The sequence below is a fragment of the Ciconia boyciana genome, chromosome 2, assembly GCF_034638445.1.
Source record: "Ciconia boyciana chromosome 2, ASM3463844v1, whole genome shotgun sequence".
NCBI classification, from domain to species: Eukaryota; Metazoa; Chordata; class Aves; order Ciconiiformes; family Ciconiidae; genus Ciconia; species Ciconia boyciana.
Genome location: NC_132935.1, coordinates 124,959,148 through 125,103,326, shown reverse-complemented (window position 1 = coordinate 125,103,326; position 144,179 = coordinate 124,959,148). Strand labels below are relative to the sequence as shown.

The 144,179-nt window shown below is 37.1% G+C and overlaps 1 protein-coding gene across 1 annotated transcript; it reads right to left on the bottom strand.

Annotated features, from left to right (window-relative positions):
* Positions 1-35,608: 35,608 nt before the first annotated feature.
* Positions 35,609-139,994, bottom strand: NEK10 (NIMA related kinase 10). The gene is made up of 34 exons (XM_072851443.1): positions 139,921-139,994; positions 139,536-139,596; positions 138,389-138,519; positions 137,765-137,863; positions 134,884-134,968; positions 134,064-134,105; positions 131,856-131,934; positions 131,437-131,504; positions 130,285-130,364; positions 129,007-129,093; positions 127,353-127,577; positions 126,719-126,858; positions 124,915-124,976; positions 122,616-122,693; positions 119,642-119,706; positions 118,145-118,247; positions 117,905-118,033; positions 117,212-117,349; positions 116,484-116,529; positions 115,736-115,857; positions 115,435-115,537; positions 100,788-100,863; positions 76,072-76,201; positions 75,394-75,464; positions 69,720-69,933; positions 59,407-59,590; positions 59,232-59,318; positions 51,767-51,815; positions 48,515-48,552; positions 42,958-43,091; positions 39,755-39,865; positions 37,193-37,301; positions 35,753-35,805; positions 35,609-35,668 (listed from the first exon to the last, which is right to left on the bottom strand). The coding sequence occupies exons 1-34, from the start codon at positions 139,992-139,994 to the stop codon at positions 35,609-35,611; spliced, it is 3,333 nt and encodes a 1,110-aa protein (XP_072707544.1).
* Positions 139,995-144,179: the final 4,185 nt, after the last annotated feature.

Genomic DNA, 144,179 nt, shown 5'->3' with positions numbered 1-144,179 from the left:
TAAATAAAATTCTGATTTCTTTGAAGGAAAATTTTAGGGAAGAATAAATAAAAGCAGAATTTGGTATGTGCCCTTCTGATCCATGTCCGGTAGTCTTCTACAACTGGAGTTTGTAGCAGGAGAATTGGAGATAGCTGGGTATGGATTCCTGTTACACTGGGCACTCTTTCTGTTTTGCTGTATGAAATACAGCATACAGAAGACTACAGACAGATACAGAAGACTGGTAGGTCTTCTAGGGAACTGCAGGATTTCAGAGATTCTCCCCACCACAAGACAAGCAGTTGACACATTCCCCCTGTCCAGCTTGGCCATTTTCCAATCCTTGCAGATTTTTTTTCCTAGTTTTTCCTCTGTTGTGCACAGACACGCACACACACACCTACTGAAAACCCACAGAATGAGTAATTCTTTGTTTTTCCATTCATATCCTAAACAGACGTCCATGAAGGAAGATACATACCTATGTACATAACATACTTCCACTTTGGGAAGAAAATATTAAATTATCCTTAACAAAAAAATCATTTGATAAGAACAATTAGCTTTAAGAAGTGTCAAAGCATGGTTACTGGCTAGTGTTTTCCTCTCTTGGAAGCTGTGCTAAAGGAGTAACAAGCTACACTGCCATACTTAGAGAGCACCCCTTTTTCACTGGCTTGGGTACAAGATTAATGCAAAGCTGTAATCCTTCCATACTCTACAAAAGTCTTGAATCATTCACATCTCAGTATCATAGCATAATTTTTCTGTTTTCCTTCAACAAATGTGCAGCCTGCAGCCTCAGTTGGGATACTGGTCATGCAGATAACTAGACATTTTCTCTTGAGCTGTCTTTGTTTCATATATTAAATTTTCCATTGCATTGGACCACTATCTTAAATGGCATCTCCTTCTCAAAGTCTAAGGAATCTCTTCATCATTGCCTCCAAAAAGGCGAGATATAAATATAAATATATAAAAAATATATATTAGCTATTATATATAATACATTATATATTACATAGAGAGATATATATAGTATTTTATATCTATACATATAAGCATATATAATGATATAAAAGCAAAATTTAAAAAAATTAGGTGCACTTTTTACACAAACTGCATTTCCATTTTTTCCTTACAGAAATATATACTCAGTTCTCGGGATGAAAAGAGTATGAAGGAAGGAAAAAGCCACTCCTGACTGAGACTATTCATACATGTTAACATATTGCTGGAATCTATTTAGGTACTGTTGTGACAGCTGAAGTAACAATACCTGTAGAATTCAAAATAGTAAAAAGAATATATTCGCTGACAAGAACCTTATTTTTTCACTCCTTTGTTATCTTTGTACATACTATTCCTAATTATTTCTCAAAATGATGGAATGTCTACAGGAGTGGTTAAGCTGATACCCCAGGGAACCTCCTTTCACCTGCGGAAGAACTGCAAAAATTTCTGAGAAGTTCCCATCTCCCCAGGGCTCTACAAACTCTGATCAGAAGTCAAGATGACATGTCTTTGCAACCACTCTAGTCCTCTTGAGCCTACCCTCTGGGCAGCTAATTTGGAGGTGGCATGTCTACAATCACCGACTAACCTATGAATCCTGCAAGTGCTTCCAAGCTCTGAGGTTCGGCATTCCAGTTGTTCCACTAAACAGCTGGATGCACCATCCCAATTTATGTCTAGATTTCCATGCAAGGTTTTCATGCCAGTCTCTGAATATGAATAATGAAGACTTTGTGGAGTGAACTGCAAAATTTATCCACTCCAGATATTGCCAGAGACACTGCAATGATACTGCCAGATTCAATTCAGAGAAACCACCTCACTAATCTGTAAGCAACGCTGACTTTCAGATGCGGGCTTAAAGATTCTGTATCCTGTTAACAATGCCTCAATCCATCCTCTTGCTTATTAAATCTATTTAATATTGAATTATATAAAATTTTAAAGGCTATGCCATGATTAATTTCACTAGTAGTTCTTCAGATTGCTAAAATGAAAAACAGTTAGCAGTCGCTATAAAAGCTTACTTGTGGGTCTTCGCAAGTTGATGCCGTGTGCACACATGAAATGTTAACCATATTAATGATATTGCTTCATGTTAATAATAATAACAAATGAGCAGAAAAGAAATGAAACGCAAGTGTCTTGAGTCCCAAGGCAGTACAAAGAGCGCTTCTCACTTTCAGGGTTGTGCTTGTGCAGGAGGAAAGATCCCTTACATACTGCAGAGCTCTTCAACCCTGCCAGCCAGAGCAGAAAGCCTCAGCCATTACACTACGTGGTTGTCACAGCTCATTTAAGCACTCTGATCACTCATGTCCTGCTAGGCTTAACGTTTCCCCAGTGCACAGGTGACAGACATCTGTCTATGTCACCAGTTTCACAAGAACAGATCTCTTAGCAGCGGCAGGAGAAGTTCAATAACCAGTTCACAACAAAACATTCAAAAGCAAAGCGTCAGAGGCATTGACAAATGGCAGCAACGTTCTGACAGTGGTTGATAAGGTCACACATGCACATGAAGCTTTGTTGTGAGCAAACTGCAAAAGCCTGCTACGGTCAAGGGCTCTCAAAAGAAAAGCCAGGCAAATGAACCATCGACCCTTATTTGTCCTGAAGAAACATAAATCTTTTCAGCTATGGGGGTCAGTGGGTGTCTGTGGATGTAAAATAGAGACAGATTCAAGCTTCCAGATTGAGATGCACATCTGGATTACAACTTAGAATCATCCTTTTTTCCTTCTGAAAAAATGGCTTTTCAGGCTTGTTCAGGAGTGTGGGGCTGGGCTTATCTTTATTGCACAGGCCTCACAATGCATGAAAATGCTTGTCTGAAGCACACTGGAAAAACCGCAAACTATGTCTCAGAGAGATTTCAACTGACCATGCATTGATTGCCTCTTGGCAAACAAAACTTGCAGGTTCAAAGGTTATGTTTTCAGGGAAGCAATCCTAAACCGATTATGAGAGGTTTTACTGTACAGAGGCCTTCTGAGGCAGCACTGCAAATAAAATTCAATAAGAGCAACAAGACACTGACATCCTGAATGTTTTTACTGGGTGTGCAAAAGATAAGGGACTTTTCCCTTCTCTCTTATACACGCAAGTGAAAAACCTGTACTCCTCGTTCAAGCACTGACTCAGTTGTTGCATAAGGATTATTTGTACCAACTGCAGCTAAATCTCTTCAACACAGACTTACTTTGGGCTGTTGCCAAGGCTTTAATGGAAGCTTCACTAAAGCAGCCATAAAAAATAATTTCATTTGTGCTAAGTTGCACCCTGAACCTGAGCATGCCTGCCTGGCTTGACCCTCTGTACTGCCAGCTGACTCTTGGGTGTCAGACCTCAGTTGTTAAAATCTTCTAGTGCTTTCCCACACTCACCCAAGGATCTTCTGATCTTTCTATCTATTCACTTTCTATATGTTTCCATCTTCCTGGTGAACTACACTCACTTAGTTGGCAACTGACCTAGAAGAGAACAAACATGTAATCAAGGAATTATTATGGGAGCAATGAATACAACCAAGCTGAGGGATGATATCGCCATTGTTGGCTCCCATCCCAGGCTGGGTAGCCAGCAAAACATCCCTGCTACATGAAACTCATAAGTGGAAAACACCCCACTACAAGCTTTTCATCCCATGTGTATTATGCTAAGAGTATAAAGGCACAGGCTAAAAGCAAGCAAGCCAGTATGGGAAACTTGGATGCAACAGGAACTCCGGTCAGGGGAGATGATAATACAATTCTAACTCCTTGGGCTGTGGGAAGGAACCATAGTGCAGTGAGAAGGAAGAGGATGAGAAAGAGTTGCTCAAGACAAAGACAGAGCTACTAAGAGGCAGCTCAAGGCTTAGATCTCTGTGATAGCTTTTTTTGAAGTGCTTCTTGTACCGTGACTAGGACCAGACAAAGAGGAGAGGTCCTGTTGAGTTAGCTCAAGGCATAGCTCAGAAAACAGTAATGGACAAGGTGGGTTTAATTTATTATGACTTGGGAAAGCTTGGGATAGATGGAGCCTATAAGGAAAGAAATGTCTCTCTACAAAACAAAAGAAAACATCTGTTCACATTTGAAATTAAAAACAATACAGAAGAGTTTTTAAAGTTAAGACTTAAAAAAAGCCAACAGGCATGAAGAACAACATGATGTAACAGACATTTGAGGGATTAAGTCATTAAACTAGAGATTATATTTTCAAATAAAGTTTAACATAAAATTTGATAAAATTCTAACAGGAATTAGTGAATTACAGTGTCAGCAAATAAAACTTCTGTTATGGTAGGTCTATAAATACAGGTGACCAGCTCAAGATCACCCTTTCAAATACTTTGCAAGAACCTAAAAATAAGGTGGTGGACTGAAATACTTGTCTGTATGTGATAATAACAATATCTCAAAAATTCTGTTAAAAGTATAATCTGTGGTGCACGATAATACTGAAGGTGAACTAATTATATAGGAATTACATAGCAGTGACATCTGTGAAGGAGTATTTACATGTTAAAGAAAGCTGAGAGTCAAATAGGACACAAATATTAACAATGGCAATAAGAAGCACTGAATCCATACAGACTGAATTTTCCATGCCCAAATTGAAAAGGAATATTATTATTACATTCTTAACCATCCAGAGGAGTGGCTGAGAAAAAGAATGCAAGTGCAGAAGACTAATAATGGAGGAGTTTTATCTCCATATATACTGGGTAAATGTCACAATGGAGCACAAGAAACAATATTACACCATTCAAACTACATTTTCTTGGAATAACTAATGTCCAGAAGAGGAGAAGCAATGCTGGTTTCCTGAGCTATTGGATTTGGATCAAAACGATACTGACATAGTGACCATGATTATTTAAATTCAACATATTTTTAGGAAACAAGTCAAAAACAGTTGCTGAAAGAATACATAACCCAAAAAATGGACAACTATATAATAATAAGGAAACTTATTAGAAGATTCAAAGATGAAGACATTTTCAGAGAGTACAAACAGAGCAGAAGTACAAGTTCAGACTAAATATAAACTACTGTCAAAAAAAATTTTAGAATAACAAATTAATACTGACACCATTAAACAGTAAATTACAAAGGTTAGAAGTAAAAAAAAGACAGTCTCAAAAAGGGCAAGTCACACCCATGCCAAAACCCAGCATTTGGTCTTGGCATGTTAGAAGTATATAACATGATAGGACAGCAGCAACCTGCTAATGGCTAATAACATCTTTTTCAAATGCATGAGAAGCAGGAGGCTTCTGGGTCATGGGCTGTGTGGGGCTGATGGATGATGGGGGTGTAACAGAGCACACTTGTAGGGGTACAGATGAATGAACTCTTTGCACTGGTGTTCACTATGGAGGAGCTTAGGTTTCTGCACCCACACAGTGCTTTGCAGGGACAATTAGGAGTTGTCTCAAACTGAAGAGCCAGTAGTAAAGGTTTTATAAAAAAATCAGTAATAGTAAAAAAAAGCTCAAAAACCAGATATCTCTGAAGAGTTCTAAAGGAATTCAAATACAGAGTTGCTGAGCTATTAACTGGGAAATGTAAACCCTCACTTAAATCAGACGTATTATCTGTAGAATGGAGGATAGGAAATCTGATGACAATTTCTTGAAAGATTTGCAGGAATAAGACCAATAAATCTAACTTCCTTCCAGGGAATCAGCAAAAACTATAATAGAAACAGAACTCCCTTCAAACCACTAATCTAGTCCTCTGAGGCTTGGCTTGTCACACCTTTGAGGATCTACAGGAACAGGACCCACACTATTTCATATTCTAGAGTATAAATAGCATATTCTAACATAAGTGAACAATTTTCTGATCCAAAATAAAATTTCAAAATTTAATTGCTTAGTCAGTGTGGTCTAGATCACCAGAAACAAACAAAGCCCACCATAAACCCAACTTTCTTGATGAAGTATGGTAAATAGTAAAAACAACTTATAATCTATGTACTTAAATTGATTGTGTAGTGCCAAGGAACATACATTGATCATATATGATCAGCTTCCAGAGTTCACAATCCCATGCCATGTTTCATGTTGTCACTTTTTGCTACATTCCCATTTACTCTGCCTTAGCTTGTTCTCCTTCCTCCGACTGATTTTTCCATTTCTCACCTATCATTTATGTCAAGCTACCATGCTGACAACCTGTTCTCTGGCCTATGCCATTCCCTGTAATATCTAATGATTTTCCCATTCTTGCTGCTCAGCTAGTTTTCAGTATGTTTTCTCAACTAAATACAAAGCTCTTCATATATTTTTTGTATGCTTTTGTTCAACTTCTTGCCTCATCAGTGTTTAAACCTGTAGAGCACTCCCCATATTAACCATAGCTCTAGTTTAACCTTGTGACAGCAAGATATTTTCCCATGACTACTCAAAACTGATTTTGTCTGACAAATTCTAGCTCTGATCTTACTATTTAATCAATAATCATTTGGCATAAGAGTTCTCAAATATTTAACATGGCACATTGCATTTCAGCTTGCTTTTCATATGCCTTTAGTTTCTTGAGCTTTGATCTTCATTCGAATTCCTGGGTTGTGGAGAGCACTGATCATATGTTAAAGCTCTTTTTCTCTGAGATGACCATGACTTAATCAATTGAAAGATGATTTGTACCCAACAGTCCATCACTTAAATAGGTTCTATAGCTGCATGAGCTGCCTGAGAACTATGTGCCAATTTACTACAAAACAAAAAGAAAACAGCACTGAACACATTTTTTGATGTTAAACACCATCCTGTGTTAGAATTCGTATACAAAATTGTTAAATAATTTTTACCTTAATGAAAGATTGAACCTTGTTTATAAGTTTCTAGAATCATTCTTATAGTTTGTGAGCAATCCAACCAGGCCAGAACAAGAAGTGCAAGGCCAACTAACATATTGCTGTAGCTACTGCAATTAGAACACAGCAGCATTACCTAAAGTCATGGACCCATACTTATCTGCAAATGTGTTGAAATGATGCTTGTGAAACTAAACAATAACTATGTGTCAGACTATGTAGAAAGAGACAATCTGCAAAGGACAAGAGACAAGTGTGCCAATTGGGTACAAAATAGTATGCACAGTTGACTCATCTTGTCATTGCAGCAGATGACAAATCTGAAAGCAAGATTTAGCCTGTAAGGTAAGTGAAACAGACAGGCTAGGATTATTTCAGAAGTTGAAGATTATGGCCACTAAGTTTGTCTTGATTTTTAATTACATATCAGATACTTAGGTCTCTACCTCATACATGACAATATATGGACATGTAAGAAGAGAGGGCTTTTTTTTTAAACAACTGATTAATGTTAAAATCAATTTCAAGGGCTTATTAATATCCAAAATATATCAATGTGGCAGTGAGGTTCAGTACTTTTTTCCAGAGAAACCAATGGCAAAACTCCCATTGAAAGTAAGACTTTAAATGCATTAATATTCTCAGACAGTGAGTTCTAATAAAAAATTGAGTTAAAATTCTCTGCCTGAAGATGACTGAGAAGAACACAGAAATAGATTTCAAGAATATAAAAAGTTTTTGCAAAGAGAAAAATAACAATATTCATCAAGAAAAGGATAATAAATAAGGAATTTAAACTGGACTTTAAAGTGAGAAAGCTCATCTTAGACAGCAAGAAAAACTTCCTGATGTTAACAAATTGTGAAGTAGTGGGCTAGGGCACCCGGAGAGATTTTCAAGTCTTAAAATATGAGTGTTTCTCAGCCACATAACCTCCTCGGAGGTTTTGACAGAGTCCAGAATAATTGCAAATATTATACAGTAATGGTCAGCAGCAGCTCAATAACCCCAGACGGCAGCAGCCTGAGTCTTCCTAACTTCTGAGTGAGAAAAGAGCACAACTGCTGGCTGTCAAGCTTCTGCACTAGTGGGTGAGTTACCAACATCAGTTCAGCTACAGCGAGAGAGTGAATACAAATTATTACAGGTAGCAGGTCTATCTGGTTACCATTTCTCTGTCCCAGAAAAACTGAGATTTTGCTCATTCAGAGAGTGATAAAAGGCTCGTCTTTGAAACTTGCAAAAAATCAAAAAAACAATTGGTTATACACAATCATTTGTGAGAAGTTAAACAGATCTAACTGATCCTACTTTGAGGTAAAAGAATTAATCCTGAAATCCTTTCCAGACTTATTTTCTATTATTCTAATGATCCTATTAGCCTACAGAAAGAAAGAAGGGAAAATATATCTTGCACCAGTTGCACTAGCAAACATGCTACAGGATATAATTATATTTCATTGCTTTTATGTACATGGATATTGTTAAAGCTATTCCTTTCCAGATACTTCAAACTAAAAGAGATAATGGACTCCTATTGCGCATTGAGGAGTGTCCACACTTGCAAGTAATCCACCAGTGTTCTTCCAAAATAACTATATGCACATAGAAGCCCTTACTTAAAAAGAGCAGTATGAATGTCCAAAAATAACTTAAACACTGATTAAATGTTACATGAAATGGCTTGAAAAATGGCTTAATGGGTTAAAGAACAGAAAACAGACTACAGATGCTTCTATTTTACCATTCCTGTTGAAGCTTTTCTCTCCCCTCCATCTTACTCTGCTTTTTTTAAGTGACAAGCATTCACTAATCAAATGTGAAGACATCAAGCTACAATTCAGACATCCAATAACTAAAGGAAAACAATTAGAGACATGTTAGAGAGATAGCTCCATCTCAATCCAACACTTTTGTTATGAAGAGGATGTCTAACACTTCCTATAGGAATAAACAGGAAGGAAAAGAGAAAGATCCAGAGCAGATCTGCACTGAGAGACAGGAAAAACTGCTGTGGAACCTGTTGGATGGCAGTGAGAACAAAAAGTTGGCATAGTAAGTTAAAAATAAAAATTGTCATTATCAATAGTCTTCTTGAGGTTTCTTCTGTTCTTTGCACATACAAACAAGATTACCAAAACTAGGATATGAACCTTTCATACCATTTTATATTAACCAAGAACATCACTTTTCTAAAATTTTGGGAGAACACCAACCACTGAGATCAAGAATGGATCCTTCAGAACTTTATGTTTAAAATCCTTTGTTTTGTTGCAGGTTTTCAAGAGTTTGCTTTTTTTGCTACCACATTCAAAAACTTACCTGGATAATATTCGTGGCCATTTGCCATCAATGCTCTCAGAAAATTCTCTTAATTTTAGGCACGTCTTTACTGAACTCCAACACTGCATTCCCTGACCTGACGCCTTCTTAATGTGAGACAAATATTACTAACATCTTCTCCTGCACTTTATGACCTATGTGCTTAGATAAAGATTATCATGCAGTTCGTCCATTAGGAGTTCCTCTTGAGTTTGCTGTCACCCTGTAACCCTCCTTAGCATTTTTACAATTTATATAGAGTTTAAAGGTATGTGGTCATGCAAATGTCTATTCCAGTAATTGCCTATCAGCCTTAAGGCTGGATTGAATTTCATTCATAAAGCAAGGTCTAAGTCCCTTAAATCATTAACGTTAGAGCATGGCTGCCAAATCTGTGTCATTTCTGAGAACAGAAACAAATGAAACTCCAAATTAGTTTTCCAGCTATGCTCAGCAGCAGTTTGAAGGTTTTGAGCCATTTAAAACACTTCCTTTAAGAATGTTTCCTTAGCGTCTAATTTCTTTTTCTCTCAGATCACTCTAATTTAATCAACAGTCGCTAATTTACCGCATGAGTTAGCTCCACATACAAATATTAACATGGAGGAATCTGAAAGGGCTACAAAGCCTTAAAGTGATTCCAGACACATTTTTTTTCTGCAGGGATACTGGTCCTTCCAACTTACAAGGAAGGACTAGTGGGTGATAACTGAAGCCCAGGAGTGGAGTCTGACTGTGATTGGAGGCAGAAGAGGCCTCAGCAAAAGACCTCATTCAAGTCTGCTGTTCTGGCCTCTGATTCTCCTGGGTAGCTCCTACTGTGGTAGGTAAAAGCAAATACAGTGCTCTTTGTCCACCACCCCCTAGGATAGGAATTCTTCCTTTTTTCTTGGTGTCTGAACAACAGAAAATCCTTCTTTTGTCATTTCCAAATCAAACGTTCAGCTTCAAGGCACCAATGGCATTTCTGCTCTGGTCACGGCATGCGTACAGCAAAATGATGCTTTCTCTGTAAATCAGACAGAGCTGTAGTGTAGCTGGAGTGACAGGTTCACACTCTGATAAGTTGCCATGATTTCTATATAAGCTTTAAAAATAGGGTTGATGAATAGGGTGAATAGCATGAAACTAGGGTGGGAGCCTGAAATAAAGCCCAAAGGTAAAACATAGCAGAGCATCTAGAGAAAACACCCTGACACTGAAGTAACACTATGACACTTCCTCTCCTGTCCCCTCCTATCAGTGTTCAAGACTACTGTCAGTCAAGTGGTAATATAATGGGCAATTGGTGATCAAAGTACCTTGTATTGTCAATAAGGTAAAACGTGGAGGCATGCACACTTTGGGCCAAAAGGCCCTGGCTGGTTTTTTAGTGTAATGTAAATGTATAAAACTGGTTTTAAAAGTGTCATTGTCAAACAAGGGGAAAGTTCCTTGGAAATGCTGAAGTCCACCAACATCACACAACTTGGAAACAGCCCTGCCCTTTATTCCTCACAGTGAGAAAGAGCTGGCTTGTGAGAAGGCTCTAGAGAGCACGTGGCTTTCACTCTGTTGTGGAGCCCTTCTAAGATACCCGAGCAGCCAGCCCACTTTTGGTGAAAATTATTACAAGCTCACTACAACAGATAGTGTTAGAGAGCAACAGAAACAAAATATAAAATAGACAGGGGAAACAGAGTAGGATGTGCCCAAGAGCCATTGCAGAAAGGAAGAAAAGATGTTACATGATCACAGGTAGGATTCTAACATATAAACAGTAAATTATTAGTGTTTGAATCACCTAGAGAGTCAACTCAAGAATTTTAGCTGTATGCCAAGAAAACCAAAGCCTAAAATCACTTGTGACTTGCAGAGCTAGACATGAAACAGCTGTTGAGCTTGTGATGATCATCTAGCTAGATGACTAGTCCATAGCTTTTTAATCGGCCTTTCTAAGTCACTGCTTTGAGAATAGATCTTATAAGTAGTGGCTGTCATCTACTATCTATGACCTGTTAATGACCTGATATGTCCAGCTTCCATGGAGCAATTTCTTTTGAGTTCAAAGAAATTGTTCACCACTGATAGATACCATATATCAAAATCTACCACCAGAACTGATGCAAAGCAGCCCCTTCTTGGTAGTTGCATCAGACAAACTAAGGACTGACCAAATATAAAATTCTGCTTGTGCAAAAGATTAAATGTTCACTGCATCTGTCTGTTCTTGATCACTTTTTAGGCATATTGTCCAATGCAGACAGACAACCTTGCATTTCAAGTTTCACCCCTTCTTATCAGAATCATTTTTCAAAATTCTTTATCAACATGGAATTAGGTGCTGGGTTCGGGATTTTTCCTAAGTGTTTGGGTATGTTACGAGGGTTGGGAACATGACAGCTTTTCATACGGGGTTGGAGAAAGACTTGGGAAGATTAGATTCCTTCGCTTAACAGAAATCTCAGAACAGACAAACTATCAGAAACCCTGGGAAATTATAAACTACAAATAATTCTCCCTTCTGATTTTCAGCCACACTCAAGCTCCAGGTAGGAAGATCACTTTCTTCTTGAAGCAACACTGTATTCAAAGATGTTCTTATATATGTGATAGACTCAAAGCCAATGTAGTTTCAGGCCAGAGATTGAAAACAGAGTAGCAAAGCAACTAGCTAATTCTCTTGATTCTCTGGGAGGCCCCGCACAGGACAGGAATCCCTCCATCCGCTCACGTAGACAGAGAGTTCTATATCCAAGGCTGTCGGCAGACTACATTTTACAAACATTACCTCCACTTAAATTGTATTTGTGTCTGGTATTCCTGTAGTAATTATCCTTCTGGCTGTACTTTAAAATACTTAATTCAATTAGACAGATGAAGACATCAGGGGTTGTATAAATGCATGCTGCAAAAGAAGTGTGGTAGCGGACCTCTACATCTTTGGATATGGTTTTGGCAGATGTCCTGATTGCAAACACAATCTCCTTAATGTTCAAATTATGTTCTCTTAATGGTGTTTGCCCTCAGTACATTGGCTGTAATTTACAAGCTGTAAAGCTACAAATCCAGTTTGTGCCTGCTCCTGTAGGTATTATTGCTCTATTAATACCTATTAAGTCTCTGAAATATATTAAAATTCACGTTCACCACATTTGTCACGGCATGTTTCAGGCTAATGCAGATTAAATAAAAAGTCTAACAGTCAGGAAGCAAATGACACTGTCTAGAATCAAAAAGGAAAAACAAAAATCTGAATGTGTTTAAAAGACATTATTACATTTGCACCTGAAGGACAGGCTAACAAGCTAACAGGAATTTGTAGAAAGCCAACATTTAAAAAGACATTGCTGTCAGTATTAGCAAGTAAAATAAAATCCAAAACAATTGGAGGGTTAGCATTTGTACACCTAACTTACATTTCTAGAAGGCATAAATAAAATTTCATGTCTCCTTTAGTGCTAAGAAAACTTAGTTATGTCGCTAAATTCTGTGAATAAAACCCCTGACATTTTAGTGAGTATGACTGTCAGCAGGGTTTTGAGTCCATCTGATGGCACTTTGGAATACCTGCAGCTTTCCAACTAACAGAGAACAAAATAAGCATCTTTTGAATCAGCAACATATCTACTATAAGTAAGAAGTGAACAAATAAACAACATCCCAAACATTTAGAAAGAATTACACCGAAAGATTTTTACTACACAGATTTTACTTGCTTGTTTCATGCATCATGTAAAATACATGGTTTCACTGAATAACAAGAATGGAAGAATGCCTAACATGAATTTTCCAGCTTCTGATCCCAACTATACATACAGACTGATCAAATAACATACAATCATCAAGAAAAAGAGTCAGGGAGTGCTGTTTACCAATGTGTACCAAGCCACTTTCTAAGCAGTGGCTGGAAGACAGGAAGCCTGCACTCTGTGTACATTCCAACACTCACTGCAGAGAGCACATTTCTACAGGATCACTAGAGCTGAATGTTTCCAAATGCCTCTAATGCCATCTCTGAAATTCAAAGAAATACACACAAAAAAAGAAGAAAAACAATGAAGTCATGAAAGCAATACAAAATGAAGCAGTATAAACACAAAAACTGTTATTAATATATTGAAAATATTGTCTTCAATACAGAGATACAGCTTACTTTGGATAATTCCCCTATCTAATAAATAAAGTTGACTAGGAGAAAAGCATTCATATTGTGGTCACTGCTTTAGCAGGTTATGGGCAATCTTTCTCTCTCAGTCCTCTGAAATGCTACCAAATCCTCTGAAATGCTACCAATTCCACGCCCCTTTATTTGTGGGTTATTTTCAGTGTCATAAAAACACATTATCAGTAATAAAAGATCAAATTGTGCCAGAATTCTTGATTTTACCTTTTGTAGATTTTTTTTCTCACAGTCCTAATATCCTTTGCAGAAAGTTTTTTAGGATATAACAAGCTAAGGAAAAAACATGGATTTAATGACTACTGCAAGGAAGTCCTATTTAAATAGCACATTTCATGATTCATATAAATTTTATCTATTTGTTTCAATGGAGCATTGTACCGTTTTCCCTTTACCACTGAATAACTAAAAAAGAAGAAGTCATTCCATGCCTAGTCAGTACCATCTAGAAGGACTATCACACAGAAGCAGTTATGCAGTTGGAATTTTCACAACCAAAAAGATTGTCATAATGTCAGCCTGCAGGGTTGGCTCATATTCCTTCATGACTATTGTATATAGAACACTTTGTGATTGTAACTGGAAATGCTGACATTCACAGCAGTGTTAAAAACTGAGTTTTGTAGATCAGTTCTAAACTTCTGGGTTTTGCATATCAGCTATAAGCTCATAAAGGAAATTCACAGAACCACAGAATGGTTGAGGTTGGAAGGGACCTCTGGAGGTCATCTGGTCCAACTGCCCTGCTCAAGCAGGACCACCTGCCCAGGTTGCCCAGGACCAGGTCCAGACAGTTTCTGAATAGCTCCAAGGATGGAGAGTCCACAACCTCTAAGGGCAACCTGTGCCAGTGTTCCATCACCCTCACAGTAAAAAAGTGTTTCCTGATGTTCAGAGGGAACCTTCTGTGTTTCAGTTGGTGCCCCTTACCTCTTGTCCTGTCACTGGGCACCACTGAAAAGAACCTGGCTCCATCTTCTTTGCACCCTCCCTTCAGGTATTTATGAACATTGATGAGATCCTCCTCTCAGCCTTCTCTACTCTAGGCTGAATAGTCCCAGCTCTCTCAGCCTTTCCTCATAGTAGAGAAGCTCCTGTCCTTTCATCATCTTTGTGGCCCTTTGTTGGACTCCGTCCAGTATGTCCATGTCTCTCTTGAACTGAGGAGCCCGGAACTGAACACAGTACTCCGGGTGTGGCTTCACCAGTGCTGAGCAGAGGGGAAGGATCACCTTCCTTGACCTGCTGGCAAAGCTCATCATAATGCAGGCCAGAATGTCATTCGCCTTCTTTGTGGCAAGGGCACATTGCTGGCTCATGTTCAACTTGGTGTCCACCAGGAGTCCCAGGTCCTTTTCTGCAAAGCTGCATCTGCACACCCCCAGTTTTTGTCCTTTCTTTTTTAGTTTGCTAGTGGCAGTACTAGGACATCCGTGCAATCAGCTGCATCAACAACAGCTAGGAATGATGGCAAAACGCAGCTTTATATCACTACATTTCTGCTTCTGGATTTTATTTTTTAAATAAATGACTAACTGTGGTGTGAGTAACAGGACTGGAAAGTGAGTCAAGCTCGTAGAAACTAAATTTTATCTCCTCTTCATGAACACATAGAAAAGCTTCTTTTTTCAAAGAAGTAAATAGTTATAAGAATATTCTTAGATCTAAGATCTCCATTTTGAGAGAAGAAAGATGATATAATTGCTAACATACAAGTCAAAGAATCAAGAGACTTTGATCCTACAGCTTGGAGTGAAATAGGTCCACAACAAATTCTCAAGAACTTGCTGTTCTCACCCATGATATGAGATGTTTCACTCAACAAAAACTGCCACCATAGTTCTGGTGCATGGGTAAAAGAGCTAAGCTATTGCTAGCTTCTCTGTCTCTTTGTATAGCTTTTGCATCTGTAAGATGAGGATCTTCATCTTTACCTTGTTTGGGTGCTAAGCGATTTAGTTCATTAATGTTTATAAGGCACTTCAGACCCTTAGATGGAATGCTGTACAGGAATGCAAATTACTATTAAGTTCTCCCATATGTTACAAAAAGACAGTTGTCTTGTCTCATCTAAACAGAACTCTCAAATGTAATAATGAAATTTCAAAACATTTACCATCCAAGATTCCTAATCTTCTTCCCTCCTTCTCCATCTACTCCATCCCAGTGACACACAGTTATAATCTTCACCTCCCTCTAAAACCAAATGAAAAAAAAATTGCAAAAAACTTCCTCAAATATGAAAGAATAATATTAAAACACCAAACAAATCTGAAGGCTTTTTACAAACATACAAATGAGTCAAAGCTACAGGATGTTAGTCCCTACCAGTAAGGATATTTAAGCCTTAATATTTTACTTGGTAATGAAACAAACATGTAGAATAATTACTGTCAAGCAATTAACACATTTTAGTGAAGAGGAAATATATCATTTGCTTTAGGAAAAAAAAAAAGCAGTATGTGCTACAGTGATGATTACAGAAATTCAGTCCAAAATTCACTGTGTTTTCTTTTACAGATTATGGTGAAACATGTTTTAGGATACCCTTCAATATTTTTTTTAAGTTTATTTGAATGCAATGCATTGGGTCTGTCTCTTTGAAACAGTAAACAGTGAACATTTGCAATGTGCAGTCTTGATAAAAAGGAATGAGACCAGATAGGGGAAACAAGCACACATTCAAAAGAGATGGGTAACCCCTTTTCATTAAACAAAAGATGCAGCTTGTTGCCAAGGATGTTTGGCTGAAGATCTGAGAATATCCTCTAGGTCTTTCTGAGTTGTACAAAAGAACAGTGCAGCTACAGAGAAATACACAAAATCAAAGAACAAATCTTGGAAAATAGCCTGAGGAAATTCACCTCTCCCCTACATGTAAGTATGCTATCTTCTCTTCATAGGCTGACAAAAAAAAGGCAGGAATACATGAAGCAATTGAAACAGAAAGTGATAAAAGGTTAGGTTAAGTATTATTTAAAACTAGAATTAAAGCTTGGATACCAAAGGTTTATATGGAAATTGTCTTTTTCCACTACTAATAACTCTAAGAAAACTCCTTTTGATTGGAAGCTATACATACTCTCCAGGCATCCTGCAAAAGGGCACAGTCAACTTCCAAAATGCCTTTACAGTGGCAGCTTCAACAAAGGTAAGTCTCCCCTGAATACTCACCAGGATAGTCTCAGTGTGCTGGGTGTTTGCTCACTGCTCTAGCTCTATATTGCAGCCATACTACATGTTTTTCTATGTTACATTGGTAAGAAAAAGCTTCAAGAATTCCTCCCCTTCAGGAATTCCTTGATCCCCACATTCTAGAGCAATGTATTCTGATCTTCTGTGTGTGACCGCAGTGCTAGATACACCAATGCAAAGGCCACATGTTCAGAAAATGCATGAAGGAGACTAATGGAGTCTCATTCTTGGAAAGAATAAGGTTGCCATCCTTATAATAAGTACTTAGTGAGTATAGGAAGTCTCGTGTCTCAACAAATTAAATTGTAGAGAGGTAGCCTGATCAGATATTCAAAATGCTCCACAATGTATAGTGATTTCAGCAGAACAGTGCTGAATTATTACTGTTGTGCTTTGCACTTAGTGGACCTTTTCAATAGTAGTCCAACAATTCTGCTCTGTCAAGTAGACTCGGTTTCACCTAGTGAAATCCAATAACAAAGTGAGTTTCCTATTGGAAAAAAAGGTTTGTACCCACTGATTTCCACCAGCATGTCTCTCAGCAGTCACTTCTTACTGAGAACAGGGCTATGAGAAATAAGTTCGTTATTGATTAACCTGTTCAGGAACACAGTAGTTTTCATTGTCTGTTACTCCTTCATGTCAGGAACAGCTATTTCCTTCCATTCTATAATTATTTTTCAATATAAAAAAACAAATTACTATTACTGCATCATCAGTTAAAAATGAACTCTCAGGAAAAACTCTTTCTGAAAGACAGTGGACAGGTCACTCAAGGCAAAGCTCTAATCGACTGCCAGGCTTCCTTATTCAGAGAGGGTGTTCAAACTGTATGTAAAGGAGCATAGGAAATGTCTGTCTCAGAGAAGGGAAGATGACAAATAGGTCAACATTAATTTAAGCCTCACTGAAGATATCTTTAAAAATAGCTGTCTGCATCTACAGAGTGCTATACCTCCCTCATTTATTTAATGTCTACTCTCTGCAATATAAACCTAATTGCAGAAATGATCCATTCAGTACAACATAATTTAAGACTAACAGATTGCATTGTAGAGCTTTACAAAAGTCTCTGGGGTTTACTGTGCTGCTGCTGGCTCCTACAGGTCTTCCAAAGAGGACTTTTCATACCAACACTGCTAACAGGTGAAAAATTGGTCAGTCCTGCTTCTGCTTGGCATGCTGCTGTCTCCAGTTTATTTTCATTGGCTGCATTTGGATTACAAATGAATCAGAACAGATACTAGATACATAACCTTTCAGGCATACACTGTGTCATCAGCTGTGGGCCAGAGCATCAGACCCACTACATCAAACTGACATGTTCTGTCAACATTCATCATCTTGTATAATTCCATTGTATCATGACCTGTCTGAGAAAAGGTAAAGAATTAATCATCATGGTCAAGCTGAAGAAATGTAAACCTTTGATTCCAGATACTGTTAATTAAAACAAATTTTTAAAAACCCTCGTAAATGAAGTCAATAAACATTGTTTCAATTACTGTATTTATTGTTTCAATTATTGTATTTATGTATTTGTAGAACATATACATATTACACTGTGGAAGGAACTCAGGAAGGTAGTCCATGGGACAACTCCATCCCTATGTTGCCTGAGGACCAGCTAGAAAAGATGAGCAAATTATCTGACCTACCAACCTCCAATAATATGTCCTCATAGTCAACGTGATCTTTTCAGTAGCTAGAAGCAGAAATAGTCAAACTGTTCCTCATGGAGCCCTGCTATCAAGGATCCAAGATACCCACAGGCTGCTGGAACACCACAGTTTATGGGCCTGTTCTGCTCAGTTCACAAAGCCAGTGTTCTCTTCCCACCCATCAGCACCACAGCGTAGGCTGCACCAGATGCACAGGCAGTGAGTCCTAAGTATTCAGACCACATCTTTGGTGAAGAGACTCATTTTCTGTCTTGTATGGTGGATCTGCTGTTTTTACCTTTTCCTTTTTATCCTACTGTGCCACTGTTTGCTGCTCTGAAAGACATCTATCTGACCACTTGTTCAGCCATGTGGTCACACACTCAGCAAATACAATTCACCATTTTGGCAAGTTCTGAAACATTATCTCTTTTAAATAAATATTGCTGATCACACATCAGCTAGACTGTGCTGACCACACTTTAGCAACAAGGCCTTCTTTTCAGACACATGGGAATATTGCCACTGTGTTAATGTCTTATAGCTTTTGAGTGCATTAAGAGCAGCACACAGGCTACAGGAGCAAGAGTCAGTATATTTTGAAAAGTTCTGAAAACTGTAATCATGTAGCTCTGTGACAGAGCAGTACCATTGTTAACAGCAAGCCATAAACTTCGTACTGAATTTGCAAGGCTTCAAGCCTGAGGCTTGTCAGCGTTGCTCTGTCTCAATATGTCTTGACCTGCCTGCAGCTTTGTTTTACTTGCTGTAGCTGTGTTTGCAATTCCTCTAACTGACCTGTTGTGTACCTCTGTTTTACTTTTGTTTACCTTTGTGTAGCACAACCATAGTTTTATACAGATAGCAGTAAAAAGCAGTTACTCTATGCAGAATGAGATACTTATGACTCTAACATAATGATGTCGTATGAAGATATATAGGCCTGATCCGATAGCAGAGGCCTTGAGAAGTCGAGACACAGGATGTAGTATAGAGGAGTACAGGTATGGGATGATAAGAGATGAGGCACAGGCTTGGCGCTGGTGACTATAAACGACTCAACCATGATCAGTAACAAAATGCAGACCTGGACAAAACTGGGTTTAGGAGTAGCTAAGAGAACACAGAAGCAGTATCTAGTATATGTAAAATACACCATACATTATAAATCCAGATGTATCATGGACCTGCAGACCAGTGAAGAAATGGCAAAGGTGTAAAAGTGTGTTAGCAAATGTATAAAAATGATCCTAAGTGGTGGATCCTACAGTGAGGAAGAAGGAACCATTGATATGAACATCCTATTCCTCCTGGCACAGAACTCTAGATGCTGACAACTCATGGTAACACCCCCACCAGAACAAAACCACTGACCTTGGGACACAGAGGAGCAGTGAAAGGGTGAGCATAGTCCCCCCAAATGGGGAGAACTAAGAAGGGTTTGTAAAGCAATTTTAACTGCATTTAGTCTTTCTTTTTCTGCAACAGATCTAGACTAATAATGATTCTTGAATTAGACTGCTAAGATTTCAACTATACTAATTAAAAAAATCATGGATATATATTTTATATATATATATAAACACACACATATACATATATAAAAATGTGTGCTTCCTCTTTGTCTGTAAACAAGATTTTGAGTGTAGCAGACTACTGATTCCATTGCTGAGGCTAACTCCCAACACTATCTGTACTTGCTTACATTGCACCAATGGAGATGGAGGCAGACGAAAGATAGTACTGAAGCTACACTAAGTCTAAATTTTGAGCAAAACTGAGTAAGTCCAGTTATAGTTTAAGTCAGGGAATATGTCCTGATTGGTGAAATTACAAACACAGTGGTGCTGGGAAAGAAAGAGGTTAGGTCAAAATATGACAATTAGTTCAATTATGGAAGCAAAATCTTAATTAGATGTAAGTTTTCAGTTTAGTAGGAAATTTGAGGACTCAAATGTCAAATATATTAAAATAATTAGCTTTCTCATTATGATTCTCACCATCTCCTGGTGAGAACAGTTGAACAGAGAGGATTCGTATGATTTACCTTCCTGCAAGTCAAGAAACAAAATCAATTAGAAGACCTTTCCAATTGGTATTGTCTATCTAGACAAATTGAATAATGAAACTTTCAGCTGATAAGTTTTTAAATTCAAATGCATGGCAAATTCATACAGTCAAAACCAAACATTCTCAAGTGGTTTCCTCTTTTCACTTCTCCTGAAGTGCAGTCATTCAGAATTGCCAGTTCTTCCTAAAAGCAGGACAGAATTCATACATGCTAAAATTGTGTATATTATTCAGTTTGGGGAAGTCAATGCTAGAAGCTTTCTTGCTTTTAGCAAGGAATGTTGTTAGCCTTTCTTTAATATAATTCCATAAGTTCATTAAGTAGTTGTCAAATTTCTTGATATGAAATACCAATAATCAGGACGTAATTCTACAAGTTACAATGACTGTAGGAAATAGTCTTTAAATACATTATTCTGTGACTGTAAACAGGAATTTCCTTATGGAATAAAACTAATTATTTGATCCAATGTCAACATTTGATTATTCAGGGATATGACAGGGGACTGGGAAATGATTCATATAGAGCAAAACATAGGTAAATCAGGCTACAGAATACACACACAGTGCATTCTCCCGAGAAAGTACTTGTAATCAGATGACTGTAGAAAGCAGGTGCAAGTATGAATAACAGAAGGCAGAATACTACATAATCTCAGGTACTTCACTGCAGCCAAGCAAACTGAAGGAAAGGTCTACATAAGTCACCGTTTAGATTAACTCACAAATAATCAAAAGTTAGTTGTAGTTTAGTACAGTGTTTCGACATTGTTAGTACCAAACTTTGCAGAATCTTTTCCAGTTAGCTAAATAGTAAGTACAGCTATGCCTGTTTCTTTGATTTTTGCACAGGTTACATTAAAGATTACAAGCATACAAGAAAAAAAGGTACACACCTTGAAGGATACCAGTTATGCACTGGACTGGAACTCAGGAAATGTAGGTCCCATTCTCAAGTTTGCTGATGATTTGCTGAACGATATTGGGCAACTTATTTTGGGTTTCCGTGTTTCCCTAGATATGCTTTATCTATATAGTCTATACAGAATTTTTCCATACAGAAATTATACATGGCAGAACTGGCTCTTGTTACTTTTCATACAATGGGAAACACAATGGGCCCTGATCTCAGTGGAGAACATCTATGTACTAATGCCATAAATAATGGATAATTAGATAATATCCATTGGATATTATCCATATCCAATATCCATTGGATATAATGGATAATTAAATAATTAGATAATGAATCTTCTGTGGCAGTTATGTGCCCTACATGTAAATGCATCAGCTCTTCCCTACAACAGCCAGCACATCAGTTCAAGTTGCAGCCAGGGAGGAAAAAAAAATTCCCAGTAAGCACTAGGAAAGAAACAGAAAAGACCACTGATTCCCTGCTTTGATTTGCCTTGATGGTTGCAGCTGTACATGCCACCCCCCCAGTCCACCTCTCTTGTAGTTACTGGAGAGAAGTCTGCTCTCCTCTGCTGGCCACCAGCTAGTATTCCACTTTTCACAGTCACAAAAACGAGCACAAAATTTGCTGCTAAGTTAACAGCACTCTATTATACTCTATTTCTCAACAAAAATAATGTCATCAAGTATGAATGAACACTACACCATCACACAAATCCAGACAAAATATAAACAATGATACTTCAAAACACACTTGAAATAAGGCCCAAATTATTTCTAAGGCATTCAATGCACTCTGACAATTTAAAATTATACAACATTTCTGCAAAAATATATTAAAATAGCTTACTTTAAGTGTAGATTGGTTTTACACTATTTTAATGGAAAATTATTATGAGAATTCATATGCAATTTGAATAGGACCACCATATCAAGGTTTATTTGAATTAAGTCTTTTTGGATAAAATATCCATGTAATCAGTACCATTGGCAGCCATATATAGTGTGGATTTACTTTAGAATCCATCAGATTTAACCATACTGCGTTCCCTTTCTCCATTCTAGCAAAGCAAAACTAACACTCTGAACTAGAATAGGAATTGATTTTTAGTGCTAACATTGCAGGAAATGCATCATCTATGGTGATTCATGGTGGAAACTGTAACTACCTGCGGGTGGTACCTTAAGAATCATATGTCTCGACCCTTAACAGACCTTTGCTATCACTAGTGTACCATTGTATAGATGCAAAGATAGCATCTGATTACTTTTTTTTTTTTTTACACTGCCCATTGGGTCCTTTTTCACTGCTTCATAATTCAGGATGTTTAAGTCACACATTATAGGTGAAATAATACACTTGAATTGTTAGGAAATGAATGCCAGTTAGCTATTTATAGTTACAAACAAACCACTGGGAAAAAAAAACCAACCAAACAAACCTTTGCCAGCCTATGAAGAGTACACAACATATATCTGTATCAAATTACTTATGAGTAATCATGTGATGACCATAATGTTAATAATTTTCAACAGAGTTAGTAAAGCTATATCACCAAGTGCATTCTGGTTATTTTCAACAGTTATGATTGCCACAGTATCAACCGTAGAGAAAAGCCTTTGTACTTAATAAGTATTTCTTACCAAACTGTAGACAAAAAATAGCCTCTCTGCTACTGCAGTGAGACATTTTTATCTCCATTTAATACAGAGTGAATAAATATCAAAATTCTGAAAGTGCTTTTAAGTATTACAGTTTTGATTAGCAGCAAAGCATGTATTCAATTTACTTAGTCTGTTACACAGTAAATGAATGTGTATATAAAATGTATATAAATGTACATGACATTTTATATAGACAGATCTATACAATGTGTGCCTAAGGATAGACATATAATATACAGATATTTTGAAATAGCAGTAAAAACAGCCATTTTTAAAATAACAATCCTTTCAGAAGCTATGCCAGTTGCAAATAATGACTATTAACATGTCATACCAGCATTAGAATTTGCTACCATCCAAATGTAAGTAGAGAAATTCCTTCTAAATATTAAAATCATACTGATGGTGTTTAATCTGTTTCTAATTCTGGTACAGTGAACCTACATATATTTTCTGTCTGGTCATATTACAAAGCTCTTTTTCTTCCCATAGAAGACACACATGGATACAAATAAGGTTACAGGCTTTGAACTATTGTTCCAGAAAACCTGACTATGCAGCAATTCTTTTAAAAAAATTATAAAAATAGAAGATATGTACTGTTGGGAATTGTGTTTTCCTCCTAATGTATAAACATGGAAGCATCTTTCCCAAGGTTCCTTGTAAAGTGCTTATGCTGTAAACAAAGCTAAAGTTAACAGTATCAGCCTGAAATATCACGTGAGGTCCCTTGAAGCTGTCCTACATTGGAATTCCATCTGGATGCTATTTAATGAGCAAAGCTTGCTACCCTGTGGTAATCAGACAGCCTCCACTGAAGTACAGGCAGGTTGTCTTCATTAGGAACAATTCTGAACCCTTTGTTCAGAGTTACAAGTTCTCTTCTTTTGCTGGACAGTTCTTTGTTCCTCTCGGATAGTAGAGATACCTGGGGGGAAAAAAAAACGGTAGTTAGTATGTGTGGGAAGTAAGAATTCCCCACTATTCACAGTGACCGGGTATGGGATCAATCTTTGCGCTATCAAGCAGAAAGCTGATGTACAAGCATGATGTCAAAGACAAAGAACCTCAGAAGTCTATCAAAAGAAATGTTTTAGTTCACAGTTTACAGAAGAGTTTGATGCAGAAATCTCTGGGTGAAATTCTATCATTTATGCTACACACAGGGAATTAGTTCATCTAATGATCCTCTGACTCAAAATTTATGGACTAGTCTGCACTGCACACAAATAGAATTAGAGCAGTGTGGTGCAAAGGTCTCCCACAGCTAATCAATGAGGCCTGAATGCAACATAATGTATTTGTGGGCCAGCTTTAACTTACGTTGCTGATGTAACATTTCCAGAGGCTTCAGCACTGTGGAGAACTAGTTGAAAGAAAGTCTTTAACATCATTTTTTTCTCCTTTTCTAATTCCTCTTTAGCCTGCTACATAGAAAATTAGCACAGAAAGTGATGGAGCTGCTTCTGTTGACTTTATGTAGGTAAAAATTGCCTCATAATCAAGTTGTATTATATTGTTATAATTATTCTGTGAAAATATGATATAAAGACTTCTTCTCATAATCAGTGCTGTGAGAAAATAAAACAGGTGTTTCTTTTTTGTCTCAAAACTTCACCACTCTCCATTCCAAGAGTAAGACCTCTTCTGAAATTTTCCCTGACTACTTGTATACAATATGTATAACCCAGATATCCAAAGCCCTTTCAAACATTCCTTTATACACATGGTCCCTCAGGAAGCAGAGTGTTATGTTGATTACCGAAGTACTGAAAGATACAGAAGTATTCCAGGAATAAGGAAAGGAAAAAGATGAAAAATAATTAATAGTTTTGCACACACACCTCAACACATGTAGACAGAAATCCCTAAGCTGAAAGATTGCTATTAAAGTTGTAAAGCCAAGTACACAAAAAAACCCCCACATAGACTGAAGGCTGACAGCAAACTTTCATTCAGCCCCCTATGTGGCCAACATAATTCTTAATGGGGCACTGTACCTGTGCAAAAAATAGAATCATAGAATGTTTCGGGTTGGAAGGGACCTTTAAAGATCACCTAGTTCCAACCCTCTTGCCATGGGCAGGGATATCTTTCACTAGATCAGGTTGCTCAAAACTCCATCCAATCTGACCTTGACAACTTCCAATGATGGGGCATCCACAACTCCACTGGGCAACCTGTTCCAGTGTCTCACTGCCCTCATTGTAAAAAACTTGTTCCTTATGTCCAATCCAAATCTACCCTCTTTAAGTTTAAAACCATTGCCTCTTATGCTGTCACTACAGGCCCTGGTAAAAAGTCTCTCTCCATCTCTCTTATAAGCCCCCTTTAAGTATTGAAAGGCTGCAATAAGGTCTCCCCGGAACCTTCTCTTCTCCAGGCTGAACAACCCCAACTCTCTCAGCCTTTCTTCATAACAGAGATATTCCAGTCCTCTGATTATTTTTTGTTGCCCTCCTCTGGACCCACTTCAACAGGTCCATGTCTTTCTTGTACTTTCTGAGACCCCAGAGCTGGATGCAGTACTCCAGGTGAGGTCTCATGAGAGCAGAATAGAGGGGAAGAATCCCCTCCCTTGACTTACTGGCCACACTTCTTTTTATGCAGCCCAGGATACAGTTGGCTTTCTGGGTTGCAGGCACTGGCTTGGACATTGGACATTGCCAGCTCATGTCCAGTTTTTATCCACCACTATCACCAAGTCCTCTTCCGCAGGGCTGCTCTCAATCCATCCATCCCCCAATCTGTATTGATACTGGGGATTGCCCTGACCCACGTGCAGGACCTTGCACTTGGCATTGTTGAACTTCATGATGTTCACATGGGCCCAGTCCTCAAGCCTGTCAAGGTCCCTCTGGATGGCATCCCATCCCTCAAGCAAATCAAGTACACCACTCAGCTTGGTGTCATCTGTAGACTTTCAGAGGGTGCGCTCAATCCCACTGGCTGTCATTGATGAAGATATTAAATAGTGTTGGCCCAGTACAGACCCGTGAGGGACACCCCTCTTTACTGGTTTCCACTTGGACACTGAGCCACTAACTATAACTCTTTGGATGTGGCCACCCACCCAATTTCTTACCCATCTAACTGTCTCTCCATCAAACCCATATCTCTCCAATTTAGAGGTAAGAATGTTGTCGGGACTGTGTCAAAGGCTTTACAGAAGTCCAGGTAGATGACATCCATAGTACTTCCTTTGTCCACTGATGCAGTCACTTGATCATAGAAAGTCAGCCTCTAGATTAGTCAGGCATGATTTACCCTTGGTGAAGCCATGTTGGCTGTAGTCACACAACTAAAATATTTACCATGATTCATATTAAGAGTACTTTCTATGTCTTTCTTGAATCAGAACCTCTGTGATATAGTTAAGAATATTTAATATAAGCTTTGTGTATGTTATTTCCTAATTTTTACATTGTAAACTAACCCCTCTCCAGGAATTTCATTATGTGATATCACCAACTCAGTTCATTGAAACCATTAACTACACTGCACAGACTCTGCTCTTTAAGTTAATAAATAGCTTGTAGCAGACATTGGTAGCTATCCTTCTGTGAGGACAAGCACCAGATTATAATGATATAAACACTTTTCTCACAATATAAAAAAGAGTAGTGTGCACTCAAGTGTTCCAGCTGTCAGAGGAGCCCCTTCTGTCTGAGTTTTTGAGCTTGATTCCTGTTCTGTGTCCCTACCCTTTCTGCCATCTGCCCTTACTGCAAATCATTCTCTTCACCTGGTCAGTCCCAGCTACAGGTGGTTCTTCCTTCTCCCCATACCAGTCTCCTTTCCAGGATTCCTACATTCTGTCTCCTGCTGTTCTCGGCTCTGTATTAGATGTACGTATCTACTGCTCACTTCCTAGCCTCTACCTCATCAGTTGCTACTTACCATTTCTTTGCCCAGGCATTACCTTAAGATGATCAGACAGACTTACTTTCTGTTCTGATGTCTAGACTTGATCTGACAATATTTCAGTGCTCTATTAAGGCTACTGTTAAGCATACACCTACTGTGATTTTTCAAAATTATAACTTGGTTACATTGGCATGAATTTCTAAGAGAAGGTTAAAAGTCATATCTGTGACAAGAGGTACTTCCTTGGCCAAATTTGAAATCCTTGCTCTAACACGCAAGTTAATAAAGAAAACATCACTAGAATTTTTTGTTAATATGGGCAATCAATGTAGGGCAAAGCTTCATAGTTTCAATGCCTTCATCCAGTGCTATAAAGGCCAAAATCTTTCAGCTCCTTCCATGGCACAGATTTCTAGAGCTACAGGACTCCATGCAAACATGGAAAACTCAGGAGATCAAGGAGATCAAGGTGTTTTACAGATACAAAATCCCAGTAAGACAGCTATTCCTTCTTTTTACATAATTTTCAGATGATTGGTCTTAAGTAAAAGGTTTCAAATTAACTTTCAAAACTGGGGCTGATACTTTGATGAGGCCTAAGACTTATCTTTATGGCATATCGTGTCAGAAACATGAAGATCTGACTTTCTGTTATCGGTAAATGGCAGTTCTGCTAGCAAAAAGGCAGTCTTCAAGGACAAGGGACACAACTACAGTATTTAGAGGAATGCTGTGTCTGTTAGTACTATACTGACATCCTAGCTTTTGTTGTATCTTACACCACTGTATCAAAACAGCTACCTATGTAACAATGTGCAATTCCTTCCCTAGCCGCAGTCATGAAGGATATCTTGAGACAATTAAAAAGAATTTATCTTTGTAAGGCCCTGATTTCTGAACACTGAGGCCAATCTTGTCTTCCATTTCTTCAAAAACTTTCAGATTGTCTTTCACTTAGCCTAAGAATTCCCAAAACACCTTTCAACAGTGTCTTGCTGTGACACAGAAAGGTAATACATTCCTCTCAGCTAGACTGCCCTAGCTGGACCAAACCATTAAAGCCTCAAACAAAAAAAGAAAAATTCCTCTTTACTTCAACTCAAAGTGTTTAGTTCACAGCAGCTGTATAAGATACAGGTCTGCTAGAATTGATTCCGAAGTACAGTGAGCTTTCTGAACCACCTTGAGTAGGAAGGTGCCTTCTTATTTGATGTTATTTGACAGACTTTATCTATACTCTATACAAGAACTCTGCCAAGCAGACATCTCAGACACACAGAAGTCAGTCTCAAAGTAAATCTTTTCCTCAAACTGGTAGAAAGACCTGCTTCAGAACTGCAAGAGCAAACCCATCTTATCTCAGCCAAACAAGTCTGTAATGACAGATGCTTCTACTCAAAGATGGGAAGCTTGTATAAGAATGTCTGAGAGCTCAGGGCATGTGATCTCTGCAAGGGATCAGAGCCATCTGCCTAGTGTTGAAAACAGTCATTCCCACAGTCCAAATGCTGGCAGACAGCTTCATAAACATGCACTTTTTCTACAGACAGTGTGGACTTCAGGCATTTCCAGTGTCAGGAGACCACTTAATTTTGTGTATTCATCACTGAACTGTATCAATGACTCGGTATCTACCAGTCAGCCAAAATTCAGGCCAGATGCTCCTTCATTTTTTCCAACAAGAGGTGAAATGCACCTTTCCACATATCTCATTGCTAAAGAAAATCTTCAGCTGAGTGAGGGGAGAGGTTCTGCATCAATGACAGTCCTACCACATAATCAGATTATTTTGGTACTTGCACCAGATGGATCCCTGGATCACTTCTCTGTTCTGCACAATGCAATCTCATGAATTACAGCCAGGTTCTACATCTAAGTCTTTTATACCTAGCAGCTCTGATACTAGCCAAATCTAGTAGTCTTGATGCTGACTAACTGCTAGAGCAATAAACAGTTTCTGCTACAGTTCCTATCATTCTGATTCACAGGAAAAAAAGCCTAAAATAAAAAAAGACTGACTTACTAACCAAAGCAGGAAAAGTGTTTTGTTATGGGACTGTAATATCAGAAAAATGCAAATCCTTTTTCTGTGTCATTAGATTACTGTCCATCCCTGAAGTGACCAGAACATTTCTGCAATTCTCTAAAAATCCAGTTAGCAGTAAGTTTTTCACACCTGGCCATCTGATTTTGACATGCACAGCTCCTAATACCCTAGGATCCAAGGCATACATTTTCCATAGTTTATAAGTCATTATTTCTCTAGAGCTCCACTGTGCCATTAACAGGAAGCCTTGGCACATGTATCTTCTGAGTACGGCCAATATTGGTGTGGCTGTAACAACTCAGTAAAAATTATGTCTCTAGCAAGCATGAAAAGGTGCAGTGTGACTATTACCACGTGCAGTGGTGAACTCTATCCAGCAAGTGTCTTTTAATCCATCTCTTGGCCACACATTTCATTGTCATTGGAACAGTCAATATTCATCAATGTGACAAGTATTAGTCACTGTCTTACCCTAGGAGTTGGATGAAATTGAAGCTAGGATCCATCATTACCCCATGTTATCATATTGCTTCTCCTTTTTCTAATTTCTGTAGAACCTGTGACTTGGGAAGGGTAGGCCGATACTGCCTCTTCGTGGAAGGACAGTTAACTCAAAAGGTGTAATGAATGCTAGTCTGTGGGAATAAGGCAGCATATTTAACAGTGCCACACAGACCCTCAGCTGAACTGCAGGTGGGTGGTTCAAAGTCTCGCAGCCACAGATGTTTAGAAGAAAAAAAAAAAAGTAATGCTGAGCTTTGGCAGGCTTTTTTACTTCCTTGGGGAGAAGTACAAATGAACAGATTGCTGGTATGACTCTAATAAACATTGCTAGCCAAAAAAATATTCTTTTGTATGTATGAGATGTAAGAAGTAAGAATCAACATGGACAACCATTTGGAAGAAGAAAACAATTAACAGAAAATGCCAGGCAACATTAGCAAAAAGTGGTGCCAGAATGGAATAAAAAGTATCACAGTCTTAAATCACCTAGATATCACTAAGTCAAAAAATTCACTTTAGATTGCAGAAGCGCTGGAGCTGTGTACTTTCATCTACTGTCTAGTTTGGTATGTTCTAGAACATTAAAAAACATTAACTAAGCTAAATACAAATTTGAATCTATCCTGTGACACAGTTAAAGAGGTGCATTAATGTTGAAGAATAAATAGATAACATGGTAAGAATTTGCAGCTAGAAAAAGTTCCATTAATGCATTTCTATTTTCGAACAATGTACGCATGTATCACAGACCCAATACAAATGAGGGCTGCCTCAAAAAGGCAAAATTCAGAATTTGCTGTCATTCCTGAGCTATATTGTCATTCCTGAGCTGTATTATCCTTCTGTGAATAATACCTTGAGCTATTCCTTGAGTGGTTAAAAATGTATAGCTATCATTAGAGCCAGACTTGACAGTTTTCCTCTTCATGAAATAGATCTTTCTAACTACAAAATTGGTTGCTTCTCTAATTATAAAACTTCAATAACAATGGAAAAGATTGAATTGAACAAAGTTATGAAAATTGTAAGTGACAACATATCAATATATGCACTTGATTATGAAGACTGTTTCTTTCTATTCTTACTTGCATTGCAACCATTTTTTTTCCTACAAAACTAATTTTGAAATAACCTTTCTCTCAAAAAGACCTCTGGTGATATGAGCTTGTACTGGTTTTGGCTGGGATAGAGTTAAATTTCTTCACAGTAGTTTGTATGCTGCTATGTTTTGGATTTGTGATGAAAAAGTGTTGATTGATAACACACACACTGTTTTAGTCATTGCTGAACAATGCTTATAGAGTGTCAAGGCCTTTTTTGCTTCTCATACTGCCCTGCCAGTGAGTAGGCTGGGGGTGCACAAGAAGTTGGGAGAGGACACTGCTAGGCCAGCTGACCCCAACTGACCAAAGGGATATTTCATACCATATGATGTCGTGCTCAGCAATAAAAGCTGGGGGAAGAAGAAGGAAGGGGTGGGATGTTGAGAGTTATGACACTTGTCTTCCCAAGTAACTGTTAGGCATGATGAAGCTCTGCTTTCCTGGAAATGGCTCAGCATCTGCCTGCTGATGGGAAGCAGCGAATGAATTCTTTGTTTTGCTTTGCTTACACATGCAGCTTTTGCTTTACCTATTAAACTGTCTTTATCTTAAGCTATGAGCTTTCTCACTTTTACCCTTCTGATTCTCTCCCCCATTCCACTGCAGGGCAGTGAGCGAGTGGCTGTGTGGTGCTGAGATGACTACTGGGGTTAAACCATGACAGAGCTACACCACTCAGCTGAACACAACTCCTGTCTCTGACTATTGCTATTTTTGTTTATTTATAACAAATCTTTTTTCATATAACTGAGTTTCTGCTTGGATTAAGTCTCTTAATGCAATTTATTAAAAATAGATTTCTGCATCAATTTGGGTATTACATGTCCACTTCAATATAAAAAATCATGATGAAAGTTTGAAACCAGTATTCATTATCCTATTCATAAATAGGCTCGAAAACAACAAGGAGCTTGCCTCTTGTGCAGTATAGTATTAAATCAGAAGGAGAAAAAAAGAAAGAGTGGCACAATGGATGTCAATAGAATAATTTTGAAACTTTACAGGGTTTTTTTTTTATGCATGTTTACCAAATTTCTGTATAAATAAGTAATACAATTGGAGTGCTGAGCAATTTCAGGAGATTAGTGACAAATGGGCACAAGTTGATTATTCAAGATAAAGCTGAGAGTCATTATCCTCAGCTGGTCATTAATCCCCATGAAATGACTGGTATTGAGATAGTAATTACTATTATAATGAAAATGGGAAAAAAAAAAAAGCATGACATTTTTCTTATGAAGCTGTCTCAGTTTCTAAAGAACTTATGTTTCTCTCATTACCCAGTCAAGTTGCCTGAATCATTTTTAACCCTTTATACAGTTTATTCATCATACTACAATTTTCATGTCATCGTCTCACTAAGGTTTGGTTTCCCATCATATATTCCTGGAATTTTGGGGGCACAGCAAGAGGCAACAGTGATGGGAAAGAAAGACAATGCACACAAATCCCCCTAAAACAGAAAATACAGAAAAATATTTTCAGAGTGTTTTCTCTGTAAAGTGTGCTCCATGATGAGCTAGGAGATTGCATTATTACGCTATATGCTATCTAGCTGTTTATTCTGCATTTAATAGTGCTTTTAGCAATAGCACACGTCCCATGTCGTTGCATAGCAGCTGTGCAATTCTTTGTTCCAAAACAGAATTCACCTTGTAGCCTTACAACATATGGAACTGATACCGTTAAGTTAACTTGGTCAGAAATCATTAAGAAATTTGGCCCTAAAATGAAGAAACATCTTTAAAAATTTGCAACTTCACAAATCAAGTTTGTGGTGTTCTGATGTGCCTTCTGAGGACTTTTGAGTCTTTGGGGTTCTTTTTTTCACATTTCTATTAGAAGAGCTAGAAACTTATTATGGGCAGAAGGGAAGGCAATTTGTTTCCTGCTAGAAACACTATAATTCTGTTTCCACTGTGAAAGCCCCACACGTGCTGCATCACTACAACTTCCCATCTTAGAAACTGAAAAACTCAATCTAAACTAAAAGCTTTTAAAATGAGCTAAGAAAGTTAAAAAATAGGTGTATTGCCCTATATGTTACTAAAGCAAACAAGATACAGATATTCATCACTCCTAGTACACTTTTCTAAAGCTTTTCTGTGAACACTTTTCTAAGAAGGGGATCCCAGGAAAGCTACAGGATGTATTGAGTTTCTGCTGGAAAATTTGCAGTTGCTTCTGAAATGTTTCACTGTGTATAAAAAAGAGGAAGTAGAGCAAGGCTCAAAACAGTTTTAGGCAAGAATGGCTGATAGGATATTGCTGTGAGGGCTGCAAACCAAATTCTGCATGGTGGAATAAAACCAGATAATGGTGGACACTGATAAGTGACTTGCAGTGCAGCTTGGGAGAGTGATTTGTCCTTCTAGCTTGCTTAAGCTGTTTGGAGAGCTTGAGGCAAAGCCTAATGATGCATGTCTGCTAGCCAAATGAATCATTCAATACTGGACAGCTATCGAAACTGGACTGTTTGGTTATTTGGAGAGAGCGTGAGAAGCAAAAAAAAAAATATATATTGCTTAAGTTCTGAAAGGTCTGAATGGCATTGAGCAAAGCATACTTTAGAGAACATGGCAAGTCCTCTGGAAATACAGACATGTTTTTGACAGCCAAGGTCAAAGCATGGTCTGTCGATTTTCTGGAAGAGAAGGAAAAATAGTTATTTGGGAGTAAAACCTTGTCTGGAAAACAAGTAATGTAGTAGTGACAGGGGAACCAAATGTAATTATGCATCACAGTAGGTAACAGGATTCAAAAGCATAGTGAAAAATCACGGGCACACGTTGTTGCTGGTGACAGATCAACAACTGGGTTGCAGTATGGCTATTTTGTATCTGCCAGCTAAAGCCAGGACATGCTAGAGTGACACACATGCAGTGGAGTGGGTCAGTCTACAACAATAGCGGTTATATGCACATATTAACAATTCTAAGTGAAAAAAAAAATCAAATCTAGACAACATACTTCTAAACTTCTAAGGAGATTCATACCTATAAGGAGACTTCCTCCATTCCTTTCACCCACTCCAAATCAATTTTGTCTTTGCTACAAGTCCCATGAACAAAGCACAAATCAGCACTGACTGTGGATAACATATTATCAGTGCTGCTGTTTCCCCTGTGTGACTCAGGGGAAACACAATGTGACTTCCAATCTTCTTGTGCTCCTGGGAAAATCAAATACATAGCACATCCACCAATGAGAAGAAGGATGCTGAGCATTCACTGGCCTTCTCCACACTTTATATATGTGTGGAAATGGACTGCTTGCTCTTTTCCCCCTGTTTCCTTCTGCAGGATAAACACAGCATAAAGAAGAACACCTTATACTACACTGTGGCTGTGCCACAGCCATACATCCCGTGTGGCTATGAAGAATATTCTCTTATGTCTCTTCTAAAATAAAATTTCCAAAAATGTAGAAAAATAACTTAAGATTCTACAGAACAACTATTCTCTAGGGAATTCCAGCACAGCAGAAAAATAAGTAGTCCTGAATACATCAGGAAAAATGGAATGTCAATTATTTTACTACTGTTAGTCTCGTGCACTTCTGTGACATTCCTTGTTACATGTTGAAAGTATTAGCACATTTGCCTGCAATCTTTAAGCATCCTTTACATTTCAGCGATTACATTTACAGCAAAGGACATGAGGAAATGGAATGACGCTGCACCAGGGGAAGTTCAGACTGGACATTAGGAAAAGGTGTTTCACAGAGAGGGTGGTTGGTCACTGGAACAGGCTCCCCAGGGAAGTGGTCACGGCACCAAGCCTGTCAGAGTTCAAGGAGCAACTGGACGATGCTCTTAGTCATATGGTTTAGTTTTAGGTAGTCCTGTGAGCAGCAGAGAGTTGTACTCGATGATCCTTATGGGTCCCTTCAACTTGAGCTATTCTATGATTCTGTGATTTCCATTAATAGATATCTTATTTTTACAGTAGTTTGTGTAAAATACTCAAGTCCATATTCAGCACACACCTGCTTCATTACAGTTAATTGCAGTAAGATGCTTTTTGCCAGTCTGTTTGTGAGATAAATGCCTATACAACTACCACACATTTATACATTTATAGTAAGACTTGCCGGATCTTGATGTTAAAAATGAGAGCCTTTTTCTTTTTTTTTTTTTTCAGAAGATGTGCGATATTTTTTCTACAGCTCCAAATCGTATGGAGCTTATGATTAGGACAAAAATTTAAAATACTTGAAAACACTTATAAACAAATTTGTTAGACCTCATAGCTGCAAAAGTTATTTGTAAACATGATTCAAGTATATCCTGAAGGTTTAAAGAGTGAATTATTATTTTATTTCAGGAGTGCTGAATCATGATTTTTCAATATTTAGAGCTGGCAGCTGCAAGACACTTGTAAGCTGGAATTCCAATTTAATGAGTAGCCTATAAAAATATTCAGTCTAACATATGAAACTTTTCAAGCTGGAGTCAATCCATACAGAAAAGTTTGCAGAGATAATAGATAACTGAAAAATATCACTGAAGCACCAGACACTATAAATTCTTAAAATCACTTGGGGGGGGGGGGGGGTATATGTTTGTTTATTTCTTTTAGAAACCTAACTGCAGTCTCCCAGGCTTTGAAATGTTGATTACTGCAAAGACAAGCAACAGACTTACTTGGTGGAAGTAGTGAACTTTTTCTGTACTAAAGAATATCTGAAATGATAAATAACAGGGTAGCAGGTAAAAAGAATGAGAAATGCTAAGCTCATGTTGTGGACTATAAGGACATTTTTCATGTATTTTCTTTCTTGTGTTCCTCAAAGGTTTCCTGCAGAAAAGATATACCATCTCTAGGACAAGGCATTTGCCTAGTTTCAAAGACCATTAAATTTTTTTCACCCCCTGCACTTTTGTGCTCGCAACCACTTATTCTGCTTGTTGTGCTGTACTCAAACATTTTACTAAATATGTCAGCTTCATCCTTTCAACCCTGTAACGGTAGAGTATCATAATAAAATACACTTCTATTTAAATGAACATTTTGTTCAGCTGTGATTTTATATGGGAAAAAATGTGAGGAAATTGCTGCCAAACTTGTACCACTATCATCTGAGTGAAGAAAACAGATGTGGCCAAAAAAACCTGCTTACATGAGCTAATATGTCCCACGTACATTTCTTACAGTCCATGCATCCATGTATTATAATAAACCATGTATTGCACTAAGTTTAAAGTGAAATTGCAGTCACGTAAACAGTCAGATGATGTGTTTGGGTTTAGCACATCATAATTAACTTTGTCTTTTTAAATGGAACAGACTCACCTGCTAGAAGAGAAATTGTAATAACCACTTTCCTCTAGAACCTCTTCAATTAAAGTCTACAAGATAAAAGAAATTCATTTCAGTAAATTATCTTTATTAAAAGTAATAAATTAATACATATAGGTATATTTATAGCTTACCTGCAAGTGTTCATATGTCATCCCTTCTGCTATGTCAGAAGTGCCAACAATACCTTCAAGTAAAAGGCAAGTAATGTTATACTACTGAATTTGGCATTTGTGCTCCCTCATCAGTTTCTTAGCAATTCCAGTACAAATATAATGACAAGAGAGATGCTTGATTATTAGCAGCTTATTCCACTGACCACAATGACCCCCTGCAAAGGGAGGCATCTTAAGGCATCTTATGATGTGAACATTTGAGGCACACAATGTTACCACATTATGAAAGAGTTCTAAATGATGGAAAATATTTTAAATACTTAATGTAACAGAACACAGCAATGCAACTTTCTTATTCTTCACCACTTACAATTTATAGTGGAAAGGGCACATAGCCAGCAGCAATTTGTGAGGACAAAGTACTCTTTGCAGGTTAAGAAATTAAAAAATTAAAGATACTGAGCATCTGATCAAATTGCATTACTGTATCCAGGAACAAAATAAACCTCTTATTTAAAGTGATTGTTAGGGATTAATTTCCTACTGAAATACCACCCTTGACACCTAGTATTATTTCCACTTTTTGCAATAAGCTGTGGAACTGATATGCCAGTTTCAACACAAAGGCCAGCAAAACCAAAGTTTCTTACCCTTCTTTCTGGCAACACAGTTTTAATGTTACTATGTCCTCTAGTCCATGGATTGTGACATAGCTTTTCCTGTATTTAGAAGAATGGAAATGGCACAAATACCAAAATACAGGCTGCACATTTCCCTTATGTTCATTGCACAGAGGCATATGATGAAACAAGTCTCTGAACTAGGAATTGTGGTTCCCCACCCTGGATGATGCCAGTGATGGTAGGTTTGATTAAAGATGGAGTTCATGATTTGTCACTCTCAGTATCACTAGTTCAAAGTATATTTGGCACTATTCATTTTCTAAAGTATATGTATACACTTTACACTATATAGATGTGGTATAGCATGTAGCATTTCCCTCCTCAAGTTTGTAGGGCTTGATCTAGCTAGGTAATTAAATCATCCCAGTATAACTGTTTCAAACACGACAGAAGAATAACATAGGGTTTAAATACAGTTTGTTTAAAAATCACATGCAAGGACAAGTAAATCCTAAGTAGGATATTTTCAATTACAAACATTTCTATTGATTTTCATGGATGAACCATGTGTTATTTGCATCTTTGATATTTCTTTGTAATTCCAAAGTATACTCTCTTAAATTAGTAGAATGTTCCATCAGTGGTAAACTGCATATCTTACCAGGAATTACACAAAACAAAAACCAAACAAACCCTGATAATGAAAATCAGTATAGTCAACATAACTTTACTGGTTTTAAAGACAGGTCTTATAGCAGCAATTCCTTCTGCTTTGATACCATACACTTTATTAGAAATATATATGCCACTATAGAGGTTTTGTTGCTTTCCTTACCTTTTCTATCATCTGGAAGCAACATATTTCCACCTGAAGAGAGAAGTACCACATGCCAATCTGCTGTGAAGAAGTTGGGCTCAATCAATTCAGGAGAACCTTGCAGCAGCTGGGGACAAAAAAAAAAAAGAGAAAAAAGCAAAGGACACATGAAATCTCCACTCTTCCTGTCTGCCAAAACTTCAGACTTCTATGAGGCAGTTTACCCTTTCCTATGTTTCCCAGTGCAGTCAGAAGTCAAAGGAGATTTCAATACTTTTTAGATTAATGAAAAAGTGGTGAACACAATTATGAATGTCCTACCTTCTTCTCTCCAGAAACACTGACTGAACATTGCAAGCTGCCAATCTGCACTTAGCATAAAGCACTGAGTTCTTTAGACTATCTGAATAAAATGTCATAAACTATACATTTGTGTGAAGATAAACAGGGAAGTGTATTCCCTCGAACCTAGGAGAGAAAGAGCCGATGACTCTGTTTTTCAAAACCAGGGCTTCTAGTGAAATTCTTAGTCCATATTCAAGTGGTATAATTTCCATTAGAGGGATCCCAGCACTTCTGAAACCTGGAAGTCAGTTTAGCTACTAGATTATGTGAACAAGGATACTGACAATAAACTTAAAAACATCTAATTTTGAAAATATCCACTGGTAACAACTCTGACATGAAAATATCTTTGTGAGCAGGAGAGATATTCCAGTTGTGCATTTCTGCAGCGCGTTAACACTTTTACAGTCACAGAAACAGAATAATATCTGTTGTTGGAGGACCTTTACCCCACCATCAATCAGTGGAGGAATCTTTTTGTCTGTTATTCTAATTAGGTTTTCTAATTCAGCATAGTTAAAAACCCATGATTTTTAAATTTTTTTTGCAGAAACTGCACAACCTCATAACAACACTTGCTGGAAGAGTTCAACCTAATTCTTTTCTCTATTTAGGTTCTTCCTATTACCTCCAAATGATATCCGTGTTACCCAACACATTTATAGTGGTGATTTTGATAAAATATGTACCATTTATTCACTGATGCTTATCAATTCTCCATCCTTCCAGCTGCACTTTTTGTTGTTGCTTTCTATTAATAGTTTCTATAACTATTTCCTTCAAGGTAGAAATGCCCAGAATTGCATTCAGCATTTCAAACATCTTCAATTTACTACCATTTACTTTTTAAATAGTGTATTTATTCCCTTTTCTTCAGGTTTAAATACAATAGTTTTGAAGCTAACACAATTTTACAGTTGATAACATTTATAAATTTATAAATATATAGGTTCCTTTATTTCTGGGTATTTGAAAATTAGGTTAATTTTATAATAAACACTTCCTTTTTCTTACCATATTTTTGGGCATCCTTTCCTGAAAACATCAACTCAATACATGATTAGCAAATATTTCCTTAGATTTAACGCTATGACTGAAATACAGGAATTATTTAACGTAAATCCCAGCTTGATTTACAGGACAGAAAATCAGCATGAAATCGATGGCTCAGAGAGTGGCACCTTTAACTATCTTTCAAATGTACTACCAGTGTAAACCAATGTGAACACTAAGCAGCCACCTTCCATGGAGCTTAAGCATCTCAGATTAATTATTACAAAAGTACAGGAAGGATTTAGCATTTGGAGTCAGTCCATTCCATACCAAACAATGATTTAGAAGATTCCACAATTCACTGCAAGTAGGTGAGAATCAAATCGGATTACACAGGGGAATTTTGTGAGTGATAAGAAATCATCTTTGTCATCAAATTTTAGATACAGTAACATACCTAATAACTGCTTTGTCATCAATTCAAAAATGAAATATCTTAGCTTCACAGTCTCCCACAGTACACAGATGCCGAGGATGTCATTTTCAGATCCTATGCTGACTACAGTCTTCTCAGGAGATTTTGAAGGAACACTTAGAAATTCTGATATTGATTGTTAGCTCTTTCTCTGTTGGAGAGCACCCAGCACATGATTGGAAAACATGCAGGCATGGTTCTTTAGTCATGCCATTCTTGCAAATCTGAGGTATTTTTAAACTGATGACACTAAACTGTTTCTGACACACTATGCAGCAATGGGAGAAGGTATGCTACATTCAAGACACTGGGACAGTGCTTTCTTAAAATTCATAGTTTTAGTAGGAATACATTCCAAAACATGAATAATACTGGGAAACTAACAGCAAATTAAGAAGAGCGTACATAAATTAAGAGCTTACATAACCTTTATCAGCCTTTGTCACAAAAAGTTACATTTTCTTTCCTCTTCTCTTTCTGAGCTCTGATGAGATGAAGTCTGGTTTTGCATGTTAGCAGCTAGCAGGTGCTTTCCATTTACAAAAAGTGTTCTAATGATCAGACACAAACTTGAAACCAATCTGTAGAAACTGCTTATGTAAGAAGCCTCCATATTTTCCAAATAAAGGATAGCTAGAGAACATTCTAAATATTTCCTTTTAAAAATGGAATCTTACACTTATATTTTTGTGATATTAATATCAATAGCTTAATTAAAATCGAAGAAGAGACAAAGTCGACCATAGGTAGTAATTGGTGTACTGCACCTTTTTCATTTTTGATTTCAGATTACAAGGATTGCTCTGCTGACTGAAGAGGGACTTCTTGAATCTCTCAATGATTCTCCTTTTCAAGTTGCATTGCAAAGCTGGAGGAAGCTATACAAAACAAAGAAACAGATGTTTTCACCGTTCAGTTACACCTCCCATAAAGGTGACCTAATCAGCAGCACCATTACTGGAAAAAGTAGCTACACTGCAAAAAGAAACATTGATGTTTAATAGCATGGTGAAAAACAACAGTACGAGACTTGATTTAATGGCATATTGTAATAATGCTCCTAGTTTGCCCATTCTGTTAGGCTTGGGATATCATATAACTCAGTACCTCCAGCCTTGAAGGTAAAGATCATTATAATAAGCCTAATACAGGTAATACTAGATTTGCCTCCCTGATCAAAGTGCTAGTATTTGGGACATTTTTCTGCAGCTGAAGCCCATAGAACATTGGACAAGATTTCATGTTGGCTATAATGAGTCACTACAGCTGAAATTAATGGAACTTCAAGAAGCTTAGACCTTCATTCAATGTGTGTAGAAATTAATGTGAATCTCCCTCATGGCTTCAGCAGGCTCTTTTAACATCCTTATGTACATCTTAATACAATTTGGAATGTCACTTTTGCTAGAAGCTTCCTGTGGGAGGTAATTTACGTTTCACTTGTCTATAATTCAAAACTGATTCTGTATACTTTTTCTCCTGTATTTTTTGGTTGAAAAAGTACACATCTTTCAACTATATTTACAAAAGAAAAGCACAAATCACACTTCATTGTGTTTTAAAGTCTTCAACAGACAGTTCAAAGGAGGTCTCTTCCTTTGCTCTTTGAGATTTTAAAATCATTTTTATGCTCCAACAGTAAATGTAAAGCTTCAGCTGCTGGTCACTGCAATGACACCAACCCAGCCTGATGACAATTCTGTGATATGTACTACCCTTCTGGAAAGATCTCCTATGCTGTTTCTGTATAGTTGCCTATACCTGCAGATAGTGTTTATAAAACTATGATTTTCTACCATTTAGTATAGAGTTTATAATCACATCACTCATATAAATTCACAAAGTGCCACTCCATTGAACTCAGGAAGCTTTTTGACTTCTCAAGGAAGGTTTGACCACTAATGATTCACATTCAAACACTGTCACAGTACACATTATAAAGATTTTTTCCCATAGGAACAAATTACTGCTCTTAGATGGCTATAAATCTGGAACAGCTATATTGGCCTCACAGGAGTCCTGATTTGCTCTGGCAAACCAGGGATCAAGGTTACATCCTAAGCATAAAAGACTTCATCAGACAGCTGGCTGCATAGTTTTTTGTTACAGATAGTTACTACTCTCTTTTCATGCAGATAAGGCCTTACACATATGCTTGAAGTCAGATGTTGAATGTTCCTTAGCCTATAAGTGAGTAAAAAAAAAGATGCCTTAGGAAAGGTCTGCAAGATACTCTATAGACTACATGCCACTGCAATGAACTGTGTGCAGTTAATGTACCATGGGCATACTGGGATATTCTGAAACAAAGGTGGTAAAGGACAAGTCCACTGCATGAGAAACTCAGAGTTGCCTCAGGCACTAGTGTTCAATTTTAGCTTTTGTTTTAATGAAATCAGATGTCAGATCAGTTAAAAAAAAAAAAAAAAAAAAAGGACAAGGATTTACATAATGCTTTTTTAAAAGCTTTCTCTTACATTGTTTTCCAGAGATCACTCTGACTCTTGTTCCCATGGAAACTGGATTGGGAAGGCTGCTGGCAGCCAAGAACTAACAGGCAAGAACTCTCCCTTGTAAACTTCAGTTTAGAATTGTCAGCTGAAATATGTAACAGAGTTTTAGAAAACAGCTATGTATTACAAAAAATATTCTACCTTAGATTTGTAAGGACATAAACAAGTACAAGAGAAGCACATAGTACACAGTGAACAAGTACAGGCATGGACCCTGGTTTCTCTGCCTTCCCATTCCGAAACCAACTGACACCGAAAGCATCAAAGTTGTTACTACTGCTTCAGTGGTCAATTCTGAGCGAGTCTTTGAGTTGCTGTTAGTTCTCAGTTATTGGGCATCCCTGTTATGATAACTTGCATTAATTAGTAGGCCACCTGAGAAAACCTTCTTCAATAGAGAGGGTAGGTTCACTACTGAGCATCTTGGACATACTCCTAATATAGCATGTAAAGACTGAACTGCCTCATTTCTGTTAGCAGGTGAAGGAGATCATTCTTGCAATAAATTCAATCAATTCAAATTATTTTAAATAACATTTGTTTTCTTTGTCCCTGGTAATTTATTTCCTGTATTACCTGTTTTGATAAGCTTGACAGTTTAAAAAAAAAAAAAAAAAGGACATGTAAAATACACCCAAGTTCAGTTATGCTCTTCTGTTCTAAACAAAAATGTACAAATTCGGCTCAGCAATCTGAAATCACCTGAGGTGACAAACATCACTTTCCAAATATAAACACTTCATTTTGGAAAATAAAAAGATGTTTATTTAATAATAGCAAATTTTGCAAGTAACTGAATGGCAGCCATCTTTCTGAAGAATGAAAAGTTTTCTGTCACATTTTTAGTTGAGAGTTCAATGTAGATTTATATCAGCTCCATTTTTGCTTTGGAATCAGCATGAAATAACTTTAAGTCTCTTTCACTATGAAACAGTTAAACTTAATTTTAAAATGTCTTAAGTTTGAAAAAGATCTGACATTTCAAAATATTTAACATATCCAGAATTTGAACTATTGCACTAGAAATCCCAAGAAATTATCACTATTTATTGATAATAAAAATTATTACGTAGCAGTTATTTAGAAATTATTGCTATAGAGGAAAGCATTTTATGTACTCTCCATGTTGGAATATGATATGAAGTCACTTAAAATATTCATATTGCTGGCATGACAGAATGTTGTAAAAATAATTTACTGTACAATCCATTTTTCTGAGGTAAGCCAATGAATTTTTTTCATATGACTCAATTATTGCCATCCTCCACATACTAATATTCAAGGTTAGTCTTTATTTAAATGATATATTTTTAAAGCATCCTGCCATCTGCAAAAATGTCAAGTTCTGTTGTTTTTAAAGAACAGTGACTAAATTAGCAGCACTTTGCACTACCATCATTTTGACAACAGCAAATAACTAAAAAGTATAGAATGTCAGAAGCAACAGTAATGCATACTTGAGTAATGAAGATAATTTTGTGCAGCTGAATAAGAATCTGCTGAACAGGGTCACTGATCTGACGCACCTTCCGTTGTGATACAGCAATTCCTGCAGATGCTGTAGATGACAACAGTAAAATCAGGAGGACAGCTCGTTTTGTTGCCTTAATATATTAATAGAGTACACTGTTTAAAACTTGTAAATGTAAATATTAAGTTTTAATGCATTAATTGTTTTTCCAATAGTGTTGGGAATAAAAAAAGGATAATCTAAAAACTTAAAAAGATTAGACAATGTAATTGATGATGGGTTTCAAAAGAAAATCCTTTTCCCTGATTCACTTCTAAGTTACTCTAAGAGAAAAGAAGTATTAACGAACCTCACTAAATCGTAAAAGTTTTCCCACATCTATTCAAAAGGAAATCTAAAGATATGATAAACAGAATTTTCTTATTTTAAGTGATTTTTTTTACATAGACTAACATACATGATATTTATTTTTTATATATTTTGACGTTATGAAATTTATTTTAATTTTACCCTAAGAATTACAATAAAATGTCTGATGCGGACCATTCAGAGAACAATTTTATTAAAATATATTTTCATGTTGCCTTATAGTTATGCGTGTTGCTTTATCACAGCTACTTTTTGTTTCCAACATCTAGCATGTACATGCTTTGAGAGTAACCTCAAGAAAATGTGCAAGAAGCTATGAATCTCTTGAGTCTTCTTTACTTTGCATCAGAAAATTAGTGTTTTCTGTTCTTTGTCATAAATTCCTCCCCACCAGAGATCACCCTGTCTAAAGGACGTATTGATGGAGACTGTGGAAAGGACCTGTTGCCAGCATTCTCCATGATCAAAATGGCACCATCATAAAGCGCATAAATGGCATTTTTCATGTTTAGAATAAAAGAACATGAATACTAAGCAAAAAATAATGCTGTAAAAATTCCTCTCCCTGCATAGGAAAGAATACAGACAATTGCTCTGTATTACAGACTGTATATTGCTTTTGCTTGTAAATTCCATAAAAATAGTAGTGTTGACCTGTGAATATACACAAAGAGTCGGTTTTAAAAACTTTTAATGCAAAGCTACTTAGATATTGATAGAAAAATGCATGATGTTAAGCAAACCACAAAACAGGGTTACACAAAACAGAAAATATTAACACAGATTCAACTCCCATGTACATATGCATGTAAATATGAGCTTTCCACATTACATAAACACTATATATAATGAAAAGTTTATCCACCCCCACCCCTCCCATATTATATGGGATGTAAAGTTGGCCTATTTGAAGAAAAAGAAAAGACTAAACAAATTTAGAAATTAAATATTTGATCAGTTTTGAAAAGTGTTGTCTCTCTTCATATATCTCCATATCATTTCTCTAAGCATTAACATTTCAAGTAGACTGGTATACGAGACAGATCAGAAGATAAAATATTCATTGACTAATTACTAAGAAGAGATCATGAAGTTGGAGATCCACAATAAGAAAGTATTGGCACTTGGAGAAAATAATGTTGTTATAAGTTTCCAGTGTTTTCTTCTAAAATAGATATTCAAAAAAACTTTTTTTTTTAAACACACAGTATTTGAACATTTCCTTTAGCTATTACCTAACAACACGCACAATAGATATGCATACACAAATTCAGAAACAGTGCACACACAGGCTTATATTTTAGTGCTTAGCTATTTAATTGGGTATCCAAATGTGATCTTTGATAAAAAGCATCCATCATATCCGATGACAATGACACTGCATTTTGTAGTACAAACTCTTAAGTAAAGAACAGAGGCAGTTTGGAATTAAAAGGAAAAACATGACTTTAGAATTAAGAATATTGCAATACTTCAAACACTTAGGCTTCCTCATATCATTTTTATTAGATTATTGCTGATTTTATTTAGATAAGTGTGAATTAATTATCATGGCAAGGAGCAAGAAAGCTGATTTTTTCTTATCTTACAAAAATAGTGAGTAGGTGTAAACCTGTTCCTCTTCCTCTTCAGCTAGACTACCATCCTCTGTCAAGCAAATCCATGTACATAATGTATACTTTTCATAGACAAAAGCACTGCAAAGGAAGTCATGCATGAACAGAGGCTATGCTTTTCTTTCAGCAAAATAAATTTAACACAACAGTTTTAACCTGTTCATTTACTTCTTTGTGTTAAAGTCAGATAAAAAAATATATCAGCTATGTGAAAATATTTAGTTCTTGGGATCAAGAATTGAAAACAAAAGCTAAAAGTGGAAGTTTATTTCCCCCACTGAACTACTGTTTGGGACTTATCACAAACAGCCATTAAATCAGATATTGTCTTGGTTATCCAGAATTTGAGATTGATATACTTGTCTGCCATAAGCACATTATTTCTTGTAGTTCCAGTAGCTTGGTGATTAAAAGGCTGTGCTCGTTTTCTGAAGGAAAACTGCCCTAATTTACCAGCAAGTAATATCAAATATCCATGTGATTTGTTTCCTGCCATATTCAATGAGATATTTGAAAAATACTAGCCAAAGGCAGCTTGATAAAAAGCAAAACCAAATTCACCTGGCTACCTAAATGAGTGAGCATTACTTAAAATTTACAAAGCACAGTAAACTCAGTACTGATTTGTGGATATTATACCTAAAAGGTTGTCTATATTTTGTTAACTAAAGAGCATTATGAACTTACCTATTGAATCAAAAAAAGAAGTAATAATTTATTTGTCTTCCATGGAACAATTTTAATTCCAGCCATAAGAACCAATAGAGAAATATTGCTGATCAAGCTTTAGGTAATTTAATAGAATTAGGACATAGAAGTAAATATTATGTATTCTACAAACTGTGCAGATTTACAAAATATCATTCAGATTTTAAATATAACAATTAAAACAAACAGAACAACTTGATTCTTATTTACCTAGTGCTATCATGCTTTGCCCACTCAGAAAGAGTATTGAGCCACAACTAAATCAGATTCTTGAATTTTTATGTGGTAACTCAGTTGTTATTTATTATTTTTAAGCTTGTGTATTTAAGTCATACACAAGTCAGACCCAGAGATTAAATAAAAGCTTATCAGCAGACTGCCACTATAAAACACTTAGCGTATCACTAAAGAACATTAGTTAACAAAATTATCTTTCCAAGTTGAGTATTAGACCCGGAAGCTAAGCAAAGAGCTTAGGTCCAAGTATTGAACTTCAGCCAGCAGCCCTTTATCTCTCTTAAATACAGCAACCTCTAAACTACACTTCAGAGGCTAATTTAGATCCATATTCTAAAATTTCCTCATACAGAAACACCCTGAGGATCATAAAGTCTTATGAACAGATTTACATCCACCTAAACCTTTTTTTTTTTTTGCAAAGTGATCTGGTATCAAGAATGAAAATTCTACTGAGAGGGAGATGAAATCCAAATACCAAAATTAATTAGCCCACAACTAAGCTATTATCATTTTTTTCCTCTTGATTTTCTGTGCTGGCTACTTTAACAAGAAGAGAGACATTCACAAACTGAAGTGTCCAGGGACCAACCAGATCTGAGCTGTGCTCTCAGAGAAAATAAAGAGATATAGAAAATGTCATTCTCTATCACAGAGAGATACATTTCTAGTAGGATCAGGAAGACAACAACATCATTGCTGTTGTTGGATTTTTTGTGGCAATGCCTTTTGGCAGATGGGTTGAGAGAGGCAAGTGAAATTCAGTTCGACATTTTTCCCTAAGTCTCCTCTTAATAATCAGTAAGAGGAAAAGAAGTCTTGCATTTCCCCTTGTTGTGGTTTAGCCCCAGTCGGCAATTAAGTTTCTATCCCAGCTGAAACCAGGACACCCCTGAGCCACTTAAGGAAGAATTTAGGTTGGTCTTTCTGCTCAAGGTGACAGTGCAAGCCATGCTATAATAATCTAAAATATTATATGCCATGAGAAGAATGATTTTGATTTAGCTCTTTTTGCCTCATTTTCATCTCTCTACCAACTGTTTCAACACTGCTATAGTCAATCCCAAAATAAATAGTGTGGTCTTGCCATTACAATCTAGGAATCTTCAGTTTTTGTTGGGATGCTGATAAAAACTTTACTTCCTTGACATGTTACCTTTTTCACTGCTCCCTGTTCTGTGGTATTTGACTTCTTCGCTGTCAACGGCTCATATTACAAAACAAAAGGAAATAAATGAGTGCCCTTTCTTTTGTGGGTCTTCTCAGATATTTTTTTTTTCTGAATAAAAATATGCTTAGAATTATATCAGCAAACAGAAAGAACCAAGTAGGACATAATATGGATTTCCCTCTTATTCAGTGTATAGAGCTTTCTCCCTTTACTAGTACGACAGCAACAATATGACTTACCAGTCTAGGAGGACCAGACGTGACATGTACTTGTAATGTCTATGTGCTTCAAAGACAGCTAGAGACCCAATGTTCAGCTAGGAACTTTAGGAATTCCCATAAAGTCCATATACTCCAGACCACTCCGCAATTATATATTTATTAAATACAGAAGTATAGCATTATTTGGGGGGTGAGGGCATGTCTGTGTGAATAGGCTGCTGAGGACTTGATCAAAACTTTTAAGAGTTTTACCCAAAAGGAAAACATTACTGACAAAAGATACCGGATTTGCTCGAATTACCCACAGGACTGAAAGTATTAACAAAGACTGAAGTGCTTGTCTGCAGATCATTATAGCTCTGATACATTATGGCTGGATAGTGGGTTTAAACTGTATGTTGGCATTATAATGGCACTCTTCAGTAAACAGCATCGAAAACTGCTGAAAGTGGACAGCAAATTTTGATTTGTACTGCATAATTAAAATTCCTAATACAATTTTTATATCAAAAAGCTGTGAAATAGAAGTTAGTATAGACAAAAAGTACTTTTTTTATGAAGATCAATATTTCAACTGCTCAAAATAATTTTCTTTCAAATATTTCATTCAGACAGTACACATTCTGAAATAACAGCTTAGCAGCTTACAGTATGTGAAGTTTCTCAGTAAGAAAGAAAAGTATCTCAAATGGAAAAATTGTTTCATCAATGATGATGTATAAATACATTATAATTTACAAGGGCTCTATGAAATATTCCTTTCTTAGGAGAAATTCCCATTGCATTCAGCAGAAGTTTAGCCAGGATAATGACTATTAAAATCAGGTCTTACTGATTTACTATTGGAATTCATATTTTTAAAAAATTCCTTAAGGATATTTCAGATAACATATTTGTATAACATATTTGTATCTGAAATGTAATTATCTCCTTTTCTAACATTTTAAAACATAACTATTAGATAATACCATGATTTTTCATATTGTAAAGAACTACAACTGGAAAACTATGAGACTGGCACCCTGTCACAAACAAATCCTCTACTTTTTTAGTGTGGACCTTGCGCATGAGTGGAGGCACTCTCAAGAGCAGATCAATAGGCAGTAAAGCTGAAGAAAGAGGAGAAACTCTATATGCAACAGGAGAATAAGGTTTAAAAACTTAGAAATCATTAGGTTTAATTTAAGTTAAAGTTTGATTTTGTTGCAAGCACAAAATTACCTGGTTGCAGTCTTGATCCTGGACCTTCAATATAATCTCTATTATTATTTTTAAAAAAAAAGAAAAGAAGTCGTTTTAATTGTGTTTTACATCAATGACTGTAGAAGAATTATCAGTATTCCCTGCCTCCTTCTCATGTTTCTGCTAAAGTAAATCCGTCCAAATTCACTGTACTTTTTAACTGTGCTTTTATAAGTCACATAAAGGTTGGCTTACTCAACATGTCCAGAATAGCATGACTTCGACTAAATAAAAGTTAGACTCCATTCCTTTCCCTGTTCAGTTTTTAGCCCGGAAAGTACAAAAACAGTAAACAGGATTTTAATATTTAAAACTCAATAATCCACTAGATTACACATTATTTTGCATTTGTACAGCATGCAGTGGTTTGGGCTGGGATAGAGTTAATTTTCTTCGTAGCAGCTAGTATGAGGCTATGTTTTGGATTTGTGCTGGGAACAGTGCTGATAACACAGGGATGTTTTTGTTACTGCTGAGCAATGCTTGCAGAGTCAAGGCCATTTCTGCTCCTCACACCACCTCACCAGCGAGTAGGCTGGGGGTGCACAAGAGGTTGGGAGGGGACACAGCTGGGACAGCTGACCCCAATGAGCAAAGGGATATCCCACACCATATGACGTCATGCTCAGCATATAAAGCTGGGGGAAGAAGAAGGAAGGGGAAGACGTTTGGAGTGATGGTTCGTGTCTGCCCAAGTAGCCGTTACGCATGATGGAGCCCTGCTTTCCTGGAGACGGCTGAATACCTGCCTGCTGATGGGAAGTAGTAAATGAATTCATTGCTTTGCTTTGCTTGCATATGCAGCTTTTGCTTTACCTATTAAACTGTCTTTATCTCAACCCACAAGTTTTCTGACTTTTACTCTTCTGATTCTCTCCCCCATCCCACCGGGGAGAAGTGAGCGAGCAGCTGTGTGGTGCTTAGTTGCTGGCTGGGGTTAAACCATGACAAAGGACATTTCAATTAACCCATTTTATGGATGGAAAACACAAAGAATAAAGTAATTATTGTCTAGTGGATAAAAACAGGAGTAATAATGCATACAATACTAGTAAACTGGGGGAAAAAATTAGTATTACATCACCAGGACAGCAATACCAATGTCAATACTCAATGTCAGAAATATAGGTCCAGATGTTTCAGTGCTAGCTTCTGCTGTATACTTAACACAAACACTGTCCCAGCCTGCAGATTTCACTAGCTGAGATAAGCAACAACAAATGGATGCAGGCAGATGGGAAACTGAAAGAACCAATATGATGTCCTGATGGATGGCAGCCTCAACAGCCCTAGCATGGCAAGAATTTGTATGTATTTTTTAGGCAGTAGGGAAAATTACAGTTGCAAGGAGTAGTTATGAAGAAAGAGAAGGAGATAGTTTTCTAATGTTTATGTGAGGGGCAGAGATGGAGAAAAAACAAATGTGCTTGCTTCAACGCTCAAGCATTAGGAGGCTGGCTTTACTGAGTGCAGCAGGACCGAAACTGGAAGGCTAGTAAGTGATAAGTGACAGACTGGATGGAGATATGCTAAGAACAACTCTGAAAGCAAAAATAAAGTATTGCATTTGAAGTGATAGGAAAAGCACAACCAGTAAAAAGATACACACAAAAGATGGCAAGTTTGAAGGCAGGGCTGTAGAATTGAAGGGCTGTAGAAATGTTCCTCGCAGCAGTGTCCTGAATGGGCATTTGAGTGACTAGAATGCACACATTGAAACCAGGAAAGATGTTGCTTGCATGATAGCCTTATGAACCCAAGCAAGAGTTTTAGCAGTGTATATTGATAGGAAAGGTTGTATCTTAGAGGTGCCAGGCAGAACAGTGAGACATAATCTGAATGCAAGAACTTTGAGAGATATGCAAGTTAAAGCAGATGCTCAGAAGTCAAAGTATTGGTGAGGATGGATGTTGTTTTTGAGAATTATCAAAACCCGAGCTAATGGGTAGGACTCCAGGTGCAGGCAATTATGACATTCCTTTTAATTATGTAGTACTCAACTGTATGGCCGCATGGCCATGAAGAGATGAGCAAAAATTTAGTATAGACAGAAGGAAATACATCTGGTGTATACAGCTAAATTCATGATTTGCAGCATGATTTTGCGGGTAGATGAATAAGCAGACACATTTGTACATGCAAAGACGAGATGCGGAAGACAAGGGAATCAGTGGTAAAGCCACGTGTAACATCCAAAGGAAATTAGATGAACAGATAAACTAGTATCCTTCTGAATGGTCCTTAAGAATAGTTTCAAAAGGTAGGGGGAGAATTAGAAAAGGATAGAGTCAGAAGAGTCAGAAAAACATGATTTTAAGAAGACAAAGATAGCACCAATGGTAAATAGCAGATCAAGAAAATAAAGTAACTATGACTTGGAAGAGGTCATTAAACAGCTTAGTAAGAGTTGCTACAGTAATATTCCTTAAGCAAAAGCTGGATCAAACAGGATCTGTGGAGAAACAGGGGAGAGGAATCAATGCTGGTTATAAATGCTACCTAGTTAAGTTAAAGGTACGAGAAAAAAAGTGTTCAGGAGACAGATGGAGCCAAGAGTGACTTTGGGTTTTTTTTCAGATGTGAAAGAAAAGCAGAAATGAAGAAACAAAGAGCAGAGTCTATGAATAAAAGTGGTGCCAAGGAGATCAGAAAAAATAATGGTTGGTCAAGAATGTGTTTGATGCATTTCTGAAGAAATAGCAGAAGAAAAAGGAAAGACCTTTAGAAGGAGAATGGGGATGTCCATGCCATATTCTGGTTTGATTTGTTTCCTTTTTGAAAGAAATAAGGAGGACTCCAGAATTCCAAAAATAGATATCTACATTTATATAAAAGGTCTAGAGGAGTTCAAAGGGACAAGATATTACTCTACACTATCAAATGCACAAACACATTTTTCTATAGAAAAACAGCCACTTAAAAATGCAAAACCAGATTTTGGCTAACCAACTAATGTCATTTTAAGCTGATGTAGCAAGGTCCACTTTTCTTATGAGTTTAATGCCAGTCCTCAAATTACTCACGTGAAGCTTCTGTGTGCAAACACCCTCAAATAATACCCTCAAGCAGACTAAGAGTCATAGGCTGAGATAAAATGAAGTTGTACTGATAAGTAAGGAAATGTTTCATGAAGGCAATCATGCAACTGTTCCACTGTGAAACGACCGACTGGAATTGATCATGACATTTACCAATTATATAATCTATATTAAAATCATAAATCATACATACCTAATCTGAGGTTGTCTTTCAGAAGCACTAAAACTTCGTTTAATTATACCTGAAACAAATGCATAAATATTATCCTGCATTAAAAAAAATATATACATACATGTTAATATTTTCTATTTCCCAGACATGGTGTCAAAATAACTTTTAAAAAGCAGTGTTAAACAAACTCCAAACCCCCACTTGACTATGGAGTTGCTGTTTGATGTATTAAAAATTTGCTTGCATCATAACTAAAATCTCAGCTCCGCACAGTATTTTAATAAATACTTTCAGAATTTCACAGAAACTATAAGATATGCTGACTAGATGTCCACAGAAGATGTATCCAGATTTGCATTAAATAACTACCTCAGTTACTGCTACCACTGTAGCCACAACATTGTCTCTAGTCTGGATAAAAAGCTAGAATATTCACTCACTTTCTCAGATGACCTTTGATGGGTTGTCTAAACCTTGTTCTACCAGAGTTTTACTGCCACCATTCTATTAGCTAACTATTCAAACTACTACATATGCAATACCTTACTTCTTAAATAATCCCACTGATTTTAAGACCTTGAAGACACGGGTATGACCAGTTATTGGTCAAACATCTAATCAGCAATAAAAATGAACCCAAACATTTATGTCATTTACAGCATAGTGCCAAAAATGTGAAGAAGGAGGGGTAATGTTTGATGATATATTTATTATTTATGCACTTGGAAAGGATTGTCTTAAAGCAAGTATTTGTCTTAAGCATTTGTTTTAAAACATTCCTGTAAAACCATTCCTTTGATGGTAATTTTGATGTATGAGACCACTTTCTCCTACAAATGATATCTCACTTTGAATGAGGAATAAGTGTATGTTTGAATCAAAAGATATTTCAGCTAACTGAAAGTCTGATTAGTAAGATTAGGAAATTCTACAACAATTTTCCTGTACAATTAATGCATTTTAATATAATACCCTCCATCTTTGTCTACATAAGATGTTTTTCCACACTAATAATATCACAAGCATTATCATAAAACAAGAACAGAGGCATGTAATCACCCAAACAGTAGCTAAGAAAAAAAAGATTCTATGCCAAACTTACACTATTTTTCCCATTGTTGGTCTTGTTAGAGCAGTTATATTAGTTCTAGAGCAACAGTAGAGGACTTTCAGAGAGCAAACACATTTCTGAGAGTCTTAAATCTTTTATTTGTGTTCAAACATACTTTTTGTTGTGCTCTGAAATATAGTGCCTCTATTTATCCTACTTTTCTGAGATCCTCTGAATTAAAAAAAAAAAATCCTGAAGGAGGCTGGCATCTGTCACACAGAATTCACTTTAAAACTGAAAGAAATGATACATCTTTAGGCCAAATCTGTCTCCCTAAAAAGAAGACACATAGACAGACAGAACGAAAGAAAAAAGAAACAGTATTGTATTCCTTGCTAATGCTTTGCTTAGCAAAACATATTAAAACTCTGTAGTAGTTAGCCCAAAAGAAGGTTTGATAAGAGCAGTTGACTTACTTACATAATAGCAAATAAACTAGGCCCTTATAGAAACAAAGATACTTCAATTAACTTTCACACTGAGACAGGAAAATAGATAGGAAAATAAAGTGTCTACTGTCTAGAAAGTAAAGAAGGCCTTTGGAAATGAAAAAATATGATTGTGCCTCTTCAAGGAACAGATATTTTACCTGCTTAGGATGCAAACACAGTAATACAAATACAAAAATAGAAGCTCTGACTGAACCTGAATCATGTTGCTTGGTATAAGGATTTTGAGTTACAACCTCAGACACTCTAACAAAGACTATTATATATTATGGGAATATATGCGAGAAAATCTGTAACAGAAGCCACTTGGCTAGAAAGCTAAGTTTGAACACAGCTGTTCGGTAGAATTTTAAAAACAGCTCCCCTTTCCACGTATTCATATACAAAATTGGATTTGAAATCCTATACCCTTTGTCTGTTTCAAATAAATGGTCTCTCTGTCAGTAAAAGGCTCATATCCAAATTTTCTTGATCAGTTTGATGACTCACCACATTTGACTTGCTAATCTGCCAGCTTATGAGTGTATTTACAAGTGCACGATATTTCACACCTAAGAGTCTGTCTCACCACTCACTGTACATGGCAGAGATGCAATATTTTCTGATTCATTTGCTAAAGTTAGGAAAATACTTATTAATGCTAAAAAAAAACCAAACAGAAATCATGATGCAGAACATCAGTAAACAATAGCAAATACCCTTTGGTGCCATTTTTATTGCTTATTATTATGTTAGAGACCCACTCACCAGAAAATGAAAAAAACCTATCACCTAAAAATCATTGTAACAAACACATTCATGTGTGTATACACACACCCATGAACACTAATGACTTTAGTTATACTCCTTTGTCTTTTAAGAGTTATGCTAATCATGCAAAGTCAGACAGGGAGTAAGAAACAACACAGATGCATAGGGAAGTTAACTAACATAAGTCATGGAGCACATAGTGTATAGTTCAGCCCAGGGTGTTACCTGGACCATATTTCCTTTTACCATGGTTACTCCTTTGACATGGATGGGAAAAGCAAGGCAACATATTTTTTCTTCAAATGCTTTGCAAGAGAGAATTTCTCAGTTCAAGATGATCTCAAGGAAAATGAAATATAAATTCTCCATCTCTCTCCTGTTTTGTGCCCACACTTGTTGGAATGTGAAAGACACACAAAAGCCAAAGCTTTTGATTCTCATCAGCCTCCCTATTCTGAATAGCTCTGTGAAGATATATATATATCAAATGAGGCATCAAGCATTTTTCTGACTGCTACTTTGGTCTTTAATAGCTGATGTAATTAAAGCAACTTCTAAGGCTTTAACTTCATAACATGCATTGACATCAGTGCAAATCATACATTCTAATATTCAGTTTAGTGTTTTTCTCTTGCAGGCACCTAACAACCATGTAATTTCAAGAATAGAGCTTATAAGAAAATACAAGTTCAGAAAAACCTGGGAGGACAGTAACTTTTGCTTTGGCTTTCACTTTCACATCATTGGCAACTAAAAAAAAACCTCTGAAAATCCTTTCAAATTTGATCAGACTGATAGGAAAATTGAATTCAAGATTTCACATTATAAGAAAACTTCAGTCCATCTCCTTGAATGAAATGGAAGCAATGGAAGTGTTTTTTTAAATGATGGCTTAATGATCTTTTCAGGAAAAAGGTCAAATTACCTTTATTTATACAAAATACTCTTAGTAAGCTGCCCTTTAAATCACTGTACACTGGAATGGACAGTCCCAGCCATGTTAATTAAGCAGTTTTGCAGAGCAAATAGAATTAAGTTTTTTGCTCATTAGCAGTGACGACTTGTACAGCAATAGAAGTTGCCATAAACATACTTTAAGCTTAACTCAAGCATCATACAGGAACACCAGGTCTTGGCAGATCTTGTTCTAGCTGATGTCTTCAACAAAGTCCCATAACACTGAGGCCTCAAGAGAAATATGAATCTTAGACAGAGTCAGATTGGGAAAAACAAGCCTAAAACCACAGATCTTAATCTCCAAAATTCTTCACAGACAGCCCATTGTGCAAATTATGGGCTTCTTGATGCAATAATAATTTTCAACAAATTTCCTAAGCCTTCCCATCACAAGCTGAAGAACCATATATAGCAGATGTGAGAAGATCTCACCCCTAAGACCTACCAAACTATCTAAATGTCTTATGTAAAGAAGAAATATCTTCTCAAATCATCAAATCCACCAAAGAATACAACTGGTCTGAATTAAAATAAATAAATAAATAAATAAATAAATAAAAAGCTCTGTGATCACAGAACTTGCAAGATATAACATAGCTGCCTGCAATTAATCCCAAATTTTGAATGAAACTACTAGCTCCAGACAGCAAGTGACATTACTGAATGGGTATTTATTTCCTACTGTGTTTGTTGTTATCCTCAAAAATACTTAAATTTGGAGCTAAGTGATAACCTAAACTCAAAGCCCAATCATTTGCTACGTACAACATGCAGAGTTCCTATTTTGAGAGTATCCTAGTTCTAGAAATCCCCACTTATTCAACGGGGTACTTTTGACTGCTCTGAGCATTACCTGCACAAGCCTCAAGTCCTGGCACTGTGTAAACAAGGAGTTTTTCTAAAAGCTTAAAGAAAGATATAGGAGACCCTTCTAGAGTTACATCACTAGAATATTCTTGCAGATCTGTGGTCTCTTCATTACACAGCAATTCTGAATACTATCACATTGCAGAGATTTTGGCAAGAAAAGGAGTCCTGAATCTCAACGTCTTTGCTTATTGGTCACAAGTTAGATAAGTTCAGAGATTCCTCCAAATACTGGAAAAATACATTAAATTATGAGGTAACAGAAAAAACTCCTAAGCAAGATACAGCACAACAGGACTGTGCATTGAGACTTCTTAGCCTCGTGAAAAGCAAGTAGCTGAGCAATTCTGAAAGGGCCCTATTGTATGCTTACCTTTTTATTGTGAGGAAGGTCAGGGGGCAAGTACAAAAAATCCTAGGGACTAGGGTTTTCTAATAGCATATTTTACACAGAACTAGTCTTCCAATGTATTTAGGACATTGTCCTGATTGCAGTGTAAATGAACATGATTCAAGGAAACAAAAAATATTTTCCAAAAAGTGTTCCCAGATGCAGAGTAAACTTTTAAACTCTTGCTCACTCAACTGACATACTACCTCTACTGGACTACAATGCACTAAGAGATACCACATATTTTCCTGCTGTTTGGTTTACCAGCAGAAATGCAGGTACAGTTACATTGTAAATCAAAACCAAGTAAACCCTTAAACATGACTAAGCTAAGGTAAAGTTGGGAACCTTCTTAATTTTAAAATAAGAAATATAATGCAACTAATAAGCTGTAATCATCCCATCACTCCTTATTGCTTTTTGACTCAATATGTCCCTATCCTCTGTCAATCTTTATAATTTCAAATTATAAGGACTTCAGGGAAAAAAATCACATCTCCCACTACTGCCTCTATGCTTCTGAAATGTGCAGAATCTTGATCCTGTAGGATTAATCATTTCAAATAGCATGAACAACTGTTCCAGAATCTACATACCCTGCATTTTGCAATTTTAGGAGTTGTTAAAGGAGCTGGTCCTGTAGAACTACATTGTCTAGACTAAGAACAATAATTGTTTTCTTAAAGCATAATTGAAAAGCACAAGATATGTAGAATTATTAAAAATATTATGACAATTAGTGGACTATAAAAAAAGCTAACCACTATTACACTATCACACATACCAGCTTCTGTGCCACTGAACAACTCAGTATATCGCAACTTTTTACAAAATACTACCCCAGTTTTAAAATAGAGCAATATTTTTCTACGTTTGCAGATCATGTTTTCTCTGAAAGTGATGTGATGGCAGCATGATTAGATAAACTCTTTCAAGATGCTGATCAATACACCCATAATTGAAACTCATATTTTCATGTTAGCATTTTCCAAGTCAGCTAGATGAAAGTTGGTCACATTTTCCCCTGTAATGCTGACATGCTTGACAAAACCATGGCTGATAATTCATACACTGTTAGCCATTTATTACCAATGAATGGAGCGCAACCCAAGCAATACCCAAGTATCCTGAATGTATAATGCTTTTTTTAAAAGTAGCTTTTCTTTTTCCCTGAAATGAAGAAAAATTTGCCAGCGTTAATTACAACTGATCTACAACACTAACTTCAACATTAAGTAGAAACTACAGGTGATCTAAGAATGTATGACTACAGAATTATTTTTCTGAAAAGGCAATCCTGAAGTCTCTATATACCACTAAACTCCATGCTGGGAGGAAAATGGGCAATGACTTCTAGAAATGCTGATTAAAGTTACTGGGATTAATAGGAACTGACTGGATCTTTCCAGTTGAAATATTTCATTAAATCAATGGAAATCTGGCACAAAAATATTTAGATATTAGAAAAAGTTGATGTTTTGTTAATGTCCGAATCTTAACAAAGAAAAATTAACAAGGAAATCATTACCAATAAAACTTTGGGTGTGGTGAGTTACAAACTACACAAACATTTCAAATGTCTGTATACAATGCTGAACTAGCCCACAAAGAATTCAATTTCTAGGAGATGCACAATGTGTTATTCTTCAGTATAAACACCAAAATAGAACATTGCCTCCACAGGCTGCTTCTCCTCAAGATGTTCCTTCTATGCAGCTCCCTCCCACAGTCAGACTAGGCTTCCCTGTATCCTGTAAGCTTGTCTTGTTACTCTGTTAGCACAAGAAAGTAACAAAGAAAACGCTTTTTTTTTGCCTTTTTTTTTTTTAAAGAAAACCTTGATAATAAACTCAAGGCTGGCTAGCCACAGGTCCTCCAGCCTTTAGAATGGCAGGCTGTCCAGTTACAATTTTAGAGTATCAAATCATTTATTTACCCTGCACTAATGGCTAGACATTTCAATTAAAAGCAGTCATATTTCTTCAGTACCTGGGCCAAAATCTGAAAAAAACCCAGCTAGCAAATAGCACTACAAACAGATAAAGTAATGCTATTCTATGCTTTTTGAAGCCTGGGACCCTGAAACAATAACATTTGTTAATCTTCAGAAAACTACATTCCCTTCACCTTTTACAAGGACAGTTTAAATCATCCACAGATTTTCTGTCAGAACTTCAAATTTTGCTCAGCTCTAATATCAATCTTTTTCCTCTAGTATAAAATGCTCTTAGATTTTCTTCTAATCAGAATCCTGTCCCATTTAACAGGTAGATCATGGTAGCTCAGAATTTAGCAGGTAGCTCACACTTGTTTCAGATGTTTCACAACTCTTTTTTTTTTTATTTTCATATTTAGAATATAATAAAAAAAAATATTACTTAAGATAACACTCAACACAGATGGTGCTTTCGTATCTCATTACCATAAATAACTAGAGGCAGAATTAATGCTGTGTTTTGTCACATAATCCCTTCCTAATTCGAATCTAATCATTAAGCATTCCTTCAATTCCATTTAGTCAATTCATCTAGACCGCTAAAGCTTGCCTCTTTCAACTTTCTTTTTTACACCCTCTAGCAGGGCACTCCATTCAATCATTTGCATAGCATTATTGTTACTGAGACAAGTTTTCACACTGTCTTCCTTCTGTTTCTTATCAACACTAGTTATCTTATGCTTCAAATCTAAAAACACTTTCTTTGTCAAGCTGCCCAATAATATTCTAGCTTTCATAGGCATTACTTCAAAATATAAGGACAAGCTACATAAAGAAAACATGATGCAAAATGTATTATACTGGAAATGACTGCCACAGAGGCACAGTTATTTTATTTTTCTTTTGCTTAGAATGTACAACAGATAATGAACTTGCCACAAATCATGAAATACCCCAATATTTTGGAATAAACAACTACTTTGCTGTTAGAAAGTAGTGTACACTTCATTCTTAAGGAATCTTACCAATAGCAGACCCTTTCAAATGACTTGAACTGCAGCTGCTCAAGTTGTCCAATACATCCAGCTCATCATCTAATTCAGAGAACATATCTGCACATAAAAACAAAAGCAAAGAAGTTTTTAACTCACCTCTGACCAACATAATAGTACTCCTAATGCTTCTTTGGCTAATGACTACCTTTCTCAGAGTTCTCTAAAGTGCTATGATCCTGTACCAGGATTTCTTCATATGTTCTTTCCTCATCTTTTCCACATGCAGATTGACAACTTTCAGCTGGGAGGTCAGTATTTTCTGAAAATTCACTTTTGCAACTGGCTGCTCCACTGCTGCTGCTATGAAGACTCAACTTCTCATAATTTTTCTGACAACGAAGAACAAAAACGAAATGTTACATATTGTCCTTATCCACCACTCATTAGAAAACCTGCAAATGAAAGTGTCACTTGTGTACACACACACACATAAAAATGCACTTTTTTTTCCCGCTTAGCTGTTAGTCCAGGACTACGTGGTACCTGGTTCAGCCACCGATGCTAAATTTAGACCAAAACTTTCCAACTCTTAATCTAAACAAATTATTTCTAGCCTTTACATAAAAGGCATCTTTGCCCTTGATGAAGGTCTTTTCATAACAAGCACTGAAAGTGAGAAAAATGAAACAAATGCCAGACCAGAAAGAATTACTGAACAACACAAAAAATAAAAGACTGGGCAAAGATAGTAGGTTCCCAGATACAAGCAATGGGAGATTTACTCTCTTCCAGCTTAGATAATAAACAGCAGACCAGTTCTGGATAATACAAAACCTGCACAACAGTCAAGATGGTAGTAAAACATGAAGTGAACTTGATATGATGTGATGCCAGACACTCCCCAAGACTGAACTGACCGAATGTAGCAAGGGATTCTTTAATGAGTATAAAATTCTGCCTCTGCTGTTGTCATTGTTTATAGCTTTTCTGGAAAGAATTGAGATCCCTGCTCCCTGTTATTGCTTCTATTTTAATGCAACATATTTTGAAAACAGACTGGTTTTATGATCTCTTTAAATATTGTTCCAAGTCTTCTCATATTACTTCTGTTGTGTGTAAATAAATTCATGCTTCTTTTTACTCTATCTTGTCAGAGCAAAATGTGATAAAGGAGAACAGGAGATAAATTATATAAACGTATCAGATGATTAAACAAATAAGTATCTTTAATATTAAAGTAATTTCAGGAGATAATACATTCCTAAATACTTATATTCTCACCAAGTGTGTCAAAGACAATTTGACCTGTATCTAAGTATTTTTCCAAAGTCTTTCCCATGAATTATTTTGACCTTATTGGGACACAGCAGAATGGGTGCATTCTGAAAACCCTTCCTCCTTCAGAAACCTCAGTGCACCCCTGAGCATTGACTGTATCTCTGCCTGCATAATGGTCTGCTTCAATTATTTCCCCATCTTTTGTTCTATTCCCAAAACTATAACTTAACTTGTAAGAGATGGCTTGTCAAGCTTTTCTCTTTATATTTGGGTGGGAAAAGATCATTTTATACATAAGTACTGGACTGAGCTTATGTCCAAGATGCCACAATAGCCATGATTGCAGTGTAGCACAGCATGCCAACCACTAAGGATGACTCTCAAGCTCACTTAAAGAGAGTAGTCTAGTCATGACATATGAGCACGCTTATTGTGCCCTGAACAGTAAGTGCACAGTTACTGAAGAGAACCAATTCACCTGTTCTACATCAAAGAAAACAAAGAAGAGGGAGAGAAGGGTCAAACTGCATGGACATTTCAAACTTAAAACTCCTTTCAGCATCGCCAATACTGAACCTCAGACCCAAATGATTAATTGTTAACAATAACTTGTAAATTAAGTGGAGCTACAGGGGAAAAAAAAAGATCAAAAAGACTGCTGTTACCAATTGGTGTCAGCTCTAACTGCCACATCAAGAAAGGAAACCTATTTGAAATGCCTGAACTGAATTCTGTAGACCTCATGATAAAAATAATCATCATACCTGCTACAGAAACTGTTCAGAAATCAGTGAAATGTATCCCAAAGCGTAAAAGGAGTTATGTAAAACTGTAAAGCTATAACCTGTCTATACATAAAATCTGGTCAATTTACACAATATCTAAACATAGAGAAATATAGTATTTCATTACTAATCTGAGAGTAATATATAAATTTACTGTGATATATTTTGCCCTACCTAGACAATAGCTAATCATTTTTGAAAGTGAGATTATATACTGCTGTTTCTCTTTTGAGTAGGATGCTACTAAATCTAAATCAGCCAGGATTTAGGACAAAAGTACACTGACTGGAGGAGACTGGGATGCAAGTTCAATGTCGCTTCTGCTCAGCATTGGAGTGGGACCATAAGAACCTACATAAGAATATAAGGATATAAAGAACATAATTTTGTGAGAAGGGCATGGAGAAAGTATTCTCCAACACCTTGAAACAACCACTTCCATATCCTCAGAGATACTTCTTTCAGATAGGCAGAAAGACAGATACTTAACCTTTGAAGAAATCTATTAAACAGTGGGATATTCAAAATATCACAAACATTGAAACATGAGTTAGATTGATATATATTCATTTGAACTGTGCTCACACCTACACTTTATTCCAGAGTCCAGTATTTTACAAATCCTTCTGGAGGCTTCATCAGTTGATCCAGTTTATGTTCATGTTTTCATAACAAACTAGTACCTCAGTTTCCCCATGGGTCTGATTGTTCACCACCTTTGTTGAAACAACCTCTGCCTTCTAGTATAAACAAACACAGTTCAAAAGGAAATCTAATGGGAAAAGAGTCCCTGTGCAAAAATGTTCAAATTATAAACCAATTAATATTTTTTTCCAGAATTAATATTTATGACTGAGCAAAAGCATCTCTGGAAACACTTGAAATTTGTGTCCCAGCCATGAAGAAAAACCTCTGTCTACAAGCTGAGACTCTTCATCCATATCCTGTACACTTGCACTGTCTCTCTCTTCACTGGTCACCATTACCACTGCAAAATCAGATATACTTCATTTTTGGAGAAGTGAAACCCTAATTGGTCTTTTTGACTTCCAACAGGAATCTAATATTTTATAAATTGAAATTAACACTGTCAAAAAAACCCCCAAACTAGGTTTAACTAAAATAAAGATATTGATCATTTGTTTAGCTCTGTTTAGCATATTGCTGTGCAGAAGAATTAACTTTTCTGTCTTCAAGAAATATAGAGTGCTTTAGTGGCATTTGCAGTGTTTAATTAATCTTCTTTATTAGAGACAAGTAATTACAGCATTATTCAGTTGAATTTCTATTTCAAGAAAAAAAACCAGAACTACTTCCACTATTAAAGTATTTGTAAAAAACTAGAAGATAGCAATAAAATGAGTAACAGCTAACATGAAACTGTCAGGAGAAAAACCCATACTAAACCAACGTATTTCTTTCTGTAACAGGATAACAGCTCTTGTGCACTGGGAACAAGTAGATGTTATTTATAATGGTTTTAGTAAGGCTTTTGACAATGTTTCTCATGACACCTTACAATAAAGCTAGAAAAGTGTGACCTAGACAAAATCACAATCAGTTGGCTGTACAATTGACCATAAAAATTGTACTCAACTTGGTAACTACTTTGAGTGTTTGTTAAACTGAAAATGGGTAGTGAGCACAATTTTTCAGGCTACTTTCTGACCTTGTTCCAAAACCATTCAATGTTGTCACTGAATTACAATGATAATCTGCATAATGGGATAGATAGACTGCCTATTAAATGTGCATAGACTGTGATACATTCACATCATATATCATATTACAGCATATACATCATACACAGAGTTGTGTCAATGCAAGTGACAACAGGTTTTGAAGAAAGTTTTGATAAACTGGAGAAGCTAAAAGAAGTGATGAAGTTTAAACAGGGAGAGTTCTATGAGCGGAGAGAAACAACTGTACAAATGCACAGACTGGGGAAGGACTGGTCAGAAAGATGTGGGGATTTTGGTAGATCAGAAACAGAGCATGACTCAACGATACCATGTTATGAAAAGGTAAACATCGTACTGGGATGTATAATGAGAATTATCTCCAAGAACTGCGTCATCTTTCTACTTGGTACCAATAAGGTTCTCATTTGGAGTAACGGAGTCCATTTTTGAACACTACATTTAAAAAATGTGAAGAGACAGCAAAGGAGAGAAATGAGAATAATCAGAGGTCTACAAAACACAACTTGCAAACTAAGACTAATGGAATTCAATTATTCAGTCCAAAGAAAAAAATTACAGAGGGGAGATATAACATATAAGAGGAAAGAAATAACTCTTACATATTTCCACTGTGGGGAGGACAAAAGTAAGCAGCTTAAGTTGCAACAAGTAAAATTTAGGTTAGACTTTAAGACCATCTAACAGTAATTAAGTGTTCAACTATTGCATCTATCTGGGATCCTGCAGAGAAAAAGAAGTGTTCATACACGATGTAACAGGTTTGAATGTGCTCAGTAAATGCAGTGTTCTGGGGATATTCTGGACTTAGTGCTCTCAGAGCAATTATATGACACTTGAGAGTGGGTCTGAAAAGTTAGTGTCATATACATCCCATATGTGCACATGTATATGTCCATCTAGTATCTCCTGGAAACAAGACATACGTAACACATCTACTCTGTCAAGCATACAAAGCAAGACCAACATTTTTGAAAGCAGCAGACTAACTGCAGATACATTATATAGCACAGTGTATACGTGCTATGCATATGCCCAGGATTTCCAATTATCTTCTGACGATGGTTCAGGCTTCCTCATGGTTTTCCAGACATCATCTTTGGATGGAAAAAAAAAAGACTCATTCAGGCATGTGATCGCTGACTGTAAAGAGTTTTTGCATTTCTGCTGGTTCCACACTGTTCCCTAATTTGGCATAGTTTGCCTTGGGAGAGACTTTCTATCACTTGGCATTTTTATGACTGACTGGTCAAATACCTGTCAGGAGTGACAGGTAGCTCTAAGGATTGGAGGTGGACAAGACAATCTCTGACAACTCTTTCTGCCTTATATTCTGTGATTCTATTAAAGTACTTCGACGCACTACAAATTGAAGCTGAATTAAACTTATTATGGGTTTGTCCTTAATAGTTTGATCATACATTTTCACAGGTAGTAACTTGGCTGTGATGACTATCTTCTACATTCAGCAACTGTTAAAAAAATTATACCTGCAAACCAGTTTTTGCATAATTATTTTATTCTCCAAACATAAATAGTATAAATCTAAAAAGGTTACTTTCTTCTTATCACACCAACTGCAATTTCTAACATTTAAACTTTAATTCCAGTACCTGCTACATAAATGCCAAAACAGAATAGTGTCAGAACAAAATCAATGGAGTGAAAGGTGGAACAAGAAAACAATTTGTGGAATGCTAAGCTTTCATGACATTCCTGAGTCCTCACTCATTTCCAAATCAATGGGAATTGTATGCAGCAGTGCATAGACAGGCACTATCACCCAAATTTTTAAATAAATTTTTTAATAATCAGTTTTTAATAAAAATAGGAATTGAATATTCTAACGTAAAGATTGGACTATATCGCTTCAATATTAATAACCTGTTGCATTCTAAGTGTTTTAAAACCATACTCTTCGCTTTAACCAATACAAAACCAGTCACTGCATTCATACATAGTTTTAATAAAAAAAATCTTTTATGCATTGATTGGCTGAATTGAGCAAAACATATATCTAAACACAAAGAAAGAGGAAATTAACATTAATCCAACCTTTACATCTTTTTCTGAGTTAACAACAACAACAAAAAGATTAATCCAAATTGAACTGCTAATTAAGCACTACTTTGTAATGCATGTGGTGATGCTTAGAAACTGACATGATTATTAGCACAACAATTGCCAACAGTGCAGAACTGAATTTGGATATGGGGGGAATTTACTTAGTGAAAAAGCAGTTAAATTATTTTGTGTTTCTTTGCCTTTCAGAGAGCTGTGATCCTGTCCTCATTTCTTCCAAAAACTTGAGGAAATTGATGGCCGCTTTTAATTACAAGAGTTGCCAGTAGCCTGTAGGGTGGTTACAAATGTATATATTCTTAAACCATGAGCTTCGACCCTTGCCCCTTTGGCCACACATCCCTGTGGATGAAGAAAAAGACTGGAATAAAGAAAATCCATTTCTGTGGATAAAGAAGAGTGGGAGCAGTAGCATGCTCTGTATTTACAGGTATTCCTACAAAATACTTCACAGTTATTTACATTAGGGTCTTTGTGATAGAAGGGACATACAAAGAAATCCCAGTGTTTCTCAAGACTTTAGATACACCTTGCACATTTCTAAACCAACCTAGAAAAGACATAACACAATCTACTCTTAATTATCTGCAGGTGGATTATGAAGGTTTATGCCACAGATGGAAGACAGGAAACTGCATCAGCCATTTCAGGTCTGGCCAGGCTGATTAGTTTAGATGTAGTCCTGTCTGAAAACTCCTGTACTGCTTCTTTCACTATTTCCAGCCAATAAATAGTTGAACTGCTTCTGCAAGACAGAGCGCCACACAGGCTTCTTAGCATAGGCTGTAATCAAGGGGCCTGCAAGCAAAATAATCAGAATATGTCTTCCAGCAGTAGCATCCTAGCCCACCAGAAGTGCAACACCTTGATACCTGCAGATCTTGGTCTGGGAGGGCCAGTGTTGACCTGCAGCTAAAAATCCCGACTCACCTTGGGTCTATATGCCACGCTCTTCAGCATGCTGGGTTAGGGGGAAGACTTATCAGTTCAAGTGTGAAAACAGAAAAATGCAGAGAGCAACCTTGCTAATAAGCATTCTTGTGCATTTAAATATCAGGAAAAAGCATTCAGCTAATGGTGACCTAAATGGACCAGCTAAGCCCAAGCACCGTTAATGACATCTGACACCCTATTAGCCCTGACAAACACGGATGTGGAGCCACTCCACAGATCACACTACACTCAGAAACAAAAGTTGTACCTACTTTACCATTATCTAAGCATCTTAGTCTTCTATTACTCTGCATAATTGGGAACTTCATTTGAATACACAGATTTGCATATATGGATTTAAAAATAAAATGTGTATTCTAGTGACATTATTAATACAAAAATTAAAATAAGCTTAAATTCACAAAGAACACAGTATTACAAAAACCTGGTATAGAGCAGGAATGTGACAGAACATGTGTGCCATATGCACAGATCAGAACTTCAGAAATTGAGAAAAGGAATTTACTCTCAGAGAATATACTAAAAATGGGCAGACATGATAGACTACCTGGCTGATCAGAGTAGCAGGAGGTACAAATGGCTCATATTTTGTTATATATTTTTAGCTGACAGACTCCACTTATAAAGCTTGCAGTTTTCTCTCCCACATTCAAAATATAGGACAGATCTCAATATTCATCTTTCTATATTGTTTTAGGTATATTGACATTTTACATTAAAAAATCTGGCAATGAGAAAAAAGTTATTCTATTTATATGTTAAACAGTATGTGAACACACCGGCTTATCAAAGGCTTCTAAGTACTATTTCTAAGTTAAAAACACTTCAGGATATATGCAGTAAATGAAACAATAATGGATGATGCCCATGTAATCAAATACACATTTCCAAAGTAATAAAAGTGACTTATTTTCAGCTTTTTGCAAACAGCCAAAATAATGTCTAAATTTTTCAAATCTATATACCTCAAAAAAGCAATCAAACTATTATTTGGCTAATCTCTCATCTCTTTAAGGGAAAACATTAGAAAGATACGTTCATTATTAGTCAAATCAGCTACTGTTTTGAGACTCAGATTTGGCTTGGAACACAGAAAACTCAACTTTGCCACTGGTCTGTTTGGTGACCTTACACAAACTACTTTTTATCTCTCCTTTTCCTACCCAGAGCATGAAAATATAATATTCACCACCTTGAAATGAAAGGTACTATGTGAGAGATAATTATTACTATTATTATTATTATTACTTGTTTTGGTCCTCTGTACTCTGTGTTATTTCAGCAACCTTAACCTTTCAGAACTGAACACACTAACTCTATTAAACTTTTTAATCCCTACGTCTGCTTCTGTTCTTACATAAACAACAAATTCTATGGAAAACAAGGAAAGACAAGAATTTATGTGGGGAGCTGATAATGATTCTTTTTATTAGGATTCTTTTCAAGCATGGATTTTATGCTATACTTGCCAGACAAGGTAACTACACTTCTCCAACATCATCTACTGACCTGCCTTTCAATTGCCTACTTATCAGCTCCCATACTGGTCTTAAACTGCTTATAAAACAGATTCCACTCTGGCTCCCAAAGATCTCTGCTGCTTAGTTCCATAAACCGGGACAGAGAGTACGCTCTTTATTTCAGAAATATTATATGACACAACTGGGATGAAAAAGGAGGCCATAAGTACATTTTAGTAGAGAGAAAACAAAGTATAAGATAGCTGGCTTCAACAAAAAATCGAACTACATGGCAGAAACATTGAATTCTCTGACACCATGGAAAAATGACAAATTACCTGGCTGTGGAATTGCTGGGGCCTTGACTAAGATTAATTAGGTTGTCCATACCTCACAGAGTTTTTATTTCAGGAACAGCTGCTTGAAATTCTTCCTAGTACTTTTAGTTAGAATATTGTCTTTTTTTCAAAAGTCAAACTTTTCAGGAATAATTATTCTCTTTATTAGAAATTCTCATAAACTTCATAAACTTAATAAAATTTTCCTACAATACAGGGAACAAGGAAACAACATGTCTCCTTCTGTTTCTAAGCCCTGTAGCACTCCTCTCAAATTTGAAAGATCCTAGCCTGACTTATTCTATCTTATTTACAGTAAGGACACACAATTAGGTCTCCCACTTCTCATTACTGAGCCATACTCCTCTCAGCTTCTATAGTGTTCTGGATCTTTGTCAGATCCTCCTGTTGTACCTGTTTCTTTTAATATACATAATAAAATATCCATTGGAGTGGAACTAGAATTACAGTATTCCTTCCTTGAGAAGACTAGCCATTGTCCCCCAAAATACAAAGGCATCTTCCTTCTTGTTTTGTAGATAGGTGTATTTTTCAAGTATTTATACAAAACACTACTCCTCTAACTTCGATGTAAAGCTATTAGTTCTATCATATCTTACAAGTGTCTCGATAGGGCACTCTTCTCTCAAAGACAGGATAATTGCATTGAAATCCCAAATAAAGCAGCTTTCCATACATAGTACTTTTTTTGCAAATTTCATCACAGTTATGCAAGAGAACAACTATATCAAGATATGAAAAAATAATGGCATACAACAAGCTTCCAAATGTGTAGGGTAAGAAAACTCAAAAAACATGGAAAATAATTGCTTATATTTTTTTAAAGTTATAAATCCTACTCTGTATCTTTCTTTCATCTCAGTACCTCTTACATTTCAAATGACAGTGGTTTGTTGAGGGTCTTCTGGAAGTTGTTGGCATCCTTTTATTGAAAAAAAAAGATAAAATACAAATAATGATCTTAGACCGATAGGTCAAAAAACTACTGAAAAAAAAGATTAACAATTTGTACAAGTCTTATGTTCGGCCAGGAAGGAGAAGACAAAGAACATTAAAAAAAAAATCCATGAGTTTGGGACCAGGTGTTCCTGAAAACCTTTTCCTACACAGAGGTTCTTCAGTGCAAACTACTGAGCCCTGATAAAAGGAATCTAAGAGAGATACAATAGCTGAACAGACAAGAGTAGCTGTGGAAATTATAACTTTGCTTCATAATTACCATAAAAATAATTTTCACAGTGAGCTTTTACTACACAAAAGCATTGTCCTTGTATTTTTTTAAGTAAATTCTCCAAGATCATATACAAGTTTGGTTCATTATGTAAAATACTGATGTCCCTCATGAAGAGTGCTTAAAACACAACCTGAAGCAAAAGGAAGAACTTTAAGAACTATTTCTGCAGAACTGTATAGGACAGTAAGAAAGCATTAGCAAATACCTTATCAGCATCACTGTTCTTTATTTAGCAATCTGTAATTAAAAATTATATTTGCGCAGGTTCCATTTTCTAGGTGTCATTGTTTGTGACTCATACACAAGATTATCCATTTGTTCCACCCTAGCCAAGTGTATATCCTCCTATTCACAAACCATTCACCTGTGTGCAGTAATAATTAAACATTATCAGATTCTATCAAAACTGCAAGTACCTCCATAACAATGCCATTTTCCAACATAGAATGATACCGGGTTTTAAGATACTGTTATTTTTCCTGCATAAGCATGTTCACAAAAAATTAATGAATACCTTGTTAAAAATAAATTAAAGAGCCTGCATGGAAAAATGTTCTAAGAGGATGGGTCTTTTCATTTTGATTTATTTTCTGCTTTGTTGTACCTTATTTTCTCAGATATGGCAAACAATGATAAGAAAAAATAAAGCCTAATACATGTACTTACTTGTGATAAAATGGAAAGCTGATGGTGATAGGTTACTGCATTTCGATTAACCTCCATGAAGTACTTCTGGGTTCGTCTCCTCTCCCGATCCAGTTTCTTCTCCAACATGAGATGAGAGGTGGATAAAACATCCGAGTATTTCATCATCATATCAGACAGCAGTGAGCTGACCTCCACTATGTCTGGACGTGCCTCTGCATCAGGAGTCAAGCACCTACAGAAAGAACATTCTCTAATGAAAGCTAATTAGTTCTTTCTAAAAAACTGCTTAGTACCACAGCAGTCCTCCATTGGTATTTATCAAGTCGTGCTTGCCAGCACTCTGCTCAAGCCTGCCTGGGACAGTTTGACACTGTGCAGCGTTGGTGTTGACACACCACAGAGCATGGTCTCTGGCATCAGCTGGAACAACTACCCTTGGCACTTCAGAGGCACGGACCCAGACAGAACTGTTACAGGGGGCTGCTGCTGTGCACTCCCAGACACACCAGGGAGTGCCTGGTGCCTCTTCCTGGGGCTGGGGGAGACACTGGCCTCCCCTGTGGGGACTGTGCTCTGGTCAACGTGCTGCACCACTGGACAAAGCAGCTGTGAAGGAGATGAGTGTGCTGTCAGGAGTATTTACAGGAGAATGACAAGATCTTCACAGAGACTTTGCAGAGACGAGACCCCCAAACAATGCAAAGGAGGAAAACCTAGAGACTGCCCTCAAAGGAGTAGTGAATGGAGGCTCCCAAGAGCAGGTAGGCTGGAGATTCATGACTTCTGCCCACAGAAGGAAGACTTTTCCTCTGCCTACAGATATACAATTACAGAACAGGTATAGTGACCTGGGAACAGGTGAGGAAGAACACGACCTAACAAAGGACACACCAGAGCCAGGTGAGTCTGAATCAAGTGTCTTTATCACAAATAAGAAGCAGCAGCTGACATTTGAGATTGAGGGAACAGAGGCACCCATCTACTTGATCTGATTTGATGATTGTGAAGCCTGTTGCTTGCGAGGTGCTTGGATTCAGGACGTTGTGGAGATACTACCAAGACTCATCCGGCCCTTGGGCTATTATGCCTCACTGCTCGTTCATACAGACACGAATGACACTACCAGGGCTGACCCTGAACATACCAAAAGTGACTACAGAGCACTGGGGTGAAGTGTGAAGGGCAGGGGGCTGAGGTGGTGTTCTCCTCAGCTCTTCCAATGAGGGGGAAAGGGTCAGCTCAGGGTGGATGCAACCTGCAGTCCAACACCAGGCTGCATGTAGTCAAGAGTTTATGGGTAAGGATAACAGGATCAGACCAACATGGGTGACATTGTAGTAGATGCCTCCTATAAACCACCCAAAAATGAAGAGGAAGTCAATGAAGCCTTTGTTGGACAGATGGAGGAACTTATTGGGGCCTATTAACCACCCTGATATCTGCTGATGGGGTAATATGGCTGAGTGCAGCAATTCAGGAGATTTCTGGAATCTGTTGATGACAATTTCTTGGTGCAGGTGATCCAGAAGCTAACTATCAAAGGCATTCTGCCAGACCTGTTGCTCACAAACAAGGAAGAACCAGACAGGGATGTGAAGATTGAGGGCAGCCTTGGCTACAGCAACCATCAAATTGTGGAGTTCAACATCCTGAGAGATGTGAGAAAGACAGATTGTATGGTCACAACACAGGACTTCAGGAGAGCAGAATTCAGCCTGTTCAGGGATCTTCCTGGTAGAGTCACATGGAAGACTGCCCTGGAAGGTAAAGGTTAAGCTTGGGAGCGCTAGCTAATCTTCAGGGACACATCAAAGCACAAGAACAGCCCACTCTTGCCTGTAGGAAGCAGGGGCGGGCTACACAGGAAGAACATACAGATATTGCCCAAAGGGTGGCATTAGGAAAGCCAAAGCTCAGCTGGAGTTGAAACTAGCAATGGACGTAGAATGCAGAAGAAAGGCCTTCTATAAGTACATTGACAACAAAAGAAAGGCTAAGGAAACTGTGGACCCACTATGCAACCTAGTGACAAAGGACATGGAAGACGCTGGGGCACTCAATCCCTTTTTTGCTTCCATTTCCATGGGGAAACTTTGGCCTTAAGTGTTCCAGATCTCTGAGCCTACTTGTAGAATCCATGAGCATGGAGCATTACCATACAGTAGAAAATACAGTGAGAAAGCATTTAAGCCAATTGGACATACACAAGCCCATGGAACCAGATGAGACGAGCCTGAGGGTGCTGATGCAACTGGTCAATGCCACTATCCATCACATCTGAAAGGATCAGAGGGAGGTTCCTGTAGACTGGAAAAAGTTGAATATCACATGCATATCCAAGAAGAGCAAGAGGTAGGATCCAGGAAGCTACTAGCCAGTCAGCTTCACCTCAGTCCCTGGGAAAATAATAGAGCAAATTCCCCTGGAAGTAATTTCCAAGCACACAAAGGACAAGAAGGCGACTGGGTCAGAAGAACAGCCAGGATAGATTTACCAAACAGCAGTCATACCTGACTAGCCTGATTGCTCTCTATGATGAGATTACTGGCTCTGTGGACAAGGGGAGAGCAGTATATGCTGTGGGTAGTTTTATTTTAGCACGGCCTTTGACACAATATCCCACAGTATCCACAGGACTACAAGGTAGGTAGATAATTGGCTGAACTTCCTGGCTGAAAGAGATGTCATCAGCAGTACAAAGTCCAACTGGTGGCTGGAAGTAGCATCCTCCAGGGACTGATATTGAGCCAGCACTGTTTAATGTCTTTATTAATGACCTAGATGATGGGATGGAGTGCATTCTCAAAAGGTTTGTGAACACCAAACTGCAGGGATCAGTTGATACATGGGGCAGGGCTGCTAGGCCACCTATACAGAGATCTGATTGCTATCTACATAATGGGAGGGTATAGTAAAGATGGAGCCAGATCCTTCTCAGAGGTGCACACTGATAGGGCAAGAGGCAATAGACACAAGTTAGAACACAGGAAGGTCTGATTAGATATAAGAATTATTATTATTATTACTACTACTACTACTACTACTTTTAATCACAAAGGCAGACAAGGACTGAAGTGGGCCAGAGAAGCTGTGGGATCTCCATCCTTCAAGATATCCAGAACTCAGTTAGACAAGACCCTGAGCAGTGAGCAACCAGATCTGATTGTATCTGCTTTTAGCAGACGGACTAGATGACCTCCGGGGGTCCCTTCCAACCTAAATTACTTTACAGTTCTGTGGTTCTTGTTTCAGGCACCCTAGGTAGCTGTTTAGTAACAGTAATAATATACTATTAGGTCTATTTTTAAATCCTCAGAATATTTTGTATGTAGTGTAGGACATGAAAGGCGATAAGGACAGTTCTGCATGTACTATAAACTGTCTTAAATCTGTTAACTCTGGTGAACCTGATAATTTACTATGATTTCCCTGCTATTGACCAGCTAGCATACAGATACACTTAACCCAACACCCTTCTTTAAAGAAAGTGTCACAGAATGATTTTATTATTTCTAAAACAGTACTTTCTAAACAAACATAACTGCCATGTAAAGTAGTAGTTTTGAAAATGCTTGAAAACTTGAACTTCTTGATTTTAATCTTTTTTGTTTAAATTTGCTCAAATCCATTGATTTGTCTCAATAATTTTCATAACTTTGCTAATCTGTTTTACTCAAAATTTTATATTTCCTTTAAATGGATGCAAGTTTTTGACCCTTAAGAAATGTTCTATTTGATTTTTTTCTTTTTAATTTTTTATTTTAATCCACTGAAATTGGTTAAAACTTCCAAGAACCGTGTGAGCTATAAAAGATTTCTGATAAGTCCTAAATCCATTTCCCATGCATCTAGAAAGAAATTATTTATTTATGACTAAACACTGAGTAGATTGATGTTCAACTCTGAAAGACTTTGATTATGATTCCAGAACTTTCTTTAGTAGCTTAATCCAATAAAACTGTATTTTAATAATAACAATACTGAATAATAATGATAACACTAAATGCAAATTTACAGTTGCAACATGAAACTTTCAATGGTTTTTCTAATCATTATCAATAAATTATTTTTTCTATTTATGACATTCATCTTTGAATATATGTTGTGCTTCAGTCATTCAGAAAGAACTTCTTCATTTCTGTTAATATTTCCTCATCTATATTATAAATAAAATCTCATTATTACTGCTTTTCTTTAATGTTCTTTATTCTTTCTAAATATCTCACAAAGCATAAGTCAAAAACTAAACATAATATTTCATTTAAGGATTAACCCATAGTAAGAGAATCAAGGTTTTTTTAAAAAACATTTTATGCTTCCTACTGCTATCAAAATAACCGGAAAAATTCTTACGTGATAGGAAAACTTAATGTTAATATTTTCATGCAAATACCTATTTAATCATCTATTCAAACCAGTTAGCCTCCACAGCAGTCAGTGTCATGATGATATGGGACTTCCAGTGAACCTGTCTAATACAACCACAGTATCTGCAATCATAAATAACTCAATAGCTGGCCTTGGAAAAACCCTCAAAAACTTTCTATTACAGAGTTTCTCATCATTATCAGGAATTAAAAGAAGGAAAAGACAGAGGGCCAGATACTCACATAACTTTATCTAAGTCACTGATAAAGATGTGTTTAAAATTTGTAAGAGAATGCAATACATATCAGTACTGATAAGATGTGACTGGAAGATATTGTCTGGATGCATTTGGGATTACTCTATTATTCTTAAATAACAAGCAATGAATTAATAAAGTCAGTTATTCTTACTACAAATATCTGTAAATATTTAAAATATTAAAATTCATTTCAGGACCTCTTAAAGGTAAATGTTAGTTCTATTAGCTCCTATCCTCTCCATTGTTGTCCTTCATCCTCAAGGTCTTTAAATAACAGAAACCTTTTTGTACAATAAAACATAGTATAAAAATGTTACAGGCTTTGTACAGTAAAGTGCTTTTTAGAGCTAGAATTCATCTGAGTGAGAAGGAAAAGCATTTTTGTGCTCAGTGGAGTTTTTCTAAAATGGAAAAATCAAGGGAGCTAAATTTCACAGAAGTGCACCAATTCACTCTCTATACTTTGCCTTACACATTACATTATCACCAGGAAGATGTAACCACAGGTAAGAGAAATATGTGATGAGTGAGTGGAACAAATACAGGCTCATCTTTCCTCCATTACTGCGTTAGCTCTGCTTTGTTATCTCTGCTATCCTGCTAACAGGATTAGAAGGTAGTGGGAAACACATTTCTATCAGTCAAATAAACACACAAAACTATGAATGTGATCATACAGTGATCTATAAATAACATATTGCAACAGGGTTACTTCCTTGACCATAAATTGCACTTGAAAATTACTCAAAATGCTGCATTTTCATGGGGGAAAAATTGATGTGTAGGGAATTAACTGCAGCACTGGTATTGTTAAACTTCAGTACTGAGTATAAAGTCTATACTGACTGGATAAATGTGCTGACTATACTGGCATGAGTTTTCCAGTTGCATGATATGTTATCAGCAGGGTAAGGAGATACCTCTGTTTTTCTTTAAATCAGAAGATATTTCATATTCAGAGACAAATACTGGCAGTTGCTAAAGTCATCAAACTGCCATATGGAAACATACAAAACAAAACATCTTTTCAGCAGGATGTCGAAATAAAACTAGGTGAGTAATTACCTCTTAATGGTGAATGACACTTTTTCAGAGTAGAGTCCTTCTGGCACAGGTTCATACACAGCCTCTACTATCTGCAAAATAAATAATCTACAATTAATTGAAGAAAAATATTCCATTATTTATTTGAAGATCCCATAGGATAAGTATTGCTCCTTGAAACAACCTGATGGGCATTACATCATCAGCTCTAACTTGCAAAAGAAGTTAGACCATATCTTCTAATGCAGAATGTCACTTCTAATCAGGTATCCACATTAATGTACATAATCACTGTAGATCAAAGGGCTACAATATCTGAATAAGAGAAACAGTAAAAAAAAAAAACAAACAGACAATTATTTATTTTTATTTGTGATCACATCCTAAGGTGTAATACACAATGCCACAGAAAATCCAATATTATAGTACATCAAGGAATTTTATATATCTAAAGCTCCTATCAGCAAATGCAATCATAAAAATATGCTAGTCTGAGAGGTAATAATATACTAACATTTACAAGCAAATTTTGCAATTAGAATGGCAAGTTAGCAATTCATACAATGATAAACACTTGTGCTCATTCACACATCAGACTAGAGAGCAGTTTATGCTTCTATAACCTTAAACATAAATTCTCATGGATCTAGTGAACACATGCAGAAATAATTGGTAGGTTGATCTGGCAAATCCAAATACCTTAGTTGCCAAGCAGAGCATATTGGTGCTGTAAAATGGTGGGTTCAGAGTTGCCATCTGATAAAGGATGCATCCTGCAGCCCAGACATCAGCCTTCTCTCCATACGGCTCACTCTTTACAACTTCAGGGCTAAGTAAAAAGCAATGCAACCCACAAGCGTTTAATTAATTCACTTAGAAGTGGGCTTATTTTTTTAAAAAAACACCCAGTATTTAATTAGCCACTAGAACTTATTTTCAGAGCACATACAATTACGTTCAAAAGGTTGCATTTATTTCCTTTACCAGCCAAATTCTTTAAATGGAAGTACAATTAATAGATTTTCCACTTCTACTGCAGTTCTTCTCACAACACTAGTAGTTTAAATTTTGCTCACTTGTCCTTTCCACTCATTTCATGTTATAATGTCTTTGGACTTAATGGATACAAATGAACTACAGCATTCAGAACCTGTTTACAATTATGGCAGTTCAATAAAATGGACTAGAGAACAGATAAACATATCACATCCTCTTGTAATTCAGAGACCAGAAAGATTTGAATAAGATTCCTTTATTTAGAATGCTAATGGATATGATTTTGCTATTAATGTGAGTAAACAAACTTTACTCATTATATAATTTTCATCTTCTTAAAACTACTGTAATGCATTCCCTGTGAGGATGCCACAGGGACACTCAACAACCAGCCAAATGACAATTAAAAAAAAAAAAATCCATTGTAAAGATCCACTAAAAGCAAATGGAAGAAGGCAGTAATTTCAGTTTTGATTCAGTACAAAGCAGACTCCACTTCCTTCTCTTAATTTCCTCAGCACTTTTAATAAACCTGGATGATGATAATTTACAATAGTAGGGATATTCTGATGCTGGAGTTCAAGTCTTAGCAGTAAGTAAAGGTCATATCACATAGTGTATTTTTTTTCACTTAGCATCTTCTCTCTGTAATTATTCAGATATAAAAAATACTTGACTCCTTTCATCTATAAAATCAACTTGAAAACCCTCTTGTTGTCCTTTTTCCTTCAGCTGAGAATATGGAACCACCATATCAACTTCATGATTATACTACTGATATATTTGGTAAAATGTCTTATTTTGGAGCTGAGAGGTACTGTGTAAATTCAATTAATGATGCAGTCTGGATAAACTATATTGCTAGAAGGTGTGCTGCTGATATGCACAAAGTGCAGAAAACAGACTTTTAAAATAAATGGGATGAGGTCCCTTAGATAAAATATTATGCTGAAGAGAAATTAAGTGATCTTAACAGAGCAGAAAGTCAGAACAGAGGTCACAGTGTGGGAAAGTGAGAGAGACTGACAGGTCAGACATTTCTGATGAAATTGATGAAGCAAGATACAGATTCCTGGGTGAAACGTAACTAGCAATTTTCCTTGCATTTTGCTGCTGCTAATACATAACCATAGAGGGGAATACAGGATGTTGAACATGGTGTTAGAACATAACAGCATTTCTGTAATCAGACTATCTTTATTCCTCACTGTGACACTAATTCATTAGAGGACTTTGTAGAGATTTCATTTTTATGTATTAAATGTGTCTGTTGGAGCAAACATCAGTATTGTAACTTATCATATAGATGGTGAGCTCAGTAAGGCAAAGCCCCTGTCTTAGCAAAGTTCTAAGCATGCTCTTATTCAGAAAAATGAATCTGACTTGCATTTTACAATCTTTCATTCTAGTGATAATTTTCATGCATAGAGACATAAAGTTATAAATTATTATTTTAAAATGACTAAATAACATTAAAATCCCAAAGTGAGATTATTCAAGCCAAATCTATGTACTTATGCAAAAAGTCGCATAGCAGTCACAGAAAGAATAAGCCGAATACAATCGAGAGAGAAACAGAAGCAACCTCGACCCAGCCTGCAGAATTTTGTATTCATGAACAGCAGGGAAGAACCTAGCTTGATGTCCAGGGCAAACAGCAGCCCATTGAGCTGGGGACTAGGAAAAATTTATTTGTTACCACTCTGATTTGGAAATCACAGAAAGAATAGACAGGGTTGTAGTTTTAGAATGGTTTCACACAAATGCATAATAGCTTGAAGTTAATGAAGTCATTGGGTCTGTTTATTCATGCTAAAAGACTTCTTATTCTAAATGCACATCTAATCCCTTTTTCTTTTTTTAAATCAAAAGGAGGACTTGCAGCAGAGTACTGCTTGATCTTTTCTTCCAGAACAAATGTCTTTAGTCAGAAGTCTCTGATATTTAGAGCATTAGGATGACCAATACCTTCAATAATTACTGTCTCATGCTTAAGAAGTACTTTAAATTACTGAAGCAATATTTATCTAAGGTGACCATGAAAGTTTTACAGAGAATATAAAATCCTATACTTATATGATGCTATGCTTTCATGGCTAATTAATCCTGTAATTTAGCTTTTTAAATAGAATTTTCAAATATTATTTATTTACTTTTAAGAGATGTAGTGAAATCCCTCACCAAGTTTTACAAGCTTGCCTCACCATCTGCTAATTAGAAATGTGGGTGGGGTACAATACTTGTTGACTAGCAAAACAGTTCTGCAGTCAAGTTGCATCTTTTGGATCCGCGCTGCTGAGGGATGCCAAGCAGAGAAAGTACCCAGTTCTGTTCCTGTACGCTGCCACCCACAAACAGGAGGGTGGTGGGAGTACATACAGTTTGTCTAATTCAGTTGACAACTGTGTATAAACTGTCACTGTCTGGTCAAGACCAGAAAGAATGAGTAGAACCAGACTCTGAATTTTATTCCATAAAAACCCTACAAAATCAGTCTTAGCCACAAACACTGAAAATTAATTTAAGGGTGTAGCATTGGTATGATCATTTTCGGGCTTATTTGTAAAGGCAGGTTTCTTCCTTTAATTCTTAGACTAAGAGATCTCGATTGGCTGAAATGGGACAGTGGCACCAATTAAATATTTAGCAAACAGATGTCCACATCATAAAATGCATTCAGTGTCAAAATAAAATACATAAAGGGAGAAACTGTAAGAGCTGATAAAGAATTTCATTTCCATTGCTCCAAGGGCTGATCGTACTGCCGCGAAGCAGCAGTACTGATGCTATACTCTATGATATCCACAGTCTTGGATATTGAAAGAGGCAGCAGATACTTATATAATTAGTCATTTAGCTCTTGCAGTTAACGTATTCAAGATAATCACTACAGTTTTCCTCCAGGTTTACAAATCACTGCTCATTTTCAAATTACGTATTCAAGCTGAAAAAGCTTACTTCAGCAGCATTATGTTAACTATAGGAGAGTCCTTCACTGCACAAATGTCCATAGGAAAAGCAAGACTAAATTCCTCTATATGAAAGACACAGAAATATATCCACAGAATAATTCTTCAAATTCTCAGCATCCTTGAACAGACGGTTTTATAACTGTTTCTCAGAAAGTTCAATCTGCTCAACATATCAGCATTGCTTTTATATTTAATAACAAAGTCTTCTATGCCAACAGCCTTAAAATTAGTCTTGAATTTCATTAAGCCATTATTTAATCCAAAGAGTTATCTGGTTTTTCTTCTAGACTACTTTTGCTAAATTGAAAAGCTATTTTAAATACAGAAGATAGCTTTCCATACTATCCCACATTTTTAATTAGGATTAAAAAAAAAAAAAGAAAAAAAATCAAATCTTGTCAATATTTGAGCTACTTGTAAACCAGTACCATTTCACCAAATCAACTCGACATGGCCTTAGAGACATTTTTGCGATCAAGCTTTCAGTTATAATTTTGCTCACTGATGTTACTTTGTCATGGTTTTTATTTCAGAATACCTTTAACAGAGATTTACAAACAGACTGTCCCAATCTGAATCTGCTACATTAGTACTATCACATACCTATATGAAAGATGACCATCCTCACTGGATTAGCTCATGTTCACATTAGTTATTAGTGGATAGAAGTTCCAAAATGAAAGTAGCAGTCCTGAATTTGGAGGGGGAGGAAAGGGGGAGCTTAGGGAATGAAGTTTTCAAAACAGCATTAATTTTCTAGAGCTTCTAAAGCTTCTAAGAAATGTTGTCGATACTGTCAGGCTGACTTTACATGGGACACAATCAGTGAAGATTTCCCAAGCTGCACAGAACTTCAATAAGCCACTCATGACTTGCCTTGGTACAGTGTTCACTGGTTAATCCAAGTGCTTCTGACAGGTGCAAGAACAAGCTGGTATATGTCATCCTACAATATGAGGAGTATTTTCAAATGAGACATGATTTCAACTAGATAGTTTAATTAAATTAAGAGTGATTCTTCAAGACTAACTCCCAGAAGAGGTGATGGCTATAATGAAAGACTAAATAAATAAAAAGCATACACCACTGCAGAATATTTTAACAATGCCAGAGTTACTGCTTTTAATCTTTATCATTCCTCCAATTAATTATTTACAGTTTGATGGAGATTCCTGCAGTTGGTAGTGGTTATAAAAACACTCATGCCTAGAAACCATATCTAGTTCAGAAAGCAACCCAAGTTGAAAATAGTTGGAGGTTAGCAAAGTATCAGATATGCTTATCCTATTCTTCCTTCCCTATGGATATTGACTTATTGCCACTGTTGGAAACAGGAGAGTACAGAGACGGGAGACAAGTTTGCATATACTGATAAACCTTTTTTTTCTTGGTCCCAAATACTTAAAGAGTCTCTGCAGCTTCTATTAGGTTCAGATATTCAGATAACTTTGTTAAGATACCTATAAAATAATACCTGCTTGCAATGGATAGCCTTTTTAGTTGTTGGCAGAACTCATCAAAGCAGAGGAAGGGATTTACACAATCTTTGCACCTATAACTGCCACAATTCCTATAAAAATGAGATTGCCATTCTCTGGCCTCAGCTAACCACGGATTTATCCAGTAGTGTCTTGAAAACCTTCAGAGGTAAAGACTACACAACCTCTCTGGGCAGCCTGTTCTACATTTGACTGTTATAGTCATAGAATCATAGAATCATTCAGGTTGGAAAAGACCTTTAAGATCATCAAGTCCAACTGTTAACCTAGCACTGCCAAGTCCACCCACTAAACCATGTCCCTAAGCACCACATCTACACATCTTTTAAATACCTCCAGGGATGGTGACTCAACCACTTCCCTAGGCAGCCTGTTCCAATGCATGACAACCCTTTCAGTGAAGAAATTCTTCCTAATATCCAATCTAAACTTCCCCTGGCACAACTTGAGGCCATTTTCTCTTGTCCTATCGCTTGTTACTTGGGAGAAGAGACTGACACCCACCTCGCTACAACGTCCTCTCAGGTAGTTGTAGAGAGCGATAAGGTCTCCCCTCAGCCTCCTTTTCTCCAGGCTAAACAACCCCAGTTCCCTCAGTCACTCCTCATAAGACTCGTGCTCCAGACCCTCCACCATCTTCGTTGCCCTTCTTTGGACGCACTCCAGCACCTCAATGTCTTTCTTGTAGTGAGGGGCCCAAAACTGAACACAGTAATTGAGGTGCATAATGGTGAAAAAAAATTGCCTTATATCAAGTTTAGAATCTCTCCTGTTTCAGTTAATGTCTATTTTCTCAGAAAAGGGGCAAGACTACCAATTTCAGTCCAAAGGATGAGAAAATCAAGGGTATACTTGTGTTTCAGCACCATTTCTAGGTTTCTATGAACGAGGTGGCCCATTTTGATTTTACTAAACTACTGCAGGATGATTTGTGAGTGTTGGAGACCAGTGTGATAAAACACAGATCTACTCTATAATCAGTTCTCTGAATGACAGAAAGGGGGGGAAAAAAGATAAGGGGGAAAAAAAGAAGTTGCTCACCATCAGCATCATCCCAAAGGAGAAAAAAAAAATAGAAAAGCAGTTGCTGCTTATCACAACTTTTCTCTGAATAGTGTCATGGTTTAACCCAGCAGGCAGCTAAACACCACAGAGCTGTTTGTTCACTCCCCCCTCCCCTCTGTGGGATGGGGGAGAGAATCGGGTGTGTAGGGGGGTGGGGGGGGGAGTAAGATTCTGTCCTGGTTTTGGCTAGGATAGAGTTAATTTTTTTCCTAGTAGCTGGTATAGTGCTGTGGTTTGGATTTTAGTATGAGAATAATACTGATAACATGCTGATGTTTCGGCTGTTGCTAAGTGGTGTTTACACTGGTCAAGGACTTTTCAGCTTCCCATGCTCTGCCAGGTGCACAAGAAACTGGGAGAGGGCACAGCCAGAATAGTTGATCCAAACTGACCAAAGGGCTATTCCATACCATATGACATCATGCTCAGTATATAAACTGGGGCGAGTTGGCCGGGGGTAGTGGTCGCTGTGTGGGGACTGGCTGGGCATCAGTCGGTGGGTGGTGAGTGGTTGTATCACTTGGGTTTTTTTCCCTTGGGTTTTGTTCCTCTCTTGCTCCCTTGTTGTTTTCCTTCTCATTACAAATTATTATTATTGTTGTTGTTGTTATTATTATTATATTTCCATTATTAAGCTGTTCTTATCTCAACCCATGAGTTTTCTTACTTTTGCTCTTCTGATTCTCTCCCCCATCCCACCAGGGGGAGAGGGTGAGCGAGTGGCTGTGTGGTACTTAATTGCAGGCTGGGGCTAAACCATAACAGTCCTTTTTGGCACCCAACATGGGGCTCAAAGGGTTTGAGATAACAACAGATTAACCAGAGCGTATTAAGGAATTTAGATCTGTTAGTAGTTGCGGGCCACGATATTGATTCATCTGTTCTCAATATTGGTTTACCAGATCTGCACCATGCTCATTTTTTTGCTGTACATGTTAAAGACTGGTGTTGGTTTTTGCAGTTTGCTGTGCTCTGCTTTAATTGGTGATGTTTTGCCTGGGAGATTTGTTATTAAAACAGTAACCTTGGGTTTATTTTGGTATCTAAGTGCCGTACTGAAACTGTTACTGTATGTCGGGTACCACCTCATGGAGAGAATTAGCAATTATACTTCTTTTTCTGAGAGGTTTTTTATGGAGGAAATGCAGAATGGCACCTTCGCTACTTTCTTCTACAATGTTTCCTCCTTCGTTACAATAACTTTTCAGTATCTTGAACATCCTTAGTTAAGATACATCGATTGGTATTGCTTGGGAATACTGTTTAGATTTTGTCCAAGATTAGTAAAAAATTTAAGAATATCATCCAGAGATCTGCCCCAAGGCTGGATAGTTATGAGTGGCAGGGTGTGTGGGATAGCATGGGCAAATGTCTAGGATGGTAGGCACCTCCAGTGTTTTGGAACTTCACCCCTGAACAAGTGCAGAATCCTGAAAAACTAGTAAAGTATTTGGAAAAAGTGTGCTGTCACCCTGACAATTCTAAGGAGTTACAAATCACTGCAGTATGCTGGGGCCTGGCCCATGCCTACCAAGCCCTGTTCAACACTATTCACAGCTCTCAAGGATCTGGTGACAAAACGACAGACACCACGGCTACTAAGGCCCCCCCTGCAACAGGCACTGCGGCTATTCTGGACAACTCTGTGACAGGCACTGTGGTCACTCCAGTCCCCCCTGAGACAGGCACTGCGGCTATTCCAGCCCCCCCGCAACAGGCACTGTGGTCACTCCAGCCCCCCTGCGACAGATAATGCAGTTCAACCAGGGAACCAACCCATGTCAGTATCAGTCACTCCTGTACACAGGAAGAAATCCTGGAAGCGAAAGTCAGCTCGTTTAGAAAGAGAAGATGAAAGACCAGGGCCATCACAAGGAGAGGAAGAGGAAGAACTTGCGGATGAGACGGAAACTACCCAATCCCTGTCCCTGAGTGAGCTGCGAGATATGCAAAAATAATTGCAAATAATATGCAAAAATTTTACAGCCCCCCTATAAACATCCAGTCCCCCTAGTCCTGGTCAAAATATGCATTACCCATTTCTTGTATATACAAGTCAGGAGCTCCTTCATTAAAATCACGAGTAAGATCAGCCCTTTTACTCTGTCTGGGCAACTGCCCACTGAAAACTGGAGCAGCAATTTTCCTGGAAGAACCCCCATTTGTGATTGTTTTTCCTTGCAACTCACCTACCCGTGCCTCTAGGATCGAGGTAGATTTTCCATCCCACTTCCTCATGTCCTCTCCATGGTCACACAGGTAAAACCACAGGGTGGCCTGTGGTGTGTACCCTCCATATCCTCTCTCTTGAGCAGAGGAATGCTGAGTCCTAATAGCTGAGATACTGGTGTGGACAGGTGGGGAGTAGGACCTATCTTCTTCGAGTCGCTGGACCTTCCGGGACAGTTTCTCCACAGCTGAGACAAGGGAGGAAGATATACTTTCTTCGTATTCCCGGAGGTGACTAGTCGCTTCATCCACTGTTGGACCCTCTCCGTCTTTCCAGGTCAGTATTGCCAATGAGTTGGCATACAATGATGGTGCGTTCCATACCAAATTCTGTCACATGGGTAGTGCACACTGGACCTCATCTGGATGTTTGGGTGACCATTCATCATTCACGTCACCATAAATCACCTCCAGCATGACTAATTCCCTCAGGTACTGGATACCTTTCTCCATGGCGGTCCATTTGCCTTCAATGTCTTCCTTGAAGGGATACCTTTCCTTCATAGCTGACAGGAGTCGCCTCCAGAGGCTGAGGGCTGGTGCCGCTTTCCCAATCGCTTTGTCAATGCCGCCTTCCCTAGAAAGGGATCTCAGCTGCTTGGCCTCCCTGCCCTCTAATTCCAGACTACTGGCCCGTTATCCCAGCATCAGAGCAGACAGGTGACAATGTGCTTGCCTGGATGACGGCTGAAATCTTTTTGCATATCTCGCAGCTCACTCAGGGACAGGGATCGGGTGGTTACCATGTCATTTATGAGTTCTTCCTCTTCTCATGATGGCCCTGCTTTTTCATCATCCCTTACTGAATGAGCTTTTGAGTCCAAGATTTCTTCTTGTGTATAGGGGTGACTGATACTGGCACGGGTTGGTTCTCTGGTTATATACAACATAAGTGATGCACAATGCAATTGCTCACCAGCCACTGACCAATGCCCAGCCAGTTCCTGAGCAGCAGCCCCCTGTCCAGCTTTCCCCTAGTTTATATGCTGAGTACAACGTCGTATGGTATGGAATATCACTTTGGCCAGTGTGGGTCAGCTCTCCTGGCTGTTCTCTCTCCCAGCTTCTTGTGCGTCTCCAGCCTCCTCAGTCGGTAGAGCATGAGAAGCTCAAAAGTCCTTGACTTAGTGTAAGCACTACTTAGCAACAACTAAAACATCTGTGTGTTATCAACATTATTCTCATCCTAAATCCAAACCACAGCACTATACCAGCTACTAGGAAGAAAATTAACTCTATCCCAGCCAAAACCAGGACAGATAGTTTGCTGTAAGTTACGGATCTGCATTCAGTATTATAGCTTTGTAATTACACTAAAAGCAACAGAAGAAGAAACAGGAGCCACAAAACTGACAGTTTGAATAAAGAGCTTCAGTGAACATTGCTGAAAGCTATTTGCATTTGTCACCTACAAGAAGAATTCAACAAAAGCCTTTTGGGGATATTCTGTCAATCCCTTGAGTGATGAAGCTGGAACAGGATTTTCAATCACTGCTTAAAAATTTTGCCTTCATATTTTTCTATTTTGAAATGTATTGCCAAGTAATTCTATAATTTATTACATTGTCTTCTAATTTGTATACATTTTTCTCATTACAAATTATGTTAAATATTTTTGTAAAATATTAAATATATATAAAATATCTTCTTCACAAAAGACACCATTTCAGGCAGCCTAAACCTCTGCTGACGTCTGTAGAAAAATTCATCATTTCCACCATGTTTTAATATGTGTGAGGGTAGGGAAGAAATTTACTACCTTCAGCCTGCAATTTTACGGTGTAATAAATCGTCTTGCCACCAGGTGGGGAATGTAATTTTAAAATGGGTGAAATCAGATAAGAGAGGTAACTGTCGTGTGTTTAATTGCTCTCTCATCAGTGTAACCTCAACAGTTTCCTTTTCTAGTCCAAGCATTGCCTGTTGCTGCCCAGAAAGTTCTTCTACATTCATACAATTTAGTCTATAGAGAGGCAAAACCAACCTGAGGTCAGTGACAGGCCACTAATAACTGTAGGATACAGCAGACTATATGATAATACCTCCCTTATGTTTTTACCAAAATCTTCCAAAAAAAGACTGGTTTGATGTGGAAGGACACTTTTCACTACAAATAGTAGTAAAGTTGTGTGGTCTGTTTCAATCTGAAACGTTAATGAGCACTGAGGAATGTGTAAAAACAAGATCCCAGTAATAAACCAGGGTAGCTCTCAGCTACACTGCTCTTGATCAGCAATTTAGAGAAATCACTAACTTACTGCTTTCTTTCAGCACATATTCAGTATCTCTCTCTCTAAAATAGAAGCAGATGTTTTATACTCCACCATTCGAGTTTTTTATTTTACAGTTTTGAAAATAAAGATATGGACATCCAGTTAACATTCAACAACTGATTTGTATTTCTTTGAATTTACAAACCTTTAAGCTTCTATGTGTATAACATTATACATTATTGCTTAGAGATGCCAAATATATTAACTTTGAAAAATAATTTATGGCCTCTAGCAGTGTAATAAGACAGTGTTCTAGAACACATGAAAAACTGCCAGCAATTCACTTCTAATTCATCCATGTCACATATTAATACAAATCAAATAACATTTTTTAAAAACTTTACTCTATTGTTCTTTACTCCCATAGTTTTGTTAAACAAAAAACAACCAAACAAAAATTTGCTTCTTCATATCTAAATCATTAAATATCCAAGGCAGAAGCATGTTCAGAGCACAAGGTCCTCTTCCTAATCCCTAATACCTCATCCTACTTTTTTCCCCAGCAACACTTAGAGCACATATGAAACTGTGAAGGCCAAAAGAGCCTCATATGTGGTAAGTTGTTTAGGCTGCATATTTGAAAAATATTGTAAGCCAAGATATTCTTTTGCTCCTGCTGATCCCAGTCACTCTTTACCACCACTGTCTGCTCTGCTGTGCCAGCACAAGTACCTCTACAGCTGCATTATGCGTCAGACCAAAGACCTGATGCACCTGAAAAATAACCTGAATTATTTTTCAGGCAGGTCAGTTCTCTAATCTAGTTCACCATCATATGTTTAGGCAAATGCTTGTATTGGCCCAGGAGTGGTATGGCTGTTTGGGTCTTTTTTTTCAGGGCTGGGTTTTTTTCCTTGAATCATTTAATTGACACAGTTTCTGTCACAGCCCTAAAAACAACTGGTACTGGCAGAAATTTGGGAGGCTTTCTCTAGGGAAGAGAGATACTAAATACAACTGTCAAGAGGCCAGCTGTATAAATATAAAAGCAGCTTCCACTGAAATACAACTTTCAGTTTTACTCTTAGTTCATAATGCTCAAGTGAAACTTTTTTTTACCTTTGCTAAGTTAGAAAAATTTAGTCAATCAAAATATAACTGAACCAAAAAATGTATTAAAAACTTCAGAATATCTCTTCTCAGTTCCTCTTTCTGAGCATAAAGCCTATATAAAAAGCTGCTGAAAAGAGTGGAAGAATTTTATTGTGAGGACTTGTGTGTTCATACTCAGAAGTAGAAGACCAGTGAGGTACATTCAACTACTATGTGTTCTCCCACCTTTGAACTCTGTACTTTTCCTGCAAGAGAAAAGTACATCTCTGGCAGTTAGAAAGGATTCATGCATTTATGTGACAGACAGACCTTTTTTTTTGTGGCAACTTTATATTTTCACTGCTTTTACAGATATGAACCTTTAGCGCTAGTGAAAACAAGTTATTTCTGAATCTCATGGAGCAGTAGCAAAAAAGCACCTCATTGCATAAGCGTCTTTTTAAAAAGTAGCTTTAAAACTGAAGGATACATTTCACTGATGTTCACCGAGTATGCTGCCCAAGAGACATCCATATGTAAACGTTCTCGTGTTTGAATATATGGAAAAAAATGTGCTCCAAAAATTCCCAGATATGGCAATTGCGTACTTGCTGGGACACCACTGGGCAATTTCAAAGTCTTCTGCTTAAGTATCAATGGCAGCAGGTAGAACAAAAAAGCTGCCAAGAATTCTTGTAACGTATAGGGTCATATGTACTTGAAAGCATTGAAGATGTCAATATGACAAATTTGTTCGAATATAGTTATGCCAGAAACTGTGTTGCTAGCTGGATAAACCAATCTATGCTTAATTTGACAATGTGGAACAAAGAATTAAACTAAAAAAAGCATGACAGTATCTGCCTCATGCTATCTAAGCTGAACTAACTTCTCTACAAGTATGAACAACCTCACTATTTTTTATACATATGTGTGTGCATGTCTATGTTTGTTCATATATATATGTGCATACATATATACACAGTACTACTCAAAGATACATTTTGGGCCTCTAGAATTTTCCAGCCAGAACAGTATTCTGTGAATATTTTATTTCAGAAATACAGCAATTAGGGAGCATTTGCAGTATAAAAATTTACAGTACTATTGACTTACGCTGGCAACAAAAATTGGGAGAACTCTCAACATAATGTAAGGGCCAAGGTTATAAATATTTAAGTACACTTTACAATCAGACCACAAGTATTGGTGTTTCATGGGCTTTTACGTGCATTTATCCCCAACTGAAGGTTTTCTATAAACTTTTTTTAAAAAAGTTAAGCATCTATTTGCAATGTTTTTTCCCCTCATCAGGATACAGTCACAAATATAATGTGTAGATATATTGGGAAAATATCCCATAAAGATACAATTTAGTTTGAATTTGGCCTTCTTTTCTATACACTGTATCTGTTGATCTGGAAAAAACTTGCTGTGAGTCAGTGTGTAAAACTACTACACGTTTCTAGGCCTTTACTTTTTTAAAAACTTGTTTCAAGGACAATTTAAAAAGCCTTGCAGGCTCTATCAGAAAAGGTGATGTTTATAGTAAGCTGCTTCTTCCTTCAGTTGTCTTATTATTCCTGAAGAATGTCATGAAGTATCACCTTTCACACTGTAATGAAAATACAGTTATCTAATTAAGCTCTAAATATGCATAGGTGTTTCAAATGGTTTTATACTTCTGAATTTTCAAGATTATCATATGCATCTCTGAGTAAATTATAAGGACAAATCAAAGTATCATTAATATGTAGTTTAGTGTTCCAGTATTACATACAGAGCCTCTGGGAAGCTTAAAACAGAAAACCACATTAAAGTTCTAATTTACTCCTATTACTCCTTCAGACACATCATGGAACAAACCCTAAAACAAGAGGAAGCATAAGCCAGATTCCGAAACTTACAAAATAAAATTTCTCTTCGATGTGATTTTTGATTTATATTATTAAAGGCAAGCATCACTGCATGGTCCACACATCTGGTGTTCTTATTCATACAAAAATACCTAGCAGATTGTCAAGCTGTCAGCTTTAACAGAAAAGCTGTAGATAAATTTTATCTGTAAGTTGTGGCAAAGTGCTATCCATGTACATAAAAATTGAAACACTCATATTCTAAAAGGTACTCATAACATGCATCTGACAGATACTTCTAAGAATTGATTCCTTCCAACCAGAGATGTTTTCCAGTGAATTATAACTGCAATTTCTTATAAAATGCTTTGAGGAATTGCCTTAAGTCTGTGACTGTACAAACAGCTCAAGAAAATAAAAAGGTTTTTTTCCTTTTATCTATGGAGCAAAAATCTGAACGCTTAAACAATGGAAAAGGATTTTGCTTATTGAGCTATACACCTTTCAGAATGAACTTCGTTCAGTACCTTTGTCCAAATAACCAAGCTCATCAAGAAATCGCATGAATATTTAAAATTGAAAGGGAGACATGGAAAAATAAGTATCTGCAAGAAGATGACCACAAGCAGTAGCAAATCCAGTTCTACAACAACACTAAAATAAACCTAAATCTTGAATAACTGATTTCATATAAGGTGTTAATTTCCCCTAACTTTAAACTGCTATAAGCTAGATTTATGCTAAGCCAGCACTCCAGCTGCCTCTGTAGCAAACGGAGAGACAGACACATCAAGTGGTTGATTCATCTCATCCTAAAATAGCTGTTTAAGATAGATGGGATGAAATTCATTACTGAAGGGCCTATTTTTTTCAATTACTTTCAGTAGTCATCTAGCTGCTTGACTTGACTAAAATGCCTAGTTTTTGAATGACTAAATATAAGCAAGATGAATCCCAGCCACACAGACACTTGTTGCTGACAGTAACTTGTTTCTGACAGTAAGGTATGAATTAGATGATTTTGCAAGTATTTGGATTTCCTGGAACCTAATATACAATATAATTAAGTAATAACTACTGTTCTGTCTAGCAATCACATTCAGTATGGATTAAATGTAAAAAAAAAAAGAAAGCAGACAGCTGAAGATTTTACCTGAATAAGATGGTAACTTCATTGTCTTCTTTTACACAGAATTTAAAATTCCCAAATCTAAGTAAAGTCTGTTGATCCAGATGCCTGCAAAAACCCCTCACGAAAGTCAGTAGATTAAATATGAGCATAGGGTCATAACATAATAATCTAGGCATAACTTGTTATATATTTTAATATTAAACAAATAACTTATTGCTTGATGGCTCACTTACAAACATCAGCTGAAAAAGTAAGGCTGCATGGGAAACTGGGCAAAGACTAAAGAGAAGGAAGGAGGAGGTTTGAGATATCACCTCATTCTATTCAGCTCACTCCCTAATCGCAGTAATGGGCACCCTTGAGAAAAAGGCCAGAAGCAAAATAGGACAAGTGACCTAAACTGAACTGTCACATGATCCTGTGATGAGAAAAACATTTAATTCCACAGTTTTCTTCTCTAAATTATCTATAAAATTCTTTCCAGGAATAAACTAGAGCCTTTATCAACTCTTCTTGAGACAGGAAGTAGAAAGAAAATACTGTACACGTTAATTTGTAAATAGTAATCAACAAAACCTACCAAGAAATTACATTTACAACACAGTCCTGCATCTCTCATTTTAATAACTGGGCACCTTGATCTCTATAAAAATACACAGACTACTTGTCTGCAGTTGGGATCATATAGCTAATTCACTGCTACATTCCTGGATAACACTACTACCTCCTCAGTCATAAAATCATTGACCCTTGCTTGTGCAGCTCAAATTGTGAAGAGCCTAGACTCAGAAGAACCTGAGTAGTAAAACAGGAAAAGAGCTTTCTTCAGCAGAATAGATAGCAAATGCAGATATATACATCTGTTTGAAACCATGGGGTATTTAAATTCAACCTCCTTATGACATTCCTGTAAGCAATGACCAGCCATAACCAAGAAGTTTGAGAACTCCAGGTGTGGAAAATGTGAGTTGCCAATGTGAGTAACATAAAGGCAGTTTAACTCCAAATTATTAAACCCACAAAATGCAGTTTCACTCCAAATTATTAAACCCACAAAAGCTATTCAAGTATCAGCAAATAATTTATTTTTACCTCTCCCCTCTTTCATTCAAAACAGACTCTTCCATAATGTCCATTTTAAATAAGATCCTGATAAGACTAGGGACGCATCTCAAGCAGAAAATATGGTCACTTATGGTAAGAGAGGAAACGGAAGGAAAGACTACTGGCTGCTCTGCCTGCAGATGACTCAAACATGAACCTCTTGTTCATTTAGAAGGCATCAATGCCCCTTTATAGCATTTCTTAACCAGATGACTATCCTATTTCTGATTGTAATTATTTTATTTCAGTTATGCTAGAAGAGTATTACAAACATTCAGCCTCCAACTTGTTAGTCAATTCTTGATGTGACTCTTCTTTCAGTCAGATGCCTAGCATACCTCATGCTGCCTCCAGTAATTCTTAAGCCACAGCTGGCCTGCCATTCCTTGAAGTAGACGCTGAATCTACTACTGCACAAAATAGGAAAGGGTAAAAAGAGGAGAGCAGACTCTTAAAAATGCAGTATTAACATTTCCCTAATGAGACATGACCACTTATCACTCTGATGCTTACTCTAATAATGTCTACATAGCATCCAAGAACTCTATTCTATTACACTGGCATGTGCTTTCACTTATTCTACCATTAAAGTTATTGTAACAACAAAATCATCATTCTGCACAAAAACTCAGCTGTGGAAAAAAAAATCCAAGAAATAGTATAAAACAGAAGGAAGAAACCAAGGAAAGACTAAGGCACAGTTTGAACAATCCTTGACAGAGCTTCGAAATCTGGCTACTATGAAAAAGCAAACAACTGAACAAAAGCCACACCGGAAACTAAAGCCCAAGACCCAAGTGAAAACAGGAAATAGCTTCAACTGACTACCAAAGACATGGTAAAACAGCAAACACACTATTAAGGAAACATCAAAGACAGCAAGATGACATATAATGGCACTAGAAATTGAAACAGCACACCATATACTGAGCAGCAAAGTAAAGCAGAACAAGAAATAGTAAAGATTTAGAAACAGTAAGGATCTGCCAAGATACCAATAAGGCTGACATCTAGGATAGAAGAGAATGGGAAAAAACAGAAAAAAACCACCAAAAGTATTCCAGGTTCCTGTAGTTCAGATGTCAAAGTAACACAGTTCATCTAAATGTAGCTTATTTGACATTACTTAAAAGAAAAATTTAAAAAGAATAATTCTAGCAAACAAATACCAGTAACATTGGACTAAAAGACATTTACAAGCTCATAAATTAGTTTCATGAAATGACTAAACTTATTCTAATAAAAAGTGTTCATTCATTATTATTATCTATTCCAAAGGGATTATAAATTAAAAGTCTTAAGCCATTGAGGGAAAAAACATAATAATTAATATACATTAAAATAATTGTTATACAAGTTCTACAGAAAGAATTATTTCCAAGAAGTACATTGTTGGTTTATAATCTGTTATGTTGGTAGAATAGTACTTTTTTTTTTTCCAGACAGCAGCTTAAATTCATCATGGAGTCCATAAAATTATTACATACTATACTTCTATTTTTATTTCTTTGCAAGCATTAAACAAACTCTTTAGAAGCTAGATCAGCACCACTCACTTGTTAGAAAACAAGTATAGAAACTAACCTGTATGTTTTCACACTCCCTTTCATCAAGAAAACCTATGCTATGATTTTAACTTACTTCTAAGCTTTTGTGAGCAAAACAACTCTTTTCTTAGGATAGAAAAAAACATCTGTATGAACTAGTCCATGTCACTTCCGCAGTGGCCTGCTTTGTTTTAGTCCAACTTTTTTTTGCATTCTCTGTTGTCTAGTCCTAATTTATGTCTTATGGAGGGGACTTCTATCATTTCCACTGAAACAATTTTACAGAGATAAATACAGGTATCTTCATGCTTCCTTACTTTGTTTCACATCATTTCCAGTCTTACTCCCATGTATAATGCTATGTAATACTGGATGTGGTACTAAGTACATTCCAAATGTGAGGTGTGTCCTGGTTTCAGCTGAGATAGAGTTAATTTTCTTTATAGTGGCTGGTATGGGCCTATGTTTTGGATTTGTGCTGAAAACAGTGTTGATAATACAGAGGTGTTTTAGTTGTTGCTGCACTGGTCAAGGACTTTTCAGCTTCCCGTGCTCTGCCAGGTGCAGAAGAAGCTGGGAGGGGACACAGCCAGGATAGTTGATTCAAACTGACCAAAGGGCTATTCCAAACCACATGACGTCATGCTCAGTATATAAAGCTGGGGGAGAAGAAGGAAGGGGGGACATGCAGAGTGATGGCGTTTGTCTTCCAAAGTAACCATTACATGTGATGGAGCCCTGCTTTCCTGGAGATGGCTGAACACCTGCCTGCCCATGGGAAGCAGTGAATGAATTCCTTGCTTTGCTTTGCTTGCGTGCGCAGCTTTTGCTTTACCTATTAAACTGTCTTTATCTCAACCCTCGAGTTTTCTTACTTTTGCTCTTCCGATTCTCTCCCCCATCCCACCGGGGGGGAGTGAGCGAGCGGCTGTGTGGTGCTTAGCTGCCGGCTGGGGCTAAACCACTACAGGTGACAGTTGTTATTTAGCCAAACTTGTTACTTAATAAAAATTATATAAAGTTAAATAATTTGGTCTTTTTTTAATAAGTCAGTCTCTGCCAATGACTTATAATGTTCTTCCTTGAAGTTCATCTAGCTTATCTTTTTAGTAATGGTATGTCCATAATGAAACATAATGTTCTATGCAGAGTTGCACTGTGGCATACAGATAGAGACAGTATTATCTGCCTGTCCTCAGCTATACTGTCCCCGTGGATTCCACCTCCAATTGCAATGGACTTTTTGCCAATATGTGTTATTATAAACCTATGCCTAAACTACAACAACACTATCACAATTACATTTAATTGCTATGTTTCATTCTCAGAGTGAATACTTGTATGAATCGACTTTCAGAAGATCCTCTGATAAAAATGCTGTGTTAATATACTGAAAGGATTATTTAACTTCTGTTACCTTTCTAATCAAATCAGCAAATCGTCTCCAGGAGCCAGCTGTTCCATGAATGGCAAAACTAAAGCACGACTAGTTTTCACTAGTTTTCTACTCTCCCTCACCCCAGAGTACATTCAGTTTCTTATTCTCTTGGTTATCTAAACACACCAAACTAATGTCACATGACAGCATGAACTGCAGCTTATTTGGAAGGTAACATTTCAGCTGAGCTTACACAGTTTTCTCACCAAAAAGATTAAACGGTCTCTCTACTCGCTACCCATCACCAAATTTTCACAAACATTGAAAGAACCTAACCCTCAAATTTGGTTGACATTGGTGAAGTGGTTCAGAGGCTGGTTTTGGAGGAAGAAACAACTGCTGGAAAAACTGGTAATCAGTTTGATCATATAGCATCATAAAGGAAGCTAAAAATTAAGTATGTATGAAACCACAACATACTCCCTTATCTTAAATTACCCTTTCCAACACAAAAAGCTTTAAATAAGTGAAAATATTATCATGTTACCAGAATAAGCAATGAGAAAAAACAGCTACTGCAGATCTCTGCATGAAATCATATCATAATATTGATTTATGCAGTGCTCTTACAAGATATGGCTATAAATAGAAGCAGTAACCAGTACTAGAAAAGAAATTTGGGTAACATAACACAGCATGCAGACTGACTGTGTAGTCCATGAACAGAAATTAAGATCAAGGAATATTCTCTCCTCCACAGCAGAGAAGATGAGGGACACAAGTAAAATAGTACCTCTAATTACCACAAAAATTAGTTTCCTTGAAACACCACAAAGAGAAAACACCTCAACTTTAGCGCAAAAAGCCAAATCTTACATAACATTGCTCTGTGTATCAGTTTTCCAACATTTTAGAACAATTATGCTTCAGAAAGATCACGTTAGTTCACCAACTCATGTGGAACATTCTCACCTACTTCTTAATGCTACCGAGGGGTCTGCTCTTCTTCACGGTTTCCCAACAGCTTTTCAAGATCAGTCAAGTTCTCAAGGAATTATTATAGGATTCTCTATTCCATCCCAATCTCAAAATTTACTTCATTTCCCAGAGCTTTTCTAAAATTTTGGTATTACAAAAGCAGTTATCATAACCATGACTCAGCTAACTTTTACTCATATCTCTTGATCTGTTGTCAATACATCCCCTTCATAAGTCACAATCCTTTTTGTGAAACAAAGAAATGGCAGGTATACAAGAAAGGAAACATCATTCTCTCTAACCATGTACAATTTGCTGTGTCTCTTCTGGGAAGCCCTTCGAGACAGCAGGATAATAAAGACTCTGTCACCACTAACTTGGAGCAGATTGTTTCTGGTGACTTATGAGCTGGAAAAAGACTTCAGAATTCATTATCAATTCCCTAAAGCACTCTTTTCCTCAATTTTTAATGTATTAAGTGTAAACACATCCATTTAATACATTTGGTATTCTAAACATACACATTGCTGGATTTTTTAATTCAAGGACTTAACCAATTAAAAGGAATTTCATTAGTACGATAGTAGAATAAAACCTAGCATGAAGTAGAGTTAAAAACCATCACAATTACAAAGCATAATTGTATAAGCCCCTCTCTAAACATAAAACAATGTCTGCTGTTATTTTATGATGACACAGTTTTTAAAAGATTGCATTAGCAAATTTATTCAGTCAACCCCAAAACAAACATGTTTGGTACATATAGTGATATATTTTTATCTTAACCACTATGCATAATGCTGCATAGCCAAATTTAAACAATAAGCATCAGACACTACTTTCGACATTTATTGTCTTGTTTTGTACTATACTGTCTGCTCCAAGTAGGGTGGGTTGCATCTCAAACTACCCAGAACTATTACCCTGTCAATTCAGAAGAAAGCACTTTCTGCCACTCTAAAATGACAATGCTGTCTCACAGCTCTTTCTCTTCCTCCTTTCCTTTTTTTTTTTGTGCAGGAACTAATACTGCTGCTCTTGGTAGATATGCATTCCCAATATTTTGATTATTTTATAACCCTTCACAACTACTTAAATCATAAAAAAAAAACCAAGCCACAAAAAAAAAAATCTACTGCAAGCACTGATTAAGTCTATAGCTCTGACTTCTGCTTCATGACTTGTGTTAAAATACTCAATCAGTTCACCTCATTCCTTGTGAACAGGTTTCCATATCACAAAGCCCACTGTCACACACAGTACTAGCCAAGTACCGTGAAGGTGGCATCCAGTGCATTCAGCTGTTTGCAAAATGTTTTTAACATTCTTAAATTATTATGACATTGGAAAGACTTTAATGCTTTAGCCTGTCATTTTAAATATTACTCAAGCATACTTTTTAAATACAAAGAGATCAGTCCTGTATCCTTGTTCTCTTTTCTGACTGCAGACAGGCAAGGATCACTGCTTCCATGATTGTGCCTGTGGAGTAGAACTGACAAGTAATGTCCCAAAACACCACTTACTGAGAGACTGCAACATGTAAGTGACATTTTATCCTCATGCCTACATCTAAATAACTGGACAAAGAGGTAGAAAAAGAACTGCCAAAGTCCTAGCACTGATGTGAACTTCCATATATGAAGACAGGGTATGAGAATATAATAAATGTGGTATAAGCAAACATTAAAAAAAAAAAAATTAAAACACTACTCTCAAATAAAAATTTCCCATAAAATGTGAAAAGACCCAAAGACATCAGAGACAGAATCTAACAGGGAAAAAAAAAAAACGTGAATGTAGATGGGATAAGAAAATTACAGCTCAGTGACCCTGAAGGCCACTGGGGCATGGTTTGGAACCTGACACTTCTAACAACTGATCTAACTTGCAGACACTTTACCCGTAACTGTTGTTTAAAAGAGCACAATAAATTCCCATCAACAGCTTCTCTGCCCAGTTATAACTGAACAAAACAAATCAGTTATTTCAGAGGAGCTGAAAAAGACGGCACATAACCAGTTAAACCAAACACTTAACTACCCAAACAATCACTCGCAGATTGTGCATCTGTGGTGGGTTGACCCTCGCTGGATGCCAGGTATCCACCAAGCTGCTCTATCACACCCCTCCTCAGCTGGACAGGGGACAGAAAATATAACAGTAGGCTCATGGGTCGAGATAAGGACAGGGAGATCACTCAGCAATTACTGTCATGGGCAAAACAGACTAGACTTGGGGGAAAATAATTTATTGCCAATGAAATCAGAGTAGGATAATGGGAAATAAAAAGTAAATCTTAAAACACTTTCCCCCCACCCCTCCCTTCTTCCTGGGCTCAGCTTCACTCCCGATTTCTCTACCTCCTCCCCCCAAACAGCGCAGGGGGACGGTAAATGAGGGTTGTACTGAGTTCATCATACCTTTCTGCCGCTCCTTCCTCCTCAGGAAGAGGACTACTCACACTCTTCCCCTGCTCCAGCATGGGGTCCCTCCCACAGGAGACAAGTTCTCCATGAACTTCTCCAGCATGAGTCCTTCCCATGGGCTGCAGTTCTTGAACTGCCCCAGCACGGGTCCCTTCCACAGGGTACAGTTCTTTAGGAACAGACTGCTCCAGCGTGAGTCCCCCACGGGGTCACAAGCCCTGCCAGCAAACCTGCTCCAGCATGGACTCCTCTCTTTCCACGGGTCCACAGGTCCTGCCAGGAGTCTGCTCCAGCATGGGCTTCCCAAGGGGTCACAGCCTCCTTCAGGCGCATCCACCTGCTCTGGCATGGGGTCCTCCATGGGCTGGAGGTGAATATCTGCTCCACCGTGGACCTCCATGGGCTGCAGGGGGACAGCCTGCCTCACCATGGTCTTCACCACGGGCTGCAGGGGAATCTCTGCTCCGGCGCCTGGAGCACCTCCTCCCCTCCTTCTTCACTGACCTTGGTGTCTGCAGAGTTGTTTCTCTCACATATTCTCACTCCTCTCCTCTGGCCACTTTTTCACAGCGTTTTTTTCCCCTTCCTAAATACGTTATCCCAGAGGCACTACCACCATCACTGATGGGCTCGGCCTTGGCCAGCGGCGGGTCCATCTTGGAGCCGGCTGGCATTGGCTCTATGGGACGTGGGGGAAGCTTCTAGCAGCTTCTCACAGAAGCCACCCCTGTAGCCCCCCCGCTACCAAAACCTTGCCATGCAAACCCAATACAACATCACTCACAGACCGTGCTATGCTTCAGCAGTATTTGGGGAACCAATTAAGGCAGCTCTGCAATCACCTTACTTTTGCTCACTAAGAAGCAGCATATGCATTAGTTTTCAAGGTACGGAACTTGAATATTTAACACATTACAAGGACTCACTCTTGAAGCCATTTTAGGATTTAGCAATTTCTAGGGATTAAGTGTCAATTGTTATCGTTCTGGCACTAGGAAATCACAAGTAACGATTTCAAAAGTGGCAACATGAATTATATTCAACTGCCGAACACCTGAGTTCTTGACTCTCCCTCTTAATTCAGAAGAGCCACCAGTAGCTCCCCTGATAGCCTGGAACCTTTAATTACTTAGTACAAGCACGCAGGCCAAGCATTCTGGCAGGTGTATGGCCATCACATGCGGTCGCCACAGCAGAAAAGAAGACTGAAGAAGACTGAGATCAAAATGGCCTGTAAACTTCTGCGAAAGATACTGTCAGTGCCCCAGCCAGCACAGTGGTCTTAGAAGAAATTTAGGATGAAACCACTTCCAGTTTTACTTGGATATAATGTTTTGTCAGGTTTTTCTCCTTATTGGCAGGTATTTTGTAAATTAAAAGTTCTGATGAAAACAGAAAACAGTATTAGAGTATAGACTGTATGCTGTGCAACATTCCTGGTTTGTTTATGTGTCATTCATTGTAGTTTTCTTTTTCTATTCTCTATGCCAAATAAAATTCACTTTACTTGCAGGAGCTAGAATTGGCAATTTATAGTAGTGGGGAAAAGAGCACCAGAAAGTCCCTAAAAGAAGAAAACCAAAAGAAAACCTACTTCTGACCTCAGAAAGCTGGACGCTGAGTAGAAGCAACAGAGTGAGTCTGACAAGAGGGAACAGCAGCTGTATGTAAAAAGGTGTTGCAAAGAAGCTGGAACAAGCCCATGCGGCAATGAGAAATATTTTGATCTGCAAGGCTTCAGCTGAACATATTGTAAACATATTTCCTTAATAAAGCAGTAGTTAGGGTAGGCAAAGCTTAACCAATAATTTTGCAAATGGAGAGAGAGATCCAGAACTGTGGCACAGATTAGCAATTCCTTAATTAATTTCTGATGTTAGCATTTCAATCAACAGAAATTCTCAGCTTAAGCGGCAGGCCCAGAACACGTCAAATGCTATTAGATGAATACTGAGCTTGTGCTTTCCACAATTTAGATTTTTAGTCAGATTACATTTGCTCCCTTTTGTTCACAATACAGTAACCTGAATTAACAGGCATGTTTGTTATTTATACATCATGCAACACAAACATCAATACTCTGTCCTGCCCACAATTACTTTTGTTTGAGAGAATCTGACATGCATATAATACTCTCAATTACATACACTGTTTACATATTGAGGGGAACCTTTTGGGCAGGAAATGCTTTCTATTTCATGGTCTTGAGAAAACAAAACACAAGTCAGTAGTAATCTAGGAACTTAGGTAGCTATATTGGTACTGCAATTTAACACAATATGGTTCCTCACTTTGGCTTGCTCACAAATGGATGCTAAAGGAAACCACAGCTCATTCAGCAGACTGAATAATGGATTGTCTAAGGCAAAATTTTAGAGCAGTCATTCATGCGTTTACTAAGCTTAAATTACAAACAATGTGTCATGCTTTTCCATCAGTGAAAATTTCAAACTTCAGAAAATATTTTTTCAGTTCAATTATTAAAACCAAATGCCTACTGATCCAAAACAAATCCACTAGCACCGATTTCAAATATTTTTCAGAAGGTAAGTTGTCCACACATACAATGTAACTGAACATTGAAGCCACAATTACATTAAAAGCCATTAAAATTAATTTATATTGTTTACATATATCTTCTTATAACTTGAAAACACATTTCTTTATCTATAAGAATATAGATAGATGAATAAGTTACTATATAACCGCAGTTAATTCATTTTTGCACCAACTTAACCCACAGTAACCGCCATGTGCAAGAACAGGCAACAGCAAAATAGGCAGCCAACTAACTACTGCAGAGTAGCTGTGGGTGGGTAAGTTGCACCTTGTTCGTTACTCCATTGTAACTTGCCTGTCTGCTCCAGAAACATAACCACGAAGACGGAAGTCACTGGACTGAATGTTGTATGCAGGAGTACTTACCATGAGTATAGAATGGTTCCCACTACTGATGCAAGTTTGCTGTTTTCTTGCTTTTGTTTTGCAAGCCCAAAGTCAGCTACAATAAAGAAAAAAAGATTCACGTGTCAATAACCACCCTCTTTGCATGACAATCAGTGCTGGTTCACAACAGCTAAAAAGTTGGGGGAGAGTGGAAAGGAGGTTTGGGGTTTTTTTATCTTTTATATTTCACAGTACTGGACCATACTATCTTCCTATCTCCACATTAATCAATAACTTACATTTGAATCTGGCCTACCAGCTTTAAAAATATTATAAACACACCTCTGATGCTTTCAATCCAAAGTACATGACCAGTTTCAGGTTTCTGTTAATATATTCCAATCAATTGCATGACAATGGTAAGCATTTAAAAAACAGTGATCTAATGCCCAAATTAATGGAAAAAATAATGTAATGAAGTTAGTAATTATTTCGCTTTCCTTCAAATTATGATAGCTGGGAAGGGCAGACTTTCTCAGAAATTTAATTCCAAAGGAGTATGGGGGGGGTCAAATATCTGAATAGTCCATGTTCAAAGATTGCATTTGGTAAGACATAATGGTGAATCTTAGCCTTACTTTGTGACAAAAGCTGTAGATTTAGATGATCATGCAATTATGTTAATATACGTGCCTTTTTTGTAATTATCAGGAAGTCTTTCACAAAATTGTCACACAGTCTTTAGAGAAGATATTTTTAATCTAAGTTCCATGCAAAGAGTTCAAGATTATTTTTTTCAGTTCAATACTCTACTGCTGCCTCAATGCAACAATGCAGCTAAGATACATTGCACTTTATTAAATCCAAGCACAGAGAGCAAGAGAAAATCACTGTACTTGTTAAAGTCTGTTAATATATTTTTTATTGTAATACTGCTTCAGAATTGGGAAGATTTGTGTGGTAAACAATATTGTTTAAAATATTTTAAGGCTCCCGTTCTACTTGGACCGAGTCCATAGCATTCCTATTCCAATAGTTTTTACAGTGAGATAGGTTCATAAACATTTTAGTTCAAAATGTTTCTACTCATAAAAAAAAGCTTCAGATCAGAAGAAACACAGGTAAGAAAAATTAGTTTCTGTTGGCTCTTGCTCAATGGGAGCCTCAAGGGTCTGAAAAGGAGTAGATCTCTTATTCAGAAAGGGCCTTTAATAAGAAAGCCAAATGTAGGTACCCAGGCCACAGATCATTTTTCTTTGAACAAAATGTTCAAAGAAGGACTAGCTCTGCAGTGCTTGGAAAATTTAAGTAGAAAGAATGCTAAATTAACAGGATCACTGAGAATCCTCCCTTTTGCCCTTGAGTTAAGACAGTCCTCAGGCAGTTCACTCCAGGGAATATTAATCCTAAAAGGACCAGAGGTTTTTGCAATGTTGATACTTCCCTGAATTAATTGGGGTGAATCATTCTAAATTCCCTCCTTTGGAATCCTTCACATAATATTTTATGAAGAAAGAGTATTAAGACATTACATAAATCAATAAATTCAGTTCCTGGTGCTTGAAAGATTTAGGAAAGGAAAGAGGAGAGCTGGATATCTCTGTTCCAGAAGAAGTAGGCTATTTTAATACAACATTAGTGATTATCTGGAAAAAAGAAAGCAAGGGAAAAATCAGCCAGATGGAGTAAATATATTCTCTTCCTTTTAGGCTCAGGTCCTCAGAAATGGAGGGAAAAAAACTTGTCTCACTGGCAATTACTTTTTCCAAATTCTGCTAAACCATCTTGATACCAGCAAGAAGCTCCTAAATACAACTGGTGCTGCCAGAGCTAAGGAACGTAAAGCACAGGACAATCAGCTTTACATTAAACATAAATGCTTTTCCTTAGCTTTTTCAAGCCCATAATACAGAATTGAATGAAAAGGAACTGGTAAATGTTGAACTGCATCAAACTTGTGAAATTGGTTCTTTTAATTTATTTAGGCATCTGTCTGCAGCTTATAAATTGGTCTACAACTTTTAATACTCCAGGATTCTTTATGTGGTATTGGATGCCAAAAGTTGCTACAATAACTAACAAACAAATGAAATAATTTCTGAGAACTGCGAGAGGCCTGCCTCCCATACCATTAAATGAAGATATGAACAAATACAAAGATGACCCCTATTAATTGGTATTCATTGTTTCAGCTGTGAACTGAGGCTTGATTAATGAGGAGCCACTGTGACAATTCATATTTGGCAATTGCCTAAGACAGCTTCACACCATAGCAGTATGTCTTTTAGAAGCCGGAATGTAATTGTGAGAGCAAGATAACTCAATACTTGCTCAACTTCTTATGAACTTTACTCAAGTGTCAGCTTTTAGCACAGAGACCTACATAAATCTTTGACCTGATCTAGTGATTCTTATGTTATGATCTTATTGGTCACTCCTGAATTCAAAATCCTACTTATTAAAGAAAGTATTCTTCCTGAACCATCTTGATTTACTACAGTTAGTTCATCCAGTGGTACACCAAACATTAAGACACAGGTCTTAAGTACCGGAATAGGCCCTTCCTCAGAAGCTAGACCTAACCAATTCACACATATCTGTGTGAATGCAGATGCATCTGATCACAAATCTCACCAATTTCAGAATGAAATACAAAACTTACAGCTTCCAAATATTTTCCTACAGCTTCCATTCTCACTTACACAAAAAAGCAACCTACCAATTAACAGAAGTGTTGTGAGTACTTGCTGGAAGGAACTATATCAATGCTGAGAATATCATGATAAATATCAGTAGAATAAAGGTGCCAGAGAAAAACGGAAAAGAAAAGCCCTTAGAGAATCATACTGAAAAGGCCAGTGAAAGCTTTGTAAACCAGTAAATTAGACGAACCACAACAAAGGCTGGTAAGAGCAAAGGCAAAGAGATAGCACAAAACAGGAGGAAGGGAGAGGGCAGGCAGGCCATCCAGCCACCACCACCATCAGGATGCAGAAATGCGTGCTGCATCAGTCCATCCAAAGGGGAAGTTATAAACCCACCTTAGTGATTCAGAGCAAGATTCTACGAGAAAGATGAGCTAGTAATCCTCTGCCATAAGAATGACCAGTCCTGCCCCTCTTTTGCATTGTCTCTGGAAACCAGCTCATCTGGCACTTGTGTCTTGATGAGTTTAGCTCACTCTTTTTCTAGGCTAGTTTCATGCTTCTTTAATCTAGCCCCAGACTGGGTATTGCGGTCCTAAAATCATTGAATTGTCTACCACTTCAGAGGACTCTTGTTGCCCTCTGTAGTCTTGCAATGCAGGAATAAAATTGGCATTAGAAAGGCAACTCCCTCATCCCCCCAAAATAACAAACTCCTTCATTTTGACTGTTAGATTGTCCCACCTTCCTGAAAAGTAAAAATTACTCCTTTTGGATCAAAAATAAAAGAAACAATGGCTATTTTGTAGTACAGCTGAAGAAAAACCAAAATGCTAGTAGATGACACATTTCCATGAGGAAGCAGTCTTGGAGCTTTAATGGCACCAGTGGAAAGATCCACTTACCTGCCCAAAAAGAGAGTTGTCTGTTGCTGCAAAATAATGGTTGTTTTCACCTATGCATGTCATTTTGGAAATATGATACTTTTTCTGGTTTTAAACACCACTTTAAATTTTTCAGGTTCATGTGAATTACATGCATATCACTACTACAACTTACTGTATCTTCCTAATACATGACAGTTTGTAAACTGAAGGGAATGATAGGTACACCAATCTAGCAAACAAGTTTTATAAAATAAAATTTCCATTGTAATAGTTTTTGGTGCTTTGTCTACTGTGCAACCTCAACTGACATAATTTCGTTACAGATAATTTCTCTAATGGTTGGAAGCTTGGCATCCTTCATTGAAGATGAGGATTATTTTTAAGTCTGTTCAAAGACAATAAAAAACTAACAAACTTTCACCATTAGATGGATCTTTATAAACTATGCCTAGACATGCAATTTCACCAGCAATTCACTACCAATAGTCACATCTCTCCATGGTATTATTATATTTGACTAGATTTTGTACTGTGATTGCAAACATTAAGCCTTGAGGGTATTTTCCTCTGTACATAAGGAATCTAGAAAATGAAATGTTATTTTATTTTTTTAAAATTCATTAAAAAATAGTCAAACAACCATGCAAAACAGTCCTCAAATAGGAAGAAAAATTAACACAAAATGATGCAGTATAATCCTTTATATTCTGAAATACTCTTCTTCACTTGTTTTCACTTGTTTACATTGTGTTTAGGGTAGCAGAGTAAGTGATAATAAAGTAAGATTGTTTCAGAAAACATTAACATGCTGGGGAAGAGGGCATGAAGGGAAGAGAGAACTATGAAAAAATGAGTAGGCTAACTTGAGTAGTATCTTAACATCCTGCAGAATGATCTCTTCAACTTTCATAATAGCTGAATTACAAAAACTTCCTAAATCTTAGCAGTCTCTTTAAATGAGCATTTTAGGTACGTGCAATGTTTTTTTCACTTTTTATTGACAGAATCTGCTTTTTCATTTGCCATTTTATTTCCCAAAGATTTCACCTAGTAGATTGATCTTCTACAGCAAAAACAAGAGGAAAATTTTCCAGATACTACATCTTAAACAACATTGATCTCACATTTGCACATTTGTTGCCTTAATTTATATTTGAACCCTATTTGAAAATGCCATTAATTTTTCCCGAAATCAAATACGTGCACAAAAGCATAGCAAAAAAGCAAAAACAAAAGCAAAGCAAAAAAGGAAGATGAATGGAGTATCAAATTCACTATATACGTGAACTTCAGACCTACTCAGGTCAGATTTTCACTGTGTCTCCATTGAACAGTTTATTTTTCTACCCTGAAAGGCTCAGGATGAGACAAAATCACTGTTTCTCTTCAGCAAGTTTGCAACTGTAATCAAGAAAGTTTATCAGCAACTTACTGAGTTACAGTAATCTGGAAGATAAAAATAGAACTTGAATTTTATTTTCCATAAAAGCATATCCTAAAATCAAGATAATCTGCAATTTAATCAACAGTAGTATATACTTATTCTACTCTTTTCCATCAATAGAATGGGAACAGAATTAATTTCTCATCATTCCCAAATACACCCTTCTAGTTATTCTATCTTTCTCCTTTCTGTGTGCTAATATCAATGCTTCATAAACTCAGTCTACCATCTGTCAGTTTTGTGAAGCTTGTAACTTCTGCACTAAGAACTGTAGCATTGATCCACATCTAGAACTGAGATTTGTGGAGAGAGGTGCAATTGTGCTATTAATCCACCAATAATGTCCAGAATGTTTGATTTACAGTGTGAATGTAAACAAGTGGAAAATTCCACTCAGCTTTGAAAATTAAGTACTACAAGCATTTCCTTTAATCTTGGTATGAAGGGTAGCAATTTTGATAATGAAGACTGGTTAAATGACCCATATAGTCTGCAAAAAAAACTAGCACCGATCCAAGTGACTCCGAAAAGTAGCGACTAACACACAACAGACACTAGTTATATCCACTTTACCTCATGGCCGCTGCTTCTCTGGGCATGGCACAGAATCAGGAGGCAATAGGTCTTTTAAAAAGTGCACTCAACACGCAAGTACTCTGAATTACAAAATTAACAGGTAGCTTTCTTCCAGCATACAGCAACTATTTGAATTTTTCAAGTCTCATTCACTTCACCATTCTGACAGTTCATGGCTGCCTGCTATGATTAGAAGTATATCAGACAGATGAGTTGTCTCAAAACTAGTATTCTGCTTCTATATAATCCTAGGTTTCAGTTCCATATAGATCCTTTCTGCTGCTATTGTATCATGTGTACTAAACATTAAACAGATCACGCCACCCAAAAGAGCGTATGGAACCCTTCACAATTCTCCTTGATATCAGACCTGAAAGGTGTCAAAGTGATTCCACATGGCCCTCTTTGACCATCAAGATCTAAACCTTACTGCAACTAGACAACATTGAGGAAAAGTGATGATATACAGAGTCTTCTGTTTTGTCCTACAAACAGATGCAGTTATGGAGCTCTAGACAGAAATATGCCGTGCTAGAAACAAAATACAGCTGCAGTAAAAAATACCTGCAATAAGAGCAGGTACACATTTTAAATTCAGAAAACTGTAACTTCTCTTACTGTCTAAAACTGTCTTATATAAAAAGGCTAGGCAGATTAAACTGAGAGCCACAGATAATATTGGTTCAATGAATCTCTAAAACCCTATACAAAACAACTTCCATTCAGGCTGTGCCTAAAATTCTACTTCTTTATTTTTGTGTCAGAAATTATAAATCAGACATTCAACCTGACCAGAGATGCCCAATTTCAGTATCACTTTTCTACCAATTTAAAATGAGATGTTTTATGAAATTGCAGGTTAGCATGATTTAATATTTATATTTTCATAGTGTTTGTAGCTCAACCAATTATGATTAAATGCTGTACCAGCATATAAGAGATGGTAGTTATAGCCCACTTCCTATCAAATTTATGTCAGAGATGAAACAGAACAAATGAGTAGGGTGGGCAGTTCCAGAGACTACATAACAACAGAATCCTTAAAGTTCTCTACAGTCAGAAACAGAGATCTTATATCACCACTAGCCTGGCTAGGACCAGATTGTAAATGTCTGTTTCCATTTGCAACAACATACGACTTAAAAGAGCCTGAAAAAGATTGGGATAATTCAGATTTAATTGATATGTGTAAAAGATATAATAGGAAAGGCAAAGGAGGTTATATAATCTTCACATTAGAATGAAGCACCTCCTGGGCTTAGGACTTTAATTTGTATCTTGCATAAGTTTAAAAAAAACCCAATAAACAAAGACCTGGATAAGGATAGTGTCTGATCACACTCAATATTTAAGAAAAAGAAAATACAGTGTGAATATACAGATTAAAAAATTCTCCCTACTATTACCTCAGGTATTATTTTTTCAGCAAAACCAATAGAGATGATATTCAGAGATCATTTCTAGAGAAGACCTCTCATAGCTTAACATTACATTGTGCCAGGTCAGTTGCAGAGCTCTCTGCCTGTATGAATTCTAGTTTTCAGCCACCTTTCACCATAGGTTCCTGCCTACCACGTTCTGCTGGAATTGTTCTACAAGGGCCACTTGTACGTACCAATTTTTCCATGACTTCATGACAAGCAAGCATAATTCCTTAGCAGGTTTATTTTTTTTCTGTGCTGACAGCAAGGTGGTAATGTCTCCCACACTACGTAACGTAAATTCAGAAACTGTATGAGAGGTCTTCATGGGATTTGGAACATGACTGGCTCAGTTCTCACATAGGTGGTGAGAAACGCCTACCTGTGCGTCCCAGAACTTTCTTAAAGTAGTTCATTGTTGGGGCTGCTGCATAGCCATTCACAGTACAGAATGAAAGTCTTGGCCTATAGAAGCACTTTGCTCCAGTGTATTGCTCACTTTTTTTTTTTAATCAAAATCTACCATGAGAGTCCAAAACTAAGGTACCTCTCTAGAGACAACATATTTGAAGAACGTTAGTTACAGAGGAATAAGCTGCCTTTCTTATATTGTCAGCATACAGATTCTCATAGCAAAAGATTAACTTAAGTTACTATTTCCAGAATGACTGATTGAGGAAAAGAAAAAAGAGCAGCATTATAAGATATACAAGCTTCCTTTATGAAGCAAAATAATTTGGACCATCAGAGGCCATATCTTAATGACACAGTCACACAACACTGCTTCACGGGTAGCCCACAGGAGTATTACTCTAGTTAGACCGAGACAAGTTTTGGACAGTTTTGAGATTTGAAAGACTCCAGAAAACTGACCTCTCTCTTTAGGATGACTATGCAGCTTGTAAACATGGAACTACAGTTCTGAGTAGATCTTAGAGCAGACGCTCTCCTTTTATAAAAGCTGACAGGTTAAATTGACTGCAGAGGCAGATTTAAGATTTCTCAATATTCGAGCATACACTTCCACCTTCATCTGACATTTTGTATTAACTTTCATCTAGAACCACCTGAAATTCTCAAATGGATAGTACACTTATCCACAAATACTGTGAGATTTAATTATCAGTATCTCAAATGCTCCAGTCTTTGGCATACATGGACTGTATGAGTTAGGCATAATACCACCAAATGCACCAATACAGTACATACTTACTACCATTGGAAAGAAAGTAAATTATTCTTAATTTCATTAAGGTTGTAAAACAACAAGGGTCAGTAAAATTCAGAAGTAATAGATAAAAGGTATTCAGTGCCCTCCAAATATTCAATATACACTGGTACTAATTAAAGTACTAAATAAAGTAAGTGTTTGTTTAAATATTGCAATAGTTTCGAACCAATCACTGCAGAAACGGTCAAAATAAGTTTCAGGTCTTCCACTTTCCCTCAACTGCTGGAAATCTTTGACAGAAATATAAATGCTTTTCAAGGGCAATTTTAAGCTTACATTTGAAAGTACATTTACACTTCTAAATATCTAGATTGGACCAGAGGTAAGGCAAATGTGTCAAATCAAGACAAGAGTGCCCCTCAGTGGCAGTATGTTGATATAAAATCCAACTATATGACACTTTAAAATTATATTCTGAATATTTATTTTCATCACTCAGGGACAAATGCTCCATTAAATCACCTTCTTTTGAAACTATATCATTACTAAGAATCAGAGGCTTTTAGCACATACAATTTAATAATGAAGGAATGTAAGTATGTACATCATCAGGTATAAATATATCCTACAAAACAACAGTTGCCAAATACTAAACAGCTCATTTAGTAATGGATGATGAAAAAGCAGGGCCACCACAAGGAGAGGAGGAGGAAGAGGCAGAACTCATAAACGAGACAGAAACCGCCCGATCCCTGTCCCTGAGTGTGCTGCAAGATATGCAAAAATATTTCAGCTGTCATCCCGGCAAGCACATTGTCACCCGGCTGCTCTGGATGCTGGGATAAACAGGGCCAGCAGTCTGGAAGTAGAGGGTAGTGAAGCCAAGCAGCTGAGATCCCTTTCTAGGGAAGGCAGCATTGACAAAGCGATTGGGAAAGGGGCACCAGCCCTCAGCCTCTGGAGGCGACTCCTGTCAGCTATGAAGGAAAGGTATCCCTTCAAGGAAGATGTTATATATGATCCAGGCAAGTGGACCACCATGGACAGAAGAATCCAGTACCTGAGGGAATTAGCCATGCTGAAGATTATTTATGGTGACCAACAACCAGTTACCCAAAGATCCAGATGAAGCCCAGTGCGCACAACCCATGTGGCGGAAGTTTATAGGGAGCGTACCATCGTCACATGCAAACTCATTGGGAGTACTGACTTGATGGAGTCAGTACTCCATCAAGATGGAGAGGGAGCAATAGTGGATGAATTGGCTGGCCACCTCCAGGAATACAAAGAAAATATTTCCTCCTCCCTCATCTCAGCTGTGGAGAAACTGCACCAGGAGGTGCAGTAACTCAAAGAGGACACATCATGTTCTACTCCCCACCTGTATGGACCAGTATGTCAGCTATTAGGCGTAAGTGGTCTTCTGCTCAAGAGAGAGGATATGGAGGGTACACACCACAGGCCACCCTGTGGTTTTACCTGTGTGACCATGGAGAGGACATGAGGAAGTGGGATGGAAAATCTACCTCGATCTTAGAGGCACGGGTAGGTGAGTTGCAAGGAAAAACAATCACAAATGAGGGTTCTTCCAGGAAAATTGCTGCTCCAGTTTTCAGTGGGCAGTTGCCCAGACAGAGTAAAAGGGCTGATCTTACTCGTGATTTTAATGAAGGAGTTCCTGACTTGTATATACAAGAAACGGATAATGCATATTATGACCAGGACTAGGGGGCCCTGCCTCCAGCCAGATGAGGAAAGGGACAACGGGGTTTACTGGACCGTGTGGATTCGATGGCCTGGCACATCAGACCCACAGGAGTATAAGGCTCTAGTGGACACTGGTGCACAGTGTACCCTAATGCCATCAGGCTATACAGGGGCAGAACCCATCTGTATTTCTGGAGTGACAGGGGGATCCCAACAGCTAACTGCATTGGAGGCCAAGTGAGTCTAACTGGGAATGAGTGGCAAAAGCATCCCATTGTGACTGGCCTAGAGGCTCTGTGCATCCTTGGCATAGACTGCCTCAGGAGAGGGTATTTCAAGGACCCAAAAGGGTACCGGTGGGCTTTTGGTATAGCTGCCTTGGGGACGGAGGAAATTAAACAGCTGTCCACCTTCTGTTGTAGGGTTGCCGAGGGCTGAAGAAAAACAAGTGCCGATCACTACCACAATGATGCACTGGCGGCAATATCGCACCAACCAAGACTCCCTGATTTCCATCCATAAGCTGACTCGACTGGAGAGCCAAGGAGTGATCAGCAAGACTCGCTCACCCTTTAACAGTCCCATATGGCCAGTACGGAAGTCTAATGGAGAGTGGAGACTAACAGTAGACTATTACAGCCTGAACGAAGTCACGCCGCTGCTGAGTGCTGCTGTGCTGGACGCTACTTGATATCGCTAATGCGTTTTTCTCAATCCCTTTGGCAGCAGAGTGCAGGCAACACTTTGCTTTCACTTGGAGGGGCGTCCAGTACGCCCGGAATCAATTGCCCCAGGGGTGGAAACACAGCCCTACCATTTGCCATGGACTGATCCAGACTGCACTGGAACAGGGTGAAACTCCAGAACATCTGCAATACATTGATGACATCATCATGTGGGGCAACACAGCAGAAGAGGTTTTTGAGAAAGGGAAGAAAATAATCCAAATCCTCCTGAAAGCTGGTTTTGCCATAAAACAAAGTAAGGTCAAAGGACCTGCACAGGAGATCCATTTTTTAGGAATAAAATGGCAAGATGGACGTCATCAGATCCCAATAGATGTGATCAACAAAAGAACAGCCATGTCTCCACCAACTAGCAGAAAGGAAACACAAGCTTTCTTAGGTGTTGTGGGCTTTTGGAGAATGCATATTCCAAATTACAGCCTGATTGTAAGCCCTCTCTATCAAGTGACCTGGAAGAAGAATGATTTCAAATGGGGCCCTGAGCAACGACAAGCCTCTGAACAAATTAAACAGGAGATAGTCCATGCAGTAGCCCTTGGGCCAGTCCGGGCAGGTCAAGATGTAAAAAGTGTGCCCTACACTGCAGCCGGGGAGAATGGCCCTGCCTGGAGCCTCTGGCAGAAAGCAGCAGGGGAGACTCGAGGTCGACCCTTAGGGTTATGGAGTCAGGGATACAGAGAACCCAAGGTCCACTATACTCCAACTGAAAAAGAGATATTGGCAGCATATGAAGGGGTTCAAGCTGCTTCGGAAGTGGTTGGTACTGAAACACAGCTCCTCCTGGCACCCTGACTGCCGGTGCTGGGCTGGATGTTCAAAGGGAGGGTCCCCTCTACACATCATGCAGCTGATGCTACGTGGAGTAAGTGGGTTACACTGATCACACAACGGGCTCGGATAGGAAACCCCAATCGACCCAGGAATCTTGGAAGTGGTCATGCACTGGCCAGAAGGCAAAGATTTCAGAATATCACCAGAGGAGGAGGTGACGCATGCTGTAGAGGCCCCACTATATAATAAACTACCAGAAAATGAGAAGCAATATGCCCTGTTCACTGATGGGTCCTTGTCGTATTGTAGGAAAGCATCAGAGATGGAAAGCTGCTGTATGGGGTCCTATACAACAAGTTGTAGAAACTGCTGAATGAGAAGGTGAATCGAGTCCGTTTGCAGAGGTGAAAGCCATACAGCTGGCTTTAGATATTGCTGAACGAGAAAAGTGCCCAGTGCTCTGTCTCTGTACTGATTCATGGATGGTGGCAAATGCCCTGCGGGAGTGGTTACAGCAATGGAAGCAGAACGACTGGCAGCGCAGAGGCAAACCCATCTGGGCTGCCGCATTGTGGCAAGATACTGCTGTCCAGATAGAGAACCTGGTTGTAAAAGTACATCACGTAGATGCTCACATACCCAAAAGTTGGGCCACTAAAGAACATCAAAACAACCAGCAGGTGGATCAGGCTGCTAAGATTGAAGTGGCTCAGGTGGATCTGGACTGGCAACATGAGGGTGAATTATTTATAGCTCAGTGGGCCCATGACACCTCAGGCCATCAAGGAAGACATGCAACATACAGATGGGCTCATGATCGAGGGGTGGACTTGACCATGGACACCATTACACAGGTTATCCATAAACGTGAAATGTGCTGTAATCAAGCAAGCCAAGCGGTTAAAGCCTCTGTGGTATGGAGGACGATGGCTGAAATATAAATATGGGGAAGCCTGGCAGATTGATTATATCACACTCCCACAAACCCACCAAGGCAAGCGCTATGTGCTTACAGTGGTGGAAGCAACCACCTAATGGCTGGAAACGTATCCCGTGCCCCATGTCACCACCCGGAACACTATCCTGAGTCTTGAAAAGCAAGTCTTACAGTGACATGGCACCCCAGAAAGAACCAAGTCAGACAATGGGACTCCCTTCCAAAACAACCTCATAGACACCTGGGCCAAAGAGCATGGCATTGAATCAGTATATCACATCCCCTATAAGGCACCAGCCTTCGGGAAAATGAAACAATACAATGGACTGTTAAAGACTACACTGAGAGCAATGGGTAGTGGGACATTCAGACATTGGGATACACGTTTAGCAAAGGCCACCTGGTTAGTCAACACTAGGGGATGTGCCAGTCAAGCTGGCCTGGCCCAAGCAAAACGTTTATGCACTGTAGAAGGGCGTAAACTCCCTGTAGTGCACATAAAAAACATGCTGGGGAAGACGGTCTGGGTTACTCCTGACTCGGGCAAAGGCAAACGCATTCGTGGGATTGCTTTTGCTCAAGGACCTGGGTAATGCGGGAGGATGGGGAAGTCCACTGTGTACCTCATAGGGATTTGATTTTGGGTGAAAATAGCCAATGATTTGAACTGTATGATGTTAATTGCTATATAACATTGTATATCATCACTTCTATGGTGGCTATATGCCATACCAATGGTATTACAGTAAGAATCACCAGATTAATGAAGAATCAATTTTGATGAAGCTGAGCAAAGTGCAGAGATGACGGAACCAGAACTGACTTCAGCTTGCAACAATGCAACACCACACACCATCTCTCCTGCCCTGAAAAACTGTTATGACAGATGGAGCCCAAAGTCATGGACTAAATGAACTCAACAGACATTCTAGAGGGATGGCCCATAGACTTAGGGAATGATATCTGTGTGTATATATCAAAAGACAGGAAAAGTGGTGGTGATTAATTGGAATGTATTGGAAAGTGGGGGACCTGGGCATGACGCAGATGATATGGAATAAGGGGTGGATACTGTCCTCGTTTCGGCTGGGATAGAGTTAATTTTCTTCCTAGTAGCTGGTATAGTGCTGTGGTTTGGATTTAGGATGAGAATAATGTTGATAACATGCTGATGTTTTAGTTGTTGCTAAGTAGTGCTTACGCTAAGTCAAGGACTTTTCAGTTTCCCATGCTCTGCCAGCAAGGAGGTGCACAAGAAGCTGGGAGGGAGCATAGCCAGGACAACTGACCTACGCTGGCCAAAGGGATATTCCATACCATATGACATCATGCTCAGTATATAAACTGGGAGGAGTTGGTTAGGGGGCAGCAATCACTGCTCAGAGACTAGCTGGGTGTCGGTCAGCAGGTGAGTTTTCTTACTTTTGCCCTTCCAATTCTCTCCCCCATCCCACTGAGGGGGGGGGGATGAGCGAGCGGCTGTGTGGTACTTGATTGCCGACTGGGGTTAAACCACAACAATTTGCCTATTATAGGTGAGTGTTTTGTGGTTGGCTGTGTGAATATGTCTACACTTCCATGTTATTTTTAAACAAGAGAGATTGATTTTTGCATCAAGGCTTCTCACAACAATTCTGCAGTATTCAAATTGTTTATTTAGTTCTGTGTCATGAGCAGTAAGAAAGCATGCAGTAGTTCTTTGAGAACTTTAAAAACTACAGTATCTGCATTGCCTGTAGGGCTTGTTGTGTGTACCAGGTTGTATTAATTCACTCAAAGAGTAAAACTTTGTCATACTTGGAGAATTGTTCACGCATACAGTGCTTTCAAAGCATATCCTGAAACCTGCCTAGGCTCCTTCCTCCACGCTGTGGAGATTACAGAAGTATAGGTCAAGAATATTCACTACTACAGGCTTAGACAAATGGCACCTCACTGCAGCTGATCACTGGGAACAACCGACAGGTACCAAACAATTGCACTGGGGAACTGGAATAGAACAGACAGCTGTTGTACTTTGTATGTTCATTAGCACTTTTTATCTAATCTGGTTATCTCAATATTCTTGCTGATTTAAATAAAAACAGGCCTTGAAGCATCACTACAGTTTTATTTTTTTTAGGGCTAAATCATCTCCTCCATCATACTTGGCATACATAGCTGCAAAAAATATAGCCATGGCTAATGACACCTGGTGGCAACGATCACAAAATCTGCATGAGCAATTATTTTACACAACAGTATAATAATGTAATAATTTACTAGCTTCCAAGTATGGTCACCAATGCCCGGGAATCTGAAACCTTCTGAGAGTTTCAGCAAGGAAATTCTACTCACATACATCATGAGAAATTCTCTTCAAGTAAAGTAGTTCTACTTACTAATTGTAACTTTGTCTTTATCCCCCAGCATGACATTGTTTGGAGTGAGATCTCGATGAACAATCCTTTTCTCTTTATGCAAATAACGAAGAGCTAGACAAAGCTTAAAAACAAACAGAAAGAGCCTGACAAAAATTCTTAACTACAACCTAAATAAAGGCACATAAAATTAAATTAATATCTGATATTAGTGCCTGATATCATAAGCATTACTTTGTCATTTATTAGCCTAACAAACATAAACAGTGCTACTAATTACATGCAGAAAAGTCCTGGTAACAAAAAAACCTGAGGCCCTTACTTGGATAAATATATGCCATATTCTTTCTTCTGTAAACTGTTGTTGCTTTTGCTTCAAAGAGTGAAAGTGTTCTCCCAATGGCACTCCCTCTATGAGTTCCATGACTATGTACAATCTGTCATCTACATAAAAGAAAAATTAATAGAACATTACATTTATACAGAGGGCATTTGAAAATAGAGTATTTGATGTTAAAACATATTTTAAAAGCTGTTATTTTTTACTTTTTAAAAATTTATTTGTACAGACAAATACATTTTAATCGTAGTTCTACTCCTTGTTATTCCATTGTTTCCTCAATTTATAATCACAGCAACTATAAGGAATTCACTGCCTGATAATCACAGTGGGCAGGTGTATGTAGCTAACTCTTTATAAAAAGAAACTTAAGACAATATGGCTAAGCAATCTATATCATTAATTCTACTAGTCACTATAGCTTTTCTCCCTGCTTTGCATTCCAGTTGTAAATTTTGGATCCTTAACTCTATAGGATGAGAATGATGCTTTCTACATGTTTACATTGCATCTAGTTTTACTGATAGATAAACAAATATGAATACTATTCCTCACCATTTTTTCAGTTTTAAAGGAATATAAGCCTGTCTGAACTGTAGCAGTTCGTGAAGAAAATATTACCATTTATTGCTCAAATTTGATACACTCCTTCCAAGCTGTAAGTGCTTTTATTATGTATTTCTATTTCTTTGTTATGTACAATGTGGTAATTCTATACATTTATACTTACTTTCCAAGAAGGTTCTATAATACCGTACAACATTTGGGTGATAAAGCTACAATGAGGAAAGAAATTTAGATGTTTAGAATAGTTAAACTGATGGCACAGTATTTATAATGTTTAGCTACACATTGGAAGGAAGGATTCTACATGGATTCAAGAAACTTGCTTATGAATTGCAGTGCAGTAGACCTTCGCTGCTACCCCAAACACAGAAAAGTGTTGCACACTACTAGAGCAACCAGGAGGAGAATACAACATGATTCCTATCCGCTCTCCTCTTAATAACTGAAAGAGAGTAAATTAAGTTTGAAGACAGGCAATTATGTCTGCATCAAAGTATTGGCTTTCTTAGCCTAAGAACACTAATGATCAGTCTGTTTTTTTAATTTTTAATTACAAAAAACACTATCTTCTCACTGTATTGTAAACCCAAGGATTCATTACATGGAACAAAGACTCATGAGTTTTCTATCACAATCTTAATTTACAGAATCCCTGAAAAAAGTTCAAATACCGCCAACACAGAAAGTAAGAATCTCTAGTAACAAGCATTTGCACTGCTGCTAACACTACAGTAAGAAGGTTTTCAATATTGACAGCATTCAGGTAAAAGGGGTCAATATTGTACCGATCAGACAAAAATAGTAACAGCAGAAAGGAAGCCCTGCTATATGGGAACTCACAGTTAGTAATGCTAACAGCAGAATGCCCATACATGAAACTAGAGTCCATACCTGCTCTTTGATGATGGTTAATTCAGAGACAATGTTCTTTACACTGCTGTCTCTGTCTTTTTTGTCCTTTCCAAATGCTGGATTGTGTAAATTGACTTCTTTCATTGCCAGGAGATTCTGTCCATTATGTTTTCTAACCTATGAAAAACATAAAACCCTTTTAAAATTAATATAGGATGGGGATAGAAAGGATATTATTATGGCTATCAGATTAGTTATCAGAGTCCAAACATGTCTCACAAAAGCTATAATCATAGCTTTTTCTGTGTGTAATGTGATTAGCCAAAAGAACTGGAGCCCCATAATACAAGTTAGCAGTACACTGCTGAACTTGCCACAGTGTTTGAAGTAACACTGTGCTCAGTGTTGATTTTCAGCTAAAACATGCTTGAATTTCTGTCGTTTTACACAGATTTGTTAGCCTTTGCAATAGAGAGAAGTGCTGTTTGTGGAAAGGAATTAAAAGAAAGTAAAAGTAGGAAACCTAAGAGATACACTGGTCAATCTTATAAATACAAGAGAGAAAAAACAAAAATCACAGTAAATACTAACAAGCTTGGATCCATAAAGGCCCTTTCGGATCTGCATTCCCCTACTGAAATTCAAAGGGCTGTAGTGTCTAAAACAGGTATTACACCCTTTTCATGAACCCTCTCCTCAAACCTGTAAATTAATATCAAAAGGTAAGTTTACCTTATATACACTTCCAAAAGCTCCACTGCCAAGGCGCTCTAAAATTGCATAATTGCCTATATGTTTTGTAGGTGCCTTACTCTGATTCACGCTCTCAATACTTTCAGCAATTTGCTTCAATTCATCCTCCTGGTTACAAATCAAATGACACATAAATAAATATAAAATATTTCATGCCTTTCTTGTGCTAAGAATGTTCAAAGAACACAGCTTCTTAAAGCTATGAAGGTTTTTACTTACCTTTAATAAATTTAGCTTTGATACCAACTCTTCATAAGCACTGATATCACGCACATAATGTCCAATATCAATGAAGATTTCAAACAAGTCAGTAGGGAAAAGTCTACAAAGGTTTAAATTTTGATATATTTTAGAAACAGTATACACAGTAGCTATTAATCTACAGCAGAGACTTTTCAATGTTTATTATTACAACTTTAGAACCTTCTAAATAATACACTTATTTTTCACTAATCTATTCAGATATTAACCCTCTAACATTACATACATAGGAGTTAAAGGACCTTTCAGAAGTCAGACTTCAGCCTCCATAGGTGGGTATTAATATAAATTGCCAGTTCTCCAGACAACTAGAAGTCTCTTTAAAGTCAATGCACCTCCTGAGTTTCCAGTCTTTCCTATTTTTTTCTTATAGTACTTTATATTATGCTTGTTGTCACTTTATCCAAGTTCCTTCTTGTAATGCATTAAGTGATAGGATTAACGTTTGTCTGCATTTAAAGAATCACGACACCCATCTTAGAATTTTTGTCCAAGAAGTCTAGTCTAAAAGATGAAAAGGACTGAGAAAAGCAAAAGGCTAACAGATAACAGGCAATATTTAATTAGTGACATGCTTAACTGAAGGTTTGTTTCTTTTAAAGTTCTGGCAGAAGTAGAAATATAGAAAATTGAGGCATTTGGCAAAAATGAAAGACAGCAAATCAGTCAAGATTTATCACTTTCAAAACTTGACATCAACCATGAACATTCATTACAAACTGGGGACCTTTCAGTACTAAATCCACTTTTTTAAAAGTAAAAAATCACACAAAAGTTATATTTAGAACTCTAGGAATTTATGATACAGAATAAAATCATACAGAAACAGTACTGACAGGCAGACCTCCTAGGCAGTATGATTACTATCCTAATTCCACAAATCAAACCGATAGGTTTTACCTGGCCTTTGTAGCCAACCTGGTGAAACTGTCATCTTACTAGTAAAAATGGGTAATCGGTGAAAGACATTTTCTCCTTATTGATCCAAACCTTTCAGCAACACTCCTAAGTAAACCAGCTTGATGCAAAGTCATTCCCATGTGAAGGAGTGGAGGGCTCAGAGAAAAAATTTACTGCCCCAGTTACTTGCTGCTGCCCAGGGCTGTAACTTGCATCTGCTAATCTTCAGGATAAAAGTATGGTTTATCTCCAACAGCATTAAATCTGTCCTCGACATACGTAAAATGCTGATTCATGAGGGAGGAAGGAGCCCCTACAGAGCCAGGTTCTCTGGCATGCATACAACAGAAGTCCCCACACTGAACACCTAAATCTTGTAGGGTGGCACCGATGCAGTGCAGGAATGGCTATCCATAGCTGTGGACAGGACAGAAGTTGTCCATTACTATTTCTTCTTGTTGAAAATAAATGACATTTAAAAAAACATGTCTTTCTGATTGGAGTGACGACTTTTGAAAGCTATCCTAAAGGAGCAAAAATATTTTGTTAACATACCTTTTAAAGATATGCCGATTTCTTTCCATACTGAAGAGAAATCTCAGGGCTCTGAAAGCATAACACTATAGCAGGAAAAATACTTAAATTGATGTCAAGTTTATACACAAATGGAAAAGCCACCGATAAACATCAAGGATTCCCCTTGACTTTACATGTCAGTAAACTTTGTACTTAAATGACTAGATAGATTACGTTATTAACCTGATAATGAAGAGAGTAAAAATATATTAAGTTCCTTGTGTATTTTAAAAGTAGGCAGGGCCATTTAGGGAAAAAAAAAAAGTAAAAAAACAGTAAAAAAAAAGTGGGTGACTATAGCTATAGTATACACGGAGGAACATCTAAGTCTTAATCATCTATTTTTATTTGCAGATAGCTCAAGACTTGAGACCTGCTCTCTTCTCCCATGCTGAAAAAGGTAAATGTAATCAGTGGTTTTGTAATGATGCAGTAGAAACAGCATTTTGTATTTTTTCCTGAAAAAAACAGTGTAGAACACTAAGTTCTAGCAGGGGACAAAAAAGAAAAGTGAGAAAGAGAGAATGGTTAACTTTTTTTTTTTAATACTAAGTTCATCATATTTACAGAGACCTTTATGTACCTCAGTTTCGATCTTTATGTACCACAGTTTCAATAAGATCTCTACTGAAGAAAGTTTATTTTTAAAACCGCTGCTGGCAGGTAGTTAATATGTATGCTTTTATGGAACTCTTCTTTAATTCCATTTATCAGGAGTCAATAATATGGCACATATATGGCTGACCAGACAATGATGACTGTATAAAGTAAGCCAAAGGGAAATAAGGTATTGATATCTGACACAATGCAAACAGTAAATGTATTTAATATAATTTTGAATTACTTTATTGTATCAGTGACTAAAACACTACTATGGTCCAGTGTGATAATCCCTATTTAGACAATGGTAAGTGTGTCTTAGTGATAAATGCAGAATTAATCCCTATGTTAAAAACAAATCTTTCAATATATAGGCAATGCATTAAATGAAGAAAATAAAGGCCAAATGCTACTTTTGAAGGAAGCAGGATACTTGAAGTTTCACAGGAAAGGAATGTATGTTAATGCTGCTAAGAAGCTGCCTCTTTTACAGACAACGTTTCTTTTTAGTCCAAAGTAAACTCCCCATCACAGAAGGATGCTGTGTTACGATGTCTAACATTCCACTGAGAATCACAGTCACAACTTAGCTGTACAAAATAATGCAGACCGGCTGACCCATAGTTGCTACCTTGAAAGTTTTTCATTTTAGAGACCTTACTGTAGAAAGCCCATCAGTGAAAGGACACGATAAAAGATTAATAATGAGATAGACAAATATTATTGCCATTTAAAATATCTATTTTTCTCACACTAGTATTGTGAGATTAATATTTAACATTTGTGATATGCTTCAGTTAAGGCATGATGATTTTTATATACGGTACATATGCAGAATAAAGGACTGATATCACTGCCACCCTTGAAGTAATGAAGTAAGATCACTAAGGTAGTATGGTAGAAAGAAGCTGAAAAATTAATCATTGAAAACACAGACAATAGAGCAGTAAAGAAACCAGACCAGTATTGCGAGAATTCTAAGAAAAATGCCTATGAAATTCAAAAAGGGTATTCCAATAGCTGCAACTGTATTGCATAGCAGTAACAATGATAAAGGCAATACAGATAGCAGTGTGAGAATCTGAACAAGGTTTCATAAAAAAATATACTTCTTATTGTTTGCCTGAAACTGATTTAGTTTTCATATGTGGTCATTAAGTCCATTATTAATTCACATGGCTTCATGTTTAACACAACTACAGTTGCTTAATATCTCTTGTGAGTTATTTCCAACACATTCTGCTGGAATCTAAAAAACTCGGTGGGCATAAATTAAGCTCCTTACAGTCATATGAGGCAACTCTACTGAGCATATGCTCCAGTTTATTAGACTCCATGTTAGTTTCATATACGCTCTAGGAAGACTTTTATTCATCTCACCCTTAAGCTGATTTAACTGAAGTGCACTATAAAACCTTGTTGCAGAAGAAAGGTACCTACTGCACTGAATCTGCACTCCAACCCTCATCTAGAAGAACTGTGATGAGAATGATGACACTACAATAAATTTTTTTTTGGGGGGGGGGGGGAAATGCCTTTCCTCCCTATCCAGGCATGTCTACCTGATTAGATAGTTGAGTAGCTAGTTAGTGTAGGGCTGTGCCAGAACAAAGACTAGGTGAGAGGCAGGATCCTGACTGCATTCACCTGTGCCAAGGACCTCCTCACACTTGCCCGCAGAACAGCAACTGGAGCAGCAGCAGCAGCTGTGTTCATCCCTGGACCCCAGACCACTATGTTCCTGTAGCTTGGAGAGACACCAACACCATTTCACAGAGACTGGAGAAGAGCTACCAGATAATTAATTACTACTGAAAACTTTTAGCCTAAGTTGACTCAAACCAGTACATTTATGGGGGCATTGACATGCAAAAACAAGAGCCATTCTACACTTATTAGCTCTATATTTATCCTACATTTAAATTTGCTCTACTTCATGTGATGTTTTCCTGTATTTTATTTAACAGCCACAGTAAGATGCTCCAGAAAGAAACAGATATTAGTACAGTATCAAATCTACAGTGAGTGTCAATGAAGACCAAGGCACTGAAAAGATGATCTGATGCTGGGCAGCCTGAAAAAGTGGAGGAGAGATTATCACAAGAAAAATACTTTTCTTTACACTATATGAGGTGTCAGAAACAAAGTTGATCAGAACAGAAGACCAGAAATTGAGTCACTATTTAGCTTTTAGTTCCTGGGACATTTGTTATTCCTGGTTTTGTTTTGGTGGGAATTTTTTCCCCTTTGAATAAGATTTTTTTGCTGCACTTTAAAATAAACTTTAAAATCATAAAAAATTCTCAGGGACTGTTTGGGGCTTTCAATGTGCAATGATAATAAAAGGAGCTACCTGTAATAAATTAGCTTTTTCAGCATTCCTTTCTTTGTTTGGTAAAATCAGCTTTGCTATTGTATATATTCCATTTGCCTGGAAACAGAGAAAGGTCAATATTAACAGCGCTCCTTTGAATAGAAACCACAAATAAAAACCAGTTACTTCAGATAAATCAGAAGCCAATGCCAATCGACAAGTTCAACATCCTACTGCACAGCTAAACTATAAGCTGAAATGACTTAAATGTACATAAGAATGAAATCATCGTTACATTTAAACTGATACTGCAAAGAGCTTGCGAACAGATAATAAAGCAATGCTTCTATCTCTAGAGCTGAAGGAACTTGCAGCAACAGATCTCCTGTCACCATGTGGGTATTTTGAACCAATCCAGTCACAATACATATAAACTGGAAAAACAGCAGAAGGAATAGCCTGAGGAGTCTGCCTGTGCCTTCAGTAGGATTTTGTGAAGACCATACTGTATTTCAGCTTCCATTTTCATAACCATACTTGTGTCCTCCATTAATGTATCCGTCATGTTGGTTTGATAGATGGGCACTGGTAGATTTATTTACAATACCGCTCCCAGTTACCTGACAAGCTCCCTGTTGGAGGCTACTCTCCTCTCTAGTGGAGTTGAAGGGAATATGTGTCAGCTCTGCAGAGGCTCTGCTGCAGTTCCTGACATGTTTTCTTAAACTGTTCATGAAGGTAGAGTTGAGCTAAGGTTTTAGCCTGTGCAGTAGAGCCATTGAGTCATAAACACATTCTGGCCTGCTACCAGAACTGCTGCAGAGTGCTATCAAGGCTGTAAGTTGAGACAAGGACACAGGATGGACAGGTAGAGGGCAGCTACAGCAGAAGCAAATGGTTCTCAACTGCCCGGACCAAGACTTCTTTGCCACTGAACGAGATAAACCTTTAGAGGTCACTTAGCTTGACTTTCTCAGCACATAACTCAAAAAGCTGCAAATCTTATTCCTCTACCTGCTTTTAAACTAAGTGAGTTCCTTCATCTTGTTCACCATGCAACTCTCAAAGTTATATTAGCACAGAGAAAGAAGTAGGATTTAAAATGAAAAAGGCTGTTGTAGGGTGGAATTCCAGTTGAAATGAACATGCTTGAAGCTATGTCCTGATCTGAAAGGGGGACACTGGCTGGTGCTTTGACAAAGGGAGAGGTCATTGTCTTTCAACATGATGAGTGGGGGAAGAAGTTAAGCTTGAACCTGCACATCATCACATCAATTTTTAAGCAATTTACTGACACAACAGTTACCGTGCACTGCTATAGCAATGCAGAAAAACTATGTTAAAATCAGCCTTTTATTTCCCAAGTCCCCCAGGAGTTACACTGTTTTCAAAATATATCCAATTTAAGTAAGTGATATTTTATTTTGATGAAAGCAGACTCAGCCTAAAACATATGCAGTTATATTGTTCAGATAAAATGTCTAAATCAGTATGGGTTATTGACGATTTTAGTGCTTAAGATACATAGAAAGTATTTTTTTTCCAGACTTACTTCCATTCTTTCCTCTTAACCAATAGTTTTGAAATATACACAAACTTCTTTCCCAGTCTTATTTAAGGCTTTTTGTTCTCTCGATTCCTCTAGGAATACCTCTAGTTGAGTTTTAAGCTAACTTGAAGGCTTTGATCACTGACTAAACATTTAGAGTATAAGAGCTGGCTACAGCTTTTAGTTGGTATTAGTGTCCTAAATATTTGTGTCTTTGACTACGTCTGGAATACATACCAGGGATTTTAAGAATGGTTTTCAGAATCATAGATTCTAGCTGATTTAAATACTACATTTTAAAATGTAGTTTAGAAACACAACTTCCTGGCACTCCATCCCCAGGGTTATCTCAGAAATACTAAACTCTAAGGAAAAGAGAAATTGTTTGTGAAACAACAACGCACCAATATTAAGCTGCGCAGAGTTTGTTTTAATAAACTTCATGCAATTCAGAATTTGTATTTGTCAGTTAATTCTGTGATTACTCTTATTTACTATCTGATTTTAAATATGGCAAAAGCATGGCAAGAGATGCTAACCAAAATGAACCCTGTCTGAATAAAGCTGTTTATTCTCCCAGACAACTAGATACATACGTTGATATCTTTGTGTATATGTCTCTGTGTGTAAATGTATAAAGAAACAGAGATACTAAAGTTAAATAAAGGCATATTTTCCAATCCCTTTCAAATGCATTTTGTTTGTTAATTAAATGATGGTGACAAATAAGAGCATTTAAGTCAAATTATAAACTATAATGCCTTACTTAACTGAATAAAGTCTTCCTACCTGTACTACCTGGTAAGCGTTAGTCTCATTGAGCACCAGTTCAGTAATTGCAGCACAACAAGCTAGAATAAAAATTCAGATGTAACATTCAGGGCCAGATTCATAAAGATATTCAGATAGCGTGGTGCGTTAACCTTAGCTAAGGCTCAAATGCCCATCCAGCTGCTCATTCACTCCCCCTCCTTAACAGGACAGAGGGAGAAAACAGGATGGAAAAGCTCATGGGTCAAGATAAAGACAGGAAGGTCACTTACCAGTTACCATCACAGGCAAAACAGACTTGACTTGGGGAAAAATAATTTAATCTATTGCCAATTAAAATAGATTTTGATAGCTAAAAACAAAGACAAAAAATTAAAACAACACCTTCCCCCCACCCACAGCATCCTTCCCCCCCACCCTCGACTCATCTTCGCTCCTTCATTCCCAACTCCTCTACCTTCTCCCCCAGCAGCGCTGGGGGGTGGTGGATGAGGGTTACTGTCAGTACATAACAGCTCCACTCTGCTGTTCCCTTCTACTTTTCCTCTGCTCCAGCATGGATCCTCTCCACTCGCTGCAGCGTGAATACCTGCTCCACCGAGGTGTCTTCCATGGGCTGCAGGGGAATCTCTGCTCTGGTGCCTAAAGCACCTCCTCCCCCTCCTTCTTCCCTGACCTTGGTGTTTGCACTGCTGTTTCTCACCCCTTTGGTTTTTTTTCTTCTCTTCCTCTGTTTACCCAGCATTTTTGCCCTTTCTTAACTATGTTTTCACGGATGGGCTTAGCTTTGGATGGGCTTAGCTTTGGATGGGCTTAGCTTTGGATGGGCTTAGCTTTGGATGGGCTTAGCTTTGGATGGGCTTAGCTTTGGATGGGCTTAGCTTTGGCAAGCAGTGGGTCTGTTGTGAAGCCAGCTGGAACCAGCTGTGTCCAGCACAGGGCAATCCCTTACCTCTTCCCACAGAGGCCACCTCTGCAGGCCCCCTGCTAACAAAACCTTGCCCACACCCAATACAGAAGGCTAAAAATATAAACAAGTACTCAGAACTAAAAAAAGACCTCTAAGTTCAGTTCTTACTCTTTCTTAGGAGTCCTTAAGGAGGGCAGAAGTAACCCAGAAATATGCTCCACCCTGGTAATACTTTTTGTAGTGCAATTAATTTAAGATTACCAGCTCTTCAGAGGAAACATTCATGATAAAGTATTCAAAAACACTTATGTATTATATTACCGCTTTCAGGAAGATACTGCAAAGGCTCAGGTAATCCTAGTAAGGATATTTTGCACTGTCCTTCTACAGTATCTGGAAAAAGACATGATCCTCCAGAAGGCATTTCAGAATGGACAGTTGATGTGCTATTGAGAAATCTCCTCTAAAAGTGATTCTCTCCATAACTACTGAGGAATCCTCACCTGACTGGTAGTCTTTAAAATACCACTTTGAAAGAGTTCCATCATAATAAATTCATGATTGATCTACCATAGTAAATTTGAATAGAAGGAAAAATATCATCAAATAAAAATAACATCAGTCTAAAACCAAAATTAAATACATATATATATATATATATATATATGTTTGAGATGTTTTTAGGGGTGGAAGAAATATATATGATTCCCATGTACTTAATACTTTATCCTTTGCTTCCTTCTAAAAAAAGTGTGCTGGTATTGCACACTTAGAAATAAACACAGCTGACTTGGTGCTCCCACTCCCTAAAGCAGGTATAAAAGTTTACAATTTCAATTTTGAAATATTTTGAATCCTTGTGCACAAGTGTAAGTAAAACACATAACAAAGGATTAGGCCTTATAAACCTACCTGCCTGAAGTGAGAAAGTATTTTCTTGCATTTCATCAGGACTCAAATCATCTGACAAATGAAGATGTTGGATTCTCCCTGCTGCATTCGCACTAGATAAACTTCCAACTGAAGAGCGATCAGAAACAAGATTTCTTTCCCTGGAGAGAAAGAAAAAAAAAAAAAGCCTTTTTTTACACTGTAATTTGATTTAATATATCTCTGTTAACTATTTCTGATGTTCTGACAATTTGTACGTTTTTCACTAAATTAGCTAATACACTTTGAAAAAGCAAACAAGCCTTTAAACAGAGAATTCCTTTACCATGTTCATCAATTATATTCACAATTCTAGCTTACTAAATAGATGTCTGATTAATAGGGAAACTTAGACAGCAATGACATATTTATAATCTATTCATTATTTAGTTTATACACTGAAAACATCAAAAACACCTTAAGATAAGAATGAAATATGCATAGCTAAAAAAATACTGCTCATTCGTTATGTAAATAGCCTTTTAATTTCTGCAGACATCACATACAGCTGAACAAAACAAAGATGCTATTTGATAAAACAGGGCTTGGTCAAATATATCTTAAAATATGAAACAGTCTTATATAATTGCCACAATGTTGAGGACTGAAAACTTACCCCTGTAATATATGAAGGAGCTGCTTGATTCCACCCCAAATTCGGATTTCCACACTAGTCTCAGGGTCTTCACAAACCTGTACCAGAATCCAAACTACACTCCATAGAAGTTTGATATGATCAGAATGGAGTAAACTGAGCAAGACTGGAATGCCTTCATACATTTTTACTTGCTCTTTGACTTGTGACTCTGCACAGAGGAGACGTAGCAACTCCGCTGTGAGCCTAAAAAAAAAAATCAGCAAGAAATTTTAACAATAACTCCATCATTACTTTGTATTGTCAGTTAGCAAAGGGGAAAAAAAAAAAAACACAGCAAATGTTTAAGAAAGAACAGAGACCTCCTATAAAAAAAAAAAATTAAAGAAAACTGCTTAAAGTCACTGTAAACTAGTTAAAGTCACTGTTTAAAAAAAGAAAAAGAAGAAGGTCCAAATTTGCACAAGGGATGAAATTATATTTACACTGAGTTTGACTGTCAGCATAGGCAGCCAAGCATACACAACCAGGATGGAGGTGGCCCGGTGGACTGCAGTCATGCGTGGTACCACCTTCTTGTTAATGGTATTAGTACTACAAGTAGCACTGACTGCATGAACTTGTAAAGTCCATCTGTGGAATTAGAATAACTCCACAAATAATCGTGATTCTTCTCCAGTATGGGGTGATTATTATGTTTACAAAAGGGATTGGATATATCATTTAAAAGGTTTATACAAGATTTTCATTAATTTCACTCCAATTAAGGTGGACTTTCCATAGAAAATATGGTTAGGGATTTCCATTTCCACTTGAAGCAAAAAAGCTGCATGTGTGTGTGATGAAACATATTAATTCAGATTCATATCTGAATTTAAAATTATCCTTAACTAGCACCGAACTTCATCAGCTTCCTGTATACATTCAAATTCCAGTTTTTATAACAAACTTTTGGTTTACGTACAGTGTAAATAATTTCAAACCCAGAAACTAAATAAAATCTTCTGGCATATTCAATTTCTTTATCTTTAGTCATATGTAAAAAAATTTACATGTGTGAAATAATTAAGCATGAAATTTAAATAATCTCTTCAGAATTTTAAATGCGATAGGGTAAGTGACATATCATCAAATTTGAGAGTCTTTTGGTTTCTTACTGAAATGCAGATATACTATGCTCAACTGTCAGGCTTAGCTGAGATGAAAGGACATTTAAAGACCTGAAGGAACCTTTATGATTTTCTGATTGAAGGGATATGGGGTCTGACCCAGCCTCTGGCATAAACTACAACAGCTGTATTTCTTGCAATTTTTTACTAGTTTGTATTGGGCATCCCAGGAACTGTCAGAGTTCAGCGTGCTTTCCATCTAACCACTCAGGTCTGCCAGAAGCAAAGAGGAGATGCACCAAGAAAAGCGATTGCTATCACTTTATGGTAAGATTGCAATTTATTTGCACCGCGCTGTAGGGCATCAGTGGAGAGAGACGATACAGCTTATAACAAAACTACTGGAAAAGGTTTTGCTATATCAATATCTGACTGAAAATACACAGGTGTCAGAACTTTACCTTGAGTATATTAAAGTGGCACATTATCTAATTCCTCTAAATAAACATGTGCCTAAATGAAAAAGTCAAAATATATTTTAACACAATCTACAAGCGAAGTCTCACCTTTTAGAAAGCAAATCGTATTCATGTAATATCACCAGCAAGTTCTCAACAATGGTGAGCTCACTTATCTTCTCCCTACATTCTGGACTACAAATTGATTATTCCTGGCATTTATATCAAATTAAATTATATGAAAAAATACATTGTTTTTTAGCCTCCCTCCTTATACATTTGACCAATTATTTTCTTCTTAAGTAATAATATCATATTGTATCACACACATAATATCATATTTGTATCACACAAATATTTAAAGCCACAAAAATATGCTGGGTCAAGTGACACTGCAACAATTTCCAGTTTTCCCAGTACAAAAAAAGTAAATGTGAATGTATAAAAGTAAAGACATAAGTGTATTTCATTTGTTTCATACTAGAAATTAAGCAAATGAGATGCATTTTTAGAAACAAATACAGTTTCCATGAATATTTGTAATATACTCCGAACACTTTCTTGCCCAGTCCAAATGTAACACATTTAATTCTGTGAAGAAAAGTTAAATGGAAGTTGAAAATGTATGTATAACATCATTTAAATTAACACTGATATTAAAAAAATTAAACTGAAATAGAATGAAATAAATTTGGGAAAAGAGAAAATCCAGAGAAATGTTAGTAAATAAATTTCTACTGATCTCAAGGAATTGTATCTATTCTCTTCAGTTTTGTAATTTTCCTTATAATTTTTCATTTAAAAGATAAAATTGTTATACAAGTCCGGAAGTCAGCAGAACAATAATGTAGAAGCAGCAGCTTTTCTTCTATAAAACTATTAAGGATGAAAGATGATACATCTTCCTTTTCCTTTTTTGCCCTCCACACCAGGAAAAAAATAGTCTTATATTTATTTAAAACAGTAATTAGTGAAGAAAGGATACATATACATGGATTTGAGTGTGTGCATTCATTATTTACTACACTGAACAATATTCTTGCTGGTTATTGTGAGGCACTGTTATATTAAGCTCAGCACAAAAGATTTTTATATGCTCGTAGTCAGTAAGAATTACAGAATCCTGCATAGGGATTGCAAAGAGAGATTCTATGGCTCCAGTCTTGCAAAGTTCTCCACATGAGCAAGAAGCCTGCTGCAAGGACCAATGTTTCTGCTTAGTTTCTACTGCTTCAATATAAAATTAAGCACACTTCATAGACCTCCACAGAACAAGGCCTCATTTTGAAAAAAGAAGTCTTCCTCATAAACAGCAGTTTTAATATTGTGTCAAGAGATAACATTAAAATGCTTGTTGTGAACTACAGCATATTAAGTTGAACCTACCTTTCTGCTAGGCTAGTCAGAGCAAGGAGGGCACCCAAAAGCACATTGCTGTCTCTGGCAGATAACAAATTTACTAAGGTCTGAAAAATGGAACATGAAACAAGATAAATAAATATAAATTATATTCTTTTTTTCACGACTCAAACACATATAGAGTTATTTATTTAAGAGTCAAAATTAAGAGACCAAATCCTTACACAATACACTAAAAGTCTTAGGCACATTTAAAGTACACTTTAAGTACACTTAAAGTCTTAGAATACACCCAGTCTTAGAACAAGCAAGGATGTTTCTTCTCAAACTGCCATTAGTATCTCTCTTGACTGCTAAAGCATCTGTCCAACTTAATATATTATTGTAAAAACCTGTTCCTGTGTAAAACACTTCAGAACTCTAAATCAAGGCCTCCTGAAGCAAAAAGTTAATTTTCAGCTTATATTTAAACAACACAGTATGTAATTTAAGGCCCTGCATATATTCTGTTAATGATTTATACCGAAGTAAATTTCATATTTGTCTAGATTCTCTAAAAATATGTTGTCTGATACTATCTGATCACAATTGCCAATGTTTTACTGCAGCATAACAGAATCAGAAAGCACTAGTTATACTGATCTTGATCTCTACTGTTTCTCAGTTTGGCCACAAATCAGCAATGGTTAAGTATAGAACCTTAAACTGGCGGTAATATATAGCAAGAGCTGTCTAGGTTGTCACTGTTTAGGTTGACATTGTTTCATTGAGACACAGAATACTTTATAAGTGAAAAATCATAGCATAAATTTATACAAAAATATAAATAATATATTTATATTTTAAAAATTATATAAAAACATTTATATCATAGTAACATGTAGCTCAGGACAGTGTAAACATGGGTCCTAATTTTTATATGAACGAGTTCAGTCCAAACTTTTAAAAGCTATTTATCTCAAACAACCAATAACCATGCATCAGGCTAATTAACTTACATACAAGAAATAATTTTTATGATACTACTAATACATCCGTAAAACACAGAACTGAGATTATCTTACTTTACAAGCTTGACAAGGTAAGGAATTTACTCCCACCTACATCAAATCTGAAAAGCATAAGTCATTCAGTTAAGTAGCTAATTGGTTATAATTAGCAATTTTATAAAGCACTTACTTTATGTGCTCCACTTGCTATAACCCATTCTCTTTGATCTTTAACAGCAGCAAGCTTTTGGAAAATGTCTATGGAACAAAGGGAGTCACATAAATTGAAGCTTTAACACTTAATATTTTTCATTTTATTAATCAGCTAATGAAGCAAAACACTGGATAAGTTCTTTGAACCATGACTAGTTCATTTTACTCTGTTATTTCAGTGCATAAAGAGGTATTAGTTTCTTAAGGAAATATTATTTCTGTACAAAACCAAGATGTGCTTCTCCACAGCAATTTCAGTTTTTACTTGTGTGATTATGCCTACAATGAATCTAGTAATCTTACATAATGACCATCTCAAGTATTTTAAACATTTTAAGGCTCACACAAAAAGTTAAAAGTGCCCTTATAATTCATGTTATCAGCTATAACACTTACATGTCATGTTGACCAACTTGTCTACATTATGCTGCTCTTCTCCGTAATCAAGATAGCCGTTTGCTACTGTTTCCATATACTACAAGTAGGGGGGGAAAAATAAAGGATACCATTAAAAATAGTTTTAGGAATTCATAAACCTAGAGTGTTATGCACAGAAATAGCCTGTAGGTGGTGCATCTGTTTCACGAAAAAGGTAAGTCTGCAACATGCCGCATACTTTTGCTGTAAAACTTGTCAGGAAACAGAAGAGATCTTGGAAGTATAAGAATGCAAAAAGCAAGTGTAAAATTCCACAACAGGAAAATCCACTGAAGACCCTCTAATACAACGACCCTACTTCTAGGGTCAAAATTCCCTTCTTTGCAAGCTGCTAGAGGTTGATAAGAGTTTTCTGGGGAATTATCACTTCATGTTTCTGCTCTCAAACTTTCCCCTCAGCATCTACTGTTGGCCACTGTTTGGATGGTTCTTCAGACCACACAGCTGACAGGCTCAGACTCTACAAAACCTACATAACTGCGGGGTGGGGGGATTTTTTTTCTCTCTCTCTCTTTTTTTTTTTGACATAGCCAACTGGTGGGAAATGGTGGTCAATCTTTTTTAAACAACCCTAATAATTACCTGGTGAAATATATTTTTCCAGAAAATGAGAATTATCACAAGAACATAACATTTGTTAGAATGCAAAATCATTATATGATTCGCGGCATCACTTACACATTGGTTTTACATATGGTGGCATTTTGAAATTTCCAGAAGACTGTATAGGGAAACTACAGCAGTTTCAAGCAGATGGTACAGAGAGGCTAGAACTACAGTAGTGGCACACAATTTAGAAAGAAAACTCACATGAGGAGGACACTACATTGCAAAGTAATATCGGTAATAATAATTTTATTAGTATTTTCTACTAAAACACCCCAAAACACTTTAAAATGAGAACAGTTTTTTATCTGAAACTGCCCAAAAAAATAAAAAAATATGTTTTTAATGCTGTATAAAATAGTCTAATGGAGGACTTTAGATTTGTGATTTGGCAAGAAGATTTGGATGCACAATTCACCTTGAAATTACTGCCACCTTCCAAATTTCTGAGGGATTTTTTTAAAATCTCAGCTATAACTTTTTTCAAACTGCATTTCAGAAAGGGGAAACCCCTTTAACACTTAATTTTATCTCGCTGCAAAGGACACAAATATTAAGTTTCCCAGAAGTTCAGGAATCATAAAAATTGCATCTCATGACTCTTTAAATTCTCTATGCCAGCAACACATGCATAGTAAAAATTATTATCAATTATATGATTTGGATTCCTGCCACAGAGGACTCCACTTGCAGATGTTGACAATGTCTCAGCAGGCCATTGCACTTTGCAAGCTCCTCAAAAAGTAGGGCTAAGCATTAATGACATGCGACATTGGAAAACAAGCAGTTCCTGCGGGAACTATATCTGTTAGAAACTAATAATCTTTAACTCCTGCAACTTTAGGGACATTTCAAACAGGTGATTGTCTGACCAAAGGGCTTATAGCACACTATTGGTTCTTTGAAATACAGGTGGTGCCATAAATATTAATGAATCATGACTGCATTCTAGAAAGATACATTTGTTATAAAAATTCTGATTTTTTCTAGAAAGAAGACTCCCACCAACTTCAAAGATATTCAAGATATGTCATATCTCACTACTAAATTGGCACTGATGATCAAGTATTAAAAACCCAGGAGTAAAGCAGTATTAACACAGAGCAATAACAATACCGCAGTCAGTTATCAGTAATATTTTATAATGCAAAAGTACTGTAGTCTCCAAATTTAAACCTGTTCAACATTCTATCACTATGCTTTTACCTTTGAAAAGTCACTTGCTACAGTTCAAGGTGACTTTACTCCTCTTCCTTCAAAAGTCTACAGTTTCTTTTAACTGAAACAATTGTGCTGACTTTTCTAATCCTTCTCCCACTTCAGGAGGCATTTGTTAAGCTTCCTAACTAAAAGTCCTGGGTTAAATACTGCTAGATTATAAGGAGAGCTGCTTTGTGCACTAGTGAAAAAAACCACACCAACTCCTTATGTGCAAACAGAGGAATAGACTCGCCTCTTTCCATAAGAATATATGTACACTGCTTTTTACAGTATATTTCATTCTAATCATAATAAACTGACATGCAACATAATGGACAAAGGTACTATGAGGGATTCTACCTGAGCTAGATTTTCAATCCCACCCAAGCTGTGGAGCATTTCCTAAAAGAAAATAAAAAATAATTTAAAAAATGAGTCAAAATACAGAAAACACAAGAATGAGAAAACACTAGAATATAAATGCTCTGTTTGTTATGAATGTTGAGAAACCTTAACTCCAGTGATCGAAGTCAATGGATTCTGGAGATGCTTAGCACCTTCAGAGTTCAGAATTACTTATAATAAGTAGATAAATAAAAATACAAAAGTGAATTTTTAAAGGTTCTAAAACCGGAAAAACAGTATAACCTTTGGAACACATAGAAAAGAAATACACACAAAAAAAATCTTAACAGATGTCTGAGGCTTAGTCCTATGAATAACAACTATAATAGCCAGAATGAAATTAAAAGCTAGTTGTTTGTAGTTCAGAGCATTGGGCTGCTAGGAGGAATAGGCAGCTTTCAGTCTTCTTCACTTACTACCTCATGTGATTTTTACATACCTATATGGTAAAGACAAGTACAGAGTCTAGGGCTCAGAGCAATGACCAAGCCATCTGTTATAGAGATTTACATGTTCTTTGTTAGGGTTAGCAACAACAGACACTACATAAGAAACATCAGAAATTGAGCAAGTTATACAGTAACAGTGCAAATTCACTCTTGGAATCTGTTTGCAAATCACATCTTCACATATAGAAATATAGGTATATACATATAATAAGTATGCATCCATAAGAATGCACGTTTCTTATACACATGCACCAACACAACTCACATGCATGATGCTCATATGTATTCTCTTATCCAAGCAAGAAACAGTATTTTGACATACTGACCTGGTAGCATGGATCCCTTACTAGTAATCTCAGGCAGATTAATACTCTGAGAAAATGGATGGATGGAGCTTGATTAACCCACTCCCTGTAAAATAAATATTCAAAACATAAACCAAATACAATAAAAAAGTGTTGAAACACTTAAATAAAACACTTTGATTCAGGAATCAATCGACTAGAAGATTAGTGACCTACAACAGCTGTACAACATACTATACTATAGAACTTTTAATACCATTTATATTCAAGCATAGTAACAGCTTTAAATAAATTGATTTCATTATATGAACATTGCCAGCCATCACTTATTATCACTGAACTGATGCAGGAAAGTACATACTTATCTCTAAGCACAAACTGATCATGCTTTGATATAAGCTTACTTCAAGTGTTTGGATCAAGGCCAAAAAGGGTAAAATTACTGAGAAACCACATATCAAACTTCAGTGCACAAAATACACTTATATAAAAATATTTTTAAAACCACGTGGGTGCTATAGAAGTAAAAATAGCTAGACTTGAAATAATTTTTTGAATGATCGTAATCTATCCTGGGTTTTAAAAACTCTAATACCATTAGTCCTTAGAATAATTTGTTATTTAGTTTAAATGTTCTTGATATAGGATTATACTTCCAAATAGAACTTCCTCTTCTATATTTCTACACACAATTCCCCAGCACAAGACCTGGCAGAAAACACAACTCAGATTTGCACAAAGCATCCAGGGGCAGTAATCCTGCATAATATACCAATAATGGAATCACTGTTTCCATTGTCTGTTGAAGGTATATATATATACCCGTTCTCCTATTTAAAATAAACCTAAAACTGGACATCTTTGTGGTGGGCTTATTTTGTTGTTGTTTTAACTGAGAGGACAGAATCTGTAGTATCTGGGCAAATTTCCAAGGAATGGAAGAAGTCTATGAGACATGGCAATTCTCTTCCCTTTTTATCATTTGCAGTTGGGAATGATGCCAATGGCTAAAAATATTTTGATAAAAATAAATGTTTTGCAAATAGATACTAACAAAATCTCAACCCTTCTATGCCAGTATTCTGCCCCAAGTAATACTATTTTTCATTATGCTTCCATAATTGGCCACTTCAGAACGGCACAAAACTTTCATGGAAAGAGAAAAACAGCCATATACTGGTAGGCAAAATTTGTAGGTCGGATTTTAAAGTGGCCTGAAGATCATTACCGTGGTGGTTCTACAGAGTTATTCTTTCAAAAAAGCTTTGACTCTTGACAGAAGTTAGTTTCTTTAATGAAGCAATGCATCTGTCACATTTCCAAGCAGGGACAGTAATTCTCGGTGCCTGGTTAACATTTGAGAGCCTCTTCTACTATAGTTACATTTACAATACACGTTACTAGATACCCTAGTGTATATCCAGCATATGCCAGCAGGATTTTTTTCTGCCTGCTTAGTTATACTCCTTATCCAAACTACTTAAGCTAAGCTGATCATAGCTTTCTTGTCAACAGAACTACCTCCAAGCAGGACTTCTGCTGACACAGTGATGCCAGTAAGTGGGTGTGATTTTTTTCTTGCACCCCAACCAACATTGTTATGCCAGCAAAAGTATGTAATGCAGATGAGGGTGACAGTTTCTAAGGCTCTGACACAATACAATGGCAGTAGTTCCAAAAAGAGGACAACATCACAGACATAGTAAAATATTTATAAAGGGCAACTAAATCACCTTTGTAACTACACTTACCTTATAGGTTTTACCTACCTATCAATATATGCTTGTTTCCTTACCTGTGTGCTTTCTTTTATAATACAAGGCTGGTTTTGCTATATCACCATCAAGTACCAAAGAAAACAAAAACCAAAATATAAGCTAGGTATGGCACAATGTATAAATAGAACTTGGGAAGACACAACGCAAGTTATTCTTAAATTTTTGGCAAATGAAGCTGAGCCACTGACATCCCACTGGTGGGTACTGAGATGATAAAGTTCACTTGCGAAAAAAGAGGTACCAGATTACAAATCACTTAAATGATCTGTCTTAAAATCACTGCTATTTAGATAATCAAAGATGAGATCCCTAGTTCCCTAATCAGTTCTGAAAAAGGGTCCAAGCAACCTATGTGATTTTTTTGGTGGTTTTTAGGTACTTCGTAAATTCTAGCAGTTACACATTAATATCTTTAAATATTCTAGGATTCTTCCTTTAAGTTTCTGTACCACTTAAGATTTTTCAGAAAATGTACTTGGGCTTTAAAAACACACTGCAGTGGGGTATAGTAATAGAAATCCTGAAAAACACATTCTTTTTTCAAAAAATATCTTTTTCTATCCCCCCTATATTTTTTTAAGATCTTGCACTTCTTCCTTGCTCAAATGACAGCAGCATAAGAAAGTTTTCCCTTTCTAATCCTGTTATACACACAAATACAAATAAATATGAACAGTAGCATAAACTCATCTGAATTTTATGAAAGCCACTGACCTTTCTATATACAGGCAGCAGTCCATAAAATACAAGTAAAATCAATAAAACAAAAATGAAATTAGAAAAGCAAACCATAGATTACAGATACCAGATACGGACAAATGATCAAGGAAACAGCAGATGTTAGAATTTTGGTCATCCAAATTTTGTCATATACCCAGGCCTTACTTTTTCCATCCCACTAACCCAAGCATTCAGTCTTCAAAGCCAATACAGAAGTGATTGTTTAAAACTGAGATTATGCAGAGATGTGAAGCTGGCAGTTTCCACACAGAGGTCTATTGTTGAAACATATATGCCATATATATTGTTGAAACAGTATGAAACATTACCCATGCATCTTGGTTCTTTGCTTAAGGAAAGAAAGAGTGACCCTCCTTGGATATGAATGTGTTCAACATACTGACCTGCAGGTAAGTCTGTTCTTAACTAAAGCTGTAAAGATCTCTTGAAACAGCTTATGTTTGGGATGTTTGCTAAAATTTCTCTCATTCTTGTAGGTCACACTAATCAGGAAAAAAAAAGAAAAATGCTGAATTGCTGATTATCTTGCCACAACATAATTTTAGATTGCCAAAACTTAGCATTAGCAAGAAAAATTAAGAAATGTCGTATCAGCAGTTACAATGGAATAACACAACTTCAGATTTCCAGACATTAACAGCTTGGAAGAACAGCCTGTCTAATGCATAATTTAATGCACTATTATATTGGTATAATATAACATTTCCAAATAAAGAAACCATTACTTTATTTAAATTGACTATTATTAACTCTCAATAGTACACTCTGCTGAGTGGGAGCATGTGTCTGAAACTTACAAAAGCAGGAACATGCACAGTTAGGTTTAGAAAGTTAAAAATATATAATTCATATCTCGGATAGTGGGTTAACCTGAAAGTACAAGTAACAGACATAAGTACAAATATAAGTGCCTTTTACAACTCAAGAAGCTTAAGATACATAAAGATGTTCAGAGATACAACACACTGTCATCGTATTTGCCTTTTTTTTTTTTTTTTTTTTTTTACCTAAAGTTTTCAAGCTCAACAGCTTCTGTTGGTTCTTGCCATTGACCACGGGGTTTTTGTTCATTGCTTTTGACATTTTGCTGAGCTCTTGTCACACTGGTTTGACCACTTTCAAAACGTACAGCTGGAAGCTAAGGAGTAAAGGGATAGTACTCATGAGTCAAACACTGCATTTGAAGTTTTATAAGAACATTATCAAGCAAAAGTACCTTTTCTCAAGTTCTGACTTGAACTCTGGACCTATAATATGCCATTAGAAAATATACACACACCCCATGCAAAACAGAACTGATGTGGTAGAAAACTGATGTAAAGCAAGGCTGGAAAACAAGTACACGGAGATATCCATAATGTGAAGAACAGTGCCTTTTAAAATTTATAATAGTAAAGCTCAATAGAATCTGCAACACACGCTCATTATCTATGCTCCTTACCTGTCCCAATTCTACAATTGCACAGCCTTCATATTCTTTTTAGGCTGTAGAACTCAGATGTTTCAGCTTTCTGCTCAGAAGCAATTCCATGGCTCTATCCAGGAAGAGAGTGCATAACTCCTATCTCACATGGATGATTCCCTAAGTCATTTTGTCATATCTTTTTACAGAAAAGAAAGGGAGAAATTGTTCTGGCATTCCAAGGACTCACACCCACCATCATGTCTTGGTTTTCTTTGCTTCAAATGGCAAACACAAGCATCACTAAGTGACTTGAGGTAAAGGAGATTTTACTGTGTCCTCTAAGTTTCATGCATTGATATTTATGCCCTGAAGATTTTTAGCTGAAGTGTTATTCTCCAGAGAGAAATTGTTTATGGTTAAAATGCTGATTTTTTAATTTTGTATTCTTTACCACTCTTCATCATGTTGTAAGTAATACATCTCTAAGTCTACCTTCTCATGACATTGTGGAAAGGCATGGAAGAAAACAAATCTGTTGGGTTACTTGACTATATGCAACAATAAAAAATAAATAAATAGATAATTTTTAAAAAGCGATGCCACATCCACTACACAAGATTTTGCTAACATGTTTAATCATAATGGAACACAATATCCTAAGTATCTGCCACAATCCATAATCACCATTACTTATACAATTCTACAGCATGCTTAATAGTTATTGAAAAATAATAGTTATTGAAAAATACCTGTTGGTTGCTTGACTGAACATTTAAGAGAGACTGAAGTCTTTTAAGATCAGAATAATCCCTAGGATAAAAAACAATAGCATAAATATATGCATTAATAGTTACATAAAAGTACTTTTGTAAGAGTAGAGAAGGTCAACAAGCAACAATGCTACTGACAGAAAATAGTTTCCTAGTGTGGCCTAGTGTCCCCATTTTGCATAGAGAAGAATTTATAGCTTCTCCAGAATGCCTTAAATCAACAAAGGTGTAAATAAACTTTGTGACCAGAGTAACAGTTGTCATGTTTATACTGCATTTCAAATTAAAGCATTCTGCTTTGGCAGCTAGTGCAAATTCCCCATGGGTCCTGCCGAAGTTCAAAGTAAGACGTCAGATACTATACCTCACAGAGATCCCATGAGGTTTTTTGTCTGTTGCTTTTTCTGTGCTCTTCAACTTTTTGTCCTGATCAGGCATTATGTATCACTATTATCAGACGGCTAAAAACTCATTTCCTTAAAAATAAAGTAGATCAATAGAATTATATCATTGCAGCAAAAGCAACAAATATTTACTTACAGCACCAACTGATAAAACTTCAAGAAAAAAAACAGCTCTACCATTTTCTCAACATGAACCCTTAGGCATTATATGAGGATTTCTTTAGACTTCAGATATTAACAAGAACATAACTAACCTAACACACAGAAACCTTACATGGGTAGATAATATTGGCTGTCTTGCTATTGCGCTTCATTTTTATTGGGATTTTTCCTCTTCTTGCATATTATTACCATTATTTCTCACCATGGATTATCTATTTCTGTTACAGCAGTGCTTACAGGCTGACATCAAGGTTGTATCATACAAGCTGTTGTCCAGACAATGGAGAATATAATGGTTTTATCATCTAAATAAACAAGACAGATGAAGGGTAGAAAAAGGAGGTATCTGACAAATAAGTGAGATGCATACATCATGCAGTCTACCAAGGAACCACAGAAATTTTCAATAGTTTGGAATCTGGGTCTTCTGAATTTCAGCTGAATGCCTTATACCAATGGTGCCCAGCTTTTGTTGCAGTGGGGGACACAGCTTGTTTCTATAGATGAGCAGAGCTGTATGGCCTGGTCTCATCAGGGCCATTACCACATATTAGATCCACTGCAGACAAATACTCAGTCTGTAGGTCTGACTTCCCACAAAACCCCACAGCTTGTTGCTTGCATAGTATACAACATTTGAAAAATCTTATAAAGCCCTAGAAAGAGGCAGGAAGACATAGAAAGAGGATAGCCAAGAGTAATCTCTTGCTGCCACAAAAGCAATTATATTGATGCAGATCCTGTTCTGAGCGAAAAAAGGATGGTCAGGAGCAGGCTGGGGCTGAAGAATTATCCCAGAGAACTGCATACAGCTGCAGCACATTGCTAGAGCACCTCTGATTTTAAAAAAATAGGATATAATACCAATATCTGATCCTTTCTACTCTTTTTACTATTCACTAAACGTGGACCGTTTGGATGTTCCCTTTGATGTCTCTTTAATAGGATTTTCCATATGAAATATGATAGCCTCCTTTTCCTTTGTGCAGTGTAGAATACTCTGCTATTGATTTTTATTCCTCTTCCTCTAAAGGCCAAGAAGAAGAAAACCTGGCAGGAAATAAAAACATCATAAACTACCAGAAGCTGCTGCTTCCCAACTGAAAATCAGAGTTATTTTCCCAATTATATATTCTTGCATCAGACACAGAACTACCCAAAATGCAACTGTTGCCAGTATGAATTCATGCAATGTATTAACTCACCCTAGTAAGTGGCCTGTAAGCTCAGCTGATCCATTTCTATTTTTCTGAAGAAGCTTTTATCCTACCACCAGTCCCCCCACAGAGAATGATTGATCTGGATCTCCAAGAAATTCCTCCTTTCTCCTCCATGCATCCACTCAACAGGGTTATTAAAAAACACCTCAGAACACTTCTGTTGTACCACTTATCACCAGGGAATGAATATAAACAGGATCTGTTCTACCAGTCAGCAGATAAAATTCCTGAATTCAGATTAAACCAAATGAAGTTAGTTCAATTCATTTATTTCCTTTGCTTCAAAAGCAGTAAAAGTTAAGAGAAACCAAGCACATTGCTAAGCACGTTTAAGAATCCTCATGAGTAAGAACTTCCATGTATTGTTTTAGTGATATTTGTATTTTATATCCTCTCCCTAATACCCCAATCCATTTGGTGTATTACTGAGGCATGACACAATGCAATCATCACATCACATTTGCACACTAAGAAATACTGTGAAACTCACAAATTATCAACTTGCTCATGAGTACGTGTGCACAAAGAACAGATTTCAACCAATTAAAGAATCACCAAACAAAAACACACACAGAACAACTTGTCCATGAGCACACACAGTTAAATCTTAAAATTTTCAGCATCCCATTTAAAAAAGTAATCTTTGGGTTAAACCCCTAAGCCATAAACAGCAGGATTCCCCGTATGACTAGGATTTCATCCAAAACTGTTCGGTTTTTTACAAAACTGTTTTTTTAACTGTTAGGTTATTTACAAAATCTTACAGCTGTAAACCAGCCTTGCTTTAGGGCTGCCAGTCCAATGCTTTTGCTGTTTGTGGTACCTTAGTAAAGATGAAACAGCGTAACAGCTGACTAATATTTTAAAGGTTCATTGCCATTACAGATCGAAATGTCCCTGTAAAAAGTTGAACCTGACAAACATCACGCCAAATTCCCTTCGCTGCTGTCTGAGAATGGAAGGATGCAGCTCACCCAAGGATGCAGTCCTCACCCAGCTCTGAGGACTCATCCTGAGGTTACCTCTCTATTTCCTAGAAGCCACTAAGCCAGCATGAGTCAGTAAGCACTTCAACAAAAAGAGGCCAGCCCTGGCCACAGATTGACCCTGCACCTCTTTGGTCTGCCAGCACAGCATCACCACAGGTGCACAGCTCACTGGATTGGGAAACCTGATTCAGGGTATAAATAACCTCTCCTACTTTAACCCTGATTACCTTACAGCTTGTCTCCAAGTACTTCTGCTGTACAAGGACAGGTACAATATGTAGAAAGGAGCATTTAGCCATGCAGCTTAAAGTGCTGTGCCCTTCAGCTTTACTAGAGATAAACCAATTAATTAACAGCCAGCTGCTGGTGAAAATGGCAGATCGTTTCCCTTTCCCCCCCCTTCCCAACCTCAGCCACTCCCCTCCACTTCTTCAGCTGGTCTGACCCAAGCCTGAGCCAGTTTAGAGAGCTAAACAGGCAGAAAACAATATGCCTCCCTTTGTATACTTCATTTTCTCCAATTTAGCTCACTGTTGCAGTGGCCTGATGAGTATCTCTGCTGACAAGGCAGGGGGCAGGAATGCACAGCTGTAAACAGAGGGAGAAGAGCAGAAAACCCTTTCATCAGTAGCCAGTCATTCAATCAGGTAGGTGTATTAGCACCACACCCTGAGTAAGGGGTAGACAAAAGGGAACAACCCCGTTTTCCTTGTACCAGTCATAAACCTGAGAGAAAACAGACGTGAAATAGTTCCTTACCTATTCTCACAGTTATTTGACTTTCTTGAAATCACGGAATAATTTCCCACCCCTGTGTTTCTTCTTTACTCGTGCCAGCAGAAATTTTCATAGAGCCAGGCTATTAACTATCCTCGTAACTACCCGCCAGCTCCATGAGTAATGTATAAGAAACAAACCAAACAACACTTGCATTTCACTTAGGTTGTGCCAGAAAAAGATTGAGATTAGACAACTCCTTTTAAAGAACAGGAACACATTAAAAGGAAAATGTCTTTACAGCATAGAGTCTTATTCAATTCCATTTAAAACAATGAAATGAGAGCAATATTAACTAATTCATTTTAACTGGGGATAATTACATTTAATAAGTTATGTTAATTCAATTACATAGGAAGAGAGATGCATTATCATAATGCTGGCATGCAGGATAGGACAAGAAATGCTCCAAGAACCCTGTCAGAAATTAAAGGATTCACATGATGAGAAACAGGAGACAAAGGAATTACCACCTCAGACTTGATCAGTGGCCCAGTCTAGTATGCCTCAGATGTCACAAGCACATAAAGCTTCAGAAGGTGAAAACGAGCCCCCAAATAAACAAAACCTCAAAGACATGTTGGAGAATAAATCTACCACGACAAACTACAGTGTAATGGTTAGAAACTCTCTTAGACAAAAAGAAGGTCTTACATTCTTTATAATCTTTATTAGCAATAACTACTGGATATGGATAGTTTGCAAGCCAACTAGTTGCTTGATTTACCCTTGAACTCCTTTCTTAATCACTCCAGTGGCTGAGTTCCACTATCTAATTATACACAGAACGTTAACTGGCTTAAGCTGGATAAAGAAGCAGTAGATATGTTATATCTTGGCTTTAATAAGACTTTTGATGCTGTTGCTAGATAGGAATGTATCTAATACCATAAGCTGGGTGTGAGATCAGATGAAAATTCACTCCTTAAAAGAGCAATTATCAATATATTATTGTCAAAATAGAAATGGCAAAGGAAGCAGAAAAGATGACGAAAAGTTCCCAAAAGGTACTTCTCTTTCTCCAGCCTGATGAAACCAAAGGGAACTCCAGACCGCTTCCCCTCTTGTTCT

Excerpts from the sequence above, each read along its gene's own strand:
- NEK10 (XM_072851443.1), bottom strand. The coding sequence starts at position 139,994 with ATGCCTGATCAGGACAAAAAGTTGAAGAGCACAGAAAAAGCAACAGAC. Across the intron at positions 129,094-130,284 it reads CTGACTAGCCTAGCAGAAAG|TCCAGAATGTAGGGAGAAGA; the intron begins GTAGGTTCAACT and ends ATCAATTTGTAG. Across the intron at positions 115,858-116,483 it reads TTATAGAACCTTCTTGGAAA|ATGACAGATTGTACATAGTC; the intron begins GTAAGTATAAAT and ends TCTTTTATGTAG.